The 101,882-nt window shown below is 40.1% G+C and overlaps 3 protein-coding genes across 3 annotated transcripts; 2 read left to right on the top strand and 1 right to left on the bottom strand.

The window, feature by feature from the left end:
* Positions 1-6,577: 6,577 nt before the first annotated feature.
* PPP2CB (protein phosphatase 2 catalytic subunit beta) lies at positions 6,578-26,417 on the top strand. The gene is made up of 7 exons (XM_081128314.1): positions 6,578-7,021; positions 15,706-15,915; positions 17,551-17,724; positions 19,443-19,532; positions 19,645-19,806; positions 21,526-21,644; positions 25,710-26,417. The coding sequence occupies exons 1-7, from the start codon at positions 6,920-6,922 to the stop codon at positions 25,780-25,782; spliced, it is 930 nt and encodes a 309-aa protein (XP_080984440.1). The 5' UTR covers positions 6,578-6,919; the 3' UTR covers positions 25,783-26,417.
* Positions 26,418-29,172: 2,755 nt separating this feature from the next.
* UBXN8 (UBX domain protein 8) lies at positions 29,173-50,194 on the bottom strand. The gene is made up of 8 exons (XM_081128313.1): positions 49,360-50,194; positions 45,776-45,898; positions 43,760-43,830; positions 39,218-39,340; positions 37,206-37,343; positions 35,747-35,788; positions 30,951-31,025; positions 29,173-30,177 (listed from the first exon to the last, which is right to left on the bottom strand). The coding sequence occupies exons 1-8, from the start codon at positions 49,445-49,447 to the stop codon at positions 30,010-30,012; spliced, it is 828 nt and encodes a 275-aa protein (XP_080984439.1). The 5' UTR covers positions 49,448-50,194; the 3' UTR covers positions 29,173-30,009.
* Positions 50,195-57,624: 7,430 nt separating this feature from the next.
* GSR (glutathione-disulfide reductase) lies at positions 57,625-94,720 on the top strand. Its single transcript, XM_081128312.1, has 13 exons — positions 57,625-58,049; positions 70,592-70,618; positions 73,931-74,019; positions 75,184-75,253; positions 77,880-78,027; positions 78,380-78,434; positions 80,017-80,116; positions 84,884-84,970; positions 86,000-86,158; positions 88,288-88,399; positions 89,844-89,975; positions 90,998-91,131; positions 93,096-94,720. The coding sequence occupies exons 1-13, from the start codon at positions 57,744-57,746 to the stop codon at positions 93,243-93,245; spliced, it is 1,569 nt and encodes a 522-aa protein (XP_080984438.1). The 5' UTR covers positions 57,625-57,743; the 3' UTR covers positions 93,246-94,720.
* Positions 94,721-101,882: the final 7,162 nt, after the last annotated feature.

Below are 101,882 nucleotides of genomic sequence, written 5' to 3'. Positions count from 1 at the left end.
ATGTAAATAGTTCATGTCACATCATGAGAAGTGATGTGTAACAAAACAAAGTAGTGGAATAAAGAGTGGGTGATACATAAGCTGAGATGTTCAGGGAAGGCCTCTTTGAGGTAATCAACCTAACTTTCACATATATTCTTATATTTTAATTATATTCCCCTGCCTTCCGTTAATATGCATAATGTAAAAATGCCTCTAAAACTTGAGTTCTGAATCTAGCCAAAAATATAAGACTATGCACTCGTTTTCCCAATGACAGGAATCCCCAAAGAAAAGTTTTTTGGTAAACTTAAATATATAAGCTTTTAGAAATAAAGATAAAATGTTTAAATGCTAATTGTATGTTATATTAAATTCTTTTAACTCATTTTGTAGAACAATTTCAGTGTCCTCTCATTCATCTTTGATATCATCTGTCACCGTTAGAACCTTTTTGAGACCTATGACAGAGTTTACCAAAGCATATCACCTCACTTCTAAGTTGTTAGAGATGTATGCTTTTAAAATCTGTGTACACATTCAAAATTACATTTGACTCAGGTCATTTCAGGCTAATTTCTTCCCCAAAGACATTCCTTAAAGTAATGACAAATATTATTCCCAATAGAGTAAGGCTACATACTCTTCAGAGAGAGTAATTTTAGGGGGAAAAGATAACATACAGGCATATTAAATCTTTTTTACAGGCATCATTTGATTTTAATTCATATAATAATATTTCTTGAGTACCATGATAAATCCCCAATTACTCATGCAGTTCGAAAAACAGGATTGTGGAAGAAGAAAATTATTTTTATAAAACGAACATCTTTTGAAATTAATTCTAATGAATACAATTCTAAGAGCAATGACTACAGATGCAATTGCTAATGAAAGGACTGAGAAGGTAAGCGGTTGTTGGTTAGTAATGCAATGTGGAAATAAGATTTAAAAGAATTCATTAGAGATTAAGACAGGAACATTTTTAAGGATATAAATCCTTTTTATTTCTTGGGCTGTAAGCTCTACTGTCTGCTTTATTGTTATATTATTTCTGAATCTTATAACCACTGAAGAATCCTTCTAGTATTTCTTAGACGTCTCCTTTGAACAAGTCTGTGGAACAGTTTGTCTCAAAATACACTGCATTCCAATTTGTTGTCCCAGGAAACTGCATTTATCTTAGGATTTGTAACTCCTTTTATTTTCAAGTCTCTTTTTCTTTATTAGGTAAGAATAATTTAGGTCTGTGACAGAGTCATTTCTTTTTTAAAATGTTAGAATTTGTTTTGAGAAAGCTGGTCATTCATTGGCTAATTAAACATTGTATTTACATTCAGTCAGCAACTATTGAACATCTGACTTGTGCTGAAAGTGTGCTATTTATATGTATGTGCATCAACTAATCTTGATATCATCCTGATAAGGGGAAGCATTATTTATTTTATAAATGCACTCATGCAGAAAGAGACAAAAAACTAATTTTCTTACTGTGCTTTCTGGACCCTGGATCCAGAAACGTGCAATAATGAAAAAGTTTCTCCTTTGTAACCTTGATGGTACCCATCAAAGGGCAAAGTAAAAATAATCTATGAGTGAAGGAGCTTTCTCATTAGGAGTGTTTCTTTTTAATGTAAGTCAGAGTGAGAAAAATTCAAAAAAGATTTGATAATCATTTGTTTTCATAAAGAAAATTCCACTCAATGTAAATTACCAAGTTATGAACAACATGTTTATTGAGCACCTTCTATTGCCACACTCAGCATGATGGTGGACATTTGGGACTGAAAAACCAATGAGGCATTTCTGGCTTGAAAGGAGTTTGTAGTCTGTGTAGAGTGAGAGGGGCATGCAAGAAACCAACCATTACAGTGAGGTAAATAGTGTGATAGATGCCATGCTTCATCCTGCGGGATTTAGGCATCCTTAGAAGAGCAAGACAACCCTAAGCCAAGTTTTGAACAATCTGCTTGAGTTATATATGGTGAAGAGGTAAGAGTGAGGTCTTTAGGTGGAGGAGACACACATGAATTTATTATAACTTAAAACATTCCACAGGCACTGTATGTGTGGGTATTCGTATTTGGGGGAAGTAAAATTTCATCTCCCATGGAATGATTTAAGTTGATAAGGAATATCTTTCACATTCTTCGCAAAATACCAATCTAACAGTGACTTGGCGTTATCCGTTGGTCCAACAGGGTTTGCCACAGAAGTGAAAGGAAGTACAGTCATCCGTCAGTATCCATGGGGGACTGGTTCTGGGATCCCCCATGGATGCCAAAATGCACAGGCTCTCAAGTCGCTTATATAAAATGTTGCAGTATTTGCATGTACTTCTAATACCTAACACAATATAAATGCTATGTAAACAGTTGTTACACTGAATTGTTCAGTGAATAAATGACCAGTAAAAAAGCCTGTGCATGTTGGGTACAGACACAACTGTCCTCGGCCTGACTAGGAGGCGCATGTCAGCAACCAAACATTTTTTCCTGAATATTTTCAATGGGTGGTTGGATCCACAGATGCAGAACCCACGGATAGAGCAGACTCTGTAGGCACATTCCACAGAACATATCCCTAATTAAAGTATTCCTGGTAAAACTTTATGTTTTCAATTATGCAACAAAATTTGCCATCTTAACTTTTTAAGTGTACAGTATATTCACATTGTTGTGCCACCAGTGTCCACAACTTTTACCTTTTGCAGAACTGAAACACTGAATCCATTTACTCCCTTTTTCTCCTCCCCCAGGCCCTGGCACCCCCGTTCTATTCTCTCTCTCTGACTTTGACTACTGTTGATACCGCATAAATGAAGTCATACACGGCTTGTCTTTTTATGTCTGGTTTATTTCACTTAGAATCATGGCCTCAAGGTTCATCCATGTTGTAGCATTCCTTTTTAAGGCTGAAAAAAATACCTTCACATTTTTTTTAATTGTAAGTTAATTTATACAGTGTTCCTTGGCTTGGGCTTGTGTGATGTTTCCTCATGATTGTATCTTTGGCTGGACCCCTTTTCATAGTGAACAAATATATACTAAGAGCTAATAAAACTAAAATGTAGGCCCAGGAGTAGGAAATCATTTGAGACCCAGAAAAACACAAAAAGGAAAACAAAATGGATTTGACCACAAAAGTTTCTGTTCAAAAAAAAAAATTCCACAGAGAGATAACAGACTGAGAGAAGTTATTTACCACAAATAAAACTGGGGATTAATACATAGAACATACGCCCTGAACTCCACGATGAAGAGAATATTGAGCATCCTGTGATTTAAATGGGCAAATCACAGAAAAGGAAGCCCAAATATTAGAGGATGCTTTTTAAGAGAGCAAAATGAGATTGTGTCTTAAGGAGGAAGTGGAAATAGGATTTTTGCACAGACATGTTGACAATGTGGCTTTAAATAAGAGGATTAATTATGTATGTGAATTTAGATCCAGAAGAAAGTGGGGAGTTAATTTCCAATACAAATTATGATGGGATATAAAATATATCTCTGCATTTAAAAAATTATGTAACTATGGCAACTTAAAATTTTACTTTTCTAAAAACTAGATATAGTTCTAACCAAGACTGTAAATGTCACAAGTTCAACTATTAAAAGATACATCCCAAGCCCTGGTTGGTGTGGCTCCATTGATTGGGCATCGTCCCAGGCACCAAAAGGTTGCTGCTTCAATTCCCCGTCAGGAGGCAGCTCATCCATGTTTCACTCGTACATCAATGTTTCCCTCTCTCTCTCTCCCTCCCCCTCTCTCTAAACATCAATAAAAAATCTTTTTTTAAAAAAAGAAAAAGATACATCCCTGCTACAGACGTAGGAGATGATTCATAATTAAGCCAGTCATAGTAATCTAGTTTGGGAGAAAAATGAAAAAAGCAGAAACGCAAATTAAAAATACACTGAGCTATTATGTCTCACCTATCATATTGGCACAATTTTAAAAGCCTGGCCATGTACTCTGTTGATGAAGTTGTGGGGAAACAGGCATGCTCGTACATGGCTTGTGAGAATGCTAAATTCTACAATGTTTATAGAGTTGTCAATATCTATTGAAACTACATAGGCCTTTACTCTCTGATCCAGTACGCTACTTCCAGAAATTTGTCCTGATGACAAATCTCCAATATAAAAATATAAATACATTATTTATAATTGCAACATTTTGGAAGTTACCTAAGGGCCCAAACATTTAGCTATAGTTGAGGAAACTATGTTATCTACGTTAGTGGAGAACTTTGCAGTTGTAAATGGAATGAGGACAATCTGTATGAACCAGTAAGGAGTGTTTTTGGTGAAATATTTAACTGAAAAAAAGAGTACATATAGCATGTTACCTTTCACGTGAGAGAGAAGAGGAAATATATGTGCATATTTTTGCATAAAAGAACAGAAAAACAAAACAATGAAGTTGGTTACAAAGAGGAGAGAACAGAGCGAAATGGCTAAGGGAAAGGAGGACATTTTTCGATAAATTTTACTTTTGGAGGCTTGGGTAACGTGCTACATATGAAGAAGAAAATTAAATTCATAAGGATGGGAGTAACAAACCACATTCAAGCAGGAACAAAATTTACTATTAAATGAATACCATCATTATACCCTGAACTGAAGGGTGGGGAGAGACCAAAGTAACATAACCTGTACCAGCACTGTGGCTATAAATTCTCATTCTAAACGGATTTGATTGAACCTAAGATGTCATTAAATTGTAAGATGGGACTCAGTTTCAGGGATGTTAAACTGTGAAAAGTGGTATCTTAGAATCAATGGAATATGATATAATATGGGAAAATGCAAATTAGAATTAAATCAATAATCCAGATAATTCAAGAGTATTAGGGTAAGCACTAAATGCTTCTTTGGGATGTCAGGCTAAGGGTACTTCTGAGGTTTACGATAAATATATAAAGGTATGTGTATATTAGGGGGGATGGCAATTATTGTTTAATTGGCACAGAGTTTCTGTTTGGGACAGAGTTCTGGAGATCATAGTGGTGAGGGTTGCTCAATACTGTGAATGTTCCTAATGCCATCGAATTATTTGCTTAAAAGTAGTTAAAGTGGTAAATGCTAAGACCACAATAAGAAAAACCACCCAAAAAAGCACTGCAAAGCAATTTAGTAGCAAATCTACAGTGAATTGTATATTCCAATTACACGTTTATAAAACACATACTGAAATAACTGGGTCATCTTGGGGCCGAGGAGCCTTTTAAACATCCTTAAAGTAATTGACAGGGTTGGTGACAGTAGAACACACAGGTTGGAAAGCTACAGGGTGTCGTCGTCCGGCTCCAGCTGAGTGGCCTCGGGCCGGTCGCTTACGCTCTTCCTCAGGATCATACGACGAATTGGAACAATCGTAACAGCACCAACTTCGTAAGGTTATGATGAAGGGAACACATGGAGCGCTCAGAAAGTGCCCTCGTTTTCATTCTGAGCTTCCAGGTTTAGCTGCAAGGCCCTCAGGCCAGCCTCTCGGCGCCGGGCGCCCACGGGCGCCGCCTCTTCGGCGCAGTTTCCCCGCCGCCTCGCTGGAGGGCAGCAGCGCCCCGGGCCTCATTTTCCGCCCGTGACTACTTCTGGTGACCGGAGTACTTACAGCTTTCCACACGGACCGCGGCCTCTCACACACCCGCCCTCTGCCACAAAACAAAACAAATTCCTTAGAGCTTTTCACGTCTGCTCCCAAGTTTTTGCCCGGGGAGAAGGCCCGCAGTCCCCTCCAAGCCCGCCTTCCCACAGCCGTTGCCTGGAAGGGATGAGGCACCTCACCTGTTGCTCCCAAACTGCACTTTAGTTTTCCTCGCCGCCTGAGAAAGCAGGCGTCCGGAGCCCGCGGAGCCGACGCGGGGCGCAGACCGCGGGAGGCGGCGGGGCCCGAGGACGCGCGAGGGCGCCGGGAAGCCCAGGCCGGTGCCCGCGCCCTGCCGGACGGGACGCGCTCCCCGGGCAGCGCCCAGGACGCTCCTCAGGAGAGGAAGCTCGGTCGTCTGCCATCGGCCCGTCAGGGAATCCCGCAGCTAGCCGCCGCTCGAGAAACACTTGCGTGAACGGCTTTTAGGACGTTGCGTGAACACCGCGGTAAACAGGCCGAAGAGTGCCGGGGCTGCACCGCGCACGGGTTGACAGTGCGGAGCAATCATCTCCTCTTTCTCGCGGAAGGGGGGCTGAGATTTTTAGGGCCCCACAGCTGGTTAGGGGCAGAGAGGAGGCCAAGAGAACTCACGCATTCACTCAGTAAACACGAATGCTGAGGCAGCGCGCCAAGCCTGGGGAGGCAGCGTCGCTGCGGAAAGGCACAGGCGCCCCAGCCCCTCTCCCGAGCGCCGCGGCGGCACCGCAGAGACCGAGGCGGGACGAGGGTCCCGGAGGAAAGGGCGAGGAGAGATCCAGGGGAGCGGGGAGCGTGGGGACGCGGAGGGAGGCAGCGCGCGGTCCCCGCCCTCCCGGGCCGTTTCTCCGCCGCGCCGCACGGGGCCGCTGCATCCCTCTTCGCGTCTTCGCCCCGGCGGCGCCGCCCGCGCGCCTTTTCCCGGCGGAAATGCCCGGGCGGTGACGGAAAGCCGGCGGGGGGAGAGAGAGCGGGACTGAAGGGGAGGGACCCCGGAGAGGCCCGCGGGCGGCAGGCGGCGAGTGGCCAGCGTCCGGCCGGAGGTGCGCCGGAGCCCCGCGCCGCGCCATCCCACTGCCCCGCGCCCTTCGCCCACTCGCGGGGCGCCGGCCCGGCGGGCGAGAGCGGCGGGGCGTCTCCTGGAGGCCGTGCGCCCGGAGCCGTCCGCTGGGCTGGGCCGGGGCGAGGGGCCCTTGGCCGCGCTCCCCGGCTCCTTCCTCTCCCGCTGGGAGCTGGCGGCGGCGGCCGGGGCGGGGAGCGGCGCCCGGGCCGGGGGTGGGTGGGGGAGGGGGGAGGGGAGCGGACCGCCATGGACGACAAGGCGGTCACCAAGGAGCTGGACCTGTGGGTCGAGCAGCTGAACGAGTGTAAGCAGCTGAACGAGAATCAGGTGCGGACGCTGTGCGAAAAGGTAAGGGAGAAAAGGGGAGAAAAGCGGGAGCGCCGGGTGGGTGCGGGCGGGCCGGGCCCGGGACCGGGCGTGCAGCCGGCGTGTCCGGGCTCCGGGGCCTCCCCCCCGGGCACACCCCACGGCCCCGGCCGGCTCGCGGTACTGGCCCGGAGGGTCGGCGAAGATGGGCGGGGAATGTGGCGCCGGAGCCCCGCCCCCGCCCCGTGATTGACGGGTCGCCGACGCTCTCCTGGGGAGTTACCCCCCAGCGTGTCGCGTGTGGACCCGCAGTGTCCACTCTCTAGAAAGCCGGCCAGTCGGTCCCAGGCAGGCTTTCACTGGAAAACGCGCCGAAAACTAACCTGGATGTCGTTCCTGTTAACCAGCTTGTTACTAAACGGAGGGTTTTTCGCAGGTAAATCGGGCCCTGACTTGGAGCGTGTCGAGCATCTGTTTCCCCGAGGTGGCTGTGATGGGAGACTGATTTCTAAATGGAGGTTCACTTTTGGTTGAAACAGATGGCGACTGGTCTTCACATTGAGAGGCTCTTGGGAGCAAAATGTTGGTTTTCAGAAAGCTTGAGCAAGCCTTACGCTGGGCAACAGTCTTGCTTGAGATGATAAATGGGGTATGCGTTCTTCCTGCAGGGTAGCACTTTTCAGAAAGTTCTTTCCGTTTCTATTATAGGTAATTTTTTTTCTTGTTCCCAAGTAATAAAATATGCAGGTGGTCAACTGTTTCCAGTCGTTCTTGATTGCGATCTTAGCTTTCTGAATTCTGTATCCATTGTTTTCTTAACCGCTGGAATTATCTTGGACTCTCCATCTTATTTACTTTAAAATCTGGAGTTTTTCTCATTTATCTTTTGTATACATTTTTATGTGAAAATGTCCCATATGAAGGAGTAAGGAGGTTATTTGTTCTTTAATACTGTTGGGTTGGTTTGTATTTTTAAGCCATAATCTGTAAGACCTGGTCATTATGTTTGGAAGTCAGGATGCCTCACGAATGCACTGGAGAAGGAAAGATTTTGCCAGTGTCATTAATAGGGCATTCTTAAAAGTAAGCAACTTAGGGATGGAGGAGTAGTAGCTAATGTTGAGTTAAAGTAGTGTTTGTAACAAGTGCCTTTATATCATAAACGGAGATAGTTATTTAAATGGAGAGTTTATTTCTGTAAATATCATGCCAAGCAAATGATATTTTTCTCTAAACTTAGTTTACTTATAGCTTCAAGTCGACATTCACTTTTCTTGTGTGATAACCTATAATTTCATGAGTCTTAAAATTTACATTTTAAATCTCTCTCAAGCTCTAGTATCAAGTGAAATATCCAGCTTTGAAATTAGTTGGGTCAGTTAACCTCACTGTTAACATTATATATAAACTTGAAGTTACGGACAAAGGTGGGAGTCAAATCTGTTTTCCCTTTGACTCTAATATTAAATTTTAAGATATATTCCTAGAGAATATTGTACCACCCACCACTTATTCACACTTGAGCCTTAATCACTTAAATCAGGAGAGATTAATTTTTATTTCAGCTCCTAAATAAATTGGACTACCAATCCCTAGGATCTTACAGGTCTATTTAAGCTTATATCTTACCCATTTTTTTCTTTGAATATTTGAACTTTTGCACTGAATGTGACTTTTTAAGGCACAATCCCCAGTCATTTATTTTCGTCCTTCATCCCTTTGATGGATTTGCCAATGGGATGGAGAAGTATGATAGGATTCCTTTCTCTCTACTGTCCTAAGCAGTTGCAGCCCTCTTCTAGCAACTGTGGCATCCCTTCGTGGTACTTATATTCTGTCTTCTAACCGTAGTCTAGTTCTATTTTATATCTCTTCCCCTTCCTCCTCTTTTCCTGACAAGTGTACTGTTTACAGATAACGAGCTCTAGTAGTCAGCCTGAGGTCAAACCCTGGCTCCACAACTTGATAGCTGCCAGTCTCTGCACTTCTGATTGCTCATCTGTAAGACAGGAATAATACTATTTGCCCATCTTCTGGGATGGTTGTGACTATTAAGGTACTACCTGTGTAAAGTCCTGATGAGAAATAAGCATTAGATGAATATTAAATGAAGAAAAACTAAAAGAAAAAGCTGCTTCATCTTGTTTTAAATTTGTCACCCTATTTTTTTTCAGAAAAACTTGCAAAATAAAAGGTGGGTTGATACAACTTTGCTCGTGAATGTACCTCAGAAAAGGTTTTGTGTGTAGTGACTAGGGAACCCTGACAAATATTGTTTCAGTATTTCTTGTGGTCATTGTTATCTGAAGCACAGAGTACTGAGATTAGTGGCGATTTTATCAAGTAACTTCACTCCTTACTTGGTCTACTTAGTACTTGCTCCACCCTTCCAGGGTAAGAATGGCAGGCATATAGAAAGAATATGAGAAAAATTAAAGTCAAGCCTAATTATATAAATCATCTTTTCGTTTAATTCTTTGCAACTAGATCTTAGTTTAATTTTTTTAACTGACATGATTTTGGGGGTCTATTGGAAATATTACTCTATAGAAACTTACTTTATATGATAGTGTTTTTCCTAAAAATTAAATTTCTATTCTAATTCAGATTATATAAAAACTGAAGGAGTCAGCTGAAATTAAGACCAAAATGTACTGGTTAAAGCCCTATTTTGAGGTACTGGCAAAAACAAAATCCATCCTAACGCCAGTTGTAGAATAATTACAAAAAATATGGGTATGAATGGTTGTGGTATGCCACCTTCAAGGTTAATGTCTGTCTAGAGAAAAATTGCATAAAATAGGAAGGTGTATCTTCTCAGGAGACTAGCTCTTACCTTTAACTTAAATTAGCAGTCCAACATTTGAAGCTAATTGTGACTTTGACTCCCCTCATGTGTATAGAGAAATGACCTGCAGTTCATTCTCGCAACAGTGTTATGCACAGTAATTTTAAAAGATGGTGTGCCTAGAGAGCCAGTCTGGCGCTGTGCAGGACATTCTGTGACTAGAACTATATTTAAGTCCTGGTAGAGGCTTTTTGACCTGATAAACTTTGTTGTTGTTTTTATTTTGAAGAACCTTGGTGATGTTACTCTAAGTAAAGAGGGAAAAGAAACTTCGCCTATTTGTTTGTTAGCAGATCTTTATTCTGATTTACTTTTGTGAGCTAAAAAGATACTATAGGAGTTAGAGGACACCATTCCCAAGACTGCCCTCACTTCTAATACCAATTGCAAGTTTAGTGTGTTCCAGAACCACTCTTGAGTTCAATAATTCACAGGGAGGATTCACAGAACTCACTGAATGCTGTTAAACTCACAATTACAGTTTATTACAAAGAAAGAATATAAGTTAAAATCAGCTGAGGGAAGAGATACATGGCACAGAGTTCAGGATGGACTGGTTCCACTAACCTCCAGTTCCTCCAGAGGTGGAACTGGTACCAGGCCACCTTAATCCCCCATTGTGACTCATGTTAGACTGTCCAGTGGTCAAGGCCTGCAGAAAGACTCATCAACCAGGACACTCTGGGGCTTAGTGGTTACCTCTCGGCAGCTGGGGTAAAGGCCAGACCTCCCTTTGGGTAAAGTTAATTCTTCACAGGTTTTTACCACATGACAAATTTTAGAGGAAAAGAACTTTAATAATAAAATAAATGTAAAATAATAGCAAGATACATAAAGAAAACGTGGGTAGATTTATCAGAGTATATGCTGTATTCTATACTTGACGTTACTTGGCATACAGACACTTGACTGTTGTTGAGATAAAAGAAAGGTTCATTTCCTTGTCATTTAAAAAAAGGTCCACTGTCATTTATGGAAGACCCTTTTAACTGAAGGAGGACAAGCATCCTGCTTACGTTAACCTAGCCCTGTAGAATTTTTAACTTCATTTAGTCTCATGTTTCAGACGTCAGTCTGTTCTGTGGCTTTCTGTAGATTAATTTGCCTAGAGCATAGGAGATAACCTATAATGTTTTATAGCAGATAGATATGTGCTAAATAGAGGTGGAAAAGAAAAGAATTTGTATGCTGACTTCCAAAACCAAATACAGTAACTTTTTGTTACTGTGACTCTGGCAATGGGCATATTTTTCGAAGACTTCTGTACGTATCATCTCATTCTAACAAATTATAGGCAAAAAGAAGAAAACATAGGCTGCATAGTTCATAACTCTTGGAAAGCTACCAGGCTGACTTAAGCAGAGACAGTATTTGTTGGAAAAATATTTGGTAGCCTAGAATCAAAAGGAAAGCTAGAGAACCAAGCTTGGAAATTTTGTAGAAATTAGAGATTAGAGCCAGTCAAAAGTCAAGCCTTAGAAATGTTTTAGAATATTGGTGAGAACACCTGTTGGAATAGAACTTGCCATTGTCCCTGAGTCTTCAAATTAAATGTCTGGGCTTAGTGCATCCAATTGCATAGACCGATCTGGAAATAGACTTTCTTTGTGAGTCCTAACAGTGTATATACAGACTTTCATTGTGATTTTGTTTTACTTATCCTAACATCAGTACTGTGATTAGTGGTTATGATTTCCCAGTTATTATGATTTTTTAAAAATATATCTTTATTGATTTCAGAGAGAGGAAGGGGGAGAGAGAGAGAGAAACATCAATGATGAGAGAGTCATTGATCAGCTGCAGCCCGCAACCCGGGCATGTGTCCTGGCCGGGAATTGAACCCCAATCTCCTGGATCCTAGGTCGATGCTCAACCGCTGAGCCACGCCTGGCTGGGCATGATTTCTTAAAGTGATTAAATCAGTCTGTTTTTGACAGAGGTAGGAGACCAGTGAGAATGGAAACTGAGGCAAGGATTAAAGTACTAACTTTATTTGGGGATTGCAAGCTCAAGGATGTAAGGTGAGGGGGAAAAAATAAGGTGGGAAAAGCTGTGAAGCAGTGCAGTATGGTACATTACCTTGGGAGGCAATTTATTTCCCTGGCTCCCTTTTCTCCCTCTTCCTACTAGTTGAGGTTCATTCCATGGAGAGATGACCAACACATATTTCCAAATTGTACTATCCAGCCCTCAGCACCTTCTCAAGAAGCCAGATCCCACATCCCACCATGTGGCATTCCATCCATGTATTGAAGTAGAGGAGCAACTCAGCATAGAGTCAGAGCCAAGCAGGTCCACAACTTCAGCTTAGACTCCAGCTCCGTGGCTGGGCAAGGGTACCATCAGTGATTACAGCAGAACAGTTCAAGAGACAGGCAGCTCCTTCAGAAAAAAAGAGTTAAGAAAATCTGAGATGTGGTATACAAGGTTGTGTCCAGGTCTAAGAAATCAGGAAACAGACATAGGTCTTTACAAAAACTTGGCAGAGGTGACATTACAAATTAGTGAGGAAGGGATGGCACTGTATAATAAATAATGCCAAGCCAGTTGGTTAACCATTAGGAGTAATAAAATTAAAATGAATTCCTACATTATACCATGCAACACATTACAGATCTGGATTAAAGACCTGTTAAATGTGAAAGCAAAAACTTCTGGGATAAAAATACAGGAGTGCCTTTTTGACGTCTGTTTAGGAAACAGTTTCTAAAACAAGAAATAGTACCCAAATAGCACAGACCATAAAGGGACTGTGAAAGAAGAGTGATAAATTTGGCTATCTTAAAGTTTAGAAACAACAACAAAAACTTTAGTAACACTAAGCAAAATCAGCCCCAGGCTATGAGAGGATGTTTAAAATGCATAAAACCAGTAAAGGGTAAACATAATACTAAAAGTAAAACTGGTACAAATCAATAGGGAAAATACAACCAACCAAGTAGAAAAACTAGTCTAATTTTGTGAGTTGGTATTTCACATACACAAAAATCCATGACCAATAAACATGAAAAGCTGCATTTTAAAAAGTGTCAGAGGTGCAAATTAAAAGATACTATTGCACATCCACTAATTGACAATGGTAAAGTCTGTTGACATAGAGAAATAGGAACTTATGGGTAGAGAAACTAAAAAATCCATGTTTTTAAATGCTCTTTAGATTATCAAGTCCCTGGAGAGGCAGAGAAATGTCTGTCCCTAAAATTTCACTCTCCCACCAGTCTTATCTCTCCTCTATTGGGCCCTGCTTTAAGCTTCATCCTGAGTGTGTGGCTTTTGTTTCCCAGTGTCATTTTTGCTACTGTCACTGTCACTATGAGGTTGCTTCCTACTCTCAGTTTGTATGTCTATATTAGTCCCAGTTCTTACCTCTTGTGCTTCGTCCTTCATGGTTTCCTGTTAGTAATCTCTCTCAGAGCTGAAACTGCCATAAATAGCTTATTAGAATTTTATACACGACAAGGGGCGCAGAATAAGGCCTAATAGACTCCTCTGGCAGGTTGGTGGGAAAATACATACACTTTTATTATATCTGTTTTTATTACAGGCCTTCAGAGGCCTTTTTTTTTTTTTTTTAATTTCTTTACTTATTTCCAATTCTGGGATCTTTTCCCTATTAGGCAAAGTTGCTAAATAGATGAGGTGTAATGAACTTGAATTTAGTCTGTACATTTAATCTGTCATTGTTTATATGTAAACTGAGGGCATTCTAATGGTATATTGCCTCATTAAATATAAAATAGTTGGAATGACGTTGAAGGTTGGTTTATGAATTAGAAGAATGTGTTTCTTTATAAAAGAATTTGAATAATTAATTTGTGACTTTTTCTTTATTAACCTATTTTAACTAGTAAATAAGATTATCTTTTACCCAGCTTGTGTGGCTTGGTTGAGTGTCATCCCATGTACCAGAAGGTTGCCAGTTCGATTCCCAGTCAGGGCACATTGCCTGGGTTGTGGGCTTGATTCCCGGTTGGGGGCATGCAGGAGGTAGCCGATGGAAGTTTCTCTCTCATCAGTGTTTCTATCTCCCTCTCCCTCTCTCAATTCAATAAAAAAATTTTTAATGTAAAAATAATTAATAAAAAGATTATTTTAAAAAAAAAACACATCTTTATTGAGATATGATTCCTATACCATACAATTCACCCATTTAGAATGTATAGTTCAGTGTCACAGATATGGACCTGTCACCATAATTTTAGAGCATTTTCATTACCCCTCAGAAGAAACCCTAAACCCCTTAGCCATTACCTTCTCCCCCAGATTTTCCAGCCCTAGGCAGCCACTAATCAATCTACTTTCTGTCTCTGTAGATTTGTCTGTTATGGACATTTAATGTAAAATGAGCCAAACAAAATATGACAATTTGTGACTGCCTTCTTTCATTTAATACAATTATCCCCCCCCCCCCTTATATCCATGGTTTCACTTTCCCCAGTTTCAGTTACCCGAGGTGAACCACAGTCCGAAAATATTAAATGAAAAATTCCAGCAATAACAGTTCTTAAGTTTCAAATTGTATGCCGTTCTGAGGAGCATGATGAAATCTGTCACTGTCCTGCTCTGTCCCTTTGGGATATGACTCATCCCTTTGTCCATTGTCTCCATGCTGTTCACCCACCCCTCCCATTAGTCACTTAGTAGCCATCTATCTCAGTTATCAGGTTGACTTAATACAATTGTCCCCCCCTTATATCCACTGTTTCACTTTTCTTTTTGGGTATCACAGTGCTTGTGTTCAAGTCACCCTTATTTTACTTAATAATGGCCCCAGACCACAAGAGTAGTGATGCTGGCGATTCACATATGCCAAAGAGAAGCCATAAAGTGCTTCCTTTAAGTGAAAAGTAAAAGTTCCTAATAAAGCACAGAAAAGAAAATTATGTACCAAGATTGCAAAGGTCTTTGGTAAGAATGAATCTTCTATCATGAAATTGTCAAAAAGGAAAAAGAAAGCTATGCTAGTTTTGGTGTCGCAGCTCAAATTGAAAAAGTTACAGCCACAGTGCATGATAAGTGCTTAGTTAAGATGGATAAGGCATTACATTTGTGGGTGGAAGACAAGAACAGAAACCGTGTTCCTATTGATGGCAGCATGTTGTGCCGGAAAGCATTGAGCCTATTAGAAGACTCCAGCAAGGAATCCCCTGAAATGAGTAACCATATTCATGTAACTTTATTACAGTATATTGTTATTTTATTCTATTTGTAGTTATTGTTAATCTCTTATTGTGTCTACAAATTAAACTTTTATCATAGGTATGTACGTATAGGAAGAAGACATAGTATAGATATGGTACTATCACAGTTCCCAGCATCCACTGAGGGTCTTGGAACTTAAGCCCTGTGGATAATGGGAGACTACTGTGTAATGTTTTCCACATTGTAGCATGTATCAGTACTTCATTTCTTTTTATTAATAATCTTCCGTTAAACAGATATACCACATTTTAATGGATATTTGAGTGTTTTCCACTTTTTGGCTGTTGTGAATAATGTTGTGAACATGTGTAAACATAAGTTTTCATCTCTCTTAAGTATATTTCTAAAAGTGGAATTGCCAGGTCATATGGTAATTCTGTTTTTAACTTACTGAAGATCTGCCAGTCTGTTTTCCACGGTGGCTTCACCATTTTACATTCCCACCAGTAGTGCGTGAGAGTTCCAGTTTCTCCACATCGTCCCTCACAAACACTTGCTATTTGTCTTTTTAATTTAGCCATCCTAGTAGGTGTACAGTGGTATTGTTGTTTTTTTATGATATTATAAGGCACATTTCAGGTTTTTTCCCCCAGATTTTCTTTTAATACATAAGTAATGATGCCTTTAAGTTTGTGATAGAATCTTTTTTTAATTGCTGATTTCCTTTTCCTAACAGGCTAAAGAAATTTTAACAAAAGAATCAAATGTGCAAGAGGTTCGTTGTCCTGTTACCGTCTGTGGAGATGTGCATGGTCAATTCCATGATCTTATGGAACTCTTTAGAATTGGAGGAAAATCACCAGATACAAACTATCTGTTCATGGGTGACTATGTAGACAGAGGCTATTATTCAGTGGAGACTGTGACTCTTCTTGTGGCATTAAAGGTATGATTAATGAAATTTAATTTTTTTTCAAGCTTTAAACCAGCAAAAGGCAAAAATAGCAGTATTGCATATCATCTGTTTTATTTAATGATCTATTCTGTTTATATCCCCTCAAAATAATAGTTGATTTTATATCTTTTAAAGGAGAGATGAGAATAATACATTAAACCTCTCCTGCCTACTTCTGGTAAATCATTCTCTTGGGGACTCCATAGCTGAAGTCTTGGTGTCATTTTTGATTTAGCCACTTATCCCTCATGTTTGGTCAATTAACAAGTCTTTTTTTTTTTTAGTCTTTTAAAATTCTTACCTTGAAAAGTTTGTTACTCCTGTGTCTTTCTATTTTTACTATCTCTACCCAAATCGTATCTTTATGACTTCACACTCTGATTATTTTAGTAACAATATTAGTAACTAATATTTCTGCCTCCAGGATCTGACCCCTCCAGATTTTCCTTGCCCTTGCATAGACTGCCAAATCAAGTCTTTTTTATTTAACAGTTTCATCTTATCACTTCCCTGCTCCCAAATTCTTTAGTGATTCCACGTTGCCTGTACACTCAAGCTCAAACTCCCTGGCTGGTCCTCTATAGTGTAGCCTGACTTTGCCTGCCAGTAGTTGGTAGCATAAACACTTTGTGTCAAATCAAAGAATTTCATTGCTCAGTCTGTCTCCATATATTTCCTTGTCCAATTTCTTCACAGGATTACTCTGATTTCTTACCTCTTCTGCCAAGATTCAGCTCAAGTTCTTCCCTGAAGTCTTCAAGCATTTTAGCCTAATTCCTTTATATTACCATGAAACACATTGTCCCACCCCGTATTTATGTTACATAGCAGTTTATTGCCTTCTGTAACTTAGTTCACATACCTCTTTAGTGAGATTAGTCCCTAAAGAGCAGTTTTTTAGTATACTTGTGAAGACCACCTAGCTTTGAGCACTGAGTTTAATGCTGGATATATATAAGGGATGCTTAGTACATATGTATGAATGGAAGTGTGTATTTGCAGCTTCTGGTTAATTTAGTTTACAGAATCCGATGCTTTTCATAAGTTACTAGACATATTCCTAACTAAATAGTATGCTATAAGGTATGTCTCTATTTTATAATGGAAAAGAGACTATTAATACATTTGAAATCTTGCCTAGATTTAGCAAAGGCCTATTTTTGTGTTTTTGTTGGTAAGTACAGTCTTGTGGGAAACAAACGTTGAAAAGGTGGCGGGAGAAGTTAGTCTGTAGAGGAGTTTGTCTCAGGTCCAAATCTCTGATCTTCATTATCCACTCAGCAGTAAGAAATCACAGAAGACGACTAGTGATAGTTTGAGGGTGGAGGTATTTGAGACAAAGAATCCAAGTTTCTTGCGGTCATACAGCATCAGTTAATAAGGACTCTAGTGAGGGTGTAAGTAGTGATGGAGGAGGACTGTACCTGTTTCATCACCATTTAATCAGGGCCTAGTTATGAACGAGAACATCTTTTACTCTGAAAAAGATTCAACATTTAATTTACTAGCAGACAAAAGTTCCATTTAAAGAAATGGGTCAGAGGTTAATGTATTTAGCGTGTCACTAGTAAAAATACGGTTTGTATCATGGGTTTTGGGGTTTGTGTTTTTTTGCCTTTTCTCCAGGTGCGTTATCCAGAACGTATTACAATATTGAGAGGAAACCACGAAAGCCGACAAATTACCCAAGTATATGGCTTTTATGATGAATGCCTACGAAAGTATGGAAATGCCAATGTTTGGAAATACTTTACAGATCTGTTTGATTATCTTCCACTGACAGCTTTAGTAGATGGACAGGTGTGTATGTGCGCTTATGGGGGGGGTGGAGGTTGGGATGGGATAAAAGTTCATCTCCTTGGCTTTTTCTGCCTCTCTATCTCCACGTATATACACAGTGTCTGCTGGTTATCATTAATAACTTTTTATTCCCATTTTCATGGTAATTACAAGCAGTAATAGTGTGCATTACATCTTCTTTACTAAGAAATGAATGCTTTGTTTCCCCCTATAACAAGTATTACAGACATACTGTAAAAAATTGTATAAAAATGAAAACATTCAGAAGTACAAGAAAAAAATTATGTTTCCTTTATCCCAGTTTATAGACGTCATCCCTGTGAGCACGAACCCTGGCCAGGTAGCTCAGTTGGTTAAAGCATCGTCCCAATATGCCCAGGTTGCAGGTTCAATCTCTGGTCAAGGCACATACAAGAAGTAACCAATGAATGCATAAATAAGCGGAACAACAAATCCATGTTTCCCTCTCTCCCCCTCTCTCCTTACTTCCCCTCTCTACCTTCCTCCTCCCTCTCTCTAAAATTAATTTTTACAGAAAACAGCCCTGGCCAATGTGGCTCGGTTGGATGTTGTCCTGTGCACCGAAAGATTGCTGGTTCGATTCCCACTCAGGGCATATGCCTGAATTGCTGGTTCAGTCCCCAGTAGGGGGTGGCCAATCAATGCTCTGCTCTTACATTGATGTTTCTTTCTTCCTCTCCCTCCCTCTCTCTCTAAAAGTCAATAAAAACGTATTTATTTATTTGTTTTGTTAATCTTCACAGGAGGATATTTTTTTCCATTGCTGAATTTTCAGAGAGAGAATGGAGGGAGGGGGAGAGAGAGAGAAACATCAATGTGAAAGACACATCAATTGGTTGCCTCCCACACGCACCGTAGGCTCGGAGAACCAGCAACCCAAGTATGTGCCCTTGACCGGAAATCAAACCTGGGACCCTTCTGTCCACAGGCTGATGCTCTAACTACTGAGCTTAACTGGCCAGGGCTAAAAACATATTTTTTTAAAACTCAGTTATTAAGGAATAAAATAAAATAACATGAATTAGGTAAAAAAACTTATGCTGACTATACCTATCATCAGAAATCCTCTCATCAAAATCAGGGAAAATGCCCTTTAAAACTTGTATTATAACTCTCTCTTTATTCCACATTCCTAGAGGATAGGCCTGGGAATAGGTATTCTACTGAAATAAGTAAATCCCACTGACTTGTATTTAGTTTTGTTTTGGAAATTTTAGCCAGTACAGTGAGCAATAAAAAGAATTAAAAGGTATAAACATTGAGAAGAAAAGAAAAATATTTTTGCAAATATGATTATGTACTCAGAAGAATCAAAGAAAACTGAAAAACTGTTGGGACCAATAACAGGAACCTGTAGGGTCTTTGTTTTAAGAGAAAAAAGTTTTGTACATTAGCACCAATAGAAAATGCAATCATGGGTCACAAAGATAGAGATCCCATTCACCAGAGAAGGGGGAAAAACACTGTATAAAATATTTGGGATTATAAAGAAGAGACAAAGTATATTTAAATATTAACAGCTCTCTCTGATGTGATTTTTGTTTCCTTTTTCATTGTATCTTACACATTCTCCAAGGTGAATATTTTGAAACTTTATTTTGAAAAGAGCTATTAGGATTGATATTTATAATCATTGTTTACTTTTCATTAATTTTTAATAATTAATACATTTATTTTCTTTATAAATTCATAAACAGATATTCTGCCTCCATGGTGGCCTCTCTCCATCCATAGATACACTGGACCATATAAGGGCCCTGGATCGGTTACAAGAAGTTCCACATGAGGTAAACTTAGTTTAGGTTAAAAGGAAAAGAAACATAACCACATTATAGTAACAGTTAGTTAGTTAAATATAAATGCTGATAATTTATAACATGTATGTACTTTCTTGGCCAGGGCCCGATGTGCGATCTGTTATGGTCAGATCCAGATGATCGTGGTGGATGGGGTATTTCACCACGTGGTGCTGGCTACACATTTGGACAAGACATTTCTGAAACATTTAATCATGCCAATGGCCTCACCCTGGTTTCCCGCGCTCACCAGCTTGTAATGGAGGTATGTCGTTTTCCATCGGGGTGTGCTCTTCATTTCTGATACATACGTGTCTGTAATAAAGCCTTCATGACTTAAATAGCAGAAGCATGCCTCACCACTATGTAAGTGAAAGGAGAAGAAACTTGGCTGGCTTTTGCAAGTGGGGAAAGTACTAGTTTGCTATAGCAAAATTATAACTCACTTCTCAAGTTAATTTAGCCTTAGAGAAAAATTACAAAAATAATACCAAATAACTCCTTTGTGTCCTAAAGTCAGATTCCTCAAATACTAATAGTTTAATATTTGCTTTATCATTCTGTTTCTCTCTTCCTACCCCCTTCCCTTCCACACGTTACTTTCTTTTGAACTGCTTGAATGTCAGTTCCACACATTACTTTCTTTTGAACTGCTTGAATGTCAGTTACATGATGCTCCTTTACCCCCAAATTTTCATGTGTATTTTGTAAAAATAAGGACTTTTCTCTTCCATAACCACAGTATACTTATCATAGTCAATAAATTTGCATTGATGTAGTACTATTATCTAACCTATTATCTAACCTAAACACTTTATTCAAATTTTAATTATCTCACTAATGGCCTTAATCGCAAAATGTAATTGTGTGTGTGTGTGTATGTATAATCTAGTTGAGGATTGTGCTGCGTTCAGTCTCCTTTGATGTGGAAACAATTCCTCAGATTTTCTTTGTTTTACATAATCTTGACATTTTTGAAAAGTACAAACAATTTTATTTTTTATAAATAGTTTTCTTGTGGTTATAGATTCAGGGTGTGCATTTTTGGCAGATATACTACATAATGATGTGTCCTTTTCAGTGCATTATATCAGGGATCATGAAATTTATTTATCCCCCTGCTAGTTGGATCACTTAGTTAAGGTGAAGCCTGCAGGATTTTCTATTATGATGTTACTGTTTTGTAAATACGAATGGAATATAAATAGAATATAATCCTTCCAAACCAATAGAGAGTGGCTTCAAAATGAGAGAAAACTTCACAAGCCCTGTAAAGGCAAGAGGAGGACTGAGAGCATAATAAAGAACATAAGTTCATATGATAAAATTAAATTTAATTATATCAGTAATCATAAAAAATGTTAAATTGATGAAAATTTTTATTTCCTTAAAAGGTAGGACTCAAATTAGATAATCAAAATTCAGCTATTATTTGGGATTTATATAAAACACAATGACACCACAGACTAGAAGTAGAGGGATGGAAAATGGTATGCAGGTATATCAATTAGATAATTGTCCAAAATACAGCTAATAAGAATCAGAATAGGCTCAGAGATGAAAAGTATAATTAGAAATGAAAACAGGTTACTACTGGAGAAAACTAGCCCAGTTCTCTGGGAGGAAATAATTCTAAATTTGTATTTACCTAATAATAGATTTAAAATATACAAACAAAAACTGACAAGAGAAAAATTAAGAAATTTACCATGATGGTGGGAGAAATTGAGTACACACCATAGCCAAGATTGCAAGCATAGATTAAGCCAGAACAATGCATTTACTGAGCTCCATGCAATAATGAAACCCTGTGCCCAACAGTTGAATATTCTGGGCAGGCGCACAAGATTAATGATAGATACTATATAAAGTAACTTAGAAGACTGCACTTCCACAGAAAATATTTGTAATTTTTAAGTTTAAACTTCTCTGTGTCAAGATTATAGTTTTATAGTGAAATACTGATTTTTTTTTAATGTTGCAGGGATACAATTGGTGTCATGATCGGAATGTGGTTACCATTTTCAGTGCACCCAATTACTGTTATCGCTGTGGGAACCAGGCTGCTATCATGGAATTAGATGACACTTTAAAATATTCCTTGTAAGTAACTTTCAATTTTAATTGTATATAATCACTTTTAGAAGGAAAATTAAAAATGTAGATTTTTAAAATGGCAGGTAGAGGATTTCCGCTTCTGGAATAATGGGAATGAGGAATGTGACAAACCCTCTCCCCAGTAAAAATAACTATTTAACTAGAGAAAATTATTTTAAACAAGTATTTCAAATTTTTGGAAACTGTTCTAAGTATATACAGCAGATAGAGAAACACTTATTCTAGAAAATCTAAATCTCAGTAATAAGAGCTGGAGTTTGTGAAATTTGAGCTACAATGGACTACCTTCCCCTAGTCATAGATCCCCTGTATGGAAACTACAGTAGGCAGTTGGACAAGAAGATGAGGGCTTTTCCCCTTCTCTAGCTCCTAGTATAGGGATATGGTTTCACCCGGGGGGGGGGGGGGGTGTCTGTGCCAGCATATCACACCTACCCCAGTCCTGGGTTACAGAAGCTCTATTCCTGGTGGGTACAATCAAGCAGGCTGAGATTCCCTTCCCCTATCTAGCTTCTAGGGTGGAAGCTCTATTCCAGGAGTTCATGGCAGGCAGGGAATGCTGGGTCCCCAGTGTTCTTCCAGCTCCTGGAAGAATAGGAGGGTGTCACTAGAAAGTGGGTGAAGGGTGGTCAAAAGGTACAAACTTCTAGTTGTAAAGGAAATAAGTTTGAGGGTGTGTAATGTACACCGTGGTGACTAGTTAATACTGTACTGTATATTTGAAAGTTGCTGAGAGAATAGATCTTCAGAGTTCTCATTACAAAAAATACTTTGTAACTGTGATGGTGGATTTTAACTAGACATACTGTGGTGATCATTTAGCAGTGTGTATGTGTGTCAAATCATGTGTATGCCTGAGAAAAACATGTGTCAGGTATATATCAATTTAAAAAAAACAAAAACAGGTAATAGGACCTAGTGCATGCACACTAGCTTCAGCAAAAATTAAAATAAAATAATGAGGGGAGGGGGAAACAGCTCCAAAGCAGTGGCATAGAGGTTCTATTGAGGGTGGGAGGTGGAACAAAAAGTTCCTCAGCTCTGCCTGAGGGGACTGGTCTTACATGGAACAGAGGGTGGAGAACTCCAAGCCTAAGTATTTGTTGAAAACAGTGAGTATCATTGGTAGAGACCAATTAAGAGGGCTCTTGTCTCTCTCATGATACTAGTAGCATCAAGCAAAAGAGCAGAGCAAGGAGAAGTTTAACAGAAAAATAGTGAACAAAAAGGAACAGCCTCAGAAATGTGGGACACATTTAAGCACATCAATATGAGTGTGAAGTGTACCGGAGTTCCAGGAGAGAAAAGGGAAACGGGGGCAGAAAGGATATTTGAAGAAATCATGGCTGAAACGTCTCAGATTTAATGATAAATATGAATTTGCACATCCAACAAGCTCAACTAATATAACTTGGATATATTAAAAGAAATCCGTACCCAGACACGTCATAGTTAAAATGCTGAACATCTAAAAGAAAAAAGGTTGAAAGCTGTAAGAGAAAAATGACTTGCAAAGGGAACCTGGATAGGATAATCAGCTGACATCTCATCAGAAAGGCAGTGTATTCATGCAGAGTGCTGAAAATAAAAACTCAGCCAAGAATCTTACATACAGCAAAACTTCAGAATGAATGCAAAAGAAAAATGTTCCCACATGAGCAAAATGGAGAAAATTCAATGCTAGCAGACCTGCCAAGAGGATCTACTTCAGGCTGAAAGCATATGACACCAGGAAGTAAATAAATGCACATGCACGTGCACCATGGCAGTTGTAAAAGACAGCACAGTTGCAGCTTTCTTAACTGATTTAAAACCAGTTGCATTACACAATATGGGTACATTTGTAGTACAGTTGAACTTATGGGAAATGTAATATGTACAAGCGTGGTATATTTGACAGTAACAGTACAGAGGAGAAGGGTGGAAACAAAGCTTAAGTAAAGAAGTGACCCTAGGTGGTAACTTGAATCCTAAGGAAGTATATGAGGAAAATAAAAATGAGGTTAATATAACAAAATCTATAAATGTATACTTGCTCTCCCTTCTCAGGTTTAAGGTCATAAGATTCTGTAAAATTATAATAAGTATTTTGGGGTTTGTAACATACATAGATGCACTCGAATTAAGTTAATATAAATCTGAAGTAGAATTTCATGTTAACTTGTGTATTGTAAGCTCTAGAGCAACCACTAATTAAAATAATTTTTAAAAGTAATTGTAAAGTTATTAAAGGAACTTAAATGGTACACTAGCAATATCCTTTCAGTGAAAAAAAAAGCAGTTAAAGCAGGAACCAAGAAACGAAGACATTTTTTGAATCACAGGTGTAAATTCAGTCATATCAGTAATGTTGATTTCAAAACAAAAATTATTACTAGACATGAATAAGGACATTTCATAATGATAGAAGAGTCTCACCAACTATAAACCTGCACTTAACAGCAGAGTGCTAGAATATATGGAGCAAAACTAACAGAGTCTATGAAGGCCTAGACAATTCAGCAATCATTGGAGGCTTTATTATGCCACTTTCAATAATAAAACTAGGCAGAAGGTCAACAAGGAAATAGAAAGCTTGAGGAACACTATAAACTATACCTAACATCTACAGGACACCCCACCACCAACAGCAGAATACTGAGTCTCCTCAAATGCACCTGGGACATTCTCTAAGATTGACTATATGCTAGGCTGTAAACCAAGCCTCAGTTTAAGAAGACTGGAATCATACAAAGTACGTTCTCCAAACACAATGGAATGAAATTAGAAATCAATAACAGAAGGAACTCTGGAAAATTTATAAATATATGGAAATTAAAACACTCTTAAATAACCTGAGGGTCAAAGAAGAAATCACAGGGAAATTAGAAAATACTTTGAGATGAATGAAAGTGAAAACAGAATGGACCAAAACTTAGGGGATGCAGCGAAAACAAACAGAAAATCAGCTAAACTGAAAGTTGATTGATTTCAACAAAAATGTTGACTAATTTTAACAAAAGAATGACTGGCCAAGAAAATAAGAGTGAAGACATGTTACCAAAACCCCTACAGACCTTACTGCAGTAAGAGGAAACATAAGGGAATACAGTGAATAACTGGAGGGCAACACTGGGCAACTTGAATGAAATGGGAAAATTCTAGAAATACAGAAGCTACCAAAACTGACTCAGAAATAGAGTATCTAAACAGACCTGTAACAAGTGAAGAAATGGCATTCATAATTTTAAAACTTCCTACAAAGAAAAACCCAGGCCCCATTGGCTTCTCTGTGGAACTGACCAAATATTTAAAAAGGAATTAACACCAGTCCTTCACAAACACCTACAAAAAAGAGAGGCAAAAAAGAGAGGCATTACTTCCCAACTCATTCTTTGAGGCCTGCATAACCCTAATACCAAACCAAAGACATTTGAAGGAAGCTACAGATGAATACTGTTAATGCATTTAGATGTAAATGTCTGCAACAAAATATTAGCAAACCGAATCCAGCAGTGTATAAAAAGGATGGTACACCATGGCCAAGTGGGATTTATCCCAGGAATGCACAGTTGGTTCAGAACATGAAAATCAATCAGTATAATAAACTGTATTAATAGAATAAAGGACAAAAACCACATGATCTCAGTAAAGCCAGAAAAGGTACTATCAAAACCTGGCACCCTTTCATAATAAAAATACTCAGTAAGCAAGTCAGAGAAGGGACCTTTCTCATCCTGATAAAGGGCATCTACAGTAAACCTGTAATTAACATCATTCTTGATAGTAAAAGACTGAATACTTCTCCCTGAAGTCTAGCATAAAACAAGCACGTCTGCTCTGCCTGCTTCCATTTAACTGACAAGAATATTGCAAACCTTTTATGCCAGGCACTGAATCGGACATTTTATCTGCTTAAATTTTCCCCATAGCTCTGTGAGGTAGTTTCATGGAGAACACCTACTGTGACTTGTCCATTCTGGTTATAACATTGATTTGTTTACTTATAATTTCAAATCCTTTAACTATCGGGTTTTTGTTTTTGTTTTGTTTTGTTTTTGCCATTTATAGCCTTCAGTTTGACCCAGCACCTCGTCGTGGAGAGCCTCACGTTACCCGGCGCACCCCAGACTACTTCCTATAAATTCCTCCTGGGAAAACCTGCCTTTGTATGTGGAAGTATACTGGCTTTTTAAATATCTATATGTATTTAGAGATGAAACAAGCAACAGTAACCTAAGTGTATCTGTAACAAATTGGGATGTCTTGGCATTAAACTATATCATGGACCAAAATGTGCCATACTAACTGGTGACGAGCACTTAGCACAGTGACGAGCATTGAGACTGAAATTTAGTACAGTGCTAGCTCAGTCAGTCTTAACAGTTTGCCTGCTGTATATGTAGTAACCATTTTCCTCTGGACTATTCAAGCAAAAACGTAACTAACCCCTTCATCTCCTTTTGCACTCCTTCGGAAAGTTTAGTTTTAGTGTTTAACTGGCATGGACTAATAGAGTTGGAGTTTTATTTTTAAGAAAAATTCACAAGCTAACTTCCACTTAATCCATTACCCTTTATTTTATTGAAATGTATAATTAACTTAACTGAAGAAAAGATTCTTCTTGGGAGTATGTTGTCATAACATTTAAAGAGATTTCCCTTCATTTAAACTGAATTACTGTTTTGTGTTGGTCTGCATATTTCTGTATGTTTGTCACGACAGTGCTTGCATCCTATTTGGTGTGCTGAGCAAATAAACTCATTTTAAACAAAAACATTGATTGTGGTACACTTGAAAGTTTTATTTTGAAATTTGATATAAAATCTTGACTTGTGAATAGTTGTGCTGAGGTAATTTAATGTTCTTTGTATAGGGCTTATTTTCATATGGAAAAATTCAAATAGTACCTGGTGTCTTTTAGACCCTAAAAAAGCCATTTTTATTTCTGAACATTTCATTAGGCAGTTTGTGTTAATGTATTCATGTTTTTAACTGTGGATTGTGTACTAAAACTGTAGAATGTTAGATAGCTGGGAAGGATGTTTTTATTTTCCCCTCCCTCTATCCTCATGAGGATATGGCTCTCACTGATTTCAGAGAGACAGGGAGGGGGAGAGAGCAAGAAACACCAACGTGAGAGAAAACATCAACCGGCTGCCTCCTGCACGTGTCCTGACCCCAGACCCCTGACGGGGGGATCGAACCTGCATCTCGGGCATGTGCCCCGACCAGGAATCAAACCCGCAACCCTTCGGAGTAAAAGCCCAAAGCTGCTGTACTTTTAGAACTTACTATTTTTAGGACATCAAAGTCAGCGGGCAGAACAAGGAACTGATTAAGGCTAGCTCTCTCCCCCGCCCCCTTATAAAGGGGAATGTCATATTTCTTTTACAGTTTCCTTCAGATAGGGATGGCTTTTATGCTGCTTTTTTTCTCCCTAAAATACCCCTTAGTGTTGCTGTCATTGTAGTAGAAGAATCTGAAATGACATGTTTTGATAGCAGGCAGCTATTGTGTTACGAAATTCAAATGAACACAGCTCCCACCTGAGTCAATGACAGTTTACAAAGTAGAGCAGGAACAGACGAAGAGTATTGAAACGAAGGGAAATTCTCTAAGGATATGCGGCTTGTGTGCTAGAGGTATATAGTTATACAGTGCACTCCTGAGCATTTGGACTGTGCTATTCTTAAATACTCAATTCTGAGTATTTTAAATACTCAATTCTTAGTATACTGAAGACGTAGGTCTTTAACATTTTTCAGTTTTACTCTTTCACTGAAGTATATTATTAAAAACAATAATAAGCTAAGTTAAAATAGGATTTAAGTTTGTTTTCCCTGGGGCTCTTTAAAAGCTATTTTAAATCAGTTTTATCACTTGACAGATTTACAGGTCTGCTCCTTTTTTATCTTAAGCCTGTTATCTTGAAACACTTTATGGTGGAAAATTATACAAAAATAGAAGAGTATAAGGTACCCCAGTGTACCTTTTACTTAGTGTTTTTTTGTTGTTGTTTTTTTAAATATATCTTTATTGATTTCAGAGAGAGGAAAGGAGAGGGAGAGAGATAGAAACATCAATGATGAGAGAGTCATTGATCGAGCCCACAACCCGGGCATGTGCCCTGACCGGGAATTGAACACCGATCGCCTGGATCCTAAGTCGATGCTCAACCGCTGAGCCACGCCCAGCTGGGCCCTTTTACTTAGTTTTAATGCTAGTTTGGTGGTGATGAACTCCTTTAGCTTTTTCTTGTCTGGGAGCTCTTTCTCAGGTCTTAACAAAGGATTTTACAGTTAAACTCTTGGCTTCATCTTTAGGCCATGCTTTCCTGAGAATGTACTCGATTTGTCTTTGCTCAGAAGCCATTTATTTTAGCATTGTTTTCCACCTCTAGAAGGGAATCTTCCAAACCAGTGAGCTCTGGTTCCTTTCGAAGCCCTTTAGCTTATCCGTTTCCTCACATTTTACTATGAGCAGCAAGAAACAGGTGGTATTTTCAGTGTTCTGGTTGGAAATACACTTAGCTAGATCACTCAACTCACTAGCTGCATTTTCCACTTCCCACATAACTGCCAGTGGTAGTGTTGCTATACTTCCTGCCACTATATAACGGGGGTTTTCATTCCTCCAGCTTCCAGTAATATTTACCTCACTTTCCTGCAAGTCCTCACCTGCAGACTTATGAGCTTTTATTGACAATTTCAAGGCACTTTAAACTTTTACCAACACTCTCCTCAAAGCCCACTGCCTGGTTCCAAAGCCACTCTCATATTTTAGGTCTTTTGTTATGGGTGCTACTCACAAGTTCTAAGTTTGTATGTTCCGTATTGCTCCATAACATTAACTCAAAACCTAGCTGCTTAAAACATTTGTTATCTCCCATCATCAGGGTCAAGAATCTGGGAGCATCATAGCTAAGTGGTTCTGGCTTAGGGCTCTCATGAAGTTGCAGTCATGCTGTTGGCCAGAGCCGCAGTCTCTGGATTTCACCGGGGCTGGAGGTACAGCTCCAGGCTTCCTCATGTCTCTTGTCCACAGTTCCTTGCCACATGGCTTCCCCCTACCCCATGTTGGGTGAGTGAGTGACCCAAGAGCACCAAGAGAGAAGTCACCGTCTTATAATCTCAGCAGCAGCACACACAACCACTTCTGTGCATTTTATTGGTCACATAGACTAAGGTGTGACTACGAGGAGGCGGGGTCGTTGGGGGTCATCTTGGAGCCTGCTACCATACATCCTAAGTAGCATAATTACTTGGTAGCTTTCACAATAATCAGTTTTTCCAGAGTATCTAAAGTGTGGGGTCTTTGTTTTTTTTCATCTGTGGTACATAAGCTTAGGAAAGTCTGGCAGGACATACAGGAAGCTAATGTTATCATTATTTCTGGGCATTGAGGTTATGGGGGGACTTTGCTTTTGTACTTTGTAAAGTTTTGAAACACTTTTATAATTTATAGTCAGAAAATTTTTTCACTTTTTATGTGGGATATTCCAGAGACGAAGTTAATGACTGACACAACTTACTCATTTTCAAACATGTATTCAGCCCCCCTACACTAGATACTTCTGGAGGGTAAAAAAGAACGATACAATCCTTGCTTTTAAGGAATTATGTATTTGGGGAAACAAAACCATAGCTCTAATACAGTGTAATAAATTCTACATAAGAGGTATAAAGGAGCATTAACTAAAGGGCAACAAACCGAGGAGTCAAGCTGACTCTTACGACTGAGCACGAGAAAAGAAAAAGGGAGTGACTAGAACAAAGCTAACAGCCTTTTATACCATATTCTGTTTTTTAAAAAGTTGGCCCATCCACCTGAAACTCTGTAACTGTTACAACTGAATACAAGGCAAAATTACATAAATCTCAAACATTTGTTAAGTAAAGATTAATACATACCTATCAAAAAGAACTTTAAAGCTGTAAGGAGCTTTGAATATCCTTTTTAAAGTTTTTAATTTCTAGAAATAATAGCAGAATAAACATTCCTACTTATAAGACTATGAAGAGTTTCACTGAATTGTGAAATATAGTGTGATTATGATGGATTGAAGAAGCAGAAACCAAAGCCATATGGCTTTGATAAATGACATCAGCTAGGAAAGAAAACGAAACCATTGAGTGCCTTATTGGATGCATGTTTACCTAGTTCTCATTTGGTACATTATAAAATGGCACATTCCAAACAATATATGCAGAGAGAACTCCTTTCTTAATCCTTTACGTCCATATAGTCCAATGGAAAACAGACTGAACTGCCTTGAGCTCAATCAAGGTACGGCATTTTAATATGAATCCTTGACTGTGTAAGGAAGGTCATGACAACTGATTTCATGTAGAACAGGCAGTTCTAGTTTCTAGTTGCTTGGCTCTCTTTCTTCTACATTGAGTACAGTATCCACAGTTATTCCTATGTCCCGCAGTGACCAGCCTCCCTCCACTTCCAGAGGCACTCTGGGAAAGGAAGTAGAAAGGCCGTATAGGGATGTGTGGTACCCAATTTTCACCATCCAATCAAATAAAACCTAAAAGATAAGAAACACAGTTGTCAGTACTGTACACACTTGTGTCCCTCAGGGTCACTATGGTATTTTACAGTTTGTGCATTATTAAACATGCCTCTAGGAATAGGACAGAACTTTTACACCTTTCAAAGGAACTTTCTGGAGTGTAAAAAAAAATAGCGTGCCATGGATTCTGAGATGTGAACAACCTTTAATACTTTCTGTTTAAGGCCTAGGGAGTGCTGGCACCCACAGTTACCAGAGGCATTTAACAAATAGCAAGGCCCCAACCATGGGGAAGGGAAAGGTTATTCAATAAAAGATTGAGAAAAGAGCAAGAAAAGACCAAAAAAGAAAGAGAAAAAGAAAGAACAAAAAGACTGAGAACAAAAGGTTAGCATTTGGGGACAAAATGATTTATATCATAATCTAAGCCACATCAAAAACATGCAGGAACTAATGGCTAATGGGAACAAAGTTAAAACTGGCTGCTTTGAAAGCATCTTACCCACCAAGCTGTGAAAACATAATTATAACCAAAAAAACAACAAAAAATAAACAGGAAAAGGAAAAATGGAAAAAAATTTGCAGAAATCACAACTGAAAAGGACCCAGCATGCCTAACTACCTAAATCTCTGCGATGTGGACTGCACAGACATGGCCTTTGTCCTCAACATGGACTACACCAAGTGATAAGTACCAGACAACGGCGAGACTGACAGTACCTCTCCCGCTGCATGGGAATTATTGTCAAATTCATTAAAAATATTTCTCAAAGTATGAATTTCCTCACCTGTGAATTGCAAGACTTAAGAAACCTTCTCCTTAGGACGCTCCCACTTGGACACCGGAGAGCAATAGTAACCACCTGAGGAACAGAAACGTTCAGTTAAGAATTCCAATGCACTGCTCTATGCAATTGCAAAAGTATAACATGTGATTATAAAAGCTCACATGGGGTTTGCGGACATTTATCTCTGAGAGAGTAGACCAACATAAAGGTCCCGATAAAATTCACTCTAAACAGAGGAATAATTCTCTGAAACTAAAAGACATCTTATTGAGATCAGTGGCAGAGCCTTCCAGAGAGGACACCAGAGACTAAACAATTCTGTCTGCCCAGATCACATGCAGATTGCAGTTGGGCTTCAAAAGTGACCTACCGAACCAAGGAGGTCCAGTGCCAACTCAGAGTCCACAGACAAAAGAAACACTAGATTTAAAGGAAACAAAAAGTCACCCATCCACTCATACTGTAGGCTGTGCACCAGGCCTGCGTCACCCAAGCGGATGAGAGACGAGCCTGGAGCTGGTCCTGGCTGCTGTGAGCTGAGACCTCCTGTCCTAGGAGCAGCCCTGCTTTATCTGCATTATGTATTGAGTTTCCCCATAATCTTCCCTTTGATAAAACTGTAAGTTAAACAACTAAAAGGAGCTTACAAACTGCTAGTATATTAAAGGACATTCTAAAAAGAAAAGATGAGGAATTAGTCATTTCTTCTGATGCTCATTATTGACCTGTCAGGAAAGCCTTCCTTATGGTCTTATCACAGTAACTATCCTGGGAGTCACGTGGGTGTCCCAGCATATAGAAACGGTGGCTCTACAGCAGCCTACCCCCTTCAGGAAAGCCGTGTTAGACAATATTTCCATTCAAGTAGGTAAGGTATTTGACTCACATCCAAATCATTTAAAGAAATGTTTTATAATAAAGAAAACACAGAATAACTGAATCACAGACTAAAGGCCAATTTTGCTTATTTCTAGAAATAAAATTTAACTTTTTCAGTGATGTTAAGAGAATTAAACCCAAATACTTTATGAGAAACGGGTTAAAATACAGTGAATTAATGTTTTCCATTATGATTTGATGAAACTTGAGAGAAACGAACTATTATTGTTTGAAATATCGCAATTGTTCTGTTATTACAATTATCATGAAAGTTGGTCATGCAATTTCTCTTAATACTACTGACAGTGTAGTGCACTGAATTATGAATGGGTAAAAGGCCTGGGACACAATCCAAAATTAGAAAGTAAATCACTGTCACAAACACAGATTGTTAAATGACATATAAATTAAAAGTAGTGGTAATAATTAAAATTTGGTTCCCAGGTACTCCATTACATGATGATTTATAAAATTATTTTCAAATTACCTTAAATTCTACAATTACTGTCTTTTCAACTTAAAAGTAGAACAGCAACATATGGTAAATAGACCACCATGAGTTATTCCCTCCCCTCATTTTTAAAGTCTTACTATATTATTTTAGGACTCTAAGGATAGCTGTAATAATAAACACATAACAGGCACTAAAACAATCAGGTTATACTACTTAAGAAAGAATTGCATTAATTATGTTTCACATCCCTCCCTCATCATAAATCCATGTTAGTCATTAGTTCCCTCATCTATTAGTTGGCTTGTAAATCCAAGCAGGCTTCTACCCTAACAGGAATTTTCTAACATGGCTCATTATCACAGAGCCACAGTTATCTGTAGAGAAATACATATCCATACAGTGAAAGCTTCACCTTGGTTCTGATAACCTTTACAGTGAATGTCAGGCCCTTTCCCTGGCAATACAGAGTTATCAAAATGTCCCTCTATTCTGTGGGTGACACCAGGCATTTAATGGGCATTTAACTTTAATAAGGAAATAGAGAATGTCTTGAAAATTATAATTTCTAGTATTCCTAAAAGTGAAATTACTTTTTACACATGTACTCATAAGAAAGTTATACAGCTTAGGGATTAAAATATAGCTGTTATAACAGAGGCAGGCTTTACAGATGATGATATGTCATGATTATGTAATATATATAATGATTATAATACCAGAGCAAAACTGTTGACAAAATAGGAAATAGTATCTTTTCAGAAAGCCAGAAACAATATGACTGTATAACTTACAGAGACATTATTAGGTATCCTAAAATCTTGGGTAACTCCAGTATTTCTCATTCCCTACTCCAGGCATGTCGTCTTTACTTTGAAAATATTTTCTTAAGGTGGTAGATGGAGGGTGTGTTAAAAAGGCACACTCCCCAAAACAGAACACTTCCTTTTTGTTTTTAACTTTTATGATAATAATGACACTCCATGCTTACTATTTTCATTTTTCTGAAAAAGTCAGCTGCAATGGCAGGGAAAAGTCAGGCAGAAGTCCAGAGAGATATAGACTGACTGCCCAGAAATGGTCATTAGATCAAGAGTACAATAAGATCTAGGTCAATGAGAACAGGAGAATTACTGAAAAGTGGAATGGGACATTTAAAGTCACCCAGGGAAATAAGACTAACAGCTTATGACTGGTTGGTGGGAATTAGGAATCTTTGCATTGACTTCCCAGAAGTCTATGAGCAGTAGGAGTTATACAGATGGAAAATGCCCTGCCCAATGATGATTTTGGGAGAATCAAAATAGTCCAATATTTAGCTTTTCTTGATTAGTGTGGAATAGAATACACTGTAAAAGTATAAAGCAGTATCAGCTAACTATACATTAGTGGCATTCTTAATAAGATGTCACAATAAAAGTTGCATGTACCACCCTGGCTCAGTTGGTTGGGCGTCGTCCCATGCACTGGGGGGTTGCCAGTTGATTCCCTGTCAGGGCACATGCCTGGCTGCAGCCCGATCCCCGGTAGGGGTGTACAGGAGGCAGCCGATAGATGCTTCACTCCCACATTGATGTTTCTCTCTCCCCCTCTCCCTTCCTCTCTCTCTAAAAATCAATTTTAAAAATCTTTTTAAAAAAAGTTGCATGTACCAATTAATACAATATATATGGTGCATACATTTTTACATGTGATTCTTGGGTAATAATTACCATAATTTTGTTGACTTTATTAACCAAAAACAGAACAAAGACGACCAAAAATCAGAGCAGGGAGAAGAAAAGAGGGATAACATCGCTAACAGTAAGGCAGGAGTGCTGGCTACACCCAGAGGCCTGGTTTCTCCCAGCAGGTACCCTGGAACTCTTTCCACCACTGCTTCAGCTTCAAGTAGGGAGATGGAATGCTAGTTAGGCTCATTCAAGCTCTAAAATTCCATTACTCTGACATACACTTTAATGAGTATAACACAAAGTATCACCCAACAAGTATTGGGAAAGAGGAGAGGAGAAAACAAAATGGAATGACTGTAAGTAACTCACAGAGAGGAGGGCAACATCTACTGCCTCTGTGGCGGAGGTTTCTCAGCCTTTTTAGGGCCACAGATCTGAGATTGTGGGGAAAAAATACCGTCCTTTTCTTAAATCATTTTTTAAAATTGATTTTTAGAGAGAGGAAGGGGAGAGGGGGAGAGAAACATCAATATGAGAGAGAAACCGATCGGCTGCCCCCTGCACGTGCTCCCGAGTTGGGATCAAACCTGCAACTTGGGTATGTGCCCTGACCAGGAATCCCACCACCTTTTGGTGTACAGGACGGCACTCCAACCAACTGAGCCACACCAGCCAGGGCAAAAAACACTGTCCTTTTATGTATTATCACAAAAGGGTACAATTTAAAAGGATTCACTAACAACCTGAGGTCTATGATCTATGCGCCTTTGGTGACAAACTGCTGTTCTGTAGAATAATGTCATGTATTTTAAAGTCAGAGTAAATTCATCAAAGGTTCCCTGTCAAACCTGAGCTATATTTAAATATTCCTGTATTATAAACTGTTGTCATGGATACCAACCCAGAGCTTGACAAGAAGTGAGAATGTAGAAGGGTCAGGAGAGCTGTATGATAGGAATGAATTTATCATGTATAATGGGGAGGAATCAGAAGGTTCTATGTTTTTAAACATTGTGTTTCTCCTGCATTACATACTTCATTATCTCTATTTTTGCAGGACTTTCAGATTTTCCTCTGACGTCCAAAGAACTAAAATGTTGCAAATGTGTTGACAAAAATGAGACAATTCCAATGGCTTTCTTGGCTGTCTCAAAAATGCTTTGTGAGGAGTATAACAGTCACTGAGCTCCAAGTAATTGAAAACCATCAGGGCTCTTCTCTGCCTAAATGACTTATGGCTTTAAAGATATGTGTTCCCGTGCATTGGAGTCGTGTCTAAAACTAAGCTGGGCAAGGGAAGGAAGGCAGCTTAGATTATAACAAAGCAACTGGGCAGAAAGCAGCTCAACACAGAAGTTCAGTCCAACCCTGCCCCCCCCCAACAGCAAACCATCCTTCCATTCAAACATCTAAAAAGTAACAGCATTCTTTGTTTTCTCTTTTTTAAGGGGAAAACTACAATTTGAAGTCATCTGCCTATTTTGATTCTATTTTAATAAGTAACTCATCTGCTGACCTGAAGTTTTAGAAAAGCCCATGCAGTCCTTTTTTTTAAATTGAATTTATTGGGGTGACATTAATTAATAAAATCATATAGATTTCAGGTATACAATTCTATAGAAAAGTTGAGATGCTTCATATTACACCGTCTTCAAAACAAGACGGAATTACAGTGGAATCACAGAAACACTCATGCTATCTTTACTTTCAGAACCCAAATTTAGATAGGACACACTTGATGTTAAAGGAAATAGAAAATATATTTAATTTTCAAAAAAAGAAAATAAGCTTACTTCTTCAGCTGTTTCAGAAGGTTCTTCAGGTAAATCTGAAACCTAAAAAAAAAGTAAGTATTAGTAATAGGAATGTAAATATTTTGAAGAAACTAATAAGCTTAACAAGAATAGTTCAGATACATCTAAGCTGAAGGAAATCTCTTCATTTCCTATTTACTTATAAGTTTACAATGAGAATGAGAGCCCAATTAATAAACATTTTTGGGTAAGCAACTTTGTGCTAGCAAAAGATCATAAAAATAGGACTAGATGACAGCTACCAATATATACACATTTAAAGAATTTTGTTTTTATGATGTTCCAAGATACTCTATAAAATGTACTATTTTAAAGGAACAGGATAAATATTAAGTTCAGTAAGACCCCAAAATTATTTAGGTGCGTACGTATATACATTTTAAGATGGGTGCATTTCCCTTCACTGGCGCTTCTACAGGATTGGTGAACAACCATTCACTTTGGTTGCTTTCATGATTTACTCAGTGTTTCCCTGTTTCTAACTCATCTCTTTAAAAACCTGATGTTTGGACCATTTTCTCTCCTTAAAATACTTGTTACCAACAATTTCACCTCTAGGGACACTTTTTATTTTTTAAAACCATAGGCTCCATATTTTATAACTTTATCTAACAAACACTAATTGCATTTATTAAATAAACTATTTGTTTTCCTTTGGTATCAAAAGCATGTGACAGTCCACTAAAATTTACCATAAGCATGAAATAATCCATTCTATTAACAAAAGCAAAAAATCTTGAATTTTTAATTAGTCCATACAGTGCATTAGATCTTTTGAAATGTTAGTAATAGTTCAATGACATGATTCTCACCCTCAAGCTCCGTTAGGGACCAGGAAACCTCAGACTGAGAAGCAGAACATTAGAAACCACTTTCAAGGATTGCATAGATAACCTCCCAGCTTTCCCTAAGAGTCAGTAAGAAGAGACTTCTTATTTCTAACCTTTGCTAGCTCCAAATTTAACCTAAGGATTAAAAATTTGGAAGAAAATAAAAAATAAAAAACCTGGGCACTGTTCCAAAGTGAATGGTCACTGACCCATTCCCTAGAAGGGCTACTGAGGAAAATGACACACTCATGTTAATATTAGCCACTCACTAAATATGGCTTAACCATGTCTTAGGTACCCACAGGGATGTTTCCTCAGTAAACATTATATTTTTTATTTCTACATAATCAAGTTACTTCCTCAAAAAGAACTAAGTATTTTTAAACCTACTGTCATTTATCTTCATAGCTTCCTTCTAAGTTTGGTTCAGAACACTAATATTAAGCAGGAAAAGTGGCTCTTAATGACAGCAATCACTTTGTGAGGTAGTGGGAAGACATCATCTGGATTAAAAGCTAGTCCTCTGCTCAGTATATAACACCTCACCCACAGAAACTGTTCCTGCTACGCAATGCTACAATGCAATGAGTAGGCATTAAGTAACCAACCTCCTTCTGCGTGGGCTGTTCAGCAGGTGGTGAAACTTTGGCTGACAGCTTAGGCAAGTTCCGTCTCTTTGCTGCTTTTCTGTTTGATGTGTCAAAAGATACCTGACTGTCATTTTCAAGCACCGCATCTTCACCACCCTGGTCAAAAACAACAGAAAATTTCTAAAGAGATGCTTCCTATCAACTGTATTCGCAATGGTTATTTATTTTATCCTGATGGCATTTCAGTAAAAAATACAATTAAGTCATTATAAGACCCAGAAAATTAAAGCATTCTCTCCTTAGACATGAAAACATGGAGCTTATTAACATCTTGTAGAGACTACCCTTATTTAGCTCTGGTGTTCTGTCTGATAGATACAAGGCTGAGACAGACCTTTCCATTTTAATTAACCCCCAAGGTTTTCAGTAGGATGGAAGAAAGAAACCTGGAAATATCCTTTCCTCCTTTCAGTAAAGGAAGCAAGGCAGTGCAAGAACTATGCCTTAAAAGGCTGTGAAAATAGCATGTATATGTAAAAACATGTCTCTGTACATGACCATGCAAAACTCCCATAGCTGAATGTAGCCCTAGTATCTTGTTTTATATAAACATATTTTAGTTCTCAAATTCCAACTTTGAGCTTCCATTGGTATTAATCACTTTAGGAGGCAAAGAATTTTATTCTAGAAATCATAAAGATTATTTTTATTAATATTATCTATTAAAACTTTTTCCTTAGCAAGATAATTCACTTAAGCGTCAAATTTGCAAATGTATACATTTAGTTCACTAATGTCTTTCATCTATATTTACCAACTTTCTAAAAGTTCTCTTTATCAGACTAAAATGGCCACCATTTTCATGGGCAGTTTCCCCCATTCCTTTATCCTAAGAGAAGCTGATGGAAAGAGAATGGGGAATGGAAGTCAAGAGATCTTGATGCTGAACAATTAACTGACCAAACTTAAGTTGCTTTGCTGCAAATTACGAGGCTGGATCAGCTGACAGACACACTTTCTTTCAGCTCTACATTCCAATTCTCATGTTCTTCGATAGTCCTGAGAGTCTTACATCATAACAACACTGAAGGTCTGCCCATCCATACCCATCCAATTTTTTTTGTCCCTACTAATTAGGCTAAAATATATACTAGTAGTACCATGAAGACAGAACCTAAAAGCGAGATGCAGAATGAATGATTAGTCACACTGTGACTGTTTCAGAAAGAGACACAGCAGGCTAAATTCAGGCTGCCCATGTCTAACACCACACAACTGAACAGAAGGCAAATTCAGCTCAGAAGTGGAATCACCACGTGGAGGGAGCAGGTGCATTTTATGTCGCCTGCCTTTCACATTAACTTTATTACCCACCCTGACTGTGTTACGGCATCTTTACCATTACACGATGGATGAAACCGATTCTGCTGCACTGGAAGAATCCTGTCGCCTTTATTACGTCATTTCTTTACAAGATGGTGAAAGGTGCAGTATAAACAGAAAGCAAATTGCGTTTGGGGCCTAGAAATAATCTTATACATAAAATCAACGGCCAGTTATTCTAAAATTTTATGAGTATCCTTTTTCCTCTGTAAGAAAACAAAACTGTAAACTCCCAGCAGCAAATGACAAAATTCATACTCAAGGCCAAAGGAAAAAAGAGTCAAAGGTTAACTTGGCTTTTCAAAAACAGAGCCAAACAAAATGAACATAATGTGAGCTTATAATACCTTGGAGATCTTTCTTGAGGAAAAATCTGAATTCCCTCGTATAAAACACAGTGATATAGTCAGCACTTTTCTTAAAGATTACCTTATGTTAGAGCTTTTCAAGGCTCTAAGTTATATGCTCTTAGGCACTTAACGGTTTGACACACAAATATGCTGAATAAAAATTGATAGTTATTAATAAAGACTTCTAAAAAGGCTGTATTAATAGTTTAACATCATTTGCAATTAAAAAATCAATATATGTAAAATGAAACATAAGTAATAGCAGAATTCAAAATATAAAGTGGAATGTTTTCTAACCCCAAGTTTATGACCATTGCTTAACTTCCAGGTTTCACCCGTCATTCGATAAAAGCGCTCTTCCAGTTTTTTCAATTTCATTTCCTGGTGAGGTTTTAGAACATTCTCTATGTATCTGCTGGCCTGTTCAAAAAAATAATTAGGTGTTGTTACTATACATTAACATTCCTAAGATTTTACTTTGTCTGTAAAGTCATCAGTAAGAACCAGGTCAGAAATTGTGTTTTCACACTAGGTCAATTTTGCCAAAAAAGCAGCATCTTCCACTTTTGCATCACTCTCTAAAAATTTGCATTTGTACATAATACAAATAAAAACAAATGTTCTATACTTATGCTTATATGGCAATCACCTTATATCCTTTAATGTGTTTCTAGTGCAACAAAAATCCACTGAGGGCTGGGGATGCAAAGATGCCTTCTAGGAGCTTAAAGTCAGGGCATTTTGTTCAAGGCATGATGCCCAAGGCATGAACTCATTTGGGAGAATGTTAATTGATAGCTCAATCATGTTAAAGTAGAAACTATTTTTGGACTCAAAAGAAATGGAGAATCAGTTTTAAGATGACAGAGTGAAATTATTTCTGCTTCCCTCTCCACTTGAAAATCATCCCAAAACAACCATGGAAACAACAGAAACCCAAATTCCGTTACTGATGAAACAAAGAAGTATTACAACCTCTAAACCACGACATGTGAGGGCATATGGAGGAGAGGTAACTGATGTAACAGTGAGAAAGATGCAACCTAAGTGCTTGTAAAGGTGGATAACAATAAGAAGTAAGCCAGTGCACTCCACAGACCTGAAGAGCTCAGGAAGAAGAGACACCGGATACCATGGCAGGGACAGGGAGTGGGGTACAGAGCTGACAACAAGGTGGCAGGCGGAGCCAGGCATCAACCGGTGATGAGTTTGTAATGAACCAAGGATTATTTCAATTTTTTGCATCTGAGATTCTTGGGGAAAGAAAAGATAAAAGAGCTATTAGGTTCCTAGACCCACTACCCTACCACATGTAATGGAAGGCATGGAAGGTTTAATCTCTGGGAATATGAACCAGAGAGGCTGCAGAGTCACAGATGCCAGGCCGAGGGGAGAGCAGGAGTGCAACTAAAAGAGTATGTGAAATGTACCCACTGACAGGTGAGACTCCCCAGCTGCCTTCCCGCCTGCTGGTAGCCAGGCATTAACCCCACCACCCCCACCACCAGGGTGGAAAAACGGAGGCACCTTCTCTGGTTAAGGTGAACTGCAAGAGGAACAGAGATGCTGACAAAGCTAAATTACTCCTCAATCACCCTACCATTAAAGTGGTGTACTTCCTACACCAGCAAACAACATGGCAAGCTCTGGTCACACACAGAAATTCTAACTAGCTTTATTTTCCTTTTCGTTTTTCCACTGAAGTATAACTTATAAACAGTAAAAAACACCAAGCCTGATGAGATTTTATAAATGCATACACCATCAATTAGCTTCTTAGTGCATCATTCTTAAATCTGAAGGGACAGAGACAAGGATTGCCAGATGATTAAGGAAAGCCTCCAACATGAAAAATGGAGACTAAATTAGCAAACAGAAAAAAAAGGAACTGATAACCACATTGAAATTTCAATGAGGATAATGGTACAATACTTCAAAATACTAACAATTTTCAACCTGTAAGTCTATACCAAATCAAACAACCAAGTGTCACAAGAGAAAAAAATCACCCCCTTAGAACAGAAAGACTCAAAAATGCCATGTATCAGCAGGCACATGTCTGCATAGTCTGGGCACCTCACCATGCACGCGGACTACACTGTGAGGTCCTGCCTTATTAATTTTACTTCGTCCAAAGACAGAAGACACAGGGTTAAAGTTTTTAGACTCTTGCCAAACAAAGGAATACCAAATTTATATACCCTTAGGAATTACTGATGCCAATTATTATAAAATTGGCATATAGATGGAATTATAGTTTACTAATAAGCATGCAAGGCTTTAAAATTAAGTTACTTCCACAGGGGATAACATTAAACTTTAGAATTCAAATATTTACAAAAGAGCTAACAAAAGATCTTGCAAGGACACTTTTGTTGTTACTAAATTCAATTCAGGGTAATTACAAATGTGGTAATACCCTCCCACACGCACCCTCTAACCAATATTTAGGCTTTTACTCTTGTGATTTGTTTTCAGCCTTCATTTGTTTACTTAATAGGGAATAATTTGTTCAACAGAGAAACAAGTGCTAGATGTCAAACCATTAATGCCCTTGTACCTAGGCCTTTGTAAACGGTTTATGTTTTTAATATTTAGGTGAAAGTGCGCAGCAATCTCCTCTCTCACAAAGGTCAGTCATCAATCTGGCAATTGCCCAAATGCTACCTGACAGTTCAAGGTCAAGAAAATAACTGTTATCCCTGGCCGGGTAGCTCAGTTGTTTAGTGTCATCCTGATACACCAAGGTTGCGGGCTTGAACCCTGGTCAGGGCACACACAAGAATCAACCAACTAATGCATAAATAAGTGGAACAACAAATCGATGGGTGTCTCTCTCTCTCTCCCCCCCTCCATTCCTCTTTCTCTAAAATCAATTTTTTAAAAGGAAAAAAAATAACTGTTAGATAATCGTCCATGGTAAAAGCAATTCCTAGTTATCAAAACCAATCTTGAATAGAATGCAGCAAAAGCAGTGCTAAGAGGGAAAGTTATAGCTATAAACATCTAATTAAAGAAGAAGAAAGATCTCAAATCAGTAAATTAGCTCTACACTTTAAAAAACTAGAAAATGAACAAACTAAACCCAAAGTTAGGATAAGGAAGCAAATAATAAAGATTACAGAAGAGATAAAAACATGCAGAATAGAAAACAATAGAACCAATGAAACCAAAAAATGGGTTATTTGAGAGGATTAATAAAATTGACAAACCCTTAACTTGACTAAGAAAAAAGACAAATAACATCAAAACTGAATATAGGGATATTACTACCAGCCTTATAGAAATAAAAAATATTAGAGAATACTTAAGATAACCAAGATGAAATGACAAATTCCTAGAAATATACAAATTACCAAAACTGACTCAAGAAGAAATAGGACTGACCTAACAAGAGATTGAATCAGTAATTAAACCCACCAAAGAAAACTCCAGGACCAGATGGACTCACTGGTGAATTCTATTGAAACTTTAAAGAAGAGTTAATACTAGCAGCACTATTCATAATTGCCAAAAGGTGGAAACAACCTAAATGTCCATCAGCAAATGAATGGATAATCAAAATTTGATAGTTCCATGTAATTGAATATTACTCAGCCGTAAAAAAGGAATGAAGTACTGATACATGCTATATGGATGAACCCTGGAAAATATTATGCTAAGTGAAAAAAGCCAGACACAAAAGGTCATGTTATATGATTTCATTTATATGAAATATCCAGACTAGATAAATCCATACAAATAGAAAGCAGATTGGTGGTTACAGGAGGGGGGAATGAGGAAGTAACTGTTTAATGGGTATGGGGGTTTTTGGTTGTTGTTTTTTATACTTATCATGCCATGAATTCATAGGGAATGGTTCCAGCAGCACAGGCTCATTTCCATAGGTTCTCACAAAGTGTGCTGCTCTGAACGGAGCAGGCTGACACTTCAGAGGAACCCAGGTACCTTGCTCTTCGGCTTCCTTCCTTTTCTGATCATTTTCCTTCCCATGTTTCAGGAAGCTATCTAGGCTCTTACAGTGCTTAATATGCTCAATACATACATTAATTCTCTTGGAAAGAATTTTGCCCTTGTTTGTTTACAACAGTGCCCACTACCTGGTGGGTGACATTGTAGACTCTTCCAGTTTGCCAGGGAAACATTTGTGGGGCATTCTGAACAATGCCCATTCCCTTGATTTCTACAATATCACCTTTCTTGTAGATTCACATGTATTCTGCCAGAGGAGCAACTCCAACTGTTCTAAAAGGACTTGAGCCTTGCCCGTCCAGCATGGCTTAGTGGTTGAGTGTCAACCTAAGAACCAGGAGGTCATGGTTCGATTCCCAGTCAGGGCACATGCCCAGGTTTTGGGCTCAGTCCCCAGTAGGGAGCATGTAGGAGGCAGCCGATCAATGACTCTCTCTCATCATTGATGTTTCTATCTCCCCCTCTCTCTTCCTCTCTCTGAAATAAATTTTTAAAAATATAAATAAACAAACAAATAAATAAATGAATGGCCTTGAACCTTGAGAACATATAGTGGGTACCTCTCTTCCTTTGTGTTAGTCATTTTGGTGAATTAACTGGAAGATGGCAGTTCCAGCTGAAAGGTGGGGTTCTTCTGAGGTGAAGAAGCTGTTTTAGAACTAGATAGAGATAGGGGTTGCACAACATTGTGACTGTTATGCTACTGAATTGTACACTTCAAAATGGTTAATTTTATATCATGTGAATTTGACCTCAATAATAAAAAAAAGTCTGAGCATAAACACAGAGAGCAACAGACCTAAATTTTAAATGCCCCAGCTATTTTTGTGTTCTTTCAAGATATATTCGCTAAAAGTTATGCTTTACCTTTTCACCTTGTGCCTCTTGTTGTTTTTTTCTCACAAGTTTTTGCCTTTGCTCATTCTTCTCTTCTTCTTCTAAGACATCAAAACATAAGTGTTTTTTAATTCCCAAGTATCAATAAGTTGAATGTTATTTTCTCTGAAAATAGTCTGTAGATCTTAACAGTTTTTGAGAGACAAGCCTTCAAAACGCAGATATTTTTGAAATAATGAAAATGAGAGCCCGGCCGGGCGTGGCTCAGCGGTTAAGCGTCGACCTGGGATCCAGGCAATCAGGGTTTGATTCCCAGTCAGGGCACATGCCCGGTTGTGGGCTTGACCGATGACTCTCTCATCATTGATGTTTCTATCTCTCTCTCTCCCTCTCCTTTCCTCTCTCTGAAATCAATAAAGATATATTTTTAAAAGAAAAAAAGAAAATGAGATACATGCACAGTTGAAACTAAGAAATCTGCAAGTAAAATCAGTAAGAAAAGGTCTGTTCTGAAACAAGAATTATAACATATATTAATAGTATATGGTATAGTTTCGGTGAGGAAGCTTCAAGAATGCTTATGATGGGCTGTGACAGCAGGAAAGAAAGTGTGTGAGCAGGCTGATTTTTTACTGATTTAAGAAAATCTGATAACTAGGTCCTATGCAGTTTAATCCTTCAGTAAGGATTATGTTTCAAAATTGTCAACCAAAAATGTACCAAAATGCCTTGCACTCCACACAACATAAAGGTACAACTTAAGGAAAGACACTGTCAGGTGCATGTTTCCCTTATTTATAAGACAGAATACTTGACCCGATATTTAATATATGCAGCAAATATCCTCTAGATATAAAAATATGTTTAATACACAGTTGCTTAGAAAAGCTACAGTTTGTTATTTCAATTTTCCAATAGAGGAATTTGGAATATAAGAGATCAAACCATTTATCAAAAGAAGAAAGAAAAATTTCCAAAATCTATGGTTGGGAGACGCTGAAACATGCACATCATCTGTTATGTTTGAGTTGAATCATGTAAACTTTTCGGATTATGGTTTTATTCAGTTATCTGAAAGGGCTATAAATTAAACACTGATCACTTTCCTTTTCTATTTATTTACATTTACATAAACAGCAAAACAAAACATAATGCCCCAAATTCACTATCGGCAAACTTCTTTCTAATAGGCTATAAGAATATAGGCATAAGTTTTAGGATTCATCTGTTCTGAGGCAAACTACAATATTGTTTTAAAAGGCTTTTAGTACTGTCTCAGAAGGATTTTGTATCGCACAAGGAAACGCCTTGAGAAAGATGGACTTGCTGGTGGCACATGAGTGTCCCACGCTGCCAGCGCCACAGGTGGTGCTCATCTTTAACAAACTCTCCAACGCCTTGTGTAGGGTGGCTGACTTGTCTGATTTTGTGAAAGTTGCACACCCTGAGCCAGCATTCAGAGAGGTGGCAGAAGCTTGTAGAAGTATTGGTACCATGGTAGAAATGAACACATATATGGAATTATATCAAAGTCTGCAAAAATTACTAGCTGATAAAAGGCTGCTTCTAATACTCTTTTCACTTGTCAAAAAAAAAAAAAAAATTAAGAACAAGCATTTTTTGTTTGTTTGTTTCCTAAAATTAAGAGCACCTAACTATATATATATAAGTGCGTAAATAAAAAATGCAGGAATGGAATGAAAAATAACTTAGGATGCAAAGCCTTTAGAGATTAATGGTAGATATAGTTAACATTTGCAGAACAGTTTGTAAACTGTACTTACCAAGCAGCAGTTAAGCTGCACAAACACACAATTTAAAGTGAGAATTTGCAGTGTACCAAGTTAAAAGTTATAGTTTCGAATGTATATATAAGGAAAATGTATTTTTCATAAAAATGTTGGGATTTGTGATCCATTAAAAATCATGCCTAAAGTTGTAATGATTACCTTAATGGTTCTTATTGTGCAAAGTTCTAGTATATATAAAGGAAACAGATTTCAGTAAAAAAGTAGAAAAGTAGAAAAGGGTAAACAATAAACTTACCTTTCAGATAAACTTGAGAAGATTTAAATGAGTTAAGCCACGAGGTTGTCACAGAAATAATCAAAGTAAGAACAGCAAGCAGTAAGAAAATCCGGCCACACAGCAAAATTATATCTTTAATTCCTTATAAAGGTAAAAAAAATCAAAGTTAAAAAACTTTTTTTGATACTAATAAATAATACATATTAGAAGATTTGTACTAGAAAAATGCAGCAAAAGTTCATATAGTCTCCTTTAGGCACCAACATTCATCATAGTTGTCAATACCAGAACAAGTTTTCAGAAAACAATTCCAGAACATTTTTCTTCCCAGGAGTAGAGTATAATTCAAGTGACTGTCTACGTTATAAATATTATGACTGTCACTAATGCATAAATTCTGGTTTCCCTTCTGCCCAAAGGAGGAGATAAAATTATCCACATATTTAGGAATTAAATGATGGTGATGGTATCATCTTTTCAAATTCTAGTTCTATTTTAAAAAGTCATTCACACATACATACACACACACATACACACATGCACAAGTTATTCACACTGAAACACCACTTATTTCTCACAATTATGAAACTATGTACTTTCTCTTTAATTCAGTCATGTGTAAATAAAATTACTACATACGTTTGCCTAGAAAGAAATTCAGTATTTGGTTGTACATATTATTTTAAGAACCAAGATGAAAATTAAATCAGCAAAAATGTAACAAGTGCCTGCTTTGTGTAATATAATTTACTAAATGGTAAAGGGTGAAGATATAAAGTTGGGTTAAAAATGGTTTCTGCTCCCCAGGAATTTTTAGTTTTGTTTTATAAGTCTCAAATATTACTAGGCAGAGGTACAGAGGAACCATCTTACTAATGTGATGGGGCCAGTAGTTAGTGAATTAACTAAAAATTAAAGAAGGAATTATAGTCCGCTGGTGTGGTTCAGTGGTTAGAGAGTCGAGGGTTCGATTCTCAGTCAAGGGCCTGTACCTGGGTTTTGGGTTCACTCCCCACCCCTAGTAAGGGGGCATGTGGGAGGCAACCAGTCAATGTGTCTCATATCAATGTTTCTCTCTCCCTCTCTCCCCCCTCCCTCCCTTTCACTCTCTCTGCAAAGCAATGGAAAAAATATCCTCAGGTGAAGATTAACCAAAAAAAGGAATTATATATGCAGAGAGATATATATTTATAATTTTTGCATTACAGCCCCTTCGACTTTTGCCAGCATTAACTATCAATTCAGGTATTGCTCAATCCAAGTAAATCTGGGGTAACTGGCCATTACAAAAGTAATTTAATGCTAGAGTAATTCTGTTTAAAGAAACCACTGTTATGGGATTTATGTTCCATAATATTGCTTTTTGTTCTACCAACCAAGCAATTTGCAGATATTATATGGGAACAGAAAAGAACTAATTGGTGTGTACACCTTTCAGGTAAAAAAAAATTTTTAATTAAGTTGATTTTTTCTGTACCTACTCTCAAGAGCCCATGTGCAGAGCACTTCAACAGATAACAAATGTGAGGAGCCAGCATTAAAATATTTAGCTTCAGTACAAGTAAAAATGTATTGGCAATAAAGGCTTTTACACAGTAGAAAAAGACAGGGATCATTTTTCAGGGTATGTCCAAAAATACAGCCCAGATGAATGAAAAGGTCTGGGAATTCCATTTTCCCACCTGGAAATTCAATTAGCAGCTCCAGCTAAGAGTATTAGTATCTCTAAGTACTTTCCACCCATAACTAGCCCTGCAGCTGCTGCACTGGGATGTATGATTGGTAAAACAGACTTAAATATTGTCTGTGGATAATTGCAGAACCAATATCAAGAAACCAAAGTAAACGACCATCATTTCACAACTTGAAAAAGGATTATAGGAAAAAGAAGTTAATTAAATGAAAAAGGAACTAGATGGAGATGCTGTCAGGAACCCAGCTGCAATTTCTAGAATTTTTGGGCGTACTTTTATTAATTTAGACATTGTGATAAATGCTGGGAATACAAAAACAAATTAGGTCTCTGCCCTCAAGAAGTGTATTTCCCTGTGGTCAGAGGTGATGGTGTGAATCTATCTCCTTCTGCAACCTCAGTAACCACCTTCTCATTGACTAGTGAGCAACTCAAACATCAGTGCAAAGAAGATTCCAAATGGGCAGAGCAGAGGTGGATGCCATAGAGGCAAAGGAGCAAAGTGAATTCTGTAATAGCTAAGTGTGAATTTAACATTTCTACATATCATTTGGATAAAGGTCTTCTTAGATTCCAATATATCTTTTGATACCTTTTTTTTTATTATATCTTTATTGATTTCATAGAGAGGGAGAGGGGGAGAGAGAGAAACATCAGTGATTAGAGAGTCATTCATCAGCCGCCTCCTGCAAGCCCCGGTCTGAGGATCGAACGGGCAACCAGGGCATGTGTCCTGACCAGGAATCCAACCCTGGTCTCCTGGATCCTAGGTCGATGCTCAACCTCTGAGCCACGCCCGGCCAGTCCCAATACATCTTGAGTTGCATCAGGCTCCTAGAGGATATTTGTAAAAATTTTTTAAAGTATTTTAATTTATTTCAAGCAACATTTCTGGGTACCTGACTACTTAGGGGTGGCTGAGGGATGGTGGAAAGACAGGAAATATTAAAGCTCAGTTTCATCCTGGTATCTAACTTTAGAACTACGTTTAATGAGGGAGATATATAAACTGATCCCTTATATGTCCAAAAATGAACTGATGCTCCACAGGTCCATTTTCCTTTCAGTGTTCCCTTCATTGTTGGCACTACCAACACCTAGGAGGGAGCCTTTCCCTCATCCCAAACAATCCATCAACAATCCTGTTGGTTGTACTCTGTAAATACCCCAAATCTGTGCCCATTTCATCTGTTACCATCCTCGTGCCGGCCATCACTACTTGCCTACTTCAGAAACCTATGGTGCCCCACTGCCTCCACTGTAGCTCCTTCCTCAAGTCTCCACACTAAATCCAGTGACCTTTATAAAACCCTAAGCTACTTAATTAACTCCCTGTATCTCAGTTTCCTCACTGTAAATGGGGATTATAACAGTACCCAGATTAGATAGTGAATAAAGAGCATTTAATGTTAGGCTTATAATAGGTGCCTGATGAATGCATCTTCGACCACTCTCCCCCCTCATCTCCCCCGCCCGGCCACAGTGATCTTCATCCGTTTCCTCCAACACGTCACAATTCTTTTTTGTCTGGAATGTTTTTGCCCTAACTTTTCAAAGCGGTGGCTCCTCCCCATTCAAATCTCTCTAGATTCCTGAGAAGGCCTACATCACGTCACCCCGTTTATTTCCTTTGGTGCATTCGACACAACTTGAAAGCAGTGTGTATATCCCTGTGCTTTCTGCGTCCGTCTCCTTACACGCAAAACTTCACCAGATCGGCAGGGACATTTTTCCGCCAAGCGGAGTCGGCCTCCCCAGGCGACAGAAGACTGGCTCCCCGAGGACCCGGCGCCGGAAGCGGGACGCGGGCGCGATGCAGCCTGGGAGTCGTAGTCGACGCCGGGACTTCTACGTCACACTCGTGGGAAAGCTACCCGGTGTGCGCCCGGAGGGAAACGCTAACACTTACCTAGGTCCGGGATCCCACGCCGCAGCTCCAGACACAAGAGAGGGAGCGCGGAGAGGAGGAAGATGCCCACGACCCCACGGGCGGCCATGGTGGCGCGAGGCCCTCCCCTTCCGGTTCCGCCTCCCCGGGGAAGGTGGAGAGGAACCGTCCCCTAAGGGGGCGGACTTGGGAGAGGGCGAGATCCTAGAGCCCGCTCGTGCGCAGACTGAGGGGATTCCCAGTTTGTAGCTTCGTCAACTCCCGGCCTGTAGCTTTATATCAGAAGAAATACGGGTCACCTCCCCACGTCACGTGGTGTCCGGAGGAGCCGGCCCGCTGGCCGCCGGCCCTGCCACGTCCTGCGGAAGCGAGGCGGGAGCTCCAGCGTGGCGGCTCCGGGGGCCGGGCGGCGGCGCCTGCCCGTCGGCCGCCGGCCTGTGGGGGCTGAGGGAGAGCGCTCAGGCGTCGGTGCAGCCGGCAGAGAAAGTGTCCGCGCAGCTGACGCTGTGGGGAGGCCGCCTGGCGCCCTGGCCTTGTGCCTTTCATCGGGGATTGCGGGCTTTTGGGTCCTGGCTACGAAGCACCGCCCTCTTGGGAAACACCTGCCTTCTCTCGCCAACGGTTCCTGGCCCCTTCCGTGGTCTGTAGCGCCTGCGGAGAGATGGTTCAAAAGCGGAGACCTGCCCTGCCGGCGTAGCTGGGGTTGAGCATCGACCTAGGATCCAGGAGACGGCGGTGCCACGTTCAGGGCACATGCCCGGGTGCGGCTCGACCCCCAGTATGGGGCACGCAGGAGGCAGCTGATGGATCCCTCTTTCAGTATTGATGTTTCTATCGCTTTCCCTCTCCCTTCCTCTCTGAAATCAACATTTAAAAAAAAAAGGAGACCGGTGTGGGGGTTGGTGGAAGAAGGGATACATGATGGTGGAAAAATAAAAAAATTTAAAAAGTGGAGACTAGCACCTGAGTCCAGACCCTGGAAACTCCTTGTTCTGGCTGCCGGTCAGTTTTGCCAACAGGTATTATTTTGGCTTGTTGTTTTTTTTTAATCCTCACCCGAGGATATTTTTTCGGTTGCTTTTCAGAGAGAGTGGAGGGGGGGGAGACATCCACTGGTTGTCTCCCACATGCCCCGACTGGAGCTGGGGATCCAAGGTGTGCCCTTGGCGGAATGGAACCAGGGACCCTTCAGTCCCCGGCTGGAGCTCTAAGCAGGGGGCAACCCCGCTAGGGCTCCAGCAGGAATTATTAGTGACTTGGCCGCACAGTTACATGACCTCACTGCCAACTATGACTCAACCGCTGGCGCTTCAGCCGACCTGCAACTCAGGCTGGGGAGGTCCTCGCAACTTAAGATTCCATGCCTTGAATTTTCGTTTTCTGACACATTCCATCAATCCTCCTGCCTCACCCTTCAATTTAATTCAAAAAACACTTATGGAGCCCCACGATATGCCTGGTACTGTAAGTTACTGGATTTGTCCTCACAAAACTCAGTTTGGTGGGAAAGACAGGCCTGTGAAGCGGGAGATAAAACGCAGTGCCTGAGTGCAGTGACAGGGATATCTAAGGGCGCTACCGAACCTACCGCACGCAGGGCTTGGGGGAAGGCTCTCCTGAAAGAAATCATGACAAAATTGGGTTGTAAAGGTTAGGAATAGGGATTGGGGTACAAGAGGCAGAGTGGGAGTTCAAGTTTAAAAAACAATGCAGAGGAACTGCCAGCCGTTTAAAATACTGCGGTTTAAAGTGTGAATGGAGGTGCCTAGAGGGAGGTTGGAGCTAAGGCCACAGAGGGCTTTGCTTTGTATATAGGCTAAGGACTGCATCTTGGAAGTGAAGGTGCAACATATGAGGGCACAATCTCAAAATCCATTGATGTGAACTAATATAAATTATAGTATGACATACCAATCAAATAATTATATTGAGCCATCCAGATGTTCTCATACATCGTCTTCATGAAGACAGGAAAGAGAGGAAGTTCTACAGCTCTTAGTATCTTTATTTTGATAGGATGTACTCCTTCCTCTCTGGCTTTCTATATTCCTAAGACTGTTGATGGCTTTGTCAGGACAATACAGTGGAGACTCCCAAGTAGTCCAGATTGCTTAGAGTCTTACCCATTTCTCAAACTTTATTGATTGTGAAGTCTCTTCCTGGCCACTGTCTATGGCTAACTCCACCCAAAAAGAACCACCAGAATAACTGTTCTAGTAAAACCAAGTGTCTCACTTACTGCATGAAGGCAGAACACTATTTTTTAATCTTCCCCCGAGGATATTTTTTCCACTGCTTTTCAGAGAGAGTGGAAGGGGGGAGAGAGAAACATTGATTGGTTGCCTCCCGCATGCCCCACACTGGGGATCAAGCCCACAACCCAGGCATGTGCCCTGACCCGGAGCCAAACCCACAACCTTTTTGGTGTATGGGATGACCAACCAACTGAGCAACCGGGCCAGGGCTCTACAGGTAAGTTTTATAAGCCATATTTAGATAGCATTGAGGAGGAGGGGATGAATTTAGACAAGGAATGGTATTGTTATACGAGGAACCATGATCCAAATTTTATTGACTTGATTCATTCAATCAACAACTATGAAGCAACTACTATGCCCCAGGTGTTGTTACAGATGCTGGGAACATAGAAACATGACAGACAAGATTCCTGCTCACCTTGGAGTTTGTACTCTACTGTGTGATAGTTAATGTTATGTATCAACTTGGAGGGTGCTTTGTTCTGTAAATAGAGAAATAATACATACTTAGATTCAGAATAGAAATATTAATGTTCTTTCTAAAGCTTTTTGTGATCTCCATTTTATACTTTCAAAATACACTCATAAAACAATGAATTTGAGATTAAAGGGCGACCACATCTGTGATTTCCCTCTAGAAGTGTCTTCTGAGGTAGTGTTCAGTTTCCCAACAAGGCAGACTTGCTATTCCTCAGGAAAATTCCTTCTCCTTGTCATAAAATTTGCTTCTTGTTAATTTCACAACCAGTTATAGTTCTGTCTTCAGTGTTTATCCTCTGCCTTAATAAATAATGAAATTGTGTAATTAATGTTTTATTCCTTTCCTGTTATTTTTATCTTCACAAGTGACTTCATATATGCTTCATGAGAAATATATTTCATTGATCAACCTTTATGAGGAAGGTTCTTCATAAACCATTTCTTGCACAGACTTCTCAGATTGTTTATGGACTATTGTTGTCAGTAATCCCCCTCATCTGCTGTTTCACTCTCAGCAGTTTGTTACAGCCGTGGTCTAAAAATCTTAATGGAAAAATGCAGAAATAAACAACTCATAAGTTTTAAGTTGTGCACCATTCTGAGTATGGTGATGAAATCTCACACCATCCTGCCCAGGACATGAGTAATCCCTTTGCCCAGTGTCTCCATGTCTCCATGCTGGAGATGCTCCTCGCTCTTTGGTCACTTATTAGCCATCTCAGATCTCGGACTATTTTGGCCTTTCAGTACTTGTGTTCAAGTAACCCTTATATGGTAGCCTAATGCTACATCAACAATGCCTACATCATTCAACTTCATGTCATTATATAAGGCATTGTATCATCTCACATCATTACAGAAAGATATTTTGAGAGCATATTTTATTAGTTATTGTTGTTAATCTCTTTCTGTGCCTAATTCAGAAATTAAACTTTATTATAGGTATGTATGTAGAGGAAAAAACATAGCATATATAGGGTTTGGTACTATTGGTAATTCCAGGCATCCATTGGCAGGGTACTGGAACGTATTCTCTGCAGATAAGGGGGGACTACTGTACTGTTAACACCTTCTAACATAATAGCTTTTTACCTGTAATCTCAAATAACAAAAAGTTGTAATATAAATTAGTAACTTATGGGTCATGGATATATTTCCTACAAATTATAGAAAAAAATGCAGAGAAAGAGAGAGGCTACATTTTAAAAAAGTGGTATTTTCTCCTACAAAAAATATTTTAAAAGAATCTTGGCATATACAAGAATCAACAAGTAAGTGGATCGACAAACATGTTTCTCTCTCTCTCTCTCTCTCTCTCTCTCTGAAATCAATAAATTTAAAAAATAAAAAGAATTTTGGATCTTCTGTTTTCACCATAGAACACCACCTATGATGGGTTCTCTCCAGTACTGGTTAAGAGAATAGCCTTCAGAGTTAAGCCTCCAGGATCTGAACCCCTCTTATGTTATTTTCCCTCTTTGAGCCTCAGTCCCCTCATCTATAAAATGGAGATGATAACAGTATTTATTATTTGAGTTGAAGAGAGCCATGCCTCATAAAGCACATAAGCACAATGCTTAGCTCAATACATAGTAGTTTATTATTTTGACAAATATTTCATAGTGTCTTTGTGGAAATCACCTAAATTTGTCTAGTAAAAAAATTTTATTATTTTTTTGTTAATCCTCACCTGAGCATTTTTTATTTTTTTTTCAGAGAGAGAATGCAAGGGAGGGAGGGAGGGGAAGAGAGAGAAACATTGATGTGAGAGAGACACATCGAATGGTGGCCTCCTGCACACACCTGGACTGGGGGCAGGGAGCAAACCCACAAGCCCTCTTGACTGGAAATCAAACCCACAACCCTTTGGTGTGCAGTCCGATGCTCTAACCACTGAGCCACACAAGCCAGGGCCCAAAAAATATTTTTAATGATGAAATCGTCCTGGCCGGTGTGTCTCAGTGGTTAGAGCACTGGCATGAGGACTGAAGGGTCCTGGGTTCAATTCCAGCCATGGGCACCTACCTCGGTTGCAGGCTGGATCCCTGGCCCTGGTCAGGGTGCGTGCAGGAGGCCACCAATCGATGTGTCTCTCTCACATCAGTGTTTCTCTCTCTCTCTCCCCCTTCCACTCTCTCTGAAAAACAATAGAAAAAATATCCTCAGGTGAGGATTTAAAAAAAAGTTTTAAACAAAAGGAGAAATAATTGGGCTCTGCTGTTTCTCACAAATCATGCTAATTCATCATGATGTCATAAGACTGCCACATTTAAACAGCAACTCAGTTGATTTTTACTCTCGGCATTTAATATCATCCCCAAACTACTCTTATAAACTGCACTGACTAAAATTTTTAATTTAGCTGACATTCCTTTGTATAAAGAGAAAATTTAGGTATGGTCAGAAGTCTTCAAGTGCTTGGGACATGGCTACCTATTCCCCTTCCCACCTAAATCAGAAGCAAAAAGGAAAAATGCTTACATGAAAATAAAGTAATTTAGCCCCCCAAAATACGTTATGAACCTTTGGTTGGTGATAAAAACTTCCTTTCTCGATTGAAACTAGCAGAGTCATAGACTTCTACTTCCTTTCATCTTCTCTATGTTTGCTTAATGGAGTCATTTTCCTGCCCCGTATTTCCTGGGTCAAGACTTATCTTTGACTCTTGAACGCTCCCTCAACTTGCCGATTTCACTTCTTTATGTCTGTACAACCCGTTCCTTCCCTGTTATGACACTGCTATTACTTTGCCTCCTATACTGCCAGTTTCACTGTCTCCATCCAGTTCATTTCATATATTTTCAGGGAAACCTACCTCTGAGAAATCTCCAGTGACTTTGTTAATAGTCTATGGAGTAATGTCTAAACACCTGCACCTGGTTACCACCAAGGTGTTCCAGGACTTCACCCATCTCTCATTACCCCCTTCAAGTTGCCCATGTGCACTGCTCTGCCTACTGTTTCCAGTTCCTGCTGGCTCGTTTCCTCCACTCCAAGTTATTCTCTTTGACGTGCTTATTTTCTTTTGGTCAGCCTCCAGGTTTCACAGGTGAAGAAACTGACACTCAGAGAGGTTAAGTAACTATGACAGTGCCCGTAGTATGATATGAATCCAAGTTTCTCTGACTCAGACTCTGAACTACCAAGTACTTCTTTGTGTATCTCTTAAGAACAGGATATTCTCTCATAACCACAGTACAGTGATCAAACTCAGGAAATTTTATATCGATGTAGGACCATTATATATTACACAGGCCATATTCAAATTTCATCAATTGTCTCAATCCAGAAGCTCATCCAGGATTGAGCCTTATTTTTAGCTCTCGTATTTCTCCAATCTTTGTTTAAAAATGTTTGTGTTGCTTTTAGAGAGAGAGAGGAAGGGAGAGGGAGAGAAAGAAACATTGGTCGGCTGCTACCTCCTGCACACCCCTCACCTGGGGATCAAACCCGAAACCCAGGCACGTGCCCTGGCTGGGATTCGAGCTGCGACCTCTGAACCTTTCAATGCATGGGATGACATTCAACCAACAGCCACACAAGCCAGGACTCTTCAGTCTTTAACCCGGACATTTTCCTCAGCCTTGCTTTGTTTTTAAGATGTTGATAGTTTTTAAACTATCAGGCTAATTGTAAAATTTCCCTCAACGTGGATTTTTCAGGTTATGGATTTTTAGCAGAAATACTACATAAGTGAAGTTGTGCACTTCTTATTGCGTATCTCATAAGGCACACAATGACAACTGTGTCATTACTGGCAATGTTTGTCTTTGATCACTTGGATAAGGTGGTGTTTGGCCCATTGTAAAGTTACCATTTTTCCCTTTGTGATTAATAAGCGATCTGTGGGGACCTATTTGGAGACTGTGTAATAACCCTTTTGCCATCAAACTTTCACCCAGTGGTTTTAATATTCAATGATGGTTAATGACCTTTCTAACTGTTGTTCCATTTACATTACATGGCATTCTACCAGAAGAACTTTACCATTTTCCCCTATATTTCTTTTTGATCAGGAAAAATCCCTAAAGTCTTCAAAAAAGAATTGGATACTATTCTAACTGGAGTATGGTTGATTCCCAGTCCCCTTCGGTGTGTTGGGCCCAGCGCCTGTGACCTGCACCCTCACTCCTCTGCTTGTAGAGCTCTCAGCCTGTAGATGGGCATGGGCTGTGGCTTATGACCAACTCAAAGCCCACTTACTACTTTGTTGTCCAGTTGGTAGTTCCAGATACTGTAAAACAATACCCCAGACTGGACAGGTTGGGAGGAAAATGATTTTGTGTCTCCACCTCTACCCTGTGAATCAGGTTGGGAGTGGGAGAGTTCCCCCACTCTACCCTTCTTCAGTTCTTCAGGCTGGATTACTTATAATAAAATTGACACAAGACTAGGTTAACTGGTGAAAAAAATTAATACATGTCCACAGGAGAATGACAAGATGATGCTCAGATCATAAAATGAGGCTCAAAGAAATGATTGAACTTGGCACCGTTTTATACTTTTTAGACAAATTGGTGAGAAATTAAGAGGACAAAGAAAGTTGGCATTCATTAGAAAGGAATGTAAGCAAGATGTGGGTATTGTGAGGAATCTAAACAAAGTTTGGGCTTGGGTAGTAAATTAGTAAAGGCTTTACAAGGTTTGTTTATACACACTTTCCTTTAAATATGTTTTTACTGATTTGAGAGAGGGAGAGAGAGCAAGAAAGGGAGAAACATCCACAGGGGACCTATCTGGGCATGTACCCTGACTGGGCACGGACCTGTTGACCTTTCCGTGCATGGGATGATGCTCAATCAACTGAGCCACACTGGCCAGGGGTATACAAGCTTTTCAAATCTGGATTTTATAACTTGTGATAAGGCTGTCTCTCCACCCTTCAGGAACTGGGAGAGCAACTATCTGGAGATTTATTTCCTACTTTTAGGGGGACAGAGGAGATTCAGAGAGCTCTTTCTGCTCCTCGGGTAATTTTAGTTCCAAATAATCAATACACCATTGTGGATGACCTGGGGGCAGCTTGCCCTGGGCCCCGACAATCACAAAACTCCTTATTCCGATGTTTTTCAAACTAAGTATGTTTAGCAATCACCTGAAAGCTGTAGAGTGTGTTGTTTAAAGTGTAGACTGCTGGGGCCCGCCCCGAGAGGCTCCCATTTAGGCGATCAGGGTTAGGGCCCAGGAATAAGCTCTCCGGGTGGTCTGCGGATCACACTTTGAGAACCATCAGCCTCCAAAGTAATGGAGGGAATCCTCCAAAGGCTGATGAGATAAAAGAAGGCGTTCATACCTACCCCGGGTGGACGCCTCGCGGGTGCGGGGCCCCCGGTGCCGGGGTGAACGCGGAAGCAGAGAGCTCACCCCCCCACACACACCCCAACTCCTCACTTTGGGCAGGGCCCGCGGCTCGCACGCAGCTGGACGGGCCGGGGGTGGGGCCGGGGGTGGTGCCCGGGGTGGCGCCGGGGGAGGTGCCGGCTCCAGGGCGCCCGCCCATCCCAGTGTCAGCGAGCTGCCGCCCGGGACACCCCGGCCCCGCCCCGCCCCCCCTTCGGCGCCCGGGTCAGGCGCTTAGTCACCCCAAGGCCACCCGTGCCCGGGGCCAGCGCCCCCTCCTTCCCGGGGGACCGCCCCGGGCCGCCCCTTCCGCGCACTTCCGTGCGCATGGCCCTGCTGCCCCGGGTCCGCAGCTCAATCGCGTGGCCGAGCCTGCGGCGGGCGGCGCGTGCGTGCGCCGGCTCCCCGCTGCCCCAGCCCCCGCGCGCGCGCCTGGCCGCCGGCTCCGGGGCCCGCGCCATGGCGAGCAGACCGCAGCCGCAGCCGCAGGGCCCGCCGCCCGCCGCCCGCGCCGCGGCCTACGACTACCTGGTGATCGGCGGCGGCTCGGGCGGGCTGGCGAGCGCGCGCCGCGCGGCCGAGCTGGGCGCCAGGGTCGCGGTGGTGGAGAGCCACAAGCTGGGCGGCACCTGCGTGAGTACCGCGGCCCCCCCGCGCCCGTCTCCCTCCGCCTCTCCGGGGACGCTCTGCCCTCTCTCCCGCCGCGATCCGTTCCCCGGGGCCCCGAGCATGGCCCCCGGTCCCCCGCGCGCTGTGCTTGCCGCTTTCCCACCCGCTGCTGCGGTCAGGGTCCCAGCCGGCTTACGCGAGGGAAGTGTAAAGGGGTGTCCCTGCGCCCCCGAGCTAAACCCGCGGCTCTTCTGGCCCGGGTGCAAAAGCAGCGGTAGCCGGAGGTGGCTGACTCTAACGCCACGCCCGCCCCCTCCCTCCTCAAGGTGGAAGCGCCCCGCGCCCCAGCTCATCGCCAGACCCGGGGAGCATAGAACCGCCTCTGGAAACGCTGCAGCTGGGCGGGGGGGGGTGCCCTTGAGCAGTGAGGACCCTGGTCCTCGCCCTTCAGCCCCGAGGGCAGAGTGATTTACAACAGTGGTTCTCACCCCTGGCTGCACATTCGAATCACCTGAGGAGCTGAAACCATTCCGCCTGGGTCCTGTTCCCGTGGCTTGTGGTTTCGTTGGTGGGAGGCGCAGCCTGGCCGGTGGGGTTTTTAGAAGCTCCCCAGGTGACTCTGAATTTCAGCCAAGGTTGAGAACCACTGACTACTGCTTACCTTGATGGAGGATTTACTCTTAAATGAATTCTCAGGACCATTTGCTTGTTTTGTCTTGTTAGGGTAGGGGGATTTTAAAACTCCCTAAAAAGGGAGGGTTGTAAATCCTGCGATTGAGAAACTGTGTATCATTTTTTAAAAGTTTTTTTCCCCCAAGTTATTGGCGTGACCTTTTTCTATCATAAGACTTGGGCGAGGTACTGCTGTTAATGTTAAGATCTGTCTCCAAGAATGACCTGGGATTGGGGATGGGTTCTCTAAATTCCTTTGGAGACTGATGTTTAAACTAAAATTGGGAACTCCTTTGTCCAGCCCTCATTTTTCAACTTCAAAATGAAAGTAGGAATGAGAGGGGGGGAAAAAATCCCTGTTAATTTTCTTTTTTTTTTAAATATATCTTTATTTTCAGAGAGAGGAAAGGAGAGGGAGAGAGAGAGAGAGAAACATCAATGATGAAAGAGTCATTGATCGAGCCCACAACCCGGGCATATGCCCTGACCAGGAATCGAACCCCGATCGCCTGGATCCTAGGTTGATGCTCAACCGCTGACCCACGCCCGGCCGGGCATCCCTGTTAATTTTCAGCTTGCATCTTGACACCTTAGTCCTAGAAACTGAATTAGCAGAAGTCCGTCTCTACAAAGCAGATTGAAGGGTATCACTACTTTTCGCCTTCCTCATTTATGGCACAATAAACTTGTGGTGTTCTTTGTCATTGTCTGGTTCTACTGGTATTATCAAGAAGGGGCTGACCCATTTTTAGGTTCCTGTTACTAATGTGAATAATACACTAAGAGATAAACTATCTCTGAGGGTGAACAAAGGACAGCTCAGGACACTGAGCATTTTCCTGCTTCCATGTAGAGTACCTGGCCTTTCTTATCTCTTTCTGCTGAAACAACTTCTATTTTCCTTTAAGCATTGATGTTTTGGGGAAATCCCTATTTAACCTTTTCACAACATTCCATTTGGGATCTTTTCAAACTGGCTTTTGTACAAGGAAGGGCGTTGGTATGTGTTGAATATGAGAGAAGATATAACCAATTGATAAGACGTGAGTTCAAATTACAGTTATGGGTGCTATCCTCAGTTGCAAAAAGAAACTTATGTGCAGGAATTTCCAGGCAGGTGAGGGAAAACTTGCGGCTTTCTGAAGCACATCCTTTGTTCATGTCTTTATTTTTTGTATTCTTAGTGCTGAGTATTTGAATTGGGGCTGGCTGAGAGAAAAGGGTAGATACAAACATTTGTAAGACAAATTATTTACAATATAGTGGGTGAACAAAGCGTAGACAATCAACCCCAAAGTGACAATCAACCCCAAGGTCTGTATTAATTGCCGCAGTAATAACAAGTCACAGTAGATGAGAGAAAAGTTGTAATTAATCATTTCTTCCTGGGCACCGTGGTATGGTTTCATGAAGGAGATAGTATCTTTCTGAACTTGAATGGCTGAGTGTTTTTTTTTTTGAAGGTAGAGTCAGGGCAACAGCCTAGAAGCAGTGTATGTTGTATAATGGAATTTTACTGGAGCAGAGGGTGTCTCTAATAGAAGAGATGGGAAGCTAATGGGTAGGTGGTTGTGGTAAAAAATGTGGATTTTCTCGCTCTTGCCGGTGTGGCTCAGTTGGTTGAGCGTTGCCCTACGAACCAAAACACCGTTGGTTCCATTCCTGGTCAGGGCACATGTGCGGGGTTTTGGGCTCAATCCCCAGTAGGGGGCATGCAGGAGGCAGCTGATGGATAGATGGATGTTTCTCTTTTTTCCTCGCTCTCTCTAACATCAATAACATATTTTTTTTAAAAGTGGAGTTTCTGGAAGTGTCACTGGACAGGGGCTGGGCCTGGATTGGTGTGTGTTCTTGACTTAATGCAGGAATGATTTTACAACACACGTCCAAGTGATTTTGAGACTATGTTTATGTATGTATGTATGTATTTATTTTATTTTCAGAGTAGGTTTATTAAAGCTGGGGACAGTGAAACAAGGAAAGGCTCAGGGTAGAAGAAGCAGCAGGAGAGCCTAGGCGGTGCTCGGCTTTGGCTCCCTAGAAATGTTACAGGAAAGAAGTGAGCCAAGACAGGGCTGCTGTGGCTGAGAAAAGAGGGCCTTGTAGACAGGTTCAGGGGTAAGCCTTGGATGAGCTGCTTGTTGCGCCCCTGGTTGCAGGTCTCCTGAGGACCCTTAGAGTTTAGGAGAGAAAAGTGAAGATGCACACCTGAGAGGGAAGAAAGGCATGGGTGTGCTCCGGAGAGAGCCCACGCTGGATCTTTGTCTTGTGGGTTCTTATCTCGTGGGTAAAATTCTAAAGACGGGAATTTTAGGGGAGGATCTCAATAGAATAATCATCAGCTTTATGCTGACGTGCCAAAATGAGATTTATTCCCCTGATTTCGTCTGTCTTTAGGAGTGGTTGGCACAAATGGCTCTAACTGAGTTTCTGTTATCTATCTTCCTGAGTGGGGTGATTTAAACTATTTACCCTCTGGTTGGGGAGAAACGTAAACCATTAACTCTTTTTTTTTTTCTTCTTCCTGACTCTTTAATTTCAAAGTGAGCCTTTTTAGAGACAATAGAAAGCATTCCTGCTAATCAGGAAATCAAAGGAAAATGTTAAGCAGTTTGACACAGCACCTACATACAAACGATACCAAAAGTGTTCATTTTGGGGTCTTCTTCAGTCCAGAACTGGACCCACTGCTCCTGAGGTCTTTGTCATTTCTCCTTTTCAAGGTCCCAGTGTAATTCGATGCTCTGATGAGTCACTTTGCCCATAACTGGTAGGTGAGGCTTTGAGGATGGTGTGATTTGGTTTCGGAGGTCAGAAGTCCAAAGTGGGCCTTGCCCAGCTAAAATCAAAGGCGTGTTCTTCCTGGAGCTTCCAGGGAAAAGGCCATTTCGAAGCCTTTTCCAGCTTCTAGAGGCTTCCCACATTCCTTGGTTCTTGACCTTGTTTCGCTTGGCCTTAAGTGCCCTTGGGTAGGGAAGATAGAATTTTTCAATTTATTAGATTGCTGTAAACTGCTTGGCCCTTTAACTTTCTGTCTCAGTTTCCCTATACTTGTCCTGGCTCACTAAGCTGCCTCAGAAGCACTGTGAACTGTGGAAGGTTTTGAGTAGGAGAGGGACACAAAAGTGGTAAATAAAATATATTTTTTACCAAGCATTATAGTTATCTGTAGTTTCTGAATTTTCCACGCAGTAGTTTTGTAACGAGTTTTTAAAAATACAAGTTTTTTGTTTTTAGGATTTTGTTTGTTTGTTTTAAGCTTTCCTCCGTGGAAACTTAGATTCATAGAGTGGTAGAGCTAGAAGGGATTTTGGAAATTCACTGATCCAGTCTGACTGTAGTTGCTTAAAACTTGGAAGTACTAATGTAGCTTGCTGACTTAAATTTTTTAGTGTAATTACCGTTTAAAAAATTCTATCACTATCATTTTTATCAAAGTTTTAAAAATAAAAAGTAGGAATATTATAATTTCAAGGAAAGGACAGTCCTTTAAGTTGAATACTTTTTTATTAGCTTCATGAAACATTAGATGGGCCCTGTTGTTTTTATTTCATTAGGGATTGAACTCACAGATTCTTACAGGAATTTAGTCCAGGACCCTCACTTTACCGACAAGCAAATTGAGCATCAGTTAAAGTGTGGTTGAAAACAAACCACACATAGTATAACTTGTGGAATTAACAGCCCAGCTGTCAGAAACCATGGCTTTGGTGTAATTTGTGGTATAATTATGACTTGATGAACATTTTCAAGGTTGTTCTCAACTACAGGGGAGGAACCTTCTTACTCCTACTTCTTAGGAACCAGACACCTAAAAACACTTGGTTAAGGGTCTGCCATGTGGATCTCCACGCGAGAGTTCCTGACTTAGTAGGTCTGGAGGGAAGCCCCAGCGGGTGTATTTTTAAAGAGCTTCATTCTGATTCTGGAATACATGAGCCAGACACAATGCTGGGGGCTTCATGGGAAGCAGAAACTATATGAAGACTCTCACCCCGTGGAAGCATTAGAATGAACCTGATGGCCCTAGCCGGTGTGGCTTAGTGGTTGAGCGTTGTCCCGTGCACCTAGAGGGTGCTGGTTCGATTCCCGGTCGGGGGCACGTGCCTGGGTTGCAGGCTCGCCCCAGTGAGGGGTGTGCGGGAGGCAACCAATCGATATTTCTCATCAGTGTTTCTCTCTCCCTCTCGCCCGTCCTCCCTGTCTAAAATCAATAAAAACATTGTTTGAAAAATGAATGTGGTGAATCCTTTATAATTATGGGAGTCAGATGACATTGAATTTGGTCCCAGAGGCTTCCAAAGTAACCAGCTTAGAATGCTTTCCAGGGGTGTCTATATGATGTGACTGCTTACCTTGATTTTCAGGTTACTCCTCACTCTTCCTTTGCCAGGAGGCCTTTTTTTTGCTTCTATGATATGATGGAGTAGACCCTACCAGGAGACCTGTATTCTTCCTCCCTCCCTCCCTCCCTCCCTCCCTCCCTCCCTCCCTCCCTCCCTCCCTCCCTCCCTCCCTCCCTTCCTCCCTTCCTTCCTTCCTTCCTCTCTTTTCCTCCCTCCCTCCCTCCCTTCCTTTCTTCCCGAATTCAACTTTTTTATTTTATTTTTTTGTTATATGAATTTTTTAATTTTTCAATTACAATTCACATTTAATATTATTTTGTGTTAGTTTCAGGTGTACAGCATAGTGGTTAGACAATCATATAGTTTACAAAGCGTTCTCCCTGGTATTTCCACTAGGGCACCTACATTTTCAAGATGAGTGACATGTTGGTGTACGGGAAGAGTTTGATAGAATTTATTACTTTAAGCTGTTAAGAAGCTCAGATAGGAGATGACTTTGCCCCATATTATGTTCTGTAGTGGAGGAAAAATATTTCCTCTACCCTCTTAGGTTCAGTAATTGGGGCCTGCAAATTAAACTGATAATAGATTAGAGGAGAAAAGTTTTATTTCATATGCACATGGGAGCATTACAGAAAAGAAGTGGGGAAAAAATAAAAACCAAGGAAGTAGTTAGGCCTCTGAGCTTATTACCAATTTTACAAAGGGTAATAAATTGTGGAGAAGAGACTAGACAAAGGAAAGGGGGTTGGGACTTCTGAGGGGGATATTGTGGCAAGAGAAATATATGGAAAGACTAATAGAAGATAAGGGTTACTTTATTAAGGTTTCTAAGTGCAGATTCATCTCAGTGCTATCCTTCCATCTCCATTGATAAGGGTTGTACTCCTGATTGGGGAGAGGAGTAGGGGACACCATCACACAGGGAAATTTATATCCTGGTTTTAGGCAGAGAGGGGGAGGGCAAAGAGTTACTCCTGGGTCAGCTGTTTCTTGTCTTCAGCTCAAAACAATCCTTCTGCCAAAATGGCATATTTTGGGGTGGCATATTCTGATTCCCTTCCGTTCACACAGGGGCCAGAACTGCTACTAAACTTCTAAAGGATAAACTAGGCCAAATCTAATAACACTCTTAAATTAGTCTTTGTTTTTCTGGATCAGGCAAAAAAAAAAAAAAATTGTAGTAGAGTATTGGGTTAGATGTAAAAAATGGGAAACTGAAAAAAATTATTTTCTTCTACAATTCAATTACAAATAAGTCATCTCTTGTTGCCTACTGTGATTAATTAAGTCATTTCTGAAGGCAGAAAAATACATGAGATCATCTTTGAATTCAGTTTTTGAGGTCTCCAAAAAGTTGAATGTAATGTTTTTCTCAGGATCAAGGCTTGCCCAAAGCCAAGGTGAATTAGAGCCTTCTGGGAGCTTTGTCTCTGTGGTTAAGCCTCCGCCTACGCCTACACAGACTCACAAAGAGTCAGCTAGCTTAAGGAAAATTCTTTCCTGTGTTCTGCTCACCCTTTGCCCCAGGGCCTGTGGGAGCATGTCCAGATGTTTTTGCTGAGTGTACTGATTCTGCAATAAAGAGTGACCAGGTTTTTGTGGTATAGGTGTGCAGTTCTCCCCAGAGTTAGGTAGGAAGGGTGGATCACCAGGGCAAAAGGCACTTTAAAATTTTTTTTTATTTTTTACTTATTAAAATTTTTTTAAAATTTATTTATTGATTTTAGAGAGAGGAAGGGAGAGAGAGAGAAACATCGATTTGTTGTTCTACTTACTTATGCAATTACTGGTTAATTCTTGTACATGCCCTGACCAGGGATCGAACCCACACCTTGGTGTATCAGGATGATGCTCTAACCAACTGAGCCATACCAGTTCATATTTTTCACTTTAGATTTTGCTTTACACAAAATACTTTTCATTTATTCCTTTCTTTCTAAAGCTAAATGCTTTCCTGGACTAACCTTTATCTGAACTCTGAGATTTGAAGGTATATAAATGGATATTAAACATTTAATGTGTGTCAGGGTGTGATATTGTGATTTATAATAAGAAATATATATTTGGGCCCAGCCAGCATGACTCAGTGGTTGAGCATCGATCTATGATCCAGGTAATCGAGGTTTGATTCCCGGTCAGGGCACATGCCCGGGTTGTGGGCTTGATCCCCAGTCGGGGCCGTGCAGGAGGCAGCTGATCAATGACTCTGTCATCATTGATGTTTCTGTCTCTCTCTCCCTCTTCCTTCCTCGCTCTGAAGTTAATAAAGACTTTTTTTTTTTAAAAAGAGAGCAATATATATTTGGTCTTTGTCCTCATGCCTGGCACAGAGCTTTTAAAACCCTTGGAATTTCCTAATACATAAGTGTGAAAAAGATGTCTTGATATTCATAACAAACCCCTTTCCACCACACCTGAGGTTATGTTAATGAAGTATCTTTTGGAGGGCTGGTTGGCGGGGGAACCAGCCCTGAGATTTTAGGGTTGGCATTTCAGTCCCACCCTCTTGATCTTTGAGGACGGGAGAAGGACAGGAGGTTGAATCAGTTGTCAGTGGCCAAAGACTTAATCAGTCATGCCTATGCAATGAAGCCTCCATAAAACCCAAAAGGTCAGGGTTCAGAAAGCGTTCGAGTTGGTGAACACATGGAGATTTGCGGAGAGTAGTACATTCTGAGAGAGCATGGAAGCTCTACATCCTGTTCCCCATACCTTTCTCTAGGGATCTCTTCCATCTGGCTGTTCCTGAATTATATTCTTTATAATAAAGTGGTGATCTAGTAAATAAAATACTTATCTCCGTTCTGTGAGCTGTTCTAGCAAATTAATCGAAACCAAGAAGGGGGTCTTTAGAACCTCTAATCTAGAGCTGCTTGGTCAGAAACCCAGGTGACAACTGGACTTGGATTGGCATCTGAAGTGGAGAGGGGAGGCAGTCTTGAAGGACTGAGCCCTTAACCTGTGGGATCTGATGCTATCTCCAGGTAGATAGTGTCAGAATTGAGTTAATTGCTTAGTAGTTTGTGATTTAAAAAAACCAGACCCATAAACAAACACACACACACACACACACACTGAAATTGGTATCAGAATCATACAAGGACAGGGCCAAGTGGTGTCCAGGCAGCATCTTAATTTAGTCACTGTTGGTGTAAAGCTGATTAAATTTGACAAAGACAGGGATCTTTGTTCTAGTCCCCTGTATTTTCCAAGCTCCTAGAACAGCCTTGCACTAAGTAGGTACTCAGTATATATAGTTGCTGAAAGAATGAATTCATAAATCAATAGTGTTTTGCTTAGTAAATGGTGACTGTTCCATTTTCTAAGTGTTTCTTCCTCATACCCATCAGTCTTGAATTATATTTTACCCTGCAGAGAAGGAACAGGAAACTGTAAGCAACTTTGGGGCAGGGAACGGAAATGGGGAAACAAGACGAAGGAAGTTTACTGCTAAGCACACGTGACATTCTGGGCAGGTGCAGTTGTGAATTAACCAAGTTCTTGTTTTACCATTGGCATGGGCAGTGTGATGTTTTTACCTAGGCAGAATTGAAGGTAAAAGGGCTAACCCTAGGAAAATGGTGACCCTCCTGAATTTTGCCAAGTGTAACACCAAGGTCTTTCTACGTTCTATCCATGTGTGGCGGGGCTCCTGTCCCCGCTGTGAGCCAACGCTGGCAGGCCAGTGGAACAGAAGGATTCTGAATGGACTGTCAGTGTGCGAAGGGAGGCCAAGCTTCAGGAGTTCCTGATGTTCGGTTACACAAGAGTTCAAGAAACTTGTCTCTGTTACTACAGCTAATTGTGATTCATGCCCACCTGGAGAATGGGGGCTCTGCAAGGGAATTTGCCAGGTAGAAATCATTGTATGCTTCAGGCCTTATCAGCTCTGTGCACCCCTGGGAAATGAGCCCTGAGAACCCATCGCCATACTGCCCCAGTCTGGGAGGCAAGCTTTCTTTGCCATCAGTTGACCTGTTTATGAAAGGGAGCCAGTTGCTGAGGGAGTTTATCTCCTCTTTTCCATATGCCTTTTGCGCACGTAAGGAGCCAGCAGACTACAGAAATAATTCAGAGGGATCAATGTCATCATCAGATCTGTCATAAAATAGAAAACAGGTGCTTTAGATACATTCTCTCTAATCTTTTCATAACTTCTGTAACTTAAGTATTCTCGTTCTCATTTTATGGAATAAGAAACTGAGCTCAGAGAGATTTAGAAAGTTAACCCACCAGCTCCCAGTAAGTGGGAGGGTTGAGATTCAAACTCATGTCTGTGTGACCACAGTTATGCTCTCACAACCTCTTGCACATGTCAGCTAGAGAATGAAGAAGCAGGGTTGCGCATGACTGTACATACTTAGCTCTCCACCCCTGTGCCCCCACTGCCCCCAGGCTTTGTAGGTAACTAAGTGTTCTTTTCTTCAAATCAGAGAGGCATCTGGTAATCCGTTGTGTTGTGCTGAAATGTAACTAGGTTTCTAAAACCAGTGGAAACTCCTGGAGGCCTATTGCTAGGAGTTGCCAAAATAGGATGAGTAGTATTTCAGGGTCAAGGGCTTCCTTTCACCCATATCTCCTGGACCTGAGGTGTGCTGTGCCAGAATACAGACTCTCTGGCCCACCCTCTTCCTCTGATTTCTGGCCTAAGGTTCCATACTTTTAGAGAATGTCATGATTCTGCTGTTGCCCCTTGAGTCAGCTTCTTGAACAGGCTGAGTCTCTCTCCCTCTCTCCTTTCTCTCTGTCTCTCTGTCTGTCTCTCTCTCTCTTGACAACTGTGGGCTCCATGGGACCAGGGACTATATGGACTAATGCTTTGCTTTGCATAATGTCTGGAACAAGTGAGTGAGTGCTTAGCCAATACTTGAATGAATGAATGAATGAATGGTTGCAAGTTAAAAAATTTTAGAAGCCAAAAAGGCAGAAACTTCTACAAAATAAACCAAAGTTAGTCACGTATTTGGCACTAGTGAAAGTCAGGCTGCCTTGGCCCTTAAAAGAAGCATATTCTAGACTTTTTTAAAATTGCCTCAAATAGCTTTAAATGTACATAGGAGTAAATTAATGGTACGTGAGAGTGATTCAGAACATTTAGGTTCTTATGACAATTTGAATTGCTTTTAAAGGTTCCTGGGAAGCTGGAGAAGGTTGCCTGGAGGACAGGCAGAGTGGATTTATTTAATATGTTGAAATCATCTTTACTTTTGGAGAAATTGCTTTTGAAGTCTGTCCTAGTAGAACCCTTTTAGTGAACTTAAGCTGCACACTGCAGGGTATAAAGGTGTGGATTAGAAGTGCTTTGCTGGAGAAGGCAGGTCTGATGATGAAGTCATCCTGCGCATGGCTGGCATTACTCTTCCCATAGGGATTGCGCTGCCTTCCTTTGTTCTACCACCCAGGAAACACCTGCCACTCCTTCCTTAGAATGGGCTCACTCCATTTATCCCCATGACTTTGTCAAATGCTTGGGGATTGAGAAATAGCATATTCTCGGCTTGCTCAGATGGGAAGGCAGCCTAGGTAGAAAGCCATAAATTATTCTGATTGCTAACATAAAGTGCTTTCTGAAGCGTGTGCTTGTAATGCTGCTGTAAGGTGTTGATTCCTTCATTTTATTAGGCTTGAATTCAGCACCGTTTTCTCAGTCCTGTGAGTTCATGCTGCTGTTGCCTTATGAGTCCTTATTGTAGCATAATCTCATTAAAAAATGTTGGATACAGCATCCATTTCAATAAAATGGGTATAGAAGGAAAGTACTTCATCATAATAAAGACCATATATGACAAACCCTCAGCTAATATACTCATGGTGAAAAACGGAAAGTTTTCCTCTAAGATCAGGAACAAGACTAGGTTGCCCATTCTCACCACTGTTATTCAACGTAGTACTAATACTGGAGGTTCTAGCCACGGCAGTCAGGCAAGAGAAAGAAATTAAAAAAAAAAAAAAAAAGATATCCATATTGGGAATGAAGAAGTATAAGTGGGGAGCATTTGAAATCTTACTCCCTGGCAATGTTCTCACTTTAGTTCAAATAAACTCATAAAAATTCTCTAAAAAAAAAAAGAAGACGTAAAATTGTCACTTTTGGCAGATGACAGGATTCTTTACATAGAAAACCGTAAAGACTTCACCAAAAAACTATTAGAAACAATAAATAAAGTTGCAGGATACAAAATCAACGTACAAAAATTCATTATATTACTATATAACAATGAAATTTTAGAAAAAGAAATTTTAAAAACTTCCTTTTGCAATTGTGACAAGAAGACTAAAATATCTAGGAATAAATTTAACAAAGAATATGAAGGACCTATACACTGAAAACTGTAAGACAGTTTTTAAAGAAATTGAAGAAAACACAAAGAAATGGAAAGATTTTTCACATTCATACATTGGAAGAATCAACATAGTTAAAATGGATGTAGTCCCAAAGCAATATACAGATTTAAGGCAATCCCCATGAAATTCCCAATGGCATTTTTAAAAGAAATAGAACAAAAAAATAATCAGATTCATGGAACCAAAAAAGATCCTGCATAGTCAAAGCAGCCCTGAGAAAAAAGAACAAAGCCAGAGGTATCACATTCCTGACTTCAAATTATACCACAAAGTTACAGTAATCAAAATAGCACAGTACTGGCAGAAAAACAGACATACAGACCAATGGGATAAAATTGAGAGCCCACAAATAAACCCACATGTATATGGGTGAATAATCTTTGACAAAGGAGCCGTTGACTTCTAAAACATTTTTAATTTTTTTAAATGTGATGCAGCCTTTTCTTTGTAAAGAATTGCCATTATCCTGTTATGCAGATTAAGAATCAATAACTAGAATAGACATGTTTTTTACTTCCTCTTGGCATTCAACTTAAGGCTAACATTAATACTAAGATTTGACATTAAGATTACCTAAACTCGATTATGCACACACAAGTGTGCTCCCACACTGAATTCCACTGCGTTCTGTTGGGAGGACGGGCGTGATGAACCTACTGCCTGACTCATCAGCGTCCCTTGGTCCTGAAGCAGAATGTGGATTTCCACTAGAGGTTTTCTCAAAGGGGACTTCTGGGTGTTTCACCCAGGGTACTCCACAGTAAGGGTCCCAGAAATCCCCTAGGACAGCTGCTCAGATGGTTCAGTTGCTCTTATTCAGCTGGTAGATCCTCTCACTTCGTGCTGATGTTTCTCTTCTGCTGCTTCCCTCTGGGTTCTCTGCCAGCCCAGGCTTGTGCCATCTCCTGACCTGTACTGCAAGCCCCCTGCAGATGGAATTGTGCTCTCTCTCGCGCTCCCTCTACCTCTGCTTTTCTTGAGAAAATAATGATGAGTAAAATTCTCTGCCTCATCTAATAAGAAAAATAATGTTCATATCTTTTCCCGCTCTATACAAGAAAAAAGGAAATAACTGTAAATTATGACTTAGAACTCAAGGAAGTCTCCTGGGTTTAATGCTTGGGGTTCATTTCTTGCGGGTCTGTTTTATGGTTTTGAATTTAATATTATTAAAATATGTTCTTTTAAATTTTTTTCTAGGTGAATGTCGGATGTGTACCCAAAAAGGTAGAATTTTTATTTATTTCTTCCATACTCCTTTTACATGTTTGGTAAATCATGATCAGAATAAGGTGGTTTCCAAATGTTTCAGTCAAAATGCTTTTTGCAAAAAATAACTGAGGATCCAACTCAAAGTGGCTTAAACAATAAGCTAGGTTTTTTTGGTTTGTTTTTTGATATTCCTTATTAAGAAACCTAGAGGGGGAAAAAGAAGCCTGGAGATAGGCAGTTTCTGAGATTGGCTTAGTACTTAAGGGTATCTGAAAGGACCCTGGCTTCTTTCCATCTTTCCATTCTGATAACCTAGGTATATAATCTACAGTAAACCCCCTGCCTCATGGCCACTGGATGGCTCCCGGAGCTCCAGGCAGGATGTCTTCACCCAGCACTATTTCTGCAGATTGCCTTAGCCTCTCTTGGCCAGAGCTGAGCTATCCCTGCAGGGGAGCCTGGGGAGGGAGGTGCTCCTGGGCAGATAACCACAGAAATAATTAGCTCCTGGACACTAATTGCGTCATGTGTGCAAAAGAAATTCATCCTGGACATTCTCCATGTGGTAAGTTTTTACCACATGGTGACAAAGTGAAAAAAAGTCCTGCGGTGGCACAGTGGAGAGGTAACCAGGAATGGAACACAGTGTCTAGTCTCAAACTTCTGATGGTCTGTAAGGAGCAGTGACCAACAAAACCTCTATAGTCATGGCATAAAAGAAAAGCAGTGGCCATTTGCACAGGATAACTTTTTCTCAGGAAATAAGAAGTTTATACCCAACTCTCAGCCCAAGTGCTGATAGGACCAAGACCAAGTGGATGATGGTGGCAGATGTATGCTCCTCTCACACATGGTTCTAGTTAACTACCTGGAATCCTGGGGTGATGGTGCAGAGGGTGATGTGTTTGCCTCAAGCCATCTGGTCTTTCACCTGCCCCAGTGCATCTCTGAATCAGGTTTTTCCCAGGGAGAATAGAACTGTTTTTCTCCTGGAAAGACATGTCAAGCTTGTCATGTGTTTTTGTTTGTTTCATTTTGTTGGTGGGAGTTTTTGTTTTTAAACACAGAAATTGATTTCCCTATACATTTCCCATGTTAAAATCATGTATCATGTGACTTTGGGTATCTAACGGCAACTCTAAGGTTGAATTTCTCAAGTTGCTTGAATGGCATTTCTGAGTACAGTATTTGGATACAGTAGTCTGTTGATAGAGTTGCTATGTACTTGGGTCCTAGTCCCATCTTTGCTATTCCAGAAATTCAAGTTTATTGGTTTACTCAGGAGTGAATTGATTATCTGACATCACAAGAAATTGTTTTGTAAAACAATATATTGATTTATCAGTTTAGAGTGAGTGAGATTATAGCTGGTCCTAGTAATTAGGACAGGATAGCTTTTTCTCAGTAGGGAGAGCGAGCTGGCAAACTAAATTCTTGAGTGAAAATTTCTTAAGTATTTCCATTCAACTCTGTGGCCTCATAGATTCTCTTTACCACTATAGTGATTGCTCGTCCTAATAGCTGCGATGCAGGTCACATTGAATGAACTCATCCTTACCTGTGACAAAGAAGAAGAAATGACAGCCCTTATTTCCAAAGCTGCCCCTTGCTTATACTCGCTAAGAATTTTACTCCTCATTTGAATGTACTTTCAAAACATGTTATAATCCTAAGTTTTCAACCTTTGTCACTGAGATTACATTTTAAATTGGCAGCTTTTGGTTACACAAGCAAATATCCTAATCTCATCAGTGACACGTGCCTAGTTTAATTCCAGAAAGGTTTTCTGTAATCTGTTTTCTAATATAGATAGGTTTTTGGGTTATTTTTCTGAGTTGGGAAAATTTCTTTTTTTTCTGTGGGACTTTTTCCTTTTTCCCCCCCTAGGTTTTGGAATCTTTTCTGCTTAGATTTTGCAATATGAGATTATGGATATATGGATTGTGTAAATTAGTTACAAGGTGGTTTTATGTAGTTTAAGCCAATTATGGTAGTAAATCTGCTATTTATTGGTGCTACTTCATTATTTTAAAATACCATCTGGGATGCTACTGCATAGTAGACGGAATTTGCAATATTTTATTTCCATTTGTTTCCCTTGCCCTTCTATTCTGATCACGTACTAGACATTTATCGTATATTTTTATAGGGCTCTATTTCAAAATGCTTTTGCGTTCTTGAAGATCAGTGGGTGATAACCTCTTGTTCTGTAGAGCAGACTGAAGCCTAGAGTCAGTGTCCCCTGCACAGGGTAGAGTGAAGCAGCAGTAGAGAAGGAACCAGATGGATGGGCCTGCCACAGCCCTGGTTAAGTCTCAGCCGAAAAGCCAGTGCAGTTCAGATAGAGGCACCCTCTCCAGAGGGTTAGGTGCTATAGCATTGTACATACTACAAATTAGAAGTAAATAAATATGGTACCTCAGGATAATATGAGGTGTAGTGGTATTTCTTAAAATAATATAATTTATTTGTGGTATTGATAAATTTTTCATATACATTGTTTAAGATAAAGAATCTAGCAGATAAAATGGCTCACTCGATATCACATGAATTTCACCTCAGTAAAAGAAACAGAATCCAGCAGAATCATCAGTTTATTCATCATTAGGTGTAAAGGGAGAAAGGTGCAAACAAGGGATCTTAAGACTTGTCAAAAGTAGAATTAAGACTTCTCTGGCCAAGACAAACGGTAGTTTGGCTGTCATCTAGAGTTCTGGATGCCAATTTGAATTCGGTTATCATGATGATCAATCAGCTGGCATTAAAAGGCTTCACAGATTGTTAGGCTACATTCCGCAAGAGGTATGTTGAACCTTTCAGTTCCAGGCATCTAATCACATACGTTCTTACAAGGACATGTTCATAGTTACTGAATACATAACAGGAATTCATTCTCTTAAGTTTTCAGTCCTCAACTTTGCCCAGTGGCTTCCTTCCAAATCACTGTACTGTAAAGTTACAGATGCAGTTCCATTTCCCGGTACGAATCACAAAAGGCAGGGCTTAAAGAAATCTGAAGCTTAAAAAGAGAATGTAAGGAGTAATGAATATTCGTGGAAGGACGATAGGCCTTCTAACATCCTGCTTTTACAGAGTTTATAAACTAGGGAATTTAACTATAGAAGTAATTTTCCTCCAACATTTCAGAAGCCTCTCTATAAAATCTTTCTGGTTGTTTTCTGAACATTCTCTTTTAAAATATTTAGTTTTCCTTTTAAGTTAAAGATCAGTATTATTATCATCTGCTGTTACATAGTTACCTTTCATTCCCGCTTTCTGTTGTCCCTCAGGACTCATGCGCTACTGTTTGGGGTCCTTTTTTTGCAGGTAATGTGGAACACGGCCGTCCACTCTGAATTCATGCACGATCACGTTGATTACGGCTTTCAGAGTTGTGATGGTAAATTCAATTGGCGGTAAGTGTTCATTCTCGGTTCTTTTTATAAATATAAATATTTTTCTTTCATAATTAAATGTGCCACAAACTTTTGGGGGGCTGTATTGTGGTAAAATATATATAAGGAGCTTTTGGAGGTGATAGAGATGTTTATGCCTTGATTACAGTGAGAGTTTCACAGGTGTATATTATCTCTAAACTCATCAAGTCGTATGCATTAAATGTGTACATATTCAGACACACAACATCAAATGTCCATTTTAGCCATTTTTAAGTTGTCAATTCAGTGGCATTAAGTATGTTCATAGTGTTATGCAACCATTACTACTATCCATTTCCAGAAATTTTCCACCATCCCAAATAGAAACAGTGTTGTTCAGTGTACCCATGAAACAATAACTCCTCTCCCAGGCCCTAGTGTCTCTAGTCCACTTTGTCTCTATGAATTTGCCTATTTTAGGTACTTTCTACAATATTTGTCCTTTTAGGCCTGGCTTGTTTCACTTAGTATAGTGTTTTCAAAGTTCATCCTTGTGCTGTGTGTCAGAATTCCAGTCCTTTTAAAGGCTGAATGATATTCTTTTATATTTATGTATCATATTTTGTTTCTCCATTTTTCAATGGACTTTTGGGGTTTTTTCCACCTATTGCCTATTGCAAATAATCCTGCTATGAACGTTGGTCTACAGGTTCATGCTTTTAGTTATTTTGGGCCTATACCTAGAAGTGGAATCGCTGGATCATGTGGCAATTTTGTGTTTAATTTTTTAAGGAGCTGCCATAAACTTTTTAAAGCCATTGAATTTTTTAGCAATTTTAGCAAAGTCATTCATTTATTCAACAGATATTAAGTGGCAAATATGATTTGCACCATTTAGTTCCAATAAGCTCTTAATGCTACCATGCTAGGCATTGTGCCAAAGCAGCTCTCCTTGTCTTCTGTGCAGAGAAAAATTTTATTTGTATACCATGAATGCCAACTGAACGTTCTCTGTGGAGTAGAATAGGTGTTCTCCACACATGGGAGAACAGATGGACACGGGGAGGGGTGCTGTCTTTAGAGACCTTGACTTATGGGGCTCATGACGATAGTCTGCGATTCTCTGTTCAGGCATGGATGCCCTAGTAACTAACTGAAAGAGGAGAACCCCCTTTCTTGGTACTGACTCAGGTTTCACTGCAGGGTTATAAAGGAAAAGCGGGATGCCTATGTGAGCCGACTGAACACCATCTATCAAAATAATCTAACCAAGGTGAGTATGCTGGGTTTTGAACTTTGAGAAGTTGCTGGAGCATGCTAACAAGTCTGGTCAGGCTAAAGCGTAGCCATTGCCTCTCTCTCGTTGGTTCTGTTACTTCCTCTATGGTTAATGATTCTGAGGCTGACCTGTCGGAGAGAAGCCTCTGACTTGGTAAGCCAGTCTGTCTTCTACAGAGAGCTGTGCCAAAGTTGAAGACCAGGTCTCACCTGATGGCTGTACTTTGAGTAGGTCTGGCCCTCCACTTAGTTCCAGAAGCCAAACACATAAGAGTGAATATGCCAGGTTATTAGTTAAAATCAGGAGCATTATCTGGCTAGAAAGTTACTGTTATTTGCTCAGAGCAGCCTCATCTTTGGTGGGTAAATCTACTCAGGAGTCCATATTATGGTTCAGAAGGTTCTTTGGTGAATGAAATCTCATCAAGAAAATTGGACAAAGGTCAGTTTGCCTATAGCAGATACATGCTGTCCTTGGCTCCCCTGAGGTTTTTTTCATCTTATGTCTTAGTGCTTAAATATCATACCTCTCCCACCTCAACTATGCCAGAGACATTGACAAATTGTGCACCATCAACTCTCCTTTTTCTTGACAGCATACATCTCACACCTTTCATTTGCTTTTATGGTCTCACTTTGCAGTTTCTAAGATTTGAACGTAGCTTAGGTTATATTTACATCAGTAGATTCTCAGTGATATTTGGGCCACTAATCTCATTAGCAGATTGTTAATAAGCCAATTTTTAGTGTGAGTTACTTCTACAGATGGCTAACCTCATATATTTTTATATTGATTCTTATCATTCACTGGGTTTCTTTTTGGATGGTGATATTTTCTGACCTTAATCCCGAATTGAAGGGGAAAACATTTGGGGACTTTCAGTTCCCTGGGCACTGACAACAAGATATTTTAAGTCTATTTAGACATGAGTACAGAGATAGCACTTGCTATACTAAAACACCCACATCAAACTTTATTAAAAATTAGAGTTTGCTAAATGCAAAAGAGACAGGAAAATCACTCAAGAAACAGCATTGTTTTGCCCTGGCTGGTGTGGCTTGGTCGGTTAGAGCACCATCCCGTACACCAAAAGGCTGCAGGTTCAATTCCTGGTCAGGCCACAAACCTAGGTTGCGGGTTCGATCTCCGGTTGGGGCACATATGAGAGGCAGCCGATCGATGTTTCTCTGTCTCCCTATGTTCCTCTCTCTCTAAAAATCAATAAAAACATATTCTTGGGTGAGAATTAAAAAAGAAAAAGAATCAGCATTTTTTAATACAAATTTTGGTGTGCCATAAAACTTACTATGACTTTATAGGGAAGGAATTCTGAATAGGAAAGGAAACTTTCTGTCAAATATCCTAAGAAATGAAAATAAAAATATCATCAGTTCTTTCCCCAAACTATTATCTCTATTATTGCCACTTGACCCATACCCCTTTTTGTCTAGCACTCCATAGGAAATTATTAGCTCCTGAAGGAAGGATTTCTGGAAGCTTGTGGCTTTTGGCATCAATCTTGATTCAGCCTGATTAAGAGCAGGCCTGGAGGGGTGGTTTGAAAGGAGACAATAACTCAGTTCAGAACCAAGCATCTTTATTTTTAACATCTGAAAGAAAGCTGAGTTTATTACAATTTATTAGTAGTTGCTATACAAGAGCAAGCATGTTCTAAAATGTTAAAACATTCTGTTCTGTAATCCTGTTTGCATGATTCCATTACCCTTGTAAACTGCCCGCATTTACATGCCAATACATGTATCGTAGAGGCCAGCTGCCAATCTCTAATCCCCAAATTGAGGCTCCCTAAATGGAAGCCCTGGCACAGTAAGAGCAAATGAGTCAGAATTCTCAGCATCCCTAGCTCAGAACTTCATTGTTATGTCATGTGTGGTATTCTTCCCATTTTGTTTAAGAAAACAAAAGCGTTGCATTTTCCTGTCTTGGCCTGAGTATTTCCCCTCTGCCTCTGCTCCCTTCACCTCTACCCTTTTTCTTTCTCAACCCTCTACTCCTCCTTCAGACAACATCATTCTTCCGTGTGTTTTCGTTGCAAGTAAGGAAGACTTTCTCCCTCAACTCTTGGGGACAAAAAAAATCTTCGTCCTTGTGGGGGTGACTTGCATATATTTTTTTAGTCTCTGGGTTTTGGCCCAAAATGGCATCTTGATTTCTTGTACACTTCCAGCATTGAATGGCAGCCCCCTTACCTAAGTATCCTTTAACAGAAAACTCGAACATTGAGGGTTGTCTTGGTCTCAGCAAACCCAAAGTCAAAATCCTCAGTAGAGAAATAGAAAGCTCTGATAAGTTGCAGCAGGGTTTGGGTTTTTTTTAATTTGTTTTTGTTTTTTGATATGTTGTTAATGATTTTAGAGAGAGAAAAGGAGAGGGAGAGACAAACATCAATGAGGGAGAGAGACATCCATTAGCTGCCTCCTGCAACTCCCCCCTACTGGGGATTGAGCCCACAACTCAAGCATGTGCCCTGACCAGGAATCAAACCGGCAACCTCTTGGTGTGAGGGACGATGCTCACCCAGCTGAGCCACACTGGCCAGGGCTAGGGTTTTTGTGTTATCTTAAGAACATTCTCATGTCATGCATGGTTCCTTCTCCAGGCCCACATAGAATTCATCCCTGGTTATGCAGCATTCACGGGTGACCCCACGCCCACGGTAGAGGTCAATGGCAAAAAGTACACTGCTCCTCACATCCTGATTGCAACAGGTGGCGTCCCTTCGCATCCTCAGGAGAGCGAGATCCCCGGTGAGTCTTCCAAACGCAAATGCTTGTGAGTAACAGCCAGGGGGAGCTTATTGGAGGGTGGGAGAGGGAAGCAGAGTCAACAAAGGGTCTACTCTCGAGAGCTGAGAACATTTTATTTCCACAGAGAGATTTGATAGGTTTTTAGTTATCACTGCTCTTATTTCTAGAGAGAAAATTAAAATGTCAACTCTGGGAAGACTTGGTTGGCAGCTTCCCAAGTGAGGATTTTTAACAGCTTGTCAAAACAGAGAGTATGGTGGCTGAGAAAGCATTGGGTCTTGCATACAATGTTGAGATTGTTTTCCAAGAGAAAGCTGAGCCTGTGTGATCTATATTGCATTTTCCTACATAGGTGCCCACCTAGGAATAACCAGTGATGGATTTTTTCAACTGGAAGAATTGCCTAGGTAAGCTGGTGTCCTTCCTCACCTCGGTGCTCATTCTGCCTCCATTTCTCCTGCTGACATTTCTCCCCACTCGCCCCCAGCCATTCAGTGCAAGTTCTTTCCTGATTCTGTTCTCCTGCCTCTTCTCTTTTTATGACCTTGGGTATCATTCACTTGTACGCTCATTAAGTGACTCAGATCTTTCATGCCTTTGGTCAGAGGCTATTGTAGAATTTTTATTTATTTATTTATCTATTTATTTATTTAAATATATTTTATTGATTTCAGAGAGAGGAAGGGAGAGGGAGAGAGAGACAGAAACATAAGTGATGAGAGTCATCCATCAGCTGCCTCCTGCATGGCCCTGCTGGGGATGGAGCCCACAAGCTGGGCATGCGCCCTGACCAGGAATCGAACCGCGATCTCCTGGATCCTAGGTCAATGCTCAACTAGTGAGCGATGCTGGCCGGGTTATTGCAGAATTTTTAGAACCAGAATCAAGCACAGGATGGTTTTGAAGAATAAATACTAATGCCCTAAAACTATCTTCTGTCTTCAACTTTATACAGCATCCACTTGATGTGTCTCAAGTAACTGATTCTGGTTGTCAGAGCAGCTAGTGCTCACGGCTGTCCATAAACGAAGGCTCTGTCAGTCTCACAAACATAGACTTTCTGAAATCTTTCTTTATAAGTGTTTGTCCAAGTAACCTTAGTAAACTTCTGTCATGGATTTGGATACACAGAGATGAAAAAGAATAAGGAAGGTTGTTTCTCTAATTTGAAGAAGCTGCAGGCTTTCTAGGTTAGAGGGATCCTCCCTTCACTCATGGAAAGAGGTGACACCCAGGAACTGGAGCAGGGACCCTTTTTAGCCCAGGGGCTTTTATCTCCTCCTGAGTAATACTCACTCGAGTCAGCAGCTCAACTCTGCTGCTCCCCAAGGCGGTGCTGCCAATCCAGTTTGAGGTCTTAATCCTGTGCTTTTATAAAGGCCTTCATGGGAGATAACTGGAAAGTCACACCCACACCTTTATGTTAACTCACCTGGAGTTGCAGTTAATGTGGAACAAAAGAGCCTCTTTGCATGTCCATTGCTGCAGTGAAGATGTCCTATTAAGATACTCAGGCCAGGCAATCTTTTGACTTAGAGAAGAGCAAACAGCCTTTTTAGGTTTGCTGTCTGCAGGGCATGGAGCCCTGTTAGAGGACAGCCTTTCTTCCCTCGTGATCCACCCTGGTTTTAAGGTTGAATGATGTCACATGTGTGGTCATGACTTGTCTTGTTTAGATGATATCATTCAATCCAGACTCACCCTCAGAGACGTTTTATTATATAGCTATCTGTCCATTAAACACTTTAAAATCGGTTTTTAAACTTGCATTGCTAGCAATAAGTGAATTTAAACAAATTCATTCAAATTGTACCAATGTCAGTTTCTTAGTTTTGACAATTATACCATGGTTAGGTAAGATGTCAACTTTTAGAAAACTGGGCAGAGGTGTACAGAGCATCTCTGTACTAGCTTTTCAACTTTTCTGTAAATCTAAAATTATTCTGAAGTAAGTTTATTTAGAAATCTCATCCCTGTCTTTTCATTCAGCCGCAGTGTCATTGTTGGAGCAGGATACATTGCTGTGGAGATAGCAGGGATCCTTTCTGCCCTAGGTTCTAAGACATTACTCATGATACGGCATGATAAGGTAAATCCTATCCTTTTACCTTCTGCTTCCTTGACGTTAATCTCTTTAAAAGTCTACGGTGAGAATTTTCTCTTGTGTTGTCATTAAATACCAGGTTGCAAAGCCTGTGAGGTTGGCTGCTTTGTTCCGCATGGGGCTGCATAGGAGCCGTCTGAACTAGGCCCCAGCTACCAGCTGCTAGTTGACAATAATGATTTTGATTTCATCAAACTGGCTGGTATTTTCTTTATGAAGTCCTTGATGGTATCGGATGCCTTCACAAGGAGACATGCAAGCTTAAATATAAATAGTAGCTAAATTGAACAGACTATCAGTTTAATTTCTTATTCTGGAAACCACTTTCACATCATCGGGTAGTACTGGATTTTTAACAGTCAACTACGTACTTTGCATTAAAAGGAAACGTATCTGAAATATTTACACACTGATGTTCATGGCAGCATTATTCACAGCAGCCAAGAAGTGGAAGCAACCCAGATGTCCAGTGGCGGATGACTGGATAAACATAATGTGGTACATACATACAGTGGAATATTTTTCATCCTTAAAAAGGAGTGGCATTCTGACACCTTACAATGTGGATGAACCTTGAGGACTTGCTAAATGAAATAGGCCAGTCACGAAAAGACAAATACTTTATTTCACTTCTATGAGGGTATCTAGAGTAGTCAGACTCATAGAAACAGAAAGTAGCGTGGGGGTGGTTGCCAGGTGCTGCGGGGAGGAGGAAATGGGGAGTCCTTGTTTAATAGCTACAGATTTTCAATTTTTCAAGAGAAAAAAGCTGTGGCACTCAGCACAGCAATAGGAATGTACTTAAGACTCGAACTGTATATTTAGAAGCGGTTATGTTGGTAAATTTAATGGTATGCATTTTTTTAATCACACAGAATAATAAAGGAAGCTCTTAGATCACCTACTTGAACCTCATTTTAAGGCCAAGGAAAGTTTTGTGAGTGCTAATTAGTATCAAAACAGAGTCAGCTAAGGTCTCAGAAGCCCTGGCCAGTATTTTTTCTGCTAAAATGCTTCCTCCCTGTTTGTCACTGGTGATGAAGTGCAGCTTAGTCTGTTTTTTATTGCTTGTGACTTAGCCTGTTGGGTTGTGGCTCAGTGTTGCAGCTTTCAGAGACATGGTGTGGGGCAGTAATAGGAGGGTTGCCTCAAGAATCTGGCTGCCCCTAACAAGTGTGTGACTTGGGCAAGTCATTTAATGCCTTTGGAACAGGATTTATCTGATCCCTGACCACCCAAATGCTATCGTTCAAATTCTTGATGATTTGAGCAAATGGAGGGAAATGAGGGAGACCGACCATCCTGTACTCAAAGGAACTTTCTCTTTGGCTTTGAGACTTGTCATATAATTAACCCCCAGGAGATGTATGTCCTGAATAATGTTTTCATAGGTAAATGCTATTTTGCATTGCTGGAATGTATCTAGCAAATTGGAAGGAGGAAGACAGAGGGATAGCTAGCCTGCATTTAATATGTAAATAAGCAAAGAAACTGCAGCAGTTTATCAGTGTGGTGGTTAATTTCCTGCATTTGGAAAAATGGCTTGTTTGCTGACAGCCACAGCCACTTGGGCTTCCTACCCTCCCCCTTCCCAATGCATCAAGCTCATTCCCCCTGTCCTGCCTGTCCCAGTGTAACTCTGTTCTAGAAGTAGCCTATGAACAACTCATGACCCCCCACCTTTACCCTGCCTGGGATATATTGCATGTGTGTTGGCACAAAGAAATCTCTAGAAAAAGAAAGGATTCCTATGAGAAAAGAAAAGTTGCTAGACTATAACAACTATTATTTTAAAGAATAGTCTCCCAAGGGCAGTAATGGGAGCCCTCATAAGAACGTTGGAAATAATATTGAGGATTTTGAAAAAAAGAACAAAAATCCTGGTATCAAAAACGTAGATTAATTATTATGTCAATTCTATTTCCTATTCCAGTGGTGTTACACTATAGAATTCATGTGGCTCCTAATTAACTCAAGGCTGTATGATTCTCATAGTCATGGCACTTCATAAGGGCAAGCAAAGAATAGCTAGCTATGTCAGCTTCTTAAGTGAAAATTAACAAATTATAATGATGCTTATCTCTGGGGATATTAGATACTGAAAACATTGTTTATTAGTGTAAGTCCCCAATTTATTTTATTTTATTTATTTATTTATTTTAAAAATATATATCTTTATTGATTTCAGAGAGAGAGGAAAGGAGAGAGAGAGAGAGATAGAAACATCAATGATGAGAGAGTCATTGATCAAGCCCGCAACCCGGGCATGTGCCCTGACCAGGAATCGAACCCTGATCGCCTGGATCCTCGGCGGTCGATGCTCAACCCCTGAGCCACGCCCGGCCGGCCCGAATGTATTTCAAATCTTACAGTTCTACTTAAATTAATACTATCTGCTAATCTATTCAGGGTCACTGGGTTCTGCAGGTTATATACCTTAGGTTGTTCCCTTGTTACCAGTTCTGCTTGTCTTTAATTGTCTTTTGTTTGAAAGAGGCCTGATCATATCTCATTAGAGTCATTATCTTCTTTAATTAGTTTAGCTGACTATTAAATCTACTGCATTATCAATTCCACGATCTCCCCCATGACTAATAGGATCTTTAAGGCTGCATACCTTAAGAAGAATTAGGATAGCCTTTCACCAATAATGTGTAGGAAAATGTGGATTTTCCATTTTCTTTCCAAAAATCTGCCTTTCCCACTGACTATCCTCTTCTTCCTCTATCACCCGTCATCCTGTCACCAGCATCATCACCACCTTTGTCATGATCACCACCAGCATCACCACCGAAGCCCTCCATAAATACATTTCCTGGCATATTGATCTGCTGTGATTTGTCAGGTTTGAGCATCACTCCAAAGCATATGCTGAGCCCCCATAAAGCAGTCTCATCAGACATGGCCCTTGTTTTCCAGAAGCAGCTGAACCGTCTCTAGCCTATTCCCCACTTCATTTCTTCAAATTTCTTCCATTCAAAGTGGCCTACTTGCTGGTCCCCATCTGTAACCTGGTAAGATCTCCTTATATTTGTACAGACTCTCCTACTTAAGGTGCTTTCCCTTCCCGAGTCATCGAGATCTGGTGCCAATGCCACATCCTCCATGAAACCTTCCCTGTTCTCGTCTGTATAATTTCTATCTTCTATAAACCACCTTATCTGTACATCCTTTAAGTTAATTATTAGTCTGTCTTTCATTCTGATATTTTGTGTCTTCCACACAGTAGACCTTAATAAATATTTGTTGATAGAATGATCAGTGATTTACAGTGTTGACCTCAGCTTAGCTGGCAAGAGTTAAAGGGACTAGGGACTAGGGTGTCCATACACATATTCATATCTATCCTCCTAGCACCTTTCAGAGTAAGTCCCACAAAATAGACACTCAGTGCATGCCTGCTAATTTAAAATAATGATAGTCTTTGCATTCTGGCAAAGACTTAAGTGAGTGATTGCTGTGAAAAAGGTGAAATATGAGAATATTGCTATAACACAATGCTAAAGAATGTGTAAATGCCTTGGGAGGTACATGTAACTTACCAAGTGTGCTGAACGTCCCACCCCAACTCGGTATTCTGAACTCAATTAAAAAATAAAGTGTTTCCATAGCTATGGAAGGGAGATTAATGAGCCTTGGTCCTGAGGCCATGAAGAGGCCCTATCTCTTTATTCCCCATTTAGCGACACTTTAAACTGGTCTGACAGATGTGGCTTTCGAACAGACCATTCTCCCATGTTCTCTGTGCCTTCCCAGGATCTATAGGCCTGCAAGGGATAATGGAGCAGAAGTTGTCTTCCCTGATAGACAGACAGTGGTCAGTTCTTAGTGGTTCTAGTGCCTTTATTTTATTTTATTTTGAATTTTTATAAGAGTTTGAGCCAACCAACAACATGTGCTGGAGAGCAAGATCTCAAATGTTCCCTCCAGTGCCTTTAAATTGCCTCCAAGATCATGGGACCAAAGAAGTAAGTGTGTAATGTCAACAGAGGAGACTTAATCTGAAGAATCAGACTGAGCTCAGTTTCAACCCTGGCTCTAATACTTTCTAAGAATCATTCCATTTCTTGGAGTCTCAGCTTCCTCATCTGAAAAAAATGGGGATAACATCTCCTTCCCCATAAAATCAGGGGAAGGTTTTGAGCATAAGTAGATAGATGGATAGAGAGACAGACCTTCTCTAGAATAACACCTAGCATTCCAGAAAAAAAGACATAATGTTTCAACTTTGTCAGGAACTTTAATAGGGATGGATTCCATATTTACCAAATTTAGAGACCTAAAATAGTTTGAGACTAAAGTAAGACTAGTATTAAAAAAAAAAAAAAAAGAAATCTCCAAAACAATGCTATTGATTTTTCTGACTAGATAAGGAGATGTTGCTAGAGAATCTTCCTTTACATCATATCAGAGGGAAAGCTGGTCTTGGAATACTGAAAAGGGAAACAATTTCTGGTTCCTAGACTTATAGGAAAGAGGAACAAGCTTGGGAGGAAAGGACATGGCGAAGGCAGTGGAGGCCTGAAGGTTGCCTGTCTGTTTAAAGCAGGAGTTGGTGGAGTCAGATGTAATGCAGACATTGGTGGTGACATAGGGAAATAGATTTATTAAAACTGCACTCACAGTATGGCTGTGAATGGAGATAAAAGGGAGGGCGGTACTGAAATTTCCCTCCCAAGTTTGTAGCATATCTTTAAATATGCTTTTTCGCTTTCCTACCACCATCCCTCTGCTGCCTCTGTTTGTATACAGGTACTTAGAACTTTTGATTCAATGATCAGTTCCAACTGCACTGAAGAGCTGGAGAATGCTGGCATAGAGGTCCTGAAGTACTCGCAGGTATGACCCACCCAGGGCACCCTTCCAGCCCTTAGTCGTCCGTCTCTTTGTCTACCCCAGTCAATTGATTCCTTTCTAGGGTACTACCAGTTCTTCCCTTTCTTCTAAGATGCTGTATTTCTTATTAATGTATTAATGAAGTCAAGGTATTTAGAAATCTGGTAGTTGAATTTAGTTTAGTTAGAACTAAAACTTTAATTTTTTGTGCTTAGATGCTTTATTGAACATCCTTAGTTTTCAGGCTTATATTGTTTTTTTCAGGAATGTTGTTGTGGAATCCTTTTTTTAAGCACACCCTTTTGGGTTTTGCAGATGGAAAGAATTACAAAGTGCTTTACTTCTCAGGGAATCACCTAAATTTCAGAATTTCCCTGGAGCATTAGCCTTGTAAAAGTGATTATTCTCCCCCCCGCCCCTTGTTTTACCCTCTCCCCATAGGCCATATCAAGTAAAATAGTAAATGGGAATATGCCTTGTGAATGTGAAAGTGCTAGATTGGCGGTGGTGTCAACATCAGAATCACTGGAACCTTCACTAAACGTTTGAAGGGCTCCACTCCCCTGACCTAATTCTTGCTGCCGCTCCCTGCCCCCTTCCCATTCTGGTTAAGAATGTCCAGGGAGGAGCAGTCATTCTGCAGTGTGAAAAAGTTTCTTAGCAATGCCGCCATAGCCCATTGCCTCTTCCCCATACTCGAGTTGTAAACCGCTGTGCTTAGATTTATGAGTTAAAATCTTATCACAGTTTTTAAAGGTACAGTTTAGGATGCTTTTAAGCTGAAGCATTAGGAGGGTGACGCAAGCTGACATTTCTGACTGTTGGCTGGATGATTTGGGGCAACTGAGAAACAGTCTTGGCTCCCAGGATTTCTAGTATTGGTGTCCTTGGGGCAGAAATAAATGTGTCAGCACGCGAGATTCACGTGTAGGATTTGGTGGGGATTTTTTTTTAAATGTTAAGAATTTTAGTTTCCTCTTTGCTTTCCTTTCTTCCTCCCTCCCCACAGCTAACACATTTATTTTCCAATAGGTCAAGGAAGTTAAAAAGACTCCCTCGGGCTTGGAACTCTCCGTGGTTTCTTCAGTTCCTGGTTGGAAACCCACCTTGACCACGATTCCAGATGTTGACTGCCTGCTCTGGGCCATTGGGCGGGACCCAAATTCCAGCGGCCTGAATTTAGACAAACTGGTAAACTGATTTAATCTGCCCAAAACATTCTTGAATCTCTGAGTAGCCCCGTGTTCCCCCCTACCCACCCAGACCCCCCAAATTTTAGTGGGTTCTATTGGATGTTTTTTCCCTTTATTCCTTGCATCCAGTTTGTCCTCAAATCCCATTGCTGCTTTGAACTTAAAAGATTTTTCTTTTTAGTGTTGTCACCCTATATCAGGCCTCTGCCACTTCTAATCCAGATCGTCTAGCAGTGTCCTGACTAGCCTCTTTCTTACAGATTTCCTTTTTACTGTAATACTTGTCTCTTTAAAGCCCTGTAATTATTGCTTATTGTTTGCAGCTCTAATCCTGGTAGCTGGGTGTGTAAATTGTCTGGATGTTGTGGCATTTGGGGATGGGAACAGATGTGAAGTGAAGTTGACCTACCAGTGTTATAATTAGCATTCTTATTTGTGCTCTTAAATTTTGAAGGAAAGTCTAGTAAAGTAGTTTGGAGCTTGGGTCCCAGAGTTGACCCAATTTTGAACCTTAGTTTTGTTACCAGTTGCATGGTCTTATCAAGCAAGAGGCATAATTACTCTTAAATTTAAATTGCTTCATATAAATATGGGAGTAATAAAAGTACTTGCCTCATTGAATTAAAGAGAAGAGTAAATGAGAAAGTGCATGTAAAGCAATAAGCTGAGATTCCAGCTTATAGTATAAATTCAATAAATGTTAATCAACTGCTATTGATGGTAGTGATGATGATGATTTTTTTGAGATGCTATACTACTATTCTAGTAATAATAGATATTTTATGTGTTTGAGGTTTATACATTTGAAGGAGCCTCTGGAGAAGTATATAATATTTTGATTTATATTCTAATATTTATATCTGTTAAAATGTAGATTCCTTTTTCATTTCTATAAAAGGTATTTTTCAGCATAAAAATAATATCTAGGGAGATGTTTGACTTGCTTTTAATCTTATTGTTCAGTGAAATTTAGTAAAACTATTTTCATATTAACAAAACTAGTCATTCAGATTTCTATCAAACTTCAAGTAATATTTGCCTTTGTACAGACATAGGCATTGGCAGGTCCAGTTTTCAGCTACATTTGCTGAATTTTTTTTTAAAGAGGCGAAATTTTCATTTCATTCAAGTTAAGATCTATATTTGTAATGCAGATTCAAATGATTGCTATGTGTAGGTCTTGTCAGCATGTTACCAACCAAATTTAATCTTGCCAACAACTCTTTGAGGTGTAAGGGTGAGGAAACCAGGAGTATAGAGTTAATAAACAATTCATGGCTGCAAACTCCATGGAGCCAGGAGGATATCTGTAGTATTTACACTGTATTTGTAGTGACTAGGTTAATGCCTCATTTGTACTAAAAATTCAAGCATTGTTGATATATAGGTGGTTATATAAGGTCTCATAGCTCATAAATGGCAGAGCTGGGATTTGAACCCAGCTCTATCTGGCTTCAAAGGTAATACACTCTTAACCACTAAGCTGCCTACTTCCTACTCCTGTTGTGTCTCTACTTCTCACATAGGAGCATATACCGCTGGGATCTAAAAAGCCACACAATAAGCATGACACATCTTGGAGCAAAAATTTGACTTAATATATGGGAAAAAATTTTTGGTTAAAGGAAACAACAGTATGTTTTAGAGTAGAATGCAAAATGCACTTGGATTTTTAAAGATGAAATGGTAATTTTCAAACAAATCTGCTTCTGCTGACTGCTTCGGGTTGTGCCCCTCCAAGGTGTGAGTTAGTACACTTCAGGAGGAGTACTGCAGTGGAGAGAGTTGGAAAGCACTGTCCTAAAGGGACTCCATGGGGATAGCAAGTGTCACGCCTGATAGTTGAATGAGTCCTTTCGTTTTACCTGATCAGAGGAGTTGTGCATTGCAAGGTCAAATCCTGTTAAAATACTTCAAAATTAGATAAAATATTTCCCTTTTAAATCAAGCAAAAGATAGGAAACTTGTCAGTTTGCCAAGATGTTTTTCATCTTGTGGTTGAGTCTTGTGGTTCTTAGAGATTCAGGCTATTAAAGAGGTGCCTGAATTGAGGCAAATCCAGAGATTTGATCTGCCATTTTTTGTAGATGGACCAAATATTTACATGATGTCCCTGCACAATTTTAGGGAATTCAAACTGATTACAAAGGTCACATCATTGTAGATGAATTCCAGAATACTAACGTGAAAGGCATCTACGCAGTTGGGGATGTGTGTGGAAAGGCTCTTCTTACTCCAGGTAATGTTGTTTCTTTTCTTTTCTTGGGTAAGGGAGGCTCTGTGTGTTGTATAAAACTGCTTAGCAGTTCACAATCAAATCAGCTTAAGCAAAGTCAAATGGATGAGTGTCTTCATATCATCAAAATGATAAAAATGTACTGAAATAAATGATGGTTGGGTGCCTGACATTTTCTGAATAATACTCATTTTTACTTTAAAAAATGCTTCGTGAATATTGAAATTTTCATATAGATGATACAGTCACTCTCTGAAGAACACTGTAAGTTAGAATCTGTGTTGTGTGTGGTTGACAGTGGAAGGAAGTGGCTTTAGGAAGAAGAAATTTAGCGTGGGATTCTTCCATGACTATTAGTCTTGATACAACCAAGACTGACCCCCCTACCCCCCGTCCTCTGAATCCCGTACCTCAGCCTACTTCCTGAGTTAACCGGCACCTTTTCAAGCTCTTTGTCCCACTTCTCTCTGTTACCAGCACCGCTCCATACGCCTCTGGGACCTCACCAGCCATTCCAGAATGGCCCTGTGTCTTACCTCAGAATGGAAACGTCCCCAGTTACACACACAAAGCCATTTGTCGTCTTTAGGAAGTTCTCTCAAAAGCAGAATAACAGGCAAAGCTTCAAAAACTTTAAAACATAATCTTACAGTTGAAAATTTTGTCAAAGTGAAGAAATTTCTTATGTTTCCTACTGATACCTTACTTTGGAAAGAAAAAAAAAATCACCTGACAATTTGAAATCAATAAAATTAATAACTGATGCTTTTACTGATCTCAGATATTTATTCTAAAAAACTGTTAGGAATAAAAACAGGCTAAGGAGAATAAACTTTAAAAAAATAAAATCCTGGCTGGTGTGGCTGAGTTCGCTGATCGTCAACCAAAAGGTTGCCGGTTCATTTCCCAGTCAGGGCACATGCCCGGCTTGCGGACTGATCCCTAGTAGGGGGCGTGTAGGAGGCAGCCCATCAACGGTCCACTCTCACATCAATGTTTCTCTTTCTCCCTCTCCCTTCCTCTCTCTCTAAAAATCAATGAAAAATAAATAAGTAAATAAAATAATTTTTTAAATAAACATTAAAATATTAGTGTGAACTGAATATGGTTATAAAGTAGAACTGAAGATGCTCAAAAGTAATATAGTTTGCTTCATAAATATTGTATCAGAAAGCTAATATCCTCAGTATGTAGGTAACTGCCAGATGATTGGGAACTTGTAAATGTGTCTTTCTCTTTTTTGTGACATAATAGAATAAGCTGTTAGTTTTGAATTGTTAACTAAGGCATTGATACATCTTCATTATATTGAACTAGGTGGTATAATGAGCATTGGTGTGAGACTGTCAGAACTAGTATGTTAAGCCAGATGGCTAAATGGTTAGAATAATTCTGCTGTGTTAAAATGAGCAATAAGCTAACCACTGATTTTTAAATATCTTTACAGTTGCCATTGCTGCTGGCCGAAAACTTGCCCATAGACTTTTTGAATGCAAAAAAGATTCCAAATTAGACTATGACAACATCCCCACGGTGGTCTTCAGCCACCCCCCTATTGGCACGGTGGGACTCACAGAAGGTCAGTATTTAAAAATAAAGGTCCTTTACAGTTTCCTTCCTTTCACCCCCAATTTTAAAGTGGGTGTGTCAGCTGACAAAATCGATCTCAGCCCCTTAAGTTGCACTCCTTTTTGGTTAGCCTCTTCTCACAGCTCCAATTTCCTGCCTGACGACTACCGCTTTGAGAGTATAATTCCTTTTCCTCACTCCGCCCTATCTATCTCTTTGACTTTTTTATTTGAACTAATTTCAAATTTAAAGAAAAATTATAAAGATAATACAAAGGAGCCCTGGCCATTGTTGCTCAATGATTAGAGCATCAGCCTGCACGCGGAAGGGTCTCTGGTTCGATTCCCCGTCAAGGGCATGTACCTGGGTTGCAGGTTCAATCCCCAGCCCGCCGGGGCGCGTGCAGGAGGCAACTGATCATGTGTGTCTCTGACATCGATGTTTTTTTCTCTCTCTCTCTCTCTCACTCCTTCCTTTCCATTCTCTCTAAAAATCAATGGAAAAAAATACCCTCTGGTGAGGATTAACAAAAAATATAAATACAGAGGACTCCTGAATACCCTTAATATTTTTACTTTTATCATTTTCTTTCTACACACACACACACACACACACACACACACTTTAGTATCTATTTCCTAAGGCCAGGCTGTTCCTTTAGAGAAGCACAGTTCCCTTTTCAAATGAGAACGTTTAAATTGATACAATATTATCGAAACTTCAGACCTTATTCAGATTTTGCCAGTTATCTCAAATCATGTCACTTAACATTTTTCCCCTAAGTGCAGCATTCAGTCCAAGCTAATACACTGCGTTTAGTTCTCACACCTCTTTTGTCTCCTTTAACTGGGAGACAATATTCCTCAGTCTTTTATCTTTCACAACATCAGCATTTATTTTGTAGACCATTGCTCCCGTGGTTTTGTTTGGTATTTCTTCATGATTCGATTGGGGTTATGTATTTCTTGCCCTCTCTTTGATAGGTCAGTGGAATTGTTTAGTTTTTTGATAGATGCTTTTTTCCTTGCATAGATGAGGCCATTTCTAAATATGGAAAGGAAAATGTGAAGACCTATTCAACCACCTTCACCCCAATGTATCATGCAGTTACCAAAAGGAAAACAAAATGTGTGATGAAAATGGTTTGTGCTAACAAAGAGGAAAAGGTATGGGACCTCCCCACTGAGCTAGAGCGACTTTAAGGTCGGTGGGGGTGGGAGGCACTTTGGTGGGGTGGGGAAGCAGGAGACCAAGTAGTTAAGCCTTCTCTGACTCAGTTGGTATGGCCCCACTTTTCTCTGTCTGTCTGTATATTGAGGTTCTTCATAATATTTCATTTAGAAAGAAGGTTCCACCGCAGATATGAGGAGGAAAGGTCGAAAACTACAAAAAGCTCACTATCATTGGCCAGAATAGATAGGAAACTCAGAAATATTGTTAAGTGTAAGAATTTAATGCAAGATAAACTTAATATAACCAATCACTGAAGAATATGAAGTCTAGTCAATAAAACTATGTATTTTTGGTTTAACTTTTTGGGGAACTACCAAATTATTTTCCAAAGTGGCTGCCATTTTACATTTCCCTCAGCCATGTATGAGGGTTCCAGTTCCTCCACACCCTGGACAACTCTTGTTACTGTCTTTTTTATTGTAGCCACTGAAGTGGTATCTTATTGTGATTTTGGTTTGAATTTGAACAGTCGTTTTAAAATAGAATTTATGAAGTAGGTTTTGTTTTGGTATTTAGGCAGCCTGTTGGGCTTTTCTACAAATGGAATGAAATATTGTAATGCAGCTTAGCAGTATGGTGTGGAAACCTGTCTCCAAGACGGACTTAATCGAAGATTCAGTTGTATTTTTCCAACTGCTCTTATAAAAAAGAGCATGGTCTGTGTTCAGTTCAGTGTCCCTGTACTCCAAGAGCCACAGGACATAGTCCCTGGCTTACAGAAGTCAGTGTCGGTGAGGACTGACAGATGCAGCGAATCAGGGCAAAGAGAAGAAAGGAAGTAGTCGGCAGCAAAGCAAACGTCACTGTTTCTTGACCCTGAATGTGCCTCAGTAGCCTAAGCTTTCCAGATGTTGAATCAGCAGGGCCCCTGCTTACCTCTTCATATCAGTTATTTCTTCATACCATTTATCATTCATTTCTTTGATAAACATTACTTGACAGTCTAATAAAGCTAAGAACTGGGATATGGAGAAGAATAACACGAAGTTCCTGCCATCACCAGAAACTCTGGTGTTGAAAATTCAGTTTAGATTGCAATATTTAAAAATCTGGCTATTTGGTGCATGTATAACACATGATCTGGGATTCTTTTTTTGTTTTAAATTGAAATACTCTTTTTTATTGTAAAAAGCACATAACATAAAATTTACCATCTTAACCATTTTTAAGTGTACCATTCAGTAATATTAAGTATATTCTTGATTTGTTTTTAAACAAAACATTTTTGTGGCTAAATTTTATGTCCTCTGACTTTGTTTTCCAGTGGACTGATTACCCTAAAAGTATCTGCCTAAAGTGAACATGAACTCATAGTTTGAAAGTATAGTGAGCTGACACAAATGCTCTTTTGCGGTCCTTCGTGCAGTCATCCCACATGTATGGACTGAGTGTCTCCTAAGGGCCATTGTTGTGCTTGGCCATAGGGATAGAGTGGGGAGCAAAGGCAGACAGTGTCCCCTTCACCTAGAGATTAAAGTCCGCTGGGAAAAGATGGACTGCAACTGTCTGGTCCCCAAATAAATAAATAACACATTGCAGTTGTGATAGAATGAACCATCATGGAGAAATATTGGTAGTGAAAGACCATGTAATAGACAGTTTAACTTGGCAGGGAAGGAATGTATAGCTGTCTGAAGAATAATTGGGCTTTAACTCTTAAAAGAGGAGAAGGAAGATTGTCCAGACAGAGTGAACAATTTGTGCAAAGGCGAGAACATGGGGAGTACTCGGGACAGAAGGAAAGCCAGCAAGGCCAGGAGCTTGGGGGAGGGCTGTGTGAGATGGGCGGTGGATGGATGTTGAGGCAGGACCATGCAGGGCCTTGTGGGCTGTGTCATTAGAGCTGTGAGTTTTTTTAGAGGTTTTAAATAGTAGATATCTTTCTCTTGTTTCCCAGGTGGTCGGGATCCATATGCAAGGAATTGGGTGTGATGAAATGCTGCAGGGTTTTGCTGTTGCAGTCAAAATGGGAGCCACAAAAGCCGACTTTGACAACACAGTTGCCATTCACCCTACCTCTTCGGAAGAACTGGTCACAATGCGTTGAGAACGCAGACTTGTGTGGCTAGCAGTTGGACCAGTAGACCTTCTGAAATGAACCAAATAATCACATTTACTTAAACTTTTCCATTTTATGTATTTCTTTATTATAATCAGGATCTTCTAATAGTGGAAATTTTTAGAAAATAATAGAATTTATGTAATTGGAAATTTGTTTTGTTATCCAAGATTGATTTTCATTTGATTGCTTCTCATAATAATTAATATTTTCAAGTTTTTTATTAACAGCTCTGGGTTAGCTGGTTGTTTTGTTTTTGTTTCAGCCATATCTCAAGTGTAAAACTATATGAGCTACAATTAAATTAATGTACTTGAATGAATATAGCTTGCCACTTTTTAAAAATATGGTTTTTTTTTTTATTTTAGAGAGAGGAAGGGAGAGGGGAAGAGAGAGAGAGAAACATCGATCGGTTACCTCCTGTACACACCCCGACCAGGGACTGAACCCGCAACCTGGGCATGTGCCCTGACTAGGAATCAAAGTGGCAACCTTTTCGTGCACTGGACAACAGTCAACCGAGCCACACTGGCCAGGGCTAGCTTGCCATTTTTTATAGAGGAAGATGATAGCATCTGTTCACATTTAAATAATGCAAGTGCACAGAATCTTTTGTTGTATTTTGTTGTTTTTGAAGCCAGTACTGTGTTCTGCATATTACAAAGCTGCTTTAAGGATGTGACTCTTCTCTAAAAACATAACACGAGAGGCCTGTCTCCCACATTTTAGTCTTTCTTTTGTTTTAAATAATTAAACATTATTTTTTTCCTTTTATGAGATGAAGCACATCAAATTTGGGAAAGATTTGAGGATGCTGGTCACATAAGTGAGGGACATTTTAAAAGTGATTCCAAAAGGAGAGGGACCCAAACACTTCAGAAGTCCCTTTCTCTGCTAAGAGTTCATAGTTTCAGTGAAAGATTGCAGTTATTGTATGTGTTCTTGTCATTTTATTTTTTTCTGAAAACAATTTCCAAAACTTTGAAAATAAAATCGCAGTCTTCTTGTAAAATTTGTTGTTATGAATGTATGGTTCACGGTTCATTTTCTAAGAACATTTCACATTGGAGGACCAGATGCCAATGCTGAGCCTACCTTAAGAGGGCCTAAAGCCTTATGGGAGAGAAAAGAGATTTCACTTTTATAAATAAGGACCAGAGGTATAAAAGAAGCATTTAGCAAATGTAATGGTTGCATTGGAAGAACATTCTAGAAATCACAGGTTTTTAGCACTTTATTTCCATTAGCCTTTACTAGCTAGGTAAGCTACATTTTCCCATGGCTTTCATTAATGACATAGTGCCACTGACTTCTTTCATTAAGCTTTTATTGGATGTCTTTCTAGTTGATGGTGGCCAGGTTGCTGCACTAGCTCCAGTTAGGTCCAATGTCAGTGAAAGAAAGTTACCACATTAGTTTTGCATATATGTATATAAGTTATTTGGTTAATCTGTAATACTGTCAACAAATAAATAAAAATTTAAAATAAAAAAGAAAGTTACCACATTAGTAACTAGGTTATGGGATGATTGCAGCAAGAAAATAGGGTCTAAAAACCTGGACATGAACCAGACTGACAACCACTTCCCCCTCTTACCCACCAGCCTAAAAGGTAGTGGCCAAGGCTCTGGGCTTCGCTGACCTGGTGGATTTCTCACAGGCCCCAAACTGGATGTGACTGTAAAGGAAAGGGGAGGGCCCAGCAGTCAATTCTACTCTAACCATGTACTTTTTTTTGTCCCAGGTATCCTTTGCACTTCCTGTTTGTACAGTAAACCAACATGAAAGGAATCTTTTCCAAGTCTCAGACTTTGGTGTCATCAGTCCCCAAACTGTTTCAGCTGAGAGGTGACTGGCCGACGGCCTGTATTACACAAAGCGCTCGGTCAAGTCACAATATTTAGGGCAACACACTGTGCAGTATCTGCCACGTTGTAGATGCTCAGTAGGTAGTTACTGAAGGGAATGCTTGCAAGTAACCATATCGGGTAGAATAAGAAAATTCTACACAAATAACTGTAATTCAAAATAACGTGTTATGCAAAGGGTGACCATACGATTTATCGACAAAAATGGGACACTTTGGGAAGTAAAAGGGGGCATTAATTGGAACAAAAGGGAAAGATTTTTGCTGCTGCAGAAAAATGGGACAGTGCCACCCTAGTTATTAGTGGAATTATACAAGATCAGAGGAGGCAGAAAGTGCCATTTTGCTGGGAAAACTGAAGAAGGCTTTGAGAAAAAGTTCATGTAGGATTTGGAATTTGAGGCGGGAGGAGGAGGGAAGGCATGGAAGGCCCAGTGAGATAGCTGGGCGACGTGGACGTGGGAATAACAGTTCATTCGACGTGCTGGAGCATAGGCGTGCTTGTTTGCTTTGTGTGGAACGTGCTTCCCCACTTGTTTACCTGGTGATCCGGTTAAGTATCGTTGCCTAGCCAACTACCTAAAACTCAGGGCCTTTAAACAGCAGCCACTTTATTACACTGTATCTCACGATGTTGTGGATCAGAAATGAAGCAAAACTCGGCAAGCAAGGGTGACTGTTTTGTTGGTATTGACAAACACCATTTGGGGATATTCAACTGGTCTAGAAAGTCTAGAACAGTCATTCATATGTCACACTTAGGCAAGGATGACCGGAAGGTTGGCCTCAGCTGAGACTGTCCACCGGAGTTACTACACGTGGCCTTTCCAGCATTGCGGTCTCAGGGTCATGGACTTAATGGAAGCTCAGGGCTCCCAGAGATGGTTTGAAGATTCCCAGGCAGATGCTGCAGGCCTTATGACGTAACCTCAGGAGTTCTAGAACATCACTTCCGCCACATGTTATTGGTTAAACAAGTCACTAAGGCCAGCCTAGATTTAAACAGAAATTAACGGGAATTCGTCTTTCAGTGGGAGGATTGGTAAAGAATTTGTGGCCATCTTTAGTCACACACACCTGGAAATGTGTTCATTTTACAAGACTTGACTAAAACTACCTTTGTGAAGACATCTTTAATAGTTTTATGTGTTCCCGTAACACCTTGTCACATAGTAAGTCTACGTTATATGTTCACCTTGTGTATGTCATTTTATACTTCATGTCAGTAATTTCTATGTTCTCTATGTTGAGTTTAACAACATCATTCCTGTGTGTCATGCAGCAACTTGGGCTGCAAGAGAACAAAGGTGTGTTACTGTGTGATTTTTTAACAATATCTATACTAAAGAGCAAACATTTTAATCCTTTATGTTTTTAAAAAACGAGTAGGCAGGATTTTCAAACCTTTCCCTTTCAGTGAATCTGACCTCCTGGATATAGATGAAGAGCTGTTGGAGGTGGATATGGAAGGTGGTTTCCATTGTGCCCTACTCAAGAAATACTCTTTTATTGCCATTGCCTTTGATACAGTAATTTAGCATGTTGATTCTTCAGCAAATATCAGTCAACATCTTAAAAGTAAGAATGGTTTTTATGTAGTATATTTTAAGTGCTATTTAGTGTGTTAGGAGGCAGTGTTAAAAGGTAAAAAGTGTTGGATGGTAGGGCTGGGGTTATATCTAGTTTTTACATAAATTTTTGTGGCCATGATGCCTCCTTTTAAGTTATCTGCTAATTGTAGTAGGAGGCATTTGTATTTTCGGCTGTTCAGCATACAGACTAAGTTTAGAGTCTTCCAACTGGTTTTATGAGCCTTGGGGAGAGACAAAGCCCATATTCCCACATAGAACCCCCAAAATACCAGATACGTGCTCTCTCAGGCTCCTTTGCAGCTAGGGAGAAGGCACATGACATAGGCTTGGCCAATTGGATGTACCCACCCTGACTGCTCAGAAAACAGTGATGCAGTGAAACAGGGATGAGAGAATCCATTCTAGTGACTATGGCAACAACATCAAGGGTTGGCCTGGCAGTAGTGCCAGTGCCTGTCATGTCAGTTTCTAGCTATGGTGACTGGAACTCTGTGGCAGCAATGGTGACCTCACTGACCCATTTCTGAGTCATGATCTTGGCCACCATGTCTCTAGCTGCCAAGCCTCTGAGCCTGGATCACCAGCCCTCCCAAGATCCTCTGAGCTACCCTATATAGGATAGAGTAATTTTACTTAAATTACCCCAGGTCAGTTTCCAATGTTTAACCAACAACTGAGGCTGATACAGTTTTGTTTTCTTAAAACATAACCTTGAATTACAAGAAAGCTTATACATCTATTATAGCATTTGTTGCATTGCCATTAAATATTTGTCAATGTACCTGTTCCTTTGCTCCTTTCAAACACAGGGAGCATGCTCTACATACTTTTGTACAGTAGTCAGTCCCCTCTTATCCAAGGGGGATCTGTTCTAAGACCCCCTGTGGACACCTTGAACCATGGAAAGCACTGAACCTTATATGCTATGTTTTTTTTCTTATTCATACCTATGATAAAGTTTGATTTATAAATTAGGTATGGTAAGAGATTAACAATAATAACAATAGTAAAACAATTATAACAACATACTGTAATGAAAGTTCTATGAATGTGGTCTCTCAAAATATCTTACTGTGCTGTACTCACCTTTCTTGTGATGGTGTGAAGTGATAAAATGCCTTATTAAGTCGAGAACTTACACGATTTCACTTAAAGTAAGCACCTTACGGCTTCTCTGTGGCATATCTGACTTGCCATCATGGCTACTCTTGTGCTTTGGGACCATTATTAAATAAAATAAGGGTGACTTGAACACAAGCATTGCGATGCCCCGACGGTCGATCCGATAACTGAGATGTTTACTACCTAACCAACAGGTGGGGAGCCTGTATGTACAATGTGGATCCACCGGACAAAGGAATAATTCATGTCCCAGGTGGGACAGAGGGGGACCACAAGAGATTTCGTCATGCTACGCAGAATGGCTTGTGATTTAAAACTTATAAATTGTTTATTTCTGGAATTTTCCACTTACCACTTTTGGGCCACAGTTGATCATGGGTAACTGAAACATCAGAAAGCAAAACCGAGGGGTAAGGGGGTCCTGTTGTACTGTATATTCACGCTGTTTATTGCAGTGCCCAATGTTGTTGAGTTGAATGACTGGGATTAGTAGAAGATGAAATTAGAAAATTGGTCCTGTTCAGAAAGGATCTTGATAAATGGATAAGAAGATTAGCAATTTGCAATTGTTGATGGTTAAAAATTGAAGACTGTTAAGGGAGGAAATGTCATCAAAGTGGGATTGGAAGGTTAAAGTGGAAATAGCAAAAAAAAGTAGAGAGTAGGGTAGGAACTCAGAAGTGAGGCTGAGAGGTAACACGGGGCCCGGACTAGGATGGTTGCAGTGGGAATGGAAAGGAACACATGCAAGAAAATTTACAATAAAAGATCCAACAGGATTTGTGAACTAATTGAATTTAGGGCTTTTGGAAAAGGAAGGAGTTAAAACCAGAAGTTAAGCCCAGAAGTTTCCAGCCTGAGGAGCTGGGATAATACCATGAATCGAGAGAGAAGACAGCAAGGAAGTTGGTTGAAAGGGTACTGATGCCATGTTGAGTTTGTGGTCCCAGTAGGGATCTGGAAATTTAAAAGCTGGAGTTTAGGAGAAATGTCAGGAATAGAGGGACAGATTTGTGAATTACACACCTGGAAGTCATAGTTAAAGCCAGGAGTATACATATACCACCTCTAAGGCAAGAAGGAGGGTGAAGAGAGAAATCCAGAGCATCAATAATGCCATGTTTAAGAGATGGATAATGGGCGAAAACCTCAGAGGAAAGGGACAGTCTTCAGGAATAAATTCCTGGGGAAGTAGCTCAAAGGAGAATGGAACATACGAAGCCACTGAGTCTAAAGACCTAGGAAATAGAATTTTCCTGCAAGAAGGGGTGGTGAATAATCATGAGCATTACACAGTCTACCACAGAGGCTGTCGGATTTGGTAACAGTAAAATCACCGGTGACCTTTGAAAAGAGTAACTGAAAAGTTGGGCTTTAAAAATTTACTGATTACTGTATTTGCTATAGTTCATACATTGGTGAGTGCTTTACACTTATTATTTCATTTAATACTTGTATGGACTGCATGTTTGGGTCCCCCTCAAATTCATATATTGAAATCAAACACCCAATATGATGGTTTTAGCAGGTGGGCCTTTGGGAGGTAGTTAGTCCATGAGGATGGAGTCTTCATGATGGGATTAGGGCCTTTGTAAAAAGAAACAAGGGAAGAGCCTGCTTCCTCTCTTTTTGTGCTCATCACCACCGGAGGACACAGCAAGGAGGCAGCCACCTGCAAACCAGGAAGCAGGCGATTACCAGCCACCAGATCTGCTGGCACCTGGATCTTGGAATTTCCAGCCTACAGAACTGAGAAATGTTTGTTGCTTAAGCCACCCAGTCTATGATACAGCAGGTTTTCCAATAACATCACTGCATTCAACATCATTTCATTATAATGTTGATGAGATGCTGTAGGACTTTGATTCTTGTTTATATCAATTAGCCTGTGGTAAAATTGGTTTAGTTATACACTATTTTACTTAAACTCGCAGAACCTATTGATGGCATTGAGGACTTACTGTAATTTGTTAAAGCAGCCCAAACTGAGACAGTCCTTTCCATTACAGAATAGGAAACTCAGGTTTAGAGAGATTAAATACTGGCTCAAGGTCATATGACTAGTACATGGTGGAACAGAAATTCAGGCCAGCTCTGCAGATGTAAAGTTATTAAGTGGAGGCAATAGCAAATGTTTACTTTTTGGTGAAAGTTTGAGAGAGGATGGTATACTGTTGGACGTGAAGGCAATCTGACTGCGACATCTGTCACCCCTTTGCATCCCTTCCAAAGCTGGACCATCTTCCCAGATAGAAGAGAGGACCTTTCTTCGGTCAGGGGTATATGAGTAGCTTTACTCCCCTGCTAGAAACTCCAAGCAGGCTCTCAAGGTCCATTTGCAGGAGAACGTAGGGTAGTCAAGCTTCCAAGACTCCAGACACATCCAAATGAGGTGCAGTCTGCCTGTGGCAGTCTGCCTTTTAAAATTTATTATTATTTTTTAATGTTCATCCAAGGATTTTTTTATGTTTATTCCACTTACATAAAATATCTAGAACTAGGGTTAATTCATAGAGATAGGAAGTAGATTAGGAGTTACCGGGGTGGTGGGGAGGAGGGAATGGGGAGTTATTGCTTAATGGGTACAGAGTTTCTGTTCAGGCTAATGAAAAATTTTGGAAACATTGATGATGGTTGCATAATGTGAATGGAATGTGACTGAGTTTTACACTTTAAAATGGTTGAAGTGGTAAATTTTATGTTATTTTGTTATATATATTTTACCAAAATAAAATATAGGGTGTCCCCAAGATGTATACACACACTTTGAATAATTATAAAGGCAGCGTTTATTAAAATACATTTCATTTTCAGTATTGAGCTATCAGCTATTAAAGTGTGTATACATTTTTGGGGGACACACTATAGTTAAAAAAAAAAAATTCACTACATTGGAATTAATCCGGTGTTATACTGAGTTGTGCTTTTTGGGTTGGAGGTTTTGGATCGGTCAGGACAGAATGTTTAATAAAGAAAACAAATTATATTCCCCTGGAGAAGTCACCACACTTTCTACCAAAAATTATAAGGGTGTTATAAGCATTCATGAGATAAACATAATTGCTGTTGCATTATTAGCTTGAATCATCCTTCATATAATTTGACACTAGCCACACCCTTCTGACCTGAAATACCGAGGATGCCAATGTGTAGGTTTTCGTTATAATAAAGGCTTATTTAAGCATCAGTGGTTGAGACTTCGTGTGTATTACACACATGGCCATGTCCCTATAAATAGTCATGTTCCACACTTCAGAGTGGGGTATTTTCCCTATGTCTTCCCTAATCCCTGGTTAGAGGCTGCCTCAGAAGCAACCTAGATGGTGTCTATATTGTGTTACAAGGAGGAACAGGCAGAATAAATGTGTTTAACTCCAAATCTTGAATTTTCTGATATCAAGCTAATTTGGGCTGATGTTTGGAAATGGTTAAGTTGGTCATTGCTGTAGAGTCAACATTACCAGCAGACAAATGGAATCCTTTATTAGTTCATTTGTAGTGTGTCCAATGTGTAGGTAATTCTAACACAAAAATGGCTTGATTACAGGCTATATAGGGAGCCCACATTTGTCTTCACTTGAGGATTATCGTCAGAGTACAGGATATCACTCAAAAGTGTTTTGAATTAATTCGGTCATTGCTTTCAGTGTTATGACCTCGTCATAGGCAACAGACAGTATAAATAGGAGTGATGCCACTGGTTGACAACATCCATCATTTATATATTTTAACAGTTTGCTGGGCTCTGTAGAGGAGGGTTTCAAGTTGGGCAATGATAACAATAGCTAATATCTTGGGTAGGGGAAGGGCAATTGAGATTTGGGGGTTTGGGTTATAAATAACATATTCTAATATTGGCATTTGAAGGCTTAACTGTCCAATATCTGTTCCAACTGGCTGAGATGACAAGACATTGAAATAAAGGAATAATTGTGAGCAGTTGGTTAAAGTAATTAAACAAGGAGGCCATTAGACTGCAGTGGCTCTAATACCTGGTGGCTTACATAAGCAAACAAACCTAAGCCAGAGTCAGTGCACTAGAAT

This window comes from Miniopterus schreibersii, assembly GCF_964146895.1.
Source record: "Miniopterus schreibersii genome assembly, chromosome: 2".
NCBI classification, from domain to species: Eukaryota; Metazoa; Chordata; class Mammalia; order Chiroptera; family Miniopteridae; genus Miniopterus; species Miniopterus schreibersii.
Note: the sequence above shows the minus strand (reverse complement) of the source record. Positions and strands in the feature narration are given on the sequence as shown.

Bases quoted from the DNA above. Each gene is read 5' to 3' on its own strand.
- UBXN8 (XM_081128313.1), bottom strand. From the start codon at position 49,447: ATGGCCGCCCGTGGGGTCGTGGGCATCTTCCTCCTCTCCGCGCTCCCT. The intron at 37,344-39,217 runs GTTAGAAAACAT...GTTTTTGACCAG, and splicing joins GCAATGGTCATAAACTTGGG to GGTGGTGAAGATGCGGTGCT. The intron at 30,178-30,950 runs GTGAGGAAATTC...CTTATCTTTTAG, and splicing joins TTAAGTCTTGCAATTCACAG to GTTTTATTTGATTGGATGGT.
- GSR (XM_081128312.1), top strand. From the start codon at position 57,744: ATGGCCCTGCTGCCCCGGGTCCGCAGCTCAATCGCGTGGCCGAGCCTG. The intron at 80,117-84,883 runs GTAAATCCTATC...GTTTGTATACAG, and splicing joins TCATGATACGGCATGATAAG to GTACTTAGAACTTTTGATTC. The intron at 89,976-90,997 runs GTCAGTATTTAA...TTCCTTGCATAG, and splicing joins CACGGTGGGACTCACAGAAG to ATGAGGCCATTTCTAAATAT.
- PPP2CB (XM_081128314.1), top strand. From the start codon at position 6,920: ATGGACGACAAGGCGGTCACCAAGGAGCTGGACCTGTGGGTCGAGCAG. The intron at 7,022-15,705 runs GTAAGGGAGAAA...TTTTCCTAACAG, and splicing joins TGCGGACGCTGTGCGAAAAG to GCTAAAGAAATTTTAACAAA. The intron at 19,807-21,525 runs GTATGTCGTTTT...TTAATGTTGCAG, and splicing joins CTCACCAGCTTGTAATGGAG to GGATACAATTGGTGTCATGA.